Source organism: Petromyzon marinus, unplaced genomic scaffold (genome assembly GCF_048934315.1).
Source record: "Petromyzon marinus isolate PM22_M1 ecotype Great Lakes invasive population unplaced genomic scaffold, UKy_Petmar_22M1.pri1.0 PM_Scaffold_6, whole genome shotgun sequence".
In the NCBI taxonomy this organism is placed as follows: Eukaryota; Metazoa; Chordata; class Hyperoartia; order Petromyzontiformes; family Petromyzontidae; genus Petromyzon; species Petromyzon marinus.
In genome coordinates this window covers 3,028,567-3,172,745 of record NW_027423612.1, presented here as the reverse complement: position 1 = coordinate 3,172,745, position 144,179 = coordinate 3,028,567, and positions in this window count along the sequence as shown.

The following is a 144,179-nucleotide window of genomic DNA, read 5'->3' as shown; positions in this document are numbered from 1 at the left end:
CTATAGGAGTCTTATTGATTAAAACTGAACCCTGTGGGAGTCTCATTGATTAACACTGAAACCTGTGGGAGTCTCATTGATTAACACTGAAACCTGTCGGAGTCTCACTGATTAACACTGAACCCTATGGGAGTCTCACTGATTAACACTGAACCCTGTGGGAGTCTCACTGATTAACACTTAACCCTATTGGAGCCTCACTGATTAACACTGAAACCCTAAGGGAGTCTCACTGATTAACACTGAATCCTATGGTAGTCTCACTGATTAACACTGAACCCTGTGGGAGTCTCACTGATTAATACTTAACCCTATTGGAGCCTCACTGATTAACACTGAAACCCTAAGGGAGTCTCACTGATTAACACTGAACCCTATGGGAGTCTCACTGATTAACACTGAACCCTGTGGGAGTCTCACTGATTAACACTTAACCCTATTGGAGCCTCACTGATTAACACTGAAACCCTAAGGGAGTCTCACTGATTAACACTGAACCCTATGGTAGTCTCACTGATTAACACTGAACCCTGTGGGAGTCTCACTGATTAATACTTAACCCTATTGGAGCCTCACTGATTAACACTGAAACCCTAAGGGAGTCTCACTGATTAACACTGAACCCTATGGGAGTCTCACTGATTAACACTTAACCCTATGGGAGTCTCACTGATTAACACTGAACCCTGAGGGAGTCTCACTGATTAACACTGAACCCTATGGGAGTCTTACTGATTAACACTGAACGCTGTGGGAGTCTCACTGATTAACCCTGAACCCTGTGGGAGTCTCACTGATTAACACTGAACCCTGTGGGAGTCTCACTGATTACCACTGAAACCTATGGGAGTCTCACTGATTAACACTGAACCCCATGGGAGTCTCACTGATTAACACTTAACCCTATGGGAGTCGCACTGATTAACACTGAACCCCATGGGAGTCTCACTGATTAACACTTAACCCTATGGGAGTCTCACTGATTAACACTGAACCCTGAGGGAGTCTCACTGATTAACACTGAACCCTATGGGAATCTTACTGATTAAAACTGAACCCTGTGGGAGTCTCATTGATTAACACTGAAACCTGTGGGAGTCTCATTGATTAACACTGAAACCTGTGGGAGTCTCACTGATTAACACTGAACCCTATGGGAGTCTCACTGACTAACACTGAACCCTGTGGGAGTCTCACTGATTAACACTTAACCCTATTGGAGCCTCACTGATGAACACTGAACCCCATGGGAGTCTCACTGATTAACACTTAACCCTATGGGAGTCTCACTGATTAACACTGAACCCTGAGGGAGTCTCACTGATTAACACTGAACCCTAAGGGAGTCACACTGATTAACACTGAACCCTGTGGGAGTCTCACTGATTAACACTGAACCCCATGGGAGTCTCACTGATTAACACTTAACCCTATGGGAGTCTCACTGATTAACACTGAACCCTCAGGGAGTCTCACTGATTAACACTGTACCCTATGGGAGTCTTACTGATTAAAACTGAAACCTGTGGGAGTCTCATTGATTAACACTGAAACCTGTGGGAGTCTCACTGATTAACACTGAACCCTATGGGAGTCTCACTGATTAACACTGAACCCTGTGGGAGTCTCACTGATTAACACTTAACCCTATTGGAGCCTCACTGATTAACACTGAACCCCATGGGAGTCTCACTGATTAACACTTAACCCTATGGGAGTCTCACTGATTAACACTGAACCCTGAGGGAGTCTCACTGATTAACACTGAACCCTAAGGGAGTCTCACTGATTAACACTGAACCCTGTGGGAGTCTCACTGATTAACACTGAACCCCATGGGAGTCTCACTGATTAACACTTAACCCTATGGGAGTCTCACTGATTAACACTGAACCCTGAGGGAGTCTCACTGATTAACACTGAACCCTATGGGAGTCTTATTGATTAAAACTGAACCCTGTGGGAGTCTCATTGATTAACACTGAAACCTGTGGGAGTCTCATTGATTAACACTGAAACCTGTCGGAGTCTCACTGATTAACACTGAACCCTATGGGAGTCTCACTGATTAACACTGAACCCTGTGGGAGTCTCACTGATTAACACTTAACCCTATTGGAGCCTCACTGATTAACACTGAAACCCTAAGGGAGTCTCACTGATTAACACTGAATCCTATGGTAGTCTCACTGATTAACACTGAACCCTGTGGGAGTCTCACTGATTAATACTTAACCCTATTGGAGCCTCACTGATTAACACTGAAACCCTAAGGGAGTCTCACTGATTAACACTGAACCCTATGGGAGTCTCACTGATTAACACTTAACCCTATGGGAGTCTCACTGATTAACACTGAACCCTGAGGGAGTCTCACTGATTAACACTGAACCCTATGGGAGTTTTACTGATTAACACTGAACGCTGTGGGAGTCTCACTGATTAACCCTGAACCCTGTGGGAGTCTCACTGATTAACACTGAACCCTGTGGGAGTCTCACTGATTACCACTGAAACCTATGGGAGTCTCACTGATTAACACTGAACCCCATGGGAGTCTCACTGATTAACACTTAACCCTATGGGAGTCTCACTTATTAACACTGAACCCCATTGGAGTCTCACTGATTAACACTTAACCCTATGGGAGTCTCACTGATTAACACTGAACCCTGAGGGAGTCTCACTGATTAACACTGAACCCTATGGGAGTCTTACTGATTAAAACTGAACCCTGTGGGAGTCTCATTGATTAACACTGAAACCTGTGGGAGTCTCATTGATTAACACTGAAACCTGTGGGAGTCTCACTGATTAACACTGAACCCTATGGGAGTCTCACTGACTAACACTGAACCCTGTGGGAGTCTCACTGATTAACACTTAACCCTATTGGAGCCTCACTGATTAACACTGAACCCCATGGGAGTCTCACTGATTAACACTTAACCCTATGGGAGTCTCACTGATTAACACTGAACCCTGAGGGAGTCTCACTGATTAACACTGAACCCTAAGGGAGTCACACTGATTAACACTGAACCCTAAGGGAGTCTCACTGATTAACACTGAACCCTGTGGGAGTCTCATTGATTAACACTGAACCCCATGGGAGTCTCACTGATTAACACTTAACCCTATGGGAGTCTCACTGATTAACACTGAACCCTGAAGGAGTCTCACTGATTAAAACTGAACCCTGTGGGAGTCTCATTGATTAACACTGAAACCTGTGGGAGTCTCACTGATTAACACTGAACCCTATGGGAGTCTCACTGATTAACACTGAACCCTGTGGGAGTCTCACTGATTAACACTTAACCCTATTGGAGCCTCACTGATTAACACTGAAACCCTAAGGGAGTCTCACTGATTAACACTGAACCCTATGGTAGTCTCACTGATTAACACTGAACCCTGTGGGAGTCTCACTGATTAATACTTAACCCTATTGGAGCCTCACTGATTAACACTGAAACCCTAAGGGAGTCTCACTGATTAACACTGAACCCTATGGGAGTCTCACTGATTAACACTTAACCCTGTGGGAGTCTCACTGATTAATACTTAACCCTATTGGAGCCTCACTGATTAACACTGAAACCCTAAGGGAGTCTCACTGATTAACACTGAACCCTATGGGAGTCTCACTGATTAACACTTAACCCTATGGGAGTCTCACTGATTAACACTGAACCCTGAGGGAGTCTCACTGATTAACACTGAACCCTATGGGAGTTTTACTGATTAACACTGAACGCTGTGGGAGTCTCACTGATTAACCCTGAACCCTGTGGGAGTCTCACTGATTAACACTGAACCCTGTGGGAGTCTCACTGATTACCACTGAAACCTATGGGAGTCTCACTGATTAACACTGAACCCCATGGGAGTCTCACTGATTAACACTTAACCCTATGGGAGTCTCACTGATTAACACTGAACCCCATGGGAGTCTCACTGATTAACACTTAACCCTATGGGAGTCTCACTGATTAACACTGAACCCTGAGGGAGTCTCACTGATTAACACTGAACCCTATGGGAGTCTTACTGATTAAAACTGAACCCTGTGGGAGTCTCATTGATTAACACTGAAACCTGTGGGAGTCTCATTGATTAACACTGAAACCTGTGGGAGTCTCACTGATTAACACTGAACCCTATGGGAGTCTCACTGATTAACACTTAACCCTATTGGAGCCTCACTGATTAACACTGAACCCCATGGGAGTCTCACTGATTAACACTTAACCCTATGGGAGTCTCACTGATTAACACTGAACCCTGAGGGAGTCTCACTGATTAACACTGAACCCTAAGGGAGTCACACTGATTAACACTGAACCCTGTGGGAGTCTCACTGATTAACACTGAACCCCATGAGAGTCTCACTGATTAACACTTAACCCTATGGGAGTCTCACTGATTAACAGTGAACCCTGAGGGAGTCTCACTGATTAACACTGAACCCTATGGGAGTCTTACTGATTAAAACTGAAACCTGTGGGAGTCTCATTGATTAACACTGAAACCTGTGGGAGTCTCACTGATTAACACTGAACCCTATGGGAGTCTCACTGATTAACACTGAACCCTGTGGGAGTCTCACTGATTAACACTTAACCCTATTGGAGCCTCACTGATTAACACTGAAACCCTAAGGGAGTCTCACTGATTAACACTGAACCCTATGGGAGTCTCACTGATTAACACTGAACCCTGTGGGAGTCTCACTGATTAACAATGAACCCTATGGGAGTCTCACTGATTAACACTGAACCCTGTGGGAGTCTCACTGATTAACAATGAACCCTGTGGGAGTCTCACTGATTAACACTGAACCCTGTGGAAGTCTCACTGATTAACACTGAACCCTATGGGATTCTCACTGATTAACACTGAACCCTATGGGAGTCTCACTGATTAACACTGAACCCTGTGGGAGTCTCAGTGATTAACACTGAACCCTATGGGAGTCTCACTGATTAAGACTGAACACTGTGGGAGTCTCACTGATTAACACTGCACACTGTGGGAGTCTCACTGATTAACACTGAACCCTGTGGGAGTCTCACTGATTAACACTGAACCCTATGGGAGTCTCACTGATTAACACTGAACATTGTGGGAGTCTCACTTGATTAACACTGAACCCTGTGGGAGTCTCACTGATTGACACTGAACCCTGTGGGAGTCTCACTGATTAACACTGAACCCTGTGGGAGTCTCACTGATTAACACTGAACCCTGTGGGAGTCTCACTGATTAACACTGAAGCCTGTAGGAGTCTCACTGATTAACACTGAACCCTATGGGAGTCTCATTGATTAACACTGAACCCTATGGGAGTCTCACTGATTAACACATGGACCCTGTGGGAATCTCACTGATTTACACTGAACCCTATGGGAGTCTCACTGATTAACACTGAACCCTATGGGAGTCTCACTGATTAAGTGAACCCTGAGGGAGTCTCACTGATTAACACTGAACCCTGTGGGAGTCTCACTGATTAACACTGAACCCTGTGGGCGTCTCACTGATTAACACTGAACCATATGGGAGTCTCATTGATTAACACTGAACCCTATGGGAGTCTCATTGATTAACACTGAAACCTGTGGGAGTCTCATTGATTAACACTGAAACCTGTGGGAGTCTCACTGATTAACACTGAACCCTATGGGAGTCTCACTGATTAACACTGAACCCTGTGGGAGTCTCACTGATTAACACTTAACCCTATTGGAGCCTCACTGATTAACACTGAACCCCATGGGAGTCTCACTGATTAACACTTAACCCTATGGGAGTCTCACTGATTAACACTGAACCCTGAGGGAGTCTCACTGATTAACACTGAACCCTAAGGGAGTCACACTGATTAACACTGAACCCTGTGGGAGTCTCACTGATTAACACTGAACCCCATGGGAGTCTCACTGATTAACACTTAACCCTATGGGAGTCTCACTGATTAACACTGAACCCTGAGGGAGTCTCACTGATTAACACTGAACCCTATGGGAGTCTTACTGATTAAAACTGAAACCTGTGGGAGTCTCATTGATTAACACTGAAACCTGTGGGAGTCTCACTGATTAACACTGAACCCTATGGGAGTCTCACTGATTAACACTGAACCCTGTGGGAGTCTCACTGATTAACACTTAACCCTATTGGAGCCTCACTGATTAACACTGAAACCCTAACGGAGTCTCACTGATTAACACTGAACCCTATGGGAGTCTCACTGATTAACACTGAACCCTGTGGGAGTCTCACTGATTAACAATGAACCCTATGGGAGTCTCACTGATTAACACTGAACCCTGTGGGAGTCTCACTGATTAACAATGAACCCTGTGGGAGTCTCACTGATTAACACTGAACCCTGTGGAAGTCTCACTGATTAACACTGAACCCTATGGGATTCTCACTGATTAACACTGAACCCTATGGGAGTCTCACTGATTAACACTGAACCCTGTGGGAGTCTCAGTGATTAACACTGAACCCTGTGGGAGTCTCAATGATTAACACTGCACACTGTGCGAGTCTCACTGATTAACACTGAACCCTGTGGGAGTCTCACTGATTAACACTGAACCCTATGGGAGTCTCACTGATTAACACTGAACACTGTGGGAGTCTCACTTGATTAACACTGAACCCTGTGGGAGTCTCACTGATTGACACTGAACCCTGTGGGAGTCTCACTGATTAACACTGAACCCTGTGGGAGTCTCACTGATTAACACTGAACCCTGTGGGAGTCTCACTGATTAACACTGAAGCCTGTGGGAGTCTCACTGATTAACACTGAACCCAGTGGGAGTCTCATTGATTAACACTGAACCCTATGGGAGTCTCACTGATTAACACATGGACCCTGTGGGAGTCTCACTGATTTACACTGAACCCTATGGGAGTCTCACTGATTAACACTGAACCCTATGGGAGTCTCACTGATTAACAGTGAACCCTGAGGGAGTCTCACTGATTAACACTGAACCCTGTGGGAGTCTCACTGATTAACACTGAACCCTGTGGGCGTCTCACTGATTAACACTGAACCATATGGGAGTCTCATTGATTAACACTGAACCCTATGGGAGTCTCAATGATTAACACTGAACCCTGTGGGAGTCTCACTGATTAACACTGAACCCTATGGGAGTCTCACTGATTAACACTGAACAGTATGGGATTCTCACTGATTAACACCGAGCACTGTGGGAGTCTCAATGATTAACACTGAATCCTGTGGGAGTCTCACTGATTGACAATGAACCCTATGGGAGTCTCACTGATTAACAAATGAACCCTGAGGGAGTCTCAATGATTAACACTGAACCCTGTGAGAGTCTCACTGATTAACACTGAAACCTGTGGGAGTCTCACTGATTAACACTGAATCCTGTGGGAGTCACACTGATTAACACTGAACCCTAAGGGAGTCTCACTGATTAACACTGAACCCTGTGGGAGTCTCACTGATTAACACTTAACCCTATTGGAGTCTCACTGATTAACACTGAAACCTGTGGGAGGCTCACTGATTACCACTGAAGCCTATGGGAGCCTCGCTGATTAACACTGAACCGCAAGGGAGTCTCACTGATTAACACTGAACCCCAGGGGAGTCTCACTGATTAACACTGAACCCTATGGGAGTCTTACTGATTAAAACTGAACCCTGTGGGAGTCTCATTGATTAACACTGAAACCTGTGGGAGTCTCATTGATTAACACTGAAACCTGTGGGAGTCTCACTGATTAACACTTAACCCTATTGGAGCCTCACTGATTAACACTGAACCCCATGGGAGTCTCACTGATTAACACTTAACCCTATGGGAGTCTCACTGATTAACACTGAACCCTGAGGGAGTCTCACTGATTAACACTGAACCCTAAGGGAGTCTCACTGATTAACACTGAACCCTGTGGGAGTCTCACTGATTAACACTGAACCCTATGGGAGTCTCACTGATTAACACTGAACACTGTGGGAGTCTCACTTGATTAACACTGAACCCTGTGGGAGTCTCACTGATTGACACTGAACCCTGTGGGAGTCTCACTGATTAACACTGAACCCTGTGGGAGTCTCACTGATTAACACTGAACCCTGTGGGAGTCTCACTGATTAACACTGAAGCCTGTAGGAGTCTCACTGATTAACACTGAACCCTATGGGAGTCTCATTGATTAACACTGAACCCTATGGGAGTCTCACTGATTAACACATGGACCCTGTGGGAATCTCACTGATTTACACTGAACCCTATGGGAGTCTCACTGATTAACACTGAACCCTATGGGAGTCTCACTGATTAACAGTGAACCCTGAGGGAGTCTCACTGATTAACACTGAACCCTGTGGGAGTCTCACTGATTAACACTGAACCCTGTGGGCGTCTCACTGATTAACACTGAACCATATGGGAGTCTCATTGATTAACACTGAACCCTATGGGAGTCTCATTGATTAACACTGAAACCTGTGGGAGTCTCATTGATTAACACTGAAACCTGTGGGAGTCTCACTGATTAACACTGAACCCTATGGGAGTCTCACTGATTAACACTGAACCCTGTGGGAGTCTCACTGATTAACACTTAACCCTATTGGAGCCTCACTGATTAACACTGAACCCCATGGGAGTCTCACTGATTAACACTTAACCCTATGGGAGTCTCACTGATTAACACTGAACCCTGAGGGAGTCTCACTGATTAACACTGAACCCTAAGGGAGTCACACTGATTAACACTGAACCCTGTGGGAGTCTCACTGATTAACACTGAACCCCATGGGAGTCTCACTGATTAACACTTAACCCTATGGGAGTCTCACTGATTAACACTGAACCCTGAGGGAGTCTCACTGATTAACACTGAACCCTATGGGAGTCTTACTGATTAAAACTGAAACCTGTGGGAGTCTCATTGATTAACACTGAAATCTGTGGGAGTCTCACTGATTAACACTGAACCCTATGGGAGTCTCACTGATTAACACTGAACCCTGTGGGAGTCTCACTGATTAACACTTAACCCTATTGGAGCCTCACTGATTAACACTGAAACCCTAAGGGAGTCTCACTGATTAACACTGAACCCTATGGGAGTCTCACTGATTAACACTGAACCCTGTGGGAGTCTCACTGATTAACAATGAACCCTATGGGAGTCTCACTGATTAACACTGAACCCTGTGGGAGTCTCACTGATTAACAATGAACCCTGTGGGAGTCTCACTGATTAACACTGAACCCTGTGGAAGTCTCACTGATTAACACTGAACCCTATGGGATTCTCACTGATTAACACTGAACCCTATGGGAGTCTCACTGATTAACACTGAACCCTGTGGGAGTCTCAGTGATTAACACTGAACCCTGTGGGAGTCTCAATGATTAACACTGCACACTGTGCGAGTCTCACTGATTAACACTGAACCCTGTGGGAGTCTCACTGATTAACACTGAACCCTATGGGAGTCTCACTGATTAACACTGAACACTGTGGGAGTCTCACTTGATTAACACTGAACCCTGTGGGAGTCTCACTGATTGACACTGAACCCTGTGGGAGTCTCACTGATTAACACTGAACCCTGTGGGAGTCTCACTGATTAACACTGAACCCTGTGGGAGTCTCACTGATTAACACTGAAGCCTGTGGGAGTCTCACTGATTAACACTGAACCCAGTGGGAGTCTCATTGATTAACACTGAACCCTATGGGAGTCTCACTGATTAACACATGGACCCTGTGGGAGTCTCACTGATTTACACTGAACCCTATGGTAGTCTCACTGATTAACACTGAACCCTATGGGAGTCTCACTGATTAACAGTGAACCCTGAGGGAGTCTCACTGATTAACACTGAACCCTGTGGGAGTCTCACTGATTAACACTGAACCCTGTGGGCGTCTCACTGATTAACACTGAACCATATGGGAGTCTCATTGATTAACACTGAACCCTATGGGAGTCTCAATGATTAACACTGAACCCTGTGGGAGTCTCACTGATTAACACTGAACCCTATGGGAGTCTCACTGATTAACACTGAACAGTATGGGATTCTCACTGATTAACACCGAGCACTGTGGGAGTCTCAATGATTAACACTGAATCCTGTGGGAGTCTCACTGATTGACAATGAACCCTATGGGAGTCTCACTGATTAACAAATGAACCCTGAGGGAGTCTCAATGATTAACACTGAACCCTGTGAGAGTCTCACTGATTAACACTGAAACCTGTGGGAGTCTCACTGATTAACACTGAATCCTGTGGGAGTCACACTGATTAACACTGAACCCTAAGGGAGTCTCACTGATTAACACTGAACCCTGTGGGAGTCTCACTGATTAACACTTAACCCTATTGGAGTCTCACTGATTAACACTGAAACCTGTGGGAGTCTCACTGATTACCACTGAAGCCTATGGGAGCCTCACTGATTAACACTGAACCGCAAGGGAGTCTCACTGATTAACACTGAACCCCAGGGGAGTCTCACTGATTAACACTGAACCCTATGGGAGTCTTACTGATTAAAACTGAACCCTGTGGGAGTCTCATTGATTAACATTGAAACCTGTGGGAGTCTCATTGATTAACACTGAAACCTGTGGGAGTCTCACTGATTAACACTTAACCCTATTGGAGCCTCACTGATTAACACTGACCCCATGGGAGTCTCACTGATTAACACTTAACCCTATGGGAGTCTCACTGATTAACACTGAACCCTGAGGGAGTCTCACTGATTAACACTGAACCCTAAGGGAGTCTCACTGATTAACACTGAACCCTGTGGGAGTCTCACTGATTAACACTGAACCCCATGGGAGTCTCACTGATTAACACTGAACCCTGAGGGAGTCTCACTGATTAACACTGAACCCTATGGGAGTCTTACTGATTAAAACTGAACCCTGTGGGAGTCTCATTGATTAACACTGAAACCTGTGGGAGTCTCATTGATTAACACTGAAACCTGTGGGAGTCTCACTGATTAACACTGAACCCTATGGGAGTCTCACTGATTAACACTGAACCCTGTGGGAGTCTCACTGATTAACACTTAACCCTATTGGAGCCTCACTGATTAACACTGAAACCCTAAGGGAGTCTCACTGATTAACACTGAACCCTTTGGGAGTCTCACTGATTAACACTTAACCCTATTGGAGTCTCACTGATTAACACTGAAACCTGTGGGAGTCTCACTGATTAACACTGAACCCTATGGGAGTCTCACTGATTAACACTGAACCCTATGGGAGTCTCACTGATTAACACTGAACCCTGTGGGAGTCTCACTGATTAACACAACCCTATTGGAGCCTCACTGATTAACACTGAAACCCTAAGGGAGTCTCACTGATTAACACTGAACCCTATGGGAGTCTCACTGATTAACACTTAACCCTATTGGAGTCTCACTGATTAACACTGAAACCTGTGGGAGTCTCACTGATTAACACTGAACTCTATGGGAGTCTCACTGATTAACACTGAACCCTGTGGGAGTCTCACTGATTAACACTGAACTCTATGGGATTCTCACTCATTAACACTGAACCCTATGGGAGTCTCACTGATTAACACTGAACCCTGTGGGAGTCTCAGTGATTAACACTGAACCCTGAGGGAGTCTCACTGATTAACACTGAACAGTGTGGGAGTCTCACTGATTAACACCGAACACTGTGGGAGTCTCAATGATTAACACTGAATCCTGTGGGAGTCTCACTGATTAACAATGAACCCTATGGGAGTCTCACTGATTAACACATGAACCCTGAGGGAGTCTCACTGATTAACACTGAACCCTGAGGGAGTCTCACTGATTAAAACTGAAACCTGTGGGAGTCTCACTGATTAACACTGAACCCTATGGGAGTCTCATTGATTAACACTGAACCCTATGGGAGTCTCACTGATTAACACATGAACCCTGTGGGAGTCTCACTGATTAACACTGAACCCTATGGGAGTCTCACTGATTAACACTGAACAGTATGGGATTCTCACTGATTAACACCGAGCACTGTGGGAGTCTCAATGATTAACACTGAATCCTGTGGGAGTCTCACTGATTGACAATGAACCCTATGGGAGTCTCACTGATTAACAAATGAACCCTGAGGGAGTCTCAATGATTAACACTGAACCCTGTGAGAGTCTCACTGATTAACACTGAAACCTGTGGGAGTCTCACTGATTAACACTGAATCCTGTGGGAGTCACACTGATTAACACTGAACCCTAAGGGAGTCTCACTGATTAACACTGAACCCTGTGGGAGTCTCACTGATTAACACTTAACCCTATTGGAGTCTCACTGATTAACACTGAAACCTGTGGGAGTCTCACTGATTACCACTGAAGCCTATGGGAGCCTCACTGATTAACACTGAACCGCAAGGGAGTCTCACTGATTAACACTGAACCCCAGGGGAGTCTCACTGATTAACACTGAACCCTATGGGAGTCTTACTGATTAAAACTGAACCCTGTGGGAGTCTCATTGATTAACACTGAAACCTGTGGGAGTCTCATTGATTAACACTGAAACCTGTGGGAGTCTCACTGATTAACACTTAACCCTATTGGAGCCTCACTGATTAACACTGAACCCCATGGGAGTCTCACTGATTAACACTTAACCCTATGGGAGTCTCACTGATTAACACTGAACCCTGAGGGAGTCTCACTGATTAACACTGAACCCTAAGGGAGTCTCACTGATTAACACTGAACCCTGTGGGAGTCTCACTGATTAACACTGAACCCCATGGGAGTCTCACTGATTAACACTGAACCCTGAGGGAGTCTCACTGATTAACACTGAACCCTATGGGAGTCTTACTGATTAAAACTGAACCCTGTGGGAGTCTCATTGATTAACACTGAAACCTGTGGGAGTCTCATTGATTAACACTGAAACCTGTGGGAGTCTCACTGATTAACACTGAACCCTATGGGAGTCTCACTGATTAACACTGAACCCTGTGGGAGTCTCACTGATTAACACTTAACCCTATTGGAGCCTCACTGATTAACACTGAAACCCTAAGGGAGTCTCACTGATTAACACTGAACCCTATGGGAGTCTCACTGATTAACACTTAACCCTATTGGAGTCTCACTGATTAACACTGAAACCTGTGGGAGTCTCACTGATTAACACTGAACCCTATGGGAGTCTCACTGATTAACACTGAACCCTATGGGAGTCTCACTGATTAACACTGAACCCTGTGGGAGTCTCACTGATTAACACAACCCTATTGGAGCCTCACTGATTAACACTGAAACCCTAAGGGAGTCTCACTGATTAACACTGAACCCTATGGGAGTCTCACTGATTAACACTTAACCCTATTGGAGTCTCACTGATTAACACTGAAACCTGTGGGAGTCTCACTGATTAACACTGAACTCTATGGGAGTCTCACTGATTAACACTGAACCCTGTGGGAGTCTCACTGATTAACACTGAACTCTATGGGATTCTCACTCATTAACACTGAACCCTATGGGAGTCTCACTGATTAACACTGAACCCTGTGGGAGTCTCAGTGATTAACACTGAACCCTGAGGGAGTCTCACTGATTAACACTGAACAGTGTGGGAGTCTCACTGATTAACACCGAACACTGTGGGAGTCTCAATGATTAACACTGAATCCTGTGGGAGTCTCACTGATTAACAATGAACCCTATGGGAGTCTCACTGATTAACACATGAACCCTGAGGGAGTCTCACTGATTAACACTGAACCCTGAGGGAGTCTCACTGATTAACACTGAAACCTGTGGGAGTCTCACTGATTAACACTGAACCCTATGGGAGTCTCATTGATTAACACTGAACCCTATGGGAGTCTCACTGATTAACACATGAACCCTGTGGGAGTCTCACTGATTAACACTGAACCCTATGGGAGTCTCACTGATTAACACTGAACAGTATGGGATTCTCACTGATTAACACCGAGCACTGTGGGAGTCTCAATGATTAACACTGAATCCTGTGGGAGTCTCACTGATTGACAATGAACCCTATGGGAGTCTCACTGATTAACAAATGAACCCTGAGGGAGTCTCAATGATTAACACTGAACCCTGTGAGAGTCTCACTGATTAACACTGAAACCTGTGGGAGTCTCACTGATTAACACTGAATCCTGTGGGAGTCACACTGATTAACACTGAACCCTAAGGGAGTCTCACTGATTAACACTGAACCCTGTGGGAGTCTCACTGATTAACACTTAACCCTATTGGAGTCTCACTGATTAACACTGAAACCTGTGGGAGTCTCACTGATTACCACTGAAGCCTATGGGAGCCTCACTGATTAACACTGAACCCCATGGGAGTCTCACTGATTAACACTGAACCCCAGGGGAGTCTCACTGATTAACACTGAACCCTATGGGAGTCTTACTGATTAAAACTGAACCCTGTGGGAGTCTCATTGATTAACACTGAAACCTGTGGGAGTCTCATTGATTAACACTGAAACCTGTGGGAGTCTCACTGATTAACACTTAACCCTATTGGAGCCTCACTGATTAACACTGAACCCCATGGGAGTCTCACTGATTAACACTTAACCCTATGGGAGTCCCACTGATTAACACTGAACCCTGAGGGAGTCTCACTGATTAACACTGAACCCTAAGGGAGTCTCACTGATTAACACTGAACCCTGTGGGAGTCTCACTGATTAACACTGAACCCCATGGGAGTCTCACTGATTAACACTGAACCCTGAGGGAGTCTCACTGATTAACACTGAACCCTATGGGAGTCTTACTGATTAAAACTGAACCCTGTGGGAGTCTCATTGATTAACACTGAAACCTGTGGGAGTCTCATTGATTAACACTGAAACCTGTGGGAGTCTCACTGATTAACACTGAACCCTATGGGAGTCTCACTGATTAACACTGAACCCTGTGGGAGTCTCACTGATTAACACTTAACCCTATTGGAGCCTCACTGATTAACACTGAAACCCTAAGGGAGTCTCACTGATTAACACTGAACCCTATGGGAGTCTCACTGATTAACACTTAACCCTATTGGAGTCTCACTGATTAACACTGAAACCTGTGGGAGTCTCACTGATTAACACTGAACCCTATGGGAGTCTCACTGATTAACACTGAACCCTATGGGAGTCTCACTGATTAACACTGAACCCTGTGGGAGTCTCACTGATTAACACAACCCTATTGGAGCCTCACTGATTAACACTGAAACCCTAAGGGAGTCTCACTGATTAACACTGAACCCTATGGGAGTCTCACTGATTAACACTTAACCCTATTGGAGTCTCACTGATTAACACTGAAACCTGTGGGAGTCTCACTGATTAACACTGAACTCTATGGGAGTCTCACTGATTAACACTGAACCCTGTGGGAGTCTCACTGATTAACACTGAACTCTATGGGATTCTCACTCATTAACACTGAACCCTATGGGAGTCTCACTGATTAACACTGAACCCTGTGGGAGTCTCAGTGATTAACACTGAACCCTGAGGGAGTCTCACTGATTAACACTGAACAGTGTGGGAGTCTCACTGATTAACACCGAACACTGTGGGAGTCTCAATGATTAACACTGAATCCTGTGGGAGTCTCACTGATTAACAATGAACCCTATGGGAGTCTCACTGATTAACACATGAACCCTGAGGGAGTCTCACTGATTAACACTGAACCCTGAGGGAGTCTCACTGATTAACACTGAAACCTGTGGGAGTCTCACTGATTAACACTGAACCCTATGGGAGTCTCATTGATTAACACTGAACCCTATGGGAGTCTCACTGATTAACACATGAACCCTGTGGGAGTCTCACTGATTAACACTGACCCCTATGGGAGTCTCACTGATTAACACTGAACCCTATGGGAGTTTCACTCATTAACACTGAACCCTGTGGGAGTCTCATTGATTAACACTGAACACTGTGGGAGTGTCACTTGATTAACACTGAACCCTAAGGGAGTCTCACTGATTAACACTGAACCCTGTGGGAGTCTCACTGATTAACACTGAACCCCATGGGAGTCTCACTGATTAACACTGAACCCTGAGGGAGTCTCACTGATTAACACTGAACCCTATGGGAGTCTTACTGATTAAAACTGAACCCTGTGGGAGTCTCATTGATTAACACTGAAACCTGTGGGAGTCTCATTGATTAACACTGAAACCTGTGAGAGTCTCACTGATTAACACTGAACCCTATGGGAGTCTCACTGATTAACACTGAACCCTATTGGAGCCTCACTGATTAACACTGAAACCCTAAGGGAGTCTCACTGATTAACACTGAACCCTATGGGAGTCTCACTGATTAACACTTAACCCTATTGGAGTCTCACTGATTAACACTGAAACCTGTGGGAGTCTCACTGATTAACACTGAACCCTATGGGAGTCTCACTGATTGACACTGAACCCTATGGGAGTCTCACTGATAAACACTGAACCCTGTGGGAGTCTCACTGATTAACACTCAACCCTATTGGAGCCTCACTGATTAACACTGAAACCCTAAGGGAGTCTCACTGATTAACACTGAACCCTATGGGAGTCTCACTGATTAACACTTAACCCTATTGGAGTCTCACTGATTAACACTGAAACCTGTGGGAGTCTCACTGATTAACACTGAACCCTATGGGAGTCTCACTGATTAACACTGAACCCTGTGGGAGTCTCACTGATTAACACTGAACTCTATGGGATTCTCACTCATTAACACTGAACCCTATGGGAGTCTCACTGATTAACACTGAACCCTGTGGGAGTCTCAGTGATTAACACTGAACCCTGAGGGAGTCTCACTGATTAACACTGAACAGTGTGGGAGTCTCACTGATTAACACCGAACACTGTGGGAGTCTCAATGATTAACACTGAATCCTGTGGGAGTCTCACTGATTAACACATGAACCCTGAGGGAGTCTCACTGATTAACACTGAACCCTGAGGGAGTCTCACTGATTAACACTGAAACCTGTGGGAGTCTCACTGATTAACACTGAACCCTATGGGAGTCTCATTGATTAACACTGAACCCTATGGGAGTCTCACTGATTAACACATGAACCCTGTGGGAGTCTCACTGATTTACACTGAACCCTATGGGAGTCTCACTGATTAACACTGACCCCTATGGGAGTCTCACTGATTAACACTGAACCCTAAGGGAGTCTTACTGATTAACACTGACCCCTGTGGGAGTCTCACTGATTAACACTGAACCCTGTGGGAGTCTCACTGATTAACACTGAACCTTGTTGGAGTCTCACTGATTAACACTGAAGCCTATGGGAGTCTCACTGATTAACACTGAACCCCATGGGAGTCTCACTGATTAACACTTAACCCTATGGGAGTCTCACTGATTAACACTGAACCCTGAGGGAGTCTCACTGATTAAGACTGGACCCTATGGGAGTCTTACTGATTAACACTGAACCCTGTGGGAGTCTCACTGATTAACCCTGAACCTTGTGGGAGTCTCACTGATTAACACTGAACCCTGTAGGAGTCTCACTGATTACCACTGAAGCCTATGGGAGTCTCACTGATTAACACTGAACCCCATGGGAGTCTCACTGATTAACACTTAACCCTATGGGAGTCTCACTGATTAACACTGAACCCCATGGGAGTCTCACTGATTAACACTTAACCCTATGGGAGTCTCACTGATTAACACTGAACCCTGAGGGAGTCTCACTGATTAACACTGAACCCTATGGGAGTCTTACTGATTAAAACTGAACCCTGTGGGAGTCTCATTGATTAACACTGAAACCTGTGGCAGTCTCATTGATTAACACTGAAACCTGTGGGAGTCTCACTGATTAACACTGAACCCTATGGGAGTCTCACTGATTAACACTGAACCCTGTGGGAGTCTCACTGATTAACACTTAACCCTATTGGAGCCTCACTGATTAACACTGAACCCCATGGGAGTCTCACTGATTAACACTTAACCCTATGGGAGTCTCACTGATTAACACTGAACCCTGAGGGAGTCTCACTGATTAACACTGAACCCTAAGGGAGTCTCACTGATTAACACTGAACCCTGTGGGAGTCTCACTGATTAACACTGAACCCCATGGGAGTCTCAGTGATTAACACTGAACCCTGAGGGAGTCTCACTGATTAACACTGAACAGTGTGGGAGTCTCACTGATTAACACCGAACACTGTGGGAGTCTCAATGATTAACACTGAATCCTGTGGGAGTCTCACTGATTAACAATGAACCCTATGGGAGTCTCACTGATTAACACATGAACCCTGAGGGAGTCTCACTGATTAACACTGAAACCTGTGGGAGTCTCACTGATTAACACTGAACCCTATGGGAGTCTCATTGATTAACACTGAACCCTATGGGAGTCTCACTGATTAACACATGAACCCTGTGGGAGTCTCACTGATTTACACTGAACCCTATGGGAGTCTCACTGATTAACACTTAACCCTATTGGAGCCTCACTGATTAACACTGAAACCCTAAGGGAGTCTCAGTGATTAACACTGAACCCTATGGGAGTCTCACTGATTAACACTTAACCCTATTGGAGTCTCACTGGTTAACACTGAAACCTGTGGGAGTCTCACTGATTAACATTGAACCCTATGGGAGTCTCACTGATTAACACTGAACCCTATGGGAGTCTCACTGATTAACACTGAACCCTGTGGGAGTCTCACTGATTAACACTTAACGCTATTGGAGCCTCACTGATTAACACTGAAACCCTAAGGGAGTCTCACTGATTAACACTGAACCCTATGGGAGTCTCACTGATTAACACTTAACCCTATTGGAGTCTCACTGATTAACACTGAAACCTGTGGGAGTCTCACTGATTAACACTGAACCCTATGGGAGTCTCACTGATTAACACTGAACCCTGTGGGAGTCTCACTGATTAACACTGAACTCTATGGGATTCTCACTCATTAACACTGAACCCTATGGGAGTCTCACTGATTAACACTGAACCTTGTGGGAGTCTCACTGATTAACACTGAAGCCTATGGGAGTCTCACTGATTAACACTGAACCCCATGGGAGTCTCACTGATTAACACTTAACCCTATGGGAGTCTCACTGATTAACACTGAACCCTGAGGGAGTCTCACTGATTAACACTGAACCCTATGGGAGTCTCACTGATTAACACTGAACCCTAAGGGAGTCTTACTGATTAACACTGAACCCTGTGGGAGTCTCACTGATTAACACTGAACCCTGTGGGAGTCTCACTGATTAACACTGAACCCTATGGGAGTCTCACTGATTAACACTGAACCCTAAGGGAGTCTTACTGATTAACACTGAACCCTGTGGGAGTCTCACTGATTAACACTGAACCCTGTGGGAGTCTCACTGATTAACACTGAACCTTGTGGGAGTCTCACTGATTAACACTGAAGCCTATGGGAGTCTCACTGATTAACACTGAACCCCATGGGAGTCTCACTGATTAACACTGAACCCTGTGGGAGTCTCACTGATTAACACTCAACTCTATGGGATTCTCACTCGTTAACACTGAACCCTATGGGAGTCTCACTGATTAACACTGAACCCTGTGGGAGTCTCAGTGATTAACACTGAACCCTGAGGGAGTCTCACTGATTAACACTGAACAGTGTGGGAGTCTCACTGATTAACACCGAACACTGTGGGAGTCTCAATGATTAACACTGAATCCTGTGGGAGTCTCACTGATTAACAATGAACCCTATGGGAGTCTCACTGATTAACACATGAACCCTGAGGGAGTCTCACTGATTAACACTGAACCCTGAGGGAGTCTCACTGATTAACACTGAAACCTGTGGGAGTCTCACTGATTAACACTGAACCCTATGGGAGTGTCATTGATTAACACTGAACCCTATGGGAGTCTCACTGATTAACACATGAACCCTGTGGGAGTCTCACTGATTTACACTGAACCCTATGGGAGTCTCACTGATTAACACTGACCCCTATGGGAGTCTCACTGATTAACACTGAACCCTATGGGAGTCTCACTCATTAACACTGAACCCTGTGGGAGTCTCATTGATTAACACTGAACACTGTGGGAGTGTCACTTGATTAACACTGAACCCTGTGGGAGTCTCACTGATTAACACTGAACCCTATGGGAGTCTCACTGATTAACACTGAACCCTAAGGGAGTCTTACTGATTAACACTGAACCCTGTGGGAGTCTCACTGATTAACACTGAACCCTGTGGGAGTCTCACTGATTAACACTGAACCTTGTGGGAGTCTCACTGATTAACACTGAAGCCTATGGGAGTCTCACTGATTAACACTGAACCCCATGGGAGTCTCACTGATTAACACTTAACCCTATGGGAGTCTCACTGATTAACACTGAACCCTGAGGGAGTCTCACTGATTAACACTGAACCCTATGGGAGTCTTACTGATTAACACTGAACCCTGTGGGAGTCTCACTGATTAACCCTGAACCTTGTGGGAGTCTCACTGATTAACACTGAACCCTGTAGGAGTCTCACTGATTACCACTGAAGCCTATGGGAGTCTCACTGATTAACACTGAACCCCATGGGAGTCTCACTGATTAACACTTAACCCTATGGAAGTCTCACTGATTAACACTGAACCCCATGGGAGTCTCACTGATTAACACTTAACCCTATGGGAGTCTCACTGATTAACACTGAACCCTGAGGGAGTCTCACTGATTAACACTGAACCCTATGGGAGTCTTACTGATTAAAACTGAACCCTGTGGGAGTCTCATTGATTAACACTGAAACCTGTGGGAGTCTCATTGATTAACACTGAAACCTGTGGGAGTCTCACTGATTAACACTGAACCCTATGGGAGTCTCACTGATTAACACTGAACCCTGTGGGAGTCTCACTGATTAACACTTAACCCTATTGGAGCCTCACTGATTAACACTGAACCCCATGGGAGTCTCACTGATTAACACTTAACCCTATGGGAGTCTCACTGATTAACACTGAACCCTGAGGGAGTCTCACTGATTAACACTGAACCCTAAGGGAGTCTCACTGATTAACACTGAACCCTGTGGGAGTCTCACTGATTAACACTGAACCCCATGGGAGTCTCAGTGATTAACACTGAACCCTGAGGGAGTCTCACTGATTAACACTGAACAGTGTGGGAGTCTCACTGATTAACACCGAACACTGTGGGAGTCTCAATGATTAACACTGAATCCTGTGGGAGTCTCACTGATTAACAATGAACCCTATGGGAGTCTCACTGATTAACACATGAACCCTGAGGGAGTCTCACTGATTAACACTGAACCCTGAGGGAGTCTCACTGATTAACACTGAAACCTGTGGGAGTCTCACTGATTAACACTGAACCCTATGGGAGTCTCATTGATTAACACTGAACCCTATGGGAGTCTCACTGATTAACACATGAACCCTGTGGGAGTCTCACTGATTTACACTGAACCCTATGGGAGTCTCACTGATTAACACTGACCCCTATGGGAGTCTCACTGATTAACACTGAACCCTATGGGAGTCTCATTGATTAACACTGAACCCTATGGGAGTCTCACTGATTAACACATGAACCCTGTGGGAGTCTCACTGATTTACACTGAACCCTATGGGAGTCTCACTGATTAACACTGACCCCTATGGGAGTCTCACTGATTAACACTGAACCCTATGGGAGTCTCACTCATTAACACTGAACCCTGTGGGAGTCTCATTGATTAACACTGAACACTGTGGGAGTGTCACTTGATTAACGCTGAACCCTGTGGGAGTCTCACTGATTAACACTGAACCCTATGGGAGTCTCACTGATTAACACTGAACCCTAAGGGAGTCTTACTGATTAACACTGAACCCTGTGGGAGTCTCACTGATTAACACTGAACCCTGTGGGAGTCTCACTGATTAACACTGAACCTTGTGGGAGTCTCACTGATTAACACTGAAGCCTATGGGAGTCTCACTGATTAACACTGAACCCTATGGGAGTCTCACTGATTAACACTGACCCCTATGGGAGTCTCACTGATTAACACTGAACCCTATGGGAGTCTCACTCATTAACACTGAACCCTGTGGGAGTCTCATTGATTAACACTGAACACTGTGGGAGTGTCACTTGATTAACGCTGAACCCTGTGGGAGTCTCACTGATTAACACTGAACCCTATGGGAGTCTCACTGATTAACACTGAACCCTAAGGGAGTCTTACTGATTAACACTGAACCCTGTGGGAGTCTCACTGATTAACACTGAACCCTGTGGGAGTCTCACTGATTAACACTGAACCTTGTGGGAGTCTCACTGATTAACACTGAAGCCTATGGGAGTCTCACTGATTAACACTGAACCCCATGGGAGTCTCACTGATTAACACTTAACCCTATGGGAGTCTCACTGATTAACACTGAACCCTGAGGGAGTCTCACTGATTAACACTGAACCCTATGGGAGTCTTACTGATTAACACTGAACCCTGTGGGAGTCTCACTGATTAACCCTGAACCTTGTGGGAGTCTCACTGATTAACACTGAACCCTGTAGGAGTCTCACTGATTACCACTGAAGCCTATGGGAGTCTCACTGATTAACACTGAACCCCATGGGAGTCTCACTGATTAACACTTAACCCTATGGGAGTCTCACTGATTAACACTGAACCCCATGGGAGTCTCACTGATTAACACTTAACCCTATGGGAGTCTCACTGATTAACACTGAACCCTGAGGGAGTCTCACTGATTAACACTGAACCCTATGGGAGTCTTACTGATTAAAACTGAACCCTGTGGGAGTCTCATTGATTAACACTGAAACCTGTGGGAGTCTCATTGATTAACACTGAAACCTGTGGGAGTCTCACTGATTAACACTGAACCCTATGGGAGTCTCACTGATTAACACTGAACCCTGTGGGAGTCTCACTGATTAACACTTAACCCTATTGGAGCCTCACTGATTAACACTGAACCCCATGGGAGTCTCACTGATTAACACTTAACCCTATGGGAGTCTCACTGATTAACACTGAACCCTGAGGGAGTCTCACTGATTAACACTGAACCCTAAGGGAGTCTCACTGATTAACACTGAACCCTGTGGGAGTCTCACTGATTAACACTGAACCCCATGGGAGTCTCACTGATTAACACTTAACCCTACGGGAGTCTCACTGATTAACACTGAACCCTGAGGGAGACTCACTGATTAACACTGAACCCTATGGGAGTCTTACTGATTAAAACTGAAACCTGTGGGAGTCTCATTGATTAACACTGAAACCTGTGGGAGTCTCACTGATTAACACTGAACCCTATGGGAGTCTCACTGATTAACACTGAACCCTGTGGGAGTCTCACTGATTAACACTTAACCCTATTGGAGCCTCACTGATTAACACTGAAACCCTAAGGGAGTCTCAGTGATTAACACTGAACCCTATGGGAGTCTCACTGATTAACACTTAACCCTATTGGAGTCTCACTGATTAACACTGAAACCTGTGGGAGTCTCACTGATTAACATTGAACCCTATGGGAGTCTCACTGATTAACACTGAACCCTATGGGAGTCTCACTGATTAACACTGAACCCTGTGGGAGTCTCACTGATTAACACTTAACCCTATTGGAGCCTCACTGATTAACACTGAAACCCTAAGGGAGTCTCACTGATTAACACTGAACCCTATGGGAGTCTCACTGATTAACACTTAACCCTATTGGAGTCTCACTGATTAACACTGAAACCTGTGGGAGTCTCACTGATTAACACTGAACCCTATGGGAGTCTCACTGATTAACACTGAACCCTGTGGGAGTCTCACTGATTAACACTGAACTCTATGGGATTCTCACTCATTAACACTGAACCCTATGGGAGTCTCACTGATTAACACTGAACCTTGTGGGAGTCTCACTGATTAACACTGAAGCCTATGGGAGTCTCACTGATTAACACTGAACCCCATGGGAGTCTCACTGATTAACACTTAACCCTATGGGAGTCTCACTGATTAACACTGAACCCTGAGGGAGTCTCACTGATTAACACTGAACCCTATGGGAGTCTTACTGATTAACACTGAACCCTGTGGGAGTCTCACTGATTAACCCTGAACCTTGTGGGAGTCTCACTGATTAACACTGAACCCTGTAGGAGTCTCACTGATTACCACTGAAGCCTATGGGAGTCTCACTGATTAACACTGAACCCCATGGGAGTCTCACTGATTAACACTTAACCCTATGGGAGTCTCACTGATTAACACTGAACCCCATGGGAGTCTCACTGATTAACACTTAACCCTATGGGAGTCTCACTGATTAACACTGAACCCTGAGGGAGTCTCACTGATTAACACTGAACCGTATGGGAGTCTTACTGATTAAAACTGAACCCTGTGGGAGTCTCATTGATTAACACTGAAACCTGTGGGAGTCTCATTGATTAACACTGAAACCTGTGGGAGTCTCACTGATTAACACTGAACCCTATGGGAGTCTCACTGATTAACACTGAACCCTGTGGGAGTCTCACTGATTAACACTTAACCCTATTGGAGCCTCACTGATTAACACTGAACCCCATGGGAGTCTCACTGATTAACACTGAACCCCATGGGAGTCTCACTGATTAACACTTAACCCTATGGGAGTCTCACTGATTAACACTGAACCCTGAGGGAGTCTCACTGATTTACACTGAACCCTATGGGAGTCTTACTGATTAAAACTGAACCCTGTGGGAGTCTCATTGATTAACACTGAAACCTGTGGGAGTCTCATTGATTAACACTGAAACCTGTGGGAGTCTCACTGATTAACACTGAACCCTGAGGGAGTCTCACTGATTAACACTGAACCCTATGGGAGTCTTACTGATTAACACTGAACCCTGTGGGAGTCTCACTGATTAACCCTGAACCTTGTGGGAGTCTCACTGATTAACACTGAACCCTGTAGGAGTCTCACTGATTACCACTGAAGCCTATGGGAGTCTCACTGATTAACACTGAACCCCATGGGAGTCTCACTGATTAACACTTAACCCTATGGGAGTCTCACTGATTAACACTGAACCCCATGGGAGTCTCACTGATTAACACTTAACCCTATGGGAGTCTCACTGATTAACACTGAACGCTGAGGGAGTCTCACTGATTAACACTGAACCGTATGGGAGTCTTACTGATTAAAACTGAACCCTGTGGGAGTCTCATTGATTAACACTGAAACCTGTGGGAGTCTCATTGATTAACACTGAAACCTGTGGGAGTCTCACTGATTAACACTGAACCCTATGGGAGTCTCACTGATTAACACTGAACCCTGTGGGAGTCTCACTGATTAACACTTAACCCTATTGGAGCCTCACTGATTAACACTGAACCCCATGGGAGTCTCACTGATTAACACTGAACCCCATGGGAGTCTCACTGATTAACACTTAACCCTATGGGAGTCTCACTGATTAACACTGAACCCTGAGGGAGTCTCACTGATTTACACTGAACCCTATGGGAGTCTCACTGATTAACACTGACCCCTATGGGAGTCTCACTGATTAACACTGAACCCTATGGGAGTCTCACTCATTAACACTGAACCCTGTGGGAGTCTCATTGATTAACACTGAACACTGTGGGAGTGTCACTTGATTAACGCTGAACCCTGTGGGAGTCTCACTGATTAACACTGAACCCTATGGGAGTCTCACTGATTAACACTGAACCCTAAGGGAGTCTTACTGATTAACACTGAACCCTGTGGGAGTCTCACTGATTAACACAGAACCCTGTGGGAGTCTCACTGATTAACACTGAACCCTATGGGAGTCTCACTGATTAACACTGAACCCTGTGGGAGTCTCACTGATTAACACTTAACCCTATTGGAGCCTCACTGATTAACACTGAACCCCATGGGAGTCTCACTGATTAACACTGAACCCCATGGGAGTCTCACTGATTAACACTTAACCCTATGGGAGTCTCACTGATTAACACTGAACCCTGAGGGAGTCTCACTGATTTACACTGAACCCTATGGGAGTCTCACTGATTAACACTGACCCCTATGGGAGTCTCACTGATTAACACTGAACCCTATGGGAGTCTCACTCATTAACACTGAACCCTGTGGGAGTCTCATTGATTAACACTGAACACTGTGGGAGTGTCACTTGATTAACGCTGAACCCTGTGGGAGTCTCACTGATTAACACTGAACCCTATGGGAGTCTCACTGATTAACACTGAACCCTAAGGGAGTCTTACTGATTAACACTGAACCCTGTGGGAGTCTCACTGATTAACACAGAACCCTGTGGGAGTCTCACTGATTAACACTGAACCTTGTGGGAGTCTCACTGATTAACACTGAAGCCTATGGGAGTCTCACTGATTAACACTGAACCCCATGGGAGTCTCACTGATTAACACTTAACCCTATGGGAGTCTCACTGATTAACACTGAACCCTGAGGGAGTCTCACTGATTAACACTGAACCCTATGGGAGTCTTACTGATTAACACTGAACCCTGTGGGAGTCTCACTGATTAACCCTGAACCTTGTGGGAGTCTCACTGATTAACACTGAACCCTGTAGGAGTCTCACTGATTACCACTGAAGCCTATGGGAGTCTCACTGATTAACACTGAACCCCATGGGAGTCTCACTGATTAACACTTAACCCTATGGGAGTCTTACTGATTAACACTGAACCCCATGGGAGTCTCACTGATTAACACTTAACCCTATGGGAGTCTCATTGATTAACACTGAACCCTGAGGGAGTCTCACTGATTAACACTGAACCCTATGGGAGTCTTACTGATTAAAACTGAACCCTGTGGGAGTCTCATTGATTAACACTGAAACCTGTGGGAGTCTCATTGATTAACACTGAAACCTGTGGGAGTCTCACTGATTAACACTGAACCCTATGGGAGTCTCACTGATTAACACTGAACCCTGTGGGAGTCTCACTGATTAACACTTAACCCTATTGGAGCCTCACTGATTAACACTGAACCCCATGGGAGTCTCACTGATTAACACTTAACCCTATGGGAGTCTCACTGATTAACACTGAACCCTGAGGGAGTCTCACTGATTAACACTGAACCCTAAGGGAGTCTCACTGATTAACACTGAACCCTGTGGGAGTCTCACTGATTAACACTGAACCCCATGGGAGTCTCACTGATTAACACTTAACCCTACGGGAGTCTCACTGATTAACACTGAACCCTGAGGGAGACTCACTGATTAACACTGAACCCTATGGGAGTCTTACTGATTAAAACTGAAACCTGTGGGAGTCTCATTGATTAACACTGAAACCTGTGGGAGTCTCACTGATTAACACTGAACCCTATGGGAGTCTCACTGATTAACACTGAACCCTGTGGGAGTCTCACTGATTAACACTTAACCCTATTGGAGCCTCACTGATTAACACTGAAACCCTAAGGGAGTCTCAGTGATTAACACTGAACCCTATGGGAGTCTCACTGATTAACACTTAACCCTATTGGAGTCTCACTGATTAACACTGAAACCTGTGGGAGTCTCACTGATTAACATTGAACCCTATGGGAGTCTCACTGATTAACACTGAACCCTATGGGAGTCTCACTGATTAACACTGAACCCTGTGGGAGTCTCACTGATTAACACTTAACCCTATTGGAGCCTCACTGATTAACACTGAAACCCTAAGGGAGTCTCACTGATTAACACTGAACCCTATGGGAGTCTCACTGATTAACACTTAACCCTATTGGAGTCTCACTGATTAACACTGAAACCTGTGGGAGTCTCACTGATTAACACTGAACCCTATGGGAGTCTCACTGATTAACACTGAACCCTGTGGGAGTCTCACTGATTAACACTGAACTCTATGGGATTCTCACTCATTAACACTGAACCCTATGGGAGTCTCACTGATTAACACTGAACCTTGTGGGAGTCTCACTGATTAACACTGAAGCCTATGGGAGTCTCACTGATTAACACTGAACCCCATGGGAGTCTCACTGATTAACACTTAACCCTATGGGAGTCTCACTGATTAACACTGAACCCTGAGGGAGTCTCACTGATTAACACTGAACCCTATGGGAGTCTTACTGATTAACACTGAACCCTGTGGGAGTCTCACTGATTAACCCTGAACCTTGTGGGAGTCTCACTGATTAACACTGAACCCTGTAGGAGTCTCACTGATTACCACTGAAGCCTATGGGAGTCTCACTGATTAACACTGAACCCCATGGGAGTCTCACTGATTAACACTTAACCCTATGGGAGTCTCACTGATTAACACTGAACCCCATGGGAGTCTCACTGATTAACACTTAACCCTATGGGAGTCTCACTGATTAACAGTGAACCCTGAGGGAGTCTCACTGATTAACACTGAACCGTATGGGAGTCTTACTGATTAAAACTGAACCCTGTGGGAGTCTCATTGATTAACACTGAAACCTGTGGGAGTCTCATTGATTAACACTGAAACCTGTGGGAGTCTCACTGATTAACACTGAACCCTATGGGAGTCTCACTGATTAACACTGAACCCTGTGGGAGTCTCACTGATTAACACTTAACCCTATTGGAGCCTCACTGATTAACACTGAACCCCATGGGAGTCTCACTGATTAACACTTAACCCTATGGGAGTCTCACTGATTAACACTGAACCCTGAGGGAGTCTCACTGATTAACACTGAACCCTAAGGGAGTCTCACTGATTAACACTGAACCCTGTGGGAGTCTCACTGATTAACACTGAACCCCATGGGAGTCTCACTGATTAACACTTAACCCTATGGGAGTCTCACTGATTAACACTGAACCCTGAGGGAGTCTCACTGATTAACACTGAACCCTATGGGAGTCTTACTGATTAAAACTGAAACCTGTGGGAGTCTCATTGATTAACACTGAAACCTGTGGGAGTCTCACTGATTAACACTGAACCCTATGGGAGTCTCACTGATTAACACTGAACCCTGTGGGAGTCTCACTGATTAACACTTAACCCTATTGGAGCCTCACTGATTAACACTGAAACCCTAAGGGAGTCTCAGTGATTAACACTGAACCCTATGGGAGTCTCACTGATTAACACTTAACCCTATTGGAGTCTCACTGATTAACACTGAAACCTGTGGGAGTCTCACTGATTAACATTGAACCCTATGGGAGTCTCACTGATTAACACTGAACCCTATGGGAGTCTCACTGATTAACACTGAACCCTGTGGGAGTCTCACTGATTAACACTTAACCCTATTGGAGCCTCACTGATTAACACTGAAACCCTAAGGGAGTCTCACTGATTAACACTGAACCCTATGGGAGTCTCACTGATTAACACTTAACCCTATTGGAGTCTCACTGATTAACACTGAAACCTGTGGGAGTCTCACTGATTAACACTGAACCCTATGGGAGTCTCACTGATTAACACTGAACCCTGTGGGAGTCTCACTGATTAACACTGAACTCTATGGGATTCTCACTCATTAACACTGAACCCTATGGGAGTCTCACTGATTAACACTGAACCTTGTGGGAGTCTCACTGATTAACACTGAAGCCTATGGGAGTCTCACTGATTAACACTGAACCCCATGGGAGTCTCACTGATTAACACTTAACCCTATGGGAGTCTCACTGATTAACACTGAACCCTGAGGGAGTCTCACTGATTAACACTGAACCCTATGGGAGTCTTACTGATTAACACTGAACCCTGTGGGAGTCTCACTGATTAACCCTGAACCTTGTGGGAGTCTCACTGATTAACACTGAACCCTGTAGGAGTCTCACTGATTACCACTGAAGCCTATGGGAGTCTCACTGATTAACACTGAACCCCATGGGAGTCTCACTGATTAACACTTAACCCTATGGGAGTCTCACTGATTAACACTGAACCCCATGGGAGTCTCACTGATTAACACTTAACCCTATGGGAGTCTCACTGATTAACAGTGAACCCTGAGGGAGTCTCACTGATTAACACTGAACCGTATGGGAGTCTTACTGATTAAAACTGAACCCTGTGGGAGTCTCATTGATTAACACTGAAACCTGTGGGAGTCTCATTGATTAACACTGAAACCTGTGGGAGTCTCACTGATTAACACTGAACCCTATGGGAGTCTCACTGATTAACACTGAACCCTGTGGGAGTCTCACTGATTAACACTTAACCCTATTGGAGCCTCACTGATTAACACTGAACCCCATGGGAGTCTCACTGATTAACACTTAACCCTATGGGAGTCTCACTGATTAACACTGAACCCTGAGGGAGTCTCACTGATTAACACTGAACCCTAAGGGAGTCTCACTGATTAACACTGAACCCTGTGGGAGTCTCACTGATTAACACTGAACCCCATGGGAGTCTCACTGATTAACACTTAACCCTATGGGAGTCTCACTGATTAACACTGAACCCTGAGGGAGTCTCACTGATTAACACTGAACCCTATGGGAGTCTTACTGATTAAAACTGAAACCTGTGGGAGTCTCATTGATTAACACTGAAACCTGTGGGAGTCTCACTGATTAACACTGAACCCTATGGGAGTCTCACTGATTAACACTGAACCCTGTGGGAGTCTCACTGATTAACACTTAACCCTATTGGAGCCTCACTGATTAACACTGAAACCCTAAGGGAGTCTCAGTGATTAACACTGAACCCTATGGGAGTCTCACTGATTAACACTTAACCCTATTGGAGTCTCACTGATTAACACTGAAACCTGTGGGAGTCTCACTGATTAACATTGAACCCTATGGGAGTCTCACTGATTAACACTGAACCCTATGGGAGTCTCACTGATTAACACTGAACCCTGTGGGAGTCTCACTGATTAACACTTAACCCTATTGGAGCCTCACTGATTAACACTGAAACCCTAAGGGAGTCTCACTGATTAACACTGAACCCTATGGGAGTCTCACTGATTAACACTTAACCCTATTGGAGTCTCACTGATTAACACTGAAACCTGTGGGAGTCTCACTGATTAACACTGAACCCTATGGGAGTCTCACTGATTAACACTGAACCCTGTGGGAGTCTCACTGATTAACACTGAACTCTATGGGATTCTCACCCATTAACACTGAACCCTATGGGAGTCTCACTGATTAACACTGAACCCTGTGGGAGTCTCAGTGATTAACACTGAACCCTGAGGGAGTCTCACTGATTAACACTGAACAGTGTGGGAGTCTCACTGATTAACACCGAACACTGTGGGAGTCTCAATGATTAACACTGAATCCTGTGGGAGTCTCACTGATTAACAATGAACCCTATGGGAGTCTCACTGATTAACACATGAACCCTGAGGGAGTCTCACTGATTAACACTGAACCCTGAGGGAGTCTCACTGATTAACACTGAAACCTGTGGGAGTCTCACTGATTAACACTGAACCCTATGGGAGTCTCATTGATTAACACTGAACCCTATGGGAGTCTCACTGATTAACACATGAACCCTGTGGGAGTCTCACTGATTTACACTGAACCCTATGGGAGTCTCACTGATTAACACTGACCCCTATGGGAGTCTTACTGATTAACACTGAACCCTATGGGAGTCTCACTCATTAACACTGAACCCTGTGGGAGTCTCATTGATTAACACTGAACACTGTGGGAGTGTCACTTGATTAACACTGAACCCTGTGGGAGTCTCACTGATTAACACTGAACCCTATGGGAGTCTCACTGATTAACACTGAACCCTAAGGGAGTCTTACTGATTAACACTGAACCCTGTGGGAGTCTCACTGATTAACACCGAACACTGTGGGAGTCACAATGATTAACACTGAATCCTGTGGGAGTCTCACTGATTAACAATGAACCCTATGGGAGTCTCACTGATTAACACATGAACCCTGAGGGAGTCTCACTGATTAACACTGAACCCTGAGGGAGTCTCACTGATTAACACTGAAACCTGTGGGAGTCTCACTGATTAACACTGAACCCTATGGGAGTCTCACTGATTAACACTGAACCCTATGGGAGTCTCACTGATTAACACATGAACCCTGTGGGAGTCTCACTGATTTACACTGAACCCTATGGGAGTCTCACTGATTAACACTGACCCCTATGGGTGTCTCACTGATTAACACTGAACCCTATGGGAGTCTCACTCATTAACACTGAACCCTGTGGGAGTCTCATTGATTAACACTGAACACTGTGGGAGTGTCACTTGATTAACACTGAACCCTGTGGGAGTCTCACTGATTAACACTGAACCCTATGGGAGTCTCACTGATTAACACTGAACCCTAAGGGAGTCTTACTGATTAACACTGAACCCTGTGGGAGTCTCACTGATTAACACTGAACCCTGTGGGAGTCTCATTGATTAACACTGAACCTTGTGGGAGTCTCACTGATTAACACTGAAGCCTATGGGAGTCTCACTGATTAACACTGAACCCCATGGGAGTCTCACTGATTAACACTGAACCCTAAGGGAGTCTTACTGATTAACACTGAACCCTGTGGGAGTCTCACTGATTAACACTGAACCCTGTGGGAGTCTCATTGATTAACACTGAACCTTGTGGGAGTCTCACTGATTAACACTGAAGCCTATGGGAGTCTCACTGATTAACACTGAACCCTGAGGGAGTCTCACTGATTAACACTGAACCCTATGGGAGTCTTACTGATTAACACTGAACCCTGTGGGAGTCTCACTGATTAACCCTGAACCTTGTGGGAGTCTCACTGATTAACACTGAACCCTGTAGGAGTCTCACTGATTACCACTGAAGCCTATGGGAGTCTCACTGATTAACACTGAACACCATGGGAGTCTCACTGATTAACACTTAACCCTATGGGAGTCTCACTGATTAACACTGAACCCCATGGGAGTCTCACTGATTAACACTTAACCCTATGGGAGTCTCACTGATTAACACTGAACCCTGAGGGAGTCTCACTGATTAACACTGAACCCTATGGGAGTCTTACTGATTAAAACTGAACCCTGTGGGAGTCTCATTGATTAACACTGAAACCTGTGGGAGTCTCATTGATTAACACTGAAACCTGTGGGAGTCTCACTGATTAACACTGAACCCTATGGGAGTCTCACTGATTAACACTGAATCCTGTGGGAGTCTCACTGATTAACACTTAACCCTATTGGAGCCTCACTGATTAACACTGAACCCCATGGGAGTCTCACTGATTAACACTTAACCCTATGGGAGTCTCACTGATTAACACTGAACCCTGAGGGAGTCTCACTGATTAACACTGAACCCTAAGGGAGTCTCACTGATTAACACTGAACCCTGTGGGAGTCTCACTGATTAACACTGAACCCCATGGGAGTCTCAGTGATTAACACTGAACCCTGAGGGAGTCTCACTGATTAACACTGAACAGTGTGGGAGTCTCACTGATTAACACCGAACACTGTGGGAGTCTCAATGATTAACACTGAATCCTGTGGGAGTCTCACTGATTAACAATGAACCCTATGGGAGTCTCACTGATTAACACATGAACCCTGAGGGAGTCTCACTGATTAACACTGAACCCTGAGGGAGTCTCACTGATTAACACTGAAACCTGTGGGAGTCTCACTGATTAACACTGAACCCTATGGGAGTCTCATTGATTAACACTGAACCCTATGGGAGTCTCACTGATTAACACATGAACCCTGTGGGAGTCTCACTGATTTACACTGAACCCTATGGGAGTCTCACTGATTAACACTGACCCCTATGGGAGTCTCACTGATTAACACTGAACCCTATGGGAGTCTCACTCATTAACACTGAACCCTGTGGGAGTCTCATTGATTAACACTGAACACTGTGGGAGTGTCACTTGATTAACGCTGAACCCTGTGGGAGTCTCACTGATTAACACTGAACCCTATGGGAGTCTCACTGATTAACACTGAACCCTAAGGGAGTCTTACTGATTAACACTGAACCCTGTGGGAGTCTCACTGATTAACCCTGAACCTTGTGGGAGTCTCACTGATTAACACTGAACCCTGTAGGAGTCTCACTGATTACCACTGAAGCCTATGGGAGTCTCACTGATTAACACTGAACCCCATGGGAGTCTCACTGATTAACACTTAACCCTATGGGAGTCTCACTGATTAACACTGAACCCCATGGGAGTCTCACTGATTAACACTTAACCCTATGGGAGTCTCACTGATTAACACTGAACCCTAAGGGAGTCTTACTGATTAACACTGAACCCTGTGGGAGTCTCACTGATTAACACCGAACACTGTGGGAGTCGCAATGATTAACACTGAATCCTGTGGGAGTCTCACTGATTAACAATGAACCCTATGGGAGTCTTACTGATTAAAACTGAACCCTGTGGGAGTCTCATTGATTAACACTGAAACCTGTGGGAGTCTCATTGATTAACACTGAAACCTGTGGGAGTCTCACTGATTAACACTGAACCCTATGGGAATCTCACTGATTAACACTGAACCCTGTGGGAGTCTCACTGATTAACACTTAACCCTATTGGAGCCTCACTGATTAACACTGAACCCCATGGGAGTCTCACTGATTAACACTTAACCCTATGGGAGTCTCACTGATTAACACTGAACCCTGAGGGAGTCTCACTGATTAACACTGAACCCTAAGGGAGTCTCACTGATTAACACTGAACCCTGTGGGAGTCTCACTGATTAACACTGAACCCCATGGGAGTCTCAGTGATTAACACTGAACCCTGAGGGAGTCTCACTGATTAACACTGAACAGTGTGGGAGTCTCACTGATTAACACCGAACACTGTGGGAGTCTCAATGATTAACACTGAATCCTGTGGGAGTCTCACTGATTAACAATGAACCCTATGGGAGTCTCACTGATTAACACATGAACCCTGAGGGAGTCTCACTGATTAACACTGAACCCTGAGGGAGTCTCACTGATTAACACTGAAACCTGTGGGAGTCTCACTGATTAACACTGAACCCTATGGGAGTCTCATTGATTAACACTGAACCCTATGGGAGTCTCACTGATTAACACATGAACCCTGTGGGAGTCTCACTGATTTACACTGAACCCTATGGGAGTCTCACTGATTAACACTGACCCCTATGGGAGTCTCACTGATTAACACTGAACCCTATGGGAGTCTCACTCATTAACACTGAACCCTGTGGGAGTCTCATTGATTAACACTGAACACTGTGGGAGTGTCACTTGATTAACGCTGAACCCTGTGGGAGTCTCACTGATTAACACTGAACCCTATGGGAGTCTCACTGATTAACACTGAACCCTAAGGGAGTCTTACTGATTAACACTGAACCCTGTGGGAGTCTCACTGATTAACACTGAACCCTGTGGGAGTCTCACTGATTAACACTGAACCTTGTGGGAGTCTCACTGATTAACACTGAAGCCTATGGGAGTCTCACTGATTAACACTGAACCCCATGGGAGTCTCACTGATTAACACTTAACCCTATGGGAGTCTCACTGATTAACACTGAACCCTGAGGGAGTCTCACTGATTAACACTGAACCGTATGGGAGTCTTACTGATTAACACTGAACCCTGTGGGAGTCTCACTGATTAACCCTGAACCTTGTGGGAGTCTCACTGATTAACACTGAACCCTGTAGGAGTCTCACTGATTACCACTGAAGCCTATGGGAGTCTCACTGATTAACACTGAACCCCATGGGAGTCTCACTGATTAACACTTAACCCTATGGGAGTCTCACTGATTAACACTGAACCCCATGGGAGTCTCACTGATTAACACTTAACCCTATGGGAGTCTCACTGATTAACACTGAACCCTGAGGGAGTCTCACTGATTAACACTGAACCCTATGGGAGTCTTACTGATTAAAACTGAACCCTGTGGGAGTCTCATTGATTAGCACTGAAACCTGTCGGCGTCTCATTGATTAACACTGAAACCTGTGGGAGTCTCACTGATTAACACTGAACCCTATGGGAGTCTCACTGATTAACACTGAACCCTGTGGGAGTCTCACTGATTAACACTTAACCCTATTGGAGCCTCACTGATTAACACTGAACCCCATGGGAGTCTCACTGATTAACACTTAACCCTATGGGAGTCTCACTGATTAACACTGAACCCTGAGGGAGTCTCACTGATTAACACTGAACCCTGTGGGAGTCTCACTGATTAACACTGAACCCCATGGGAGTCTCACTGATTAACACTTAACCCTATGGGAGTCTCACTGATTAACACTGAACCCTGAGGGAGTCTCACTGATTAACACTGAACCCTATGGGAGTCTTACTGATTAAAACTGAAACCTGTGGGAGTCTCATTGATTAACACTGAAACCTGTGGGAGTCTCACTGATTAACACTGAACCCTGTGGGAGTCTCACTGATTAACACTGAACCCTGTGGGAGTCTCACTGATTAACACTGAACCTTGTGGGAGTCTCACTGATTAACACTGAAGCCTATGGGAGTCTCACTGATTAACACTGAACCCCATGGGAGTCTCACTGATTAACACTTAACCCTATGGGAGTCTCACTGATTAACACTGAACCCTGAGGGAGTCTCACTGATTAACACTGAACCCTATGGGAGTCTTACTGATTAACACTGAACCCTGTGGGAGTCTCACTGATTAACCCTGAACCTTGTGGGAGTCTCACTGATTAACACTGAACCCTGTAGGAGTCTCACTGATTACCACTGAAGCCTCTGGGAGTCTCACTGATTAACACTGAACCCCATGGGAGTCTCACTGATTAACACTTAACCCTATGGGAGTCTCACTGATTAACACTGAACCCCATGGGAGTCTCACTGATTAACACTTAACCCTATGGGAGTCTCACTGATTAACACTGAACCCTAAGGGAGTCTTACTGATTAACACTGAACCCTGTGGGAGTCTCACTGATTAACACCGAACACTGTGGGAGTCACAATGATTAACACTGAATCCTGTGGGAGTCTCACTGATTAACAATGAACCCTATGGGAGTCTTACTGATTAAAACTGAACCCTGTGGGAGTCTCATTGATTAACACTGAAACCTGTGGGAGTCTCATTGATTAACACTGAAACCTGTGGGAGTCTCACTGATTAACACTGAACCCTATGGGAGTCTCACTGATTAACACTGAACCCTGTGGGAGTCTCACTGATTAACACTTAACCCTATTGGAGCCTCACTGATTAACACTGAACCCCATGGGAGTCTCACTGATTAACACTTAACCCTATGGGAGTCTCACTGATTAACACTGAACCCTGAGGGAGTCTCACTGATTAACACTGAACCCTGTGGGAGTCTCACTGATTAACACTGAACCCCATGGGAGTCTCAGTGATTAACACTGAACCCTGAGGGAGTCTCACTGATTAACACTGAACAGTGTGGGAGTCTCACTGATTAACACCGAACCCTATGGGAGTCTCACTGATTAACACATGAACCCTGTGGGAGTCTCACTGATTTACACTGAACCCTATGGGAGTCTCACTGATTAACACTGACCCCTATGGGAGTCTCACTGATTAACACTGAACCCTATGGGAGTCTCACTCATTAACACTGAACCCTGTGGGAGTCTCATTGATTAACACTGAACACTGTGGGAGTGTCACTTGATTAACGCTGAACCCTGTGGGAGTCTCACTGATTAACACTGAACCCTATGGGAGTCTCACTGATTAACACTGAACCCTAAGGGAGTCTTACTGATTAACACTGAACCCTGTGGGAGTCTCACTGATTAACACTGAACCCTGTGGGAGTCTCACTGATTAACACTGAACCTTGTGGGAGTCTCACTGATTAACACTGAAGCCTATGGGAGTCTCACTGATTAACACTGAACCCCATGGGAGTCTCACTGATTAACACTTAACCCTATGGGAGTCTCACTGATTAACACTGAACCCTGAGGGAGTCTCACTGATTAACACTGAACCCTATGGGAGTCTTACTGATTAACACTGAACCCTGTGGGAGTCTCACTGATTAACCCTGAACCTTGTGGGAGTCTCACTGATTAACACTGAACCCTGTAGGAGTCTCACTGATTACCACTGAAGCCTATGGGAGTCTCACTGATTAACACTGAACCCCATGGGAGTCTCACTGATTAACACTTAACCCTATGGGAGTCTCACTGATTAACACTGAACCCCATGGGAGTCTCACTGATTAACACTTAACCCTATGGGAGTCTCACTGATTAACACTGAACCCTGAGGGAGTCTCACTGATTAACACTGAACCCTATGGGAGTCTTACTGATTAAAACTGAACCCTGTGGGAGTCTCATTGATTAGCACTGAAACCTGTCGGAGTCTCATTGATTAACACTGAAACCTGTGGGAGTCTCACTGATTAACACTGAACCCTATGGGAGTCTCACTGATTAACACTGAACCCTGTGGGAGTCTCACTGATTAACACTTAACCCTATTGGAGCCTCACTGATTAACACTGAACCCCATGGGAGTCTCACTGATTAACACTTAACCCTATGGGAGTCTCACTGATTAACACTGAACCCTGAGGGAGTCTCACTGATTAACACTGAACCCTAAGGGAGTCTCACTGATTAACACTGAACCCTGTGGGAGTCTCACTGATTAACACTGAACCCCATGGGAGTCTCACTGATTAACACTTAACCCTATGGGAGTCTCACTGATTAACACTGAACCCTGAGGGAGTCTCACTGATTAACACTGAACCCTATGGGAGTCTTACTGATTAAAACTGAAACCTGTGGGAGTCTCATTGATTAACACTGAAACCTGTGGGAGTCTCACTGATTAACACTGAACCCTGTGGGAGTCTCACTGATTAACACTGAACCCTGTGGGAGTCTCACTGATTAACACTGAACCTTGTGGGAGTCTCACTGATTAACACTGAAGCCTATGGGAGTCTCACTGATTAACACTGAACCCCATGGGAGTCTCACTGATTAACACTTAACCCTATGGGAGTCTCACTGATTAACACTGAACCCTGAGGGAGTCTCACTGATTAACACTGAACCCTATGGGAGTCTTACTGATTAACACTGAACCCTGTGGGAGTCTCACTGATTAACCCTGAACCTTGTGGGAGTCTCACTGATTAACACTGAACCCTGTAGGAGTCTCACTGATTACCACTGAAGCCTCTGGGAGTCTCACTGATTAACACTGAACCCCATGGGAGTCTCACTGATTAACACTTAACCCTATGGGAGTCTCACTGATTAACACTGAACCCCATGGGAGTCTCACTGATTAACACTTAACCCTATGGGAGTCTCACTGATTAACACTGAACCCTAAGGGAGTCTTACTGATTAACACTGAACCCTGTGGGAGTCTCACTGATTAACACCGAACACTGTGGGAGTCACAATGATTAACACTGAATCCTGTGGGAGTCTCACTGATTAACAATGAACCCTATGGGAGTCTTACTGATTAAAACTGAACCCTGTGGGAGTCTCATTGATTAACACTGAAACCTGTGGGAGTCTCATTGATTAACACTGAAACCTGTGGGAGTCTCACTGATTAACACTGAACCCTATGGGAGTCTCACTGATTAACACTGAACCCTGTGGGAGTCTCACTGATTAACACTTAACCCTATTGGAGCCTCACTGATTAACACTGAACCCCATGGGAGTCTCACTGATTAACACTTAACCCTATGGGAGTCTCACTGATTAACACTGAACCCTGAGGGAGTCTCACTGATTAACACTGAACCCTGTGGGAGTCTCACTGATTAACACTGAACCCCATGGGAGTCTCAGTGATTAACACTGAACCCTGAGGGAGTCTCACTGATTAACACTGAACAGTGTGGGAGTCTCACTGATTAACACCGAACACTGTGGGAGTCTCAATGATTAACACTGAATCCTGTGGGAGTCTCACTGATTAACAATGAACCCTATGGGAGTCTCACTGATTAACACATGAACCCTGAGGGAGTCTCACTGATTAACACTGAACCCTGAGGGAGTCTCACTGATTAACACTGAAACCTGTGGGAGTCTCACTGATTAACACTGAACCCTATGGGAGTCTCATTGATTAACACTGAACCCTATGGGAGTCTCACTGATTAACACATGAACCCTGTGGGAGTCTCACTGATTTACACTGAACCCTATGGGAGTCTCACTGATTAACACTGACCCCTATGGGAGTCTCACTCATTAACACTGAACCCTGTGGGAGTCTCATTGATTAACACTGAACACTGTGGGAGTGTCACTTGATTAACGCTGAACCCTGTGGGAGTCTCACTGATTAACACTGAACCCTATGGGAGTCTCACTGATTAACACTGAACCCTAAGGGAGTCTTACTGATTAACACTGAACCCTGTGGGAGTCTCACTGATTAACACTGAACCCTGTGGGAGTCTCACTGATTAACACTGAACCTTGTGGGAGTCTCACTGATTAACACTGAAGCCTATGGGAGTCTCACTGATTAACACTGAACCCCATGGGAGTCTCACTGATTAACACTTAACCCTATGGGAGTCTCACTGATTAACACTGAACCCTGAGGGAGTCTCACTGATTAACACTGAACCCTATGGGAGTCTTACTGATTAACACTGAACCCTGTGGGAGTCTCACTGATTAACCCTGAACCTTGTGGGAGTCTCACTGATTAACACTGAACCCTGTAGGAGTCTCACTGATTACCACTGAAGCCTATGGGAGTCTCACTGATTAACACTGAACGCCATGGGAGTCTCACTGATTAACACTTAACCCTATGGGAGTCTCACTGATTAACACTGAACCCCATGGGAGTCTCACTGATTAACACTTAACCCTATGGGAGTCTCACTGATTAACACTGAACCCTGAGGGAGTCTCACTGATTAACACTGAACCCTATGGGAGACTTACTGATTAAAACTGAACCCTGTGGGAGTCTCATTGATTAGCACTGAAACCTGTGGGAGTCTCATTGATTAACACTGAAACCTGTGGGAGTCTCACTGATTAACACTGAACCCTATGGGAGTCTCACTGATTAACACTGAACCCTGTGGGAGTCTCACTGATTAACACTTAACCCTATTGGAGCCTCACTGATTAACACTGAACCCCATGGGAGTCTCACTGATTAACACTTAACCCTATGGGAGTCTCACTGATTAACACTGAACCCTGAGGGAGTCCCACTGATTAACACTGAACCCTAAGGGAGTCTCACTGATTAACACTGAACCCTGTGGGAGTCTCACTGATTAACACTGAACCCCATGGGAGTCTCACTGATTAACACTTAACCCTATGGGAGTCTCACTGATTAACACTGAACCCTGAGGGAGTCTCACTGATTAACACTGAACCCTATGGGAGTCTTACTGATTAACACTGAACCCTGTGGGAGTCTCACTGATTAACCCTGAACCTTGTGGGAGTCTCACTGATTAACACTGAACCCTGTAGGAGTCTCACTGATTACCACTGAAGCCTATGGGAGTCTCACTGATTAACACTGAACGCCATGGGAGTCTCACTGATTAACACTTAACCCTATGGGAGTCTCACTGATTAACACTGAACCCCATGGGAGTCTCACTGATTAACACTTAACCCTATGGGAGTCTCACTGATTAACACTGAACCCTGAGGGAGTCTCACTGATTAACACTGAACCCTATGGGAGACTTACTGATTAAAACTGAACCCTGTGGGAGTCTCATTGATTAGCACTGAAACCTGTGGGAGTCTCATTGATTAACACTGAAACCTGTGGGAGTCTCACTGATTAACACTGAACCCTATGGGAGTCTCACTGATTAACACTGAACCCTGTGGGAGTCTCACTGATTAACACTTAACCCTATTGGAGCCTCACTGATTAACACTGAACCCCATGGGAGTCTCACTGATTAACACTTAACCCTATGGGAGTCTCACTGATTAACACTGAACCCTGAGGGAGTCCCACTGATTAACACTGAACCCTAAGGGAGTCTCACTGATTAACACTGAACCCTGTGGGAGTCTCACTGATTAACAATGAACCCTATGGGAGTCTCACTGATTAACACATGAACCCTGAGGGAGTCTCACTGATTAACACTGAACCCTGAGGGAGTCTCACTGATTAACACTGAAACCTGTGGGAGTCTCACTGATTAACACTGAACCCTATGGGAGTCTCATTGATTAACACTGAACCCTATGGGAGTCTCACTGATTAACACATGAACCCTGTGGGAGTCTCACTGATTTACACTGAACCCTATGGGAGTCTCACTGATTAACACTGACCCCTATGGGAGTCTCACTCATTAACACTGAACCCTGTGGGAGTCTCATTGATTAACACTGAACACTGTGGGAGTGTCACTTGATTAACGCTGAACCCTGTGGGAGTCTCACTGATTAACACTGAACCCTATGGGAGTCTCACTGATTAACACTGAACCCTAAGGGAGTCTTACTGATTAACACTGAACCCTGTGGGAGTCTCACTGATTAACACTGAACCCTGTGGGAGTCTCACTGATTAACACTGAACCTTGTGGGAGTCTCACTGATTAACACTGAAGCCTATGGGAGTCTCACTGATTAACACTGAACCCCATGGGAGTCTCACTGATTAACACTTAACCCTATGGGAGTCTCACTGATTAACACTGAACCCTGAGGGAGTCTCACTGATTAACACTGAACCCTATGGGAGTCTTACTGATTAACACTGAACCCTGTGGGAGTCTCACTGATTAACCCTGAACCTTGTGGGAGTCTCACTGATTAACACTGAACCCTGTAGGAGTCTCACTGATTACCACTGAAGCCTATGGGAGTCTCACTGATTAACACTGAACGCCATGGGAGTCTCACTGATTAACACTTAACCCTATGGGAGTCTCACTGATTAACACTGAACCCCATGGGAGTCTCACTGATTAACACTTAACCCTATGGGAGTCTCACTGATTAACACTGAACCCTGAGGGAGTCTCACTGATTAACACTGAACCCTATGGGAGACTTACTGATTAAAACTGAACCCTGTGGGAGTCTCATTGATTAGCACTGAAACCTGTGGGAGTCTCATTGATTAACACTGAAACCTGTGGGAGTCTCACTGATTAACACTGAACCCTATGGGAGTCTCACTGATTAACACTGAACCCTGTGGGAGTCTCACTGATTAACACTTAACCCTATTGGAGCCTCACTGATTAACACTGAACCCCATGGGAGTCTCACTGATTAACACTTAACCCTATGGGAGTCTCACTGATTAACACTGAACCCTGAGGGAGTCTCACTGATTAACACATGAACCCTGTGGGAGTCTCACTGATTTACACTGAACCCTATGGGAGTCTCACTGATTAACACTGACCCCTATGGGAGTCTCACTCATTAACACTGAACCCTGTGGGAGTCTCATTGATTAACACTGAACACTGTGGGAGTGTCACTTGATTAACGCTGAACCCTGTGGGAGTCTCACTGATTAACACTGAACCCTATGGGAGTCTCACTGATTAACACTGAACCCTAAGGGAGTCTTACTGATTAACACTGAACCCTGTGGGAGTCTCACTGATTAACACTGAACCCTGTGGGAGTCTCACTGATTAACACTGAACCTTGTGGGAGTCTCACTGATTAACACTGAAGCCTATGGGAGTCTCACTGATTAACACTGAACCCCATGGGAGTCTCACTGATTAACACTTAACCCTATGGGAGTCTCACTGATTAACACTGAACCCTGAGGGAGTCTCACTGATTAACACTGAACCCTATGGGAGTCTTACTGATTAACACTGAACCCTGTGGGAGTCTCACTGATTAACCCTGAACCTTGTGGGAGTCTCACTGATTAACACTGAACCCTGTAGGAGTCTCACTGATTACCACTGAAGCCTATGGGAGTCTCACTGATTAACACTGAACGCCATGGGAGTCTCACTGATTAACACTTAACCCTATGGGAGTCTCACTGATTAACACTGAACCCCATGGGAGTCTCACTGATTAACACTTAACCCTATGGGAGTCTCACTGATTAACACTGAACCCTGAGGGAGTCTCACTGATTAACACTGAACCCTATGGGAGACTTACTGATTAAAACTGAACCCTGTGGGAGTCTCATTGATTAGCACTGAAACCTGTGGGAGTCTCATTGATTAACACTGAAACCTGTGGGAGTCTCACTGATTAACACTGAACCCTATGGGAGTCTCACTGATTAACACTGAACCCTGTGGGAGTCTCACTGATTAACACTTAACCCTATTGGAGCCTCACTGATTAACACTGAACCCCATGGGAGTCTCACTGATTAACACTTAACCCTATGGGAGTCTCACTGATTAACACTGAACCCTGAGGGAGTCCCACTGATTAACACTGAACCCTAAGGGAGTCTCACTGATTAACACTGAACCCTGTGGGAGTCTCACTGATTAACACTGAACCCCATGGGAGTCTCACTGATTAACACTTAACCCTATGGGAGTCTCACTGATTAACACTGAACCCTGAGGGAGTCTCACTGATTAACACTGAACCCTATGGGAGTCTTACTGATTAACACTGAACCCTGTGGGAGTCTCACTGATTAACCCTGAACCTTGTGGGAGTCTCACTGATTAACACTGAACCCTGTAGGAGTCTCACTGATTACCACTGAAGCCTATGGGAGTCTCACTGATTAACACTGAACGCCATGGGAGTCTCACTGATTAACACTTAACCCTATGGGAGTCTCACTGATTAACACTGAACCCCATGGGAGTCTCACTGATTAACACTTAACCCTATGGGAGTCTCACTGATTAACACTGAACCCTGAGGGAGTCTCACTGATTAACACTGAACCCTATGGGAGACTTACTGATTAAAACTGAACCCTGTGGGAGTCTCATTGATTAGCACTGAAACCTGTGGGAGTCTCATTGATTAACACTGAAACCTGTGGGAGTCTCACTGATTAACACTGAACCCTATGGGAGTCTCACTGATTAACACTGAACCCTGTGGGAGTCTCACTGATTAACACTTAACCCTATTGGAGCCTCACTGATTAACACTGAACCCCATGGGAGTCTCACTGATTAACACTTAACCCTATGGGAGTCTCACTGATTAACACTGAACCCTGAGGGAGTCCCACTGATTAACACTGAACCCTAAGGGAGTCTCACTGATTAACACTGAACCCTGTGGGAGTCTCACTGATTAACACTGAACCCCATGGGAGTCTCACTGATTAACACTTAACCCTATGGGAGTCTCACTGATTAACACTGAACCCTGAGGGAGTCTCACTGATTAACACTGAACCCTATGGGAGTCTTACTGATTAAAACTGAAACCTGTGGGAGTCTCATTGATTAACACTGAAACCTGTGGGAGTCTCACTGATTAACACTGAACCCTATGGGAGTCTCACTGATTAACACTGAACTCTGTGGGAGTCTCACTGATTAACACTTAACCCTATTGGAGCCTCACTGATTAACACTGAAACCCTAAGGGAGTCTCAGTGATTAAGACTGAACCCTATGGGAGTCTCACTGATTAACACTTAACCCTATTGGAGTCTCACTGATTAACACTGAAACCTGTGGGAGTCTCACTGATTAACATTGAACCCTATGGGAGTCTCACTGATTAACACTGAACCCTATGGGAGTCTCACTGATTAACACTGAACCCTGTGGGAGTCTCACTGATTAACACTTAACCCTATTGGAGCCTCACTGATTAACACTGAAACCCTAAGGGAGTCTCACTGATTAACACTGAACCCTATGGGAGTCTCACTGATTAACACTTCACCCTATTGGAGTCTCACTGATTAACACTGAAACCTGTGGGAGTCTCACTGATTAACACTGAACCCTATGGGAGTCTCACTGATTAACACTGAACCTTGTGGGAGTCTCACTGATTAACACTGAACTCTATGGGATTCTCACTCATTAACACTGAACCCTATGGGAGTCTCACTGATTAACACTGAACCCTGTGGGAGTCTCAGTGATTAACACTGAATCCTGTGGGAGTCTCACTGATTAACAATGAACCCTATGGGAGTCTCACTGATTAACACATGAACCCTGAGGGAGTCTCACTGATTAACACTGAACCCTATGGGAGTTTCACTGATTAACACTTAACCCTATGGGAGTCTCACTGATTAACACTGAACCCTGTGGAAGTCTCACTGATTAACACTGAACCCTGTGGGAGTCTCACTGATTAACACTGAACCCTGAGGGAGTCTCACTGATTAACACTGAACACTGTGGGAGTCTCACTGATTAACACTTAACACTGTGGGAGTCTCACTGATGAACACTGAACCCTGAGGGAGTCTCACTGATTAACACTGAACCCTAAGGGAGTCTCACTGATTAACACTGAACCCTGTGGGAGTCTCACTGATTAACACTGAACCCCATGGGAGTCTCACTGATTAACACTGAACCCTGAGGGAGTCTCACTGATTAACACTGAACCCTATGGGAGTCTTACTGATTAAAACTGAACCCTGTGGGAGTCTCATTGATTAACACTGAAACCTGTGGGAGTCTCATTGATTAACACTGAAACCTGTGGGAGTCTCACTGATTAACACTGAACCCTATGGGAGTCTCACTGATTAACACTGAACCCTGTGGGAGTCTCACTGATTAACACTTAACCCTATTGGAGCCTCACTGATTAACACTGAAACCCTAAGGGAGTCTCACTGATTAACACTGAACCCTATGGGAGTCTCACTGATTAACACTTAACCCTATTGGAGTCTCACTGATTAACACTGAAACCTGTGGGAGTCTCACTGATTAACACTGAACCCTATGGGAGTCTCACTGATTAACACTGAACCCTATGGGAGTCTCACTGATTAACACTGAACCCTGTGGGAGTCTCACTGATTAACACTCAACCCTATTGGAGCCTCACTGATTAACACTGAAACCCTAAGGGAGTCTCACTGATTGACACTGAACCCTATGGGAGTCTCACTGATTAACACTTAACCCTATTGGAGTCTCACTGATTAACACTGAAACCTGTGGGAGTCTCACTGATTAACACTGAACCCTATGGGAGTCTCACTGATTAACACTGAACCCTGTGGGAGGCTCACTGATTAACACTGAACTCTATGGGATTCTCACTCATTAACACTGAACCCTATGGGAGTCTCACTGATTAACACTGAACCCTGTGGGAGTCTCAGTGATTAACACTGAACCCTGAGGGAGTCTCACTGATTAACACTGAACAGTGTGGGAGTCTCACTGATTAACACCGAACACTGTGGGAGTCTCAATGATTAACACTGAATCCTGTGGGAGTCTCACTGATTAACAATGAACCCTATGGGAGTCTCACTGATTAACACGTGAACCCTGAGGGAGTCTCACTGATTAACACTGAACCCTGAGGGAGTCTCACTGATTAACACTGAAACCTGTGGGAGTCTCACTGATTAACACTGAACCCTATGGGAGTCTCATTGATTAGCACTGAACCCTATGGGAGTCTCACTGATTAACACATGAACCCTGTGGGAGTCTCACTGATTTACACTGAACCCTATGGGAGTCTCACTGATTAACACTGAACCCTGTGGGAGTCTCATTGATTATCACTGAAGACTGTGGGAGTGTCACTTGATTAACACTGAACCCTGTGGGAGTCTCACTGATTAACACTGAACCCTATGGGAGTCTCACTGATTAACACTGAACCCTGTGGGAGTCTCACTGATTAACACTGAACCTTGTGGGAGTCTCACTGATTAACACTGAAGCCTATGGGAGTCTCACTGATTAACACTGAACCCCATGGGAGTCTCACTGATTAACACTTAACCCTATGGGAGTCTCACTGATTAACACTGAACCCTGAGGGAGTCTCACTGATTAACACTGAACCCTATGGGAGTCTCACTGATTAACACTTAACCCTATGGGAGTCTCACTGATTAACACTGAACCCTGAGGGAGTCTCACTGATTAACACTGAACCCTATGGGAGTCTTACTGATTAACACTGAACCCTGTGGGAGTCTCACTGATTAACCCTGAACCTTGTGGGAGTCTCACTGATTAACACTGAACCCTGTAGGAGTCTCACTGATTACCACTGAAGCCTATGGGAGTCTCACTGATTAACACTGAACCCCATGGGAGTCTCACTGATTAACACTTAACCCTATGGGAGTCTCACTGATTAACACTGAACCCCATGGGAGTCTCACTGATTAACACTTAACCCTATGGGAGTCTCACTGATTAACACTGAACCCTATGGGAGTCTTACTGATTAAAACTGAACCCTGTGGGAGTCTCATTGATTAACACTGAAACCTGTGGGAGTCTCATTGATTAACACTGAAACCTGTGGGAGTCTCACTGATTAACACTGAACCCTATGGGAGTCTCACTGATTAACACTTAACCCTATTGGAGCCTCACTGATTAACACTGAACCCCATGGGAGTCTCACTGATTAACACTTAACCCTATGGGAGTCTCACTGATTAACACTGAACCCTGAGGGAGTCTCACTGATTAACACTGAACCCTAAGGGAGTCTCACTGATTAACACTGAACCCTGTGGGAGTCTCACTGATTAACACTGAACCCCATGGGAGTCTCACTGATTAACACTTAACCCTATGGGAGTCTCACTGATTAACACTGAACCCTGAGGGAGTCTCACTGATTAACACTGAACCCTATGGGAGTCTTATTGATTAAAACTGAAACCTGTGGGAGTCTCATTGATTAACACTGAAACCTGTGGGAGTCTCACTGATTAACACTGAACCCTATGGGAGTCTCACTGATTAACACTGAACCCTGTGGGAGTCTCACTGATTAACACTTAACCCTATTGGAGCCTCACTGATTAACACTGAAACCCTAAGGGAATCTCAGTGATTAACACTGAACCCTATGGGAGTCTCACTGATTAACACTTAACCCTATTGGAGTCTCACTGATTAACACTGAAACCTGTGGGAGTCTCACTGATTAACATTGAACCCTATGGGAGTCTCACTGATTAACACTGAACCCTATGGGAGTCTCACTGATTAACACTGAACCCTGTGGGAGTCTCACTGATTAACACTTAACCCTATTGGAGCCTCACTGATTAACACTGAAACCCTAAGGGAGTCTCACTGATTAACACTGAACCCTATGGGAGTCTCACTGATTAACACTTAACCCTATTGGAGTCTCACTGATTAACACTGAAACCTGTGGGAGTCTCACTGATTAACACTGAACCCTATGGGAGTCTCACTGATTAACACTGAACCCTGTGGGAGTCTCACTGATTAACACTGAACTCTATGGGATTCTCACTCATTAACACTGAACCCTATGGGAGTCTCACTGATTAACACTGAACCCTGTGGGAGTCTCAGTGATTAACACTGAACCCTGAGGGAGTCTCACTGATTAACACTGAACAGTGTGGGAGTCTCACTGATTAACACCGAACACTGTGGGAGTCTCAATGATTAACACTGAATCCTGTGGGAGTCTCACTGATTAACAATGAACCCTATGGGAGTCTCACTGATTAACACATGAACCCTGAGGGAGTCTCACTGATTAACACTGAACCCTATGGGAGTTTCACTGATTAACACTGAACCCTATGGGAGTCTCACTGATTAACACTGAACCCTGTGGGAGTCTCACTGATTAACACATGAACCCTGTGGGAGTCTCACTGATTAACACTGAACCCTATGGGAGTCTCACTGATTAATACTGAACCCTATGGGAGTCTTACTGATTAACACTGAACCCTGTGGGAGTCTCACTGATTAACCCTGAACCTTGTGGGAGTCTCACTGATTAACACTGCACCCTGTAGGCGTCTCACTGATTACCACTGAAGCCTATGGGAGTCTCACTGATTAACACTGAACCCCATGGGAGTCTCACTGATTAACACTTAACCCTATGGGAGTCTCACTGATTAACACTGAACCCCATGGGAGTCTCACTGATTAACACTTAACCCTATGGGAGTCTCACTGATTAACACTGAACCCTGAGGGAGTATCACTGATTAACACTGAACCCTATGGGAGTCTTACTGATTAAAACTGAACCCTGTGGGAGTCTCATTGATTAACACTGAAACCTGTGGGAGTCTCATTGATTAACACTGAAACCTGTGGGAGTCTCACTGATTAACACTGAACCCTATGGGAGTCTCACTGATTAACACTGAACCCTGTGGGAGTCTCACTGATTAACACTGAACCCTATGGGAGTTTCACTGATTAACACTGAACCCTATGGGAGTCTCACTGATTAACACTGAACCCTGTGGGAGTCTCACTGATTAACACATGAACCCTGTGGGAGTCTCACTGATTAACACTGAACCCTATGGGAGTCTCACTGATTAATACTGAACCCTATGGGAGTCTTACTGATTAACACTGAACCCTGTGGGAGTCTCACTGATTAACCCTGAACCTTGTGGGAGTCTCACTGATTAACACTGCACCCTGTAGGAGTCTCACTGATTACCACTGAAGCCTATGGGAGTCTCACTGATTAACACTGAACCCCATGGGAGTCTCACTGATTAACACTTAACCCTATGGGAGTCTCACTGATTAACACTGAACCCCATGGGAGTCTCACTGATTAACACTTAACCCTATGGGAGTCTCACTGATTAACACTGAACCCTGAGGGAGTATCACTGATTAACACTGAACCCTATGGGAGTCTTACTGATTAAAACTGAACCCTGTGGGAGTCTCATTGATTAACACTGAAACCTGTGGGAGTCTCATTGATTAACACTGAAACCTGTGGGAGTCTCACTGATTAACACTGAACCCTGTGGGAGTCTCACTGATTAACACTTAACCCTATTGGAGCCTCACTGATTAACACTGAACCCCATGGGAGTCTCACTGATTAACACTTAACCCTATGGGAGTCTCACTGATTAACACTGAACCCTGAGGGAGTCTCACTGATTAACACAGAACCCTAAGGGAGTCTCACTGATTAACACATGAACCCTGAGGGAGTCTCACTGATTAACACTGAACCCTATGGGAGTTTCACTGATTAACACTTAACCCTATGGGAGTCTCACTGATTAACACTGAACCCTGTGGGAGTCTCACTGATTAACACATGAACCCTGTGGGAGTCTCACTGATTAACACTGAACCCTATGGGAGTCTCACTGATTAATACTGAACCCTATGGGAGTCTTACTGATTAACACTGAACCCTGTGGGAGTCTCACTGATTAACCCTGAACCTTGTGGGAGTCTCACTGATTAACACTGCACCCTGTAGGAGTCTCACTGATTACCACTGAAGCCTATGGGAGTCTCACTGATTAACACTGAACCCCATGGGAGTCTCACTGATTAACACTTAACCCTATGGGAGTCTCACTGATTAACACTGAACCCCATGGGAGTCTCACTGATTAACACTTAACCCTATGGGAGTCTCACTGATTAACACTGAACCCTGAGGGAGTATCACTGATTAACACTGAACCCTATGGGAGTCTTACTGATTAAAACTGAACCCTGTGGGAGTCTCATTGATTAACACTGAAACCTGTGGGAGTCTCATTGATTAACACTGAAACCTGTGGGAGTCTCACTGATTAACACTGAACCCTATGGGAGTCTCACTGATTAACACTGAACCCTGTGGGAGTCTCACTGATTAACACTGAACCCTATGGGAGTTTCACTGATTAACACTGAACCCTATGGGAGTCTCACTGATTAACACTGAACCCTGTGGGAGTCTCACTGATTAACACATGAACCCTGTGGGAGTCTCACTGATTAACACTGAACCCTATGGGAGTCTCACTGATTAATACTGAACCCTATGGGAGTCTTACTGATTAACACTGAACCCTGTGGGAGTCTCACTGATTAACCCTGAACCTTGTGGGAGTCTCACTGATTAACACTGCACCCTGTAGGAGTCTCACTGATTACCACTGAAGCCTATGGGAGTCTCACTGATTAACACTGAACCCCATGGGAGTCTCACTGATTAACACTTAACCCTATGGGAGTCTCACTGATTAACACTGAACCCCATGGGAGTCTCACTGATTAACACTTAACCCTATGGGAGTCTCACTGATTAACACTGAACCCTGAGGGAGTATCACTGATTAACACTGAACCCTATGGGAGTCTTACTGATTAAAACTGAACCCTGTGGGAGTCTCATTGATTAACACTGAAACCTGTGGGAGTCTCATTGATTAACACTGAAACCTGTGGGAGTCTCACTGATTAACACTGAACCCTGTGGGAGTCTCACTGATTAACACTTAACCCTATTGGAGCCTCACTGATTAACACTGAACCCCATGGGAGTCTCACTGATTAACACTTAACCCTATGGGAGTCTCACTGATTAACACTGAACCCTGAGGGAGTCTCACTGATTAACACAGAACCCTAAGGGAGTCTCACTGATTAACACATGAACCCTGAGGGAGTCTCACTGATTAACACTGAACCCTATGGGAGTTTCACTGATTAACACTTAACCCTATGGGAGTCTCACTGATTAACACTGAACCCTGTGGGAGTCTCACTGATTAACACATGAACCCTGTGGGAGTCTCACTGATTAACACTGAACCCTATGGGAGTCTCACTGATTAACACTGAACCCTATGGGAGTCTTACTGATTAACACTGAACCCTGTGGGAGTCTCACTGATTAACCCTGAACCTTGTGGGAGTCTCACTGATTAACACTGAACCCTGTAGGAGTCTCACTGATTACCACTGAAGCCTATGGGAGTCTCACTGATTAACACTGAACCCCATGGGAGTCTCACTGATTAACACTTAACCCTATGGGAGTCTCACTGATTAACACTGAACCCTGAGGGAGTCTCACTGATTAACACTGAACCCTATGGGAGTCTTACTGATTAACACTGAACCCTGTGGGAGTCTCACTGATTAACCCTGAACCTTGTGGGAGTCTCACTGATTAACACTGAACCCTGTAGGAGTCTCACTGATTACCACTGAAGCCTATGGGAGTCTCACTGATTAACACTGAACCCCATGGGAGTCTCACTGATTAACACTTAACCCTATGGGAGTCTCACTGATTAACACTGAACCCCATGGGAGTCTCATTGATTAACACTTAACCCTATGGGAGTCTCACTGATTAACACTGAACCCTGAGGGAGTATCACTGATTAACACTGAACCCTATGGGAGTCTTACTGATTAAAACTGAACCCTGTGGGAGTCTCACTGATTAACACTGAACCCTATGGGAGTCTCACTGATTAACACTGAACCCTGTGGGAGTCTCACTGATTAACACTTAACCCTATTGGAGCCTCACTGATTAACACTGAACCCCATGGGAGTCTCACTGATTAACACTTAACCCTATGGGAGTCTCACTGATTAACACTGAACCCTGAGGGAGTCTCACTGATTAACACAGAACCCTAAGGGAGTCTCACTGATTAACACATGAACCCTGAGGGAGTCTCACTGATTAACACTGAACCCTATGGGAGTTTCACTGATTAACACTTAACCCTATGGGAGTCTCACTGATTAACACTGAACCCTGTGGGAGTCTCACTGATTAACACATGAACCCTGTGGGAGTCTCACTGATTAACACTGAACCCTATGGGAGTCTCACTGATTAACACTGAACCCTATGGGAGTCTTACTGATTAACACTGAACCCTGTGGGAGTCTCACTGATTAACCCTGAACCTTGTGGGAGTCTCACTGATTAACACTGAACCCTGTAGGAGTCTCACTGATTACCACTGAAGCCTATGGGAGTCTCACTGATTAACACTGAACCCCATGGGAGTCTCACTGATTAACACTTAACCCTATGGGAGTCTCACTGATTAACACTGAACCCTGAGGGAGTCTCACTGATTAACACTGAACCCTATGGGAGTCTTACTGATTAACACTGAACCCTGTGGGAGTCTCACTGATTAACCCTGAACCTTGTGGGAGTCTCACTGATTAACACTGAACCCTGTAGGAGTCTCACTGATTACCACTGAAGCCTATGGGAGTCTCACTGATTAACACTGAACCCCATGGGAGTCTCACTGATTAACACTTAACCCTATGGGAGTCTCACTGATTAACACTGAACCCCATGGGAGTCTCATTGATTAACACTTAACCCTATGGGAGTCTCACTGATTAACACTGAACCCTGAGGGAGTATCACTGATTAACACTGAACCCTATGGGAGTCTTACTGATTAAAACTGAACCCTGTGGGAGTCTCATTGATTAACACTGAAACCTGTGGGAGTCTCATTGATTAACACTGAAACGTGTGGGAGTCTCACTGATTAACACTGAACCCTATGGGAGTCTTACTGATTAACACTGAACCCTGTGGGAGTCTCACTGATGAACACTTAACCCTATTGGAGCCTCACTGATTAACACTGAACCCTGTAGGAGTCTCACTGATTACCACTGAAGCCTATGGGAGTCTCACTGATTAACACTGAACCCCATGGGAGTCTCACTGATTAACACTTAACCCTATGGGAGTCTCACTGATTAACACTGAACCCTGAGGGAGTCTCACTGATTAACACTGAACCCTATGGGAGTCTTACTGATTAACACTGAACCCTGTGGGAGTCTCACTGATTAACCCTGAACCTTGTGGGAGTCTCACTGATTAACACTGAACCCTGTAGGAGTCTCACTGATTACCACTGAAGCCTATGGGAGTCTCACTGATTAACACTGAACCCCATGGGAGTCTCACTGATTAACACTTAACCCTATGGGAGTCTCACTGATTAACACTGAACCCCATGGGAGTCTCATTGATTAACACTTAACCCTATGGGAGTCTCACTGATTAACACTGAACCCTGAGGGAGTATCACTGATTAACACTGAACCCTATGGGAGTCTTACTGATTAAAACTGAACCCTGTGGGAGTCTCATTGATTAACACTGAAACCTGTGGGAGTCTCATTGATTAACACTGAAACCTGTGGGAGTCTCACTGATTAACACTGAACCCTATGGGAGTCTCACTGATTAACACTGAACCCTGTGGGAGTCTCACTGATTAACACTTAACCCTATTGGAGCCTCACTGATTAACACTGAACCCCATGGGAGTCTCACTGATTAACACTTAACCCTATGGGAGTCTCACTGATTAACACTGAACCCTGAGGGAGTCTCACTGATTAACACAGAACCCTAAGGGAGTCTCACTGATTAACACATGAACCCTGAGGGAGTCTCACTGATTAACACTGAACCCTATGGGAGTTTCACTGATTAACACTTAACCCTATGGGAGTCTCACTGATTAACACTGAACCCTGTGGGAGTCTCACTGATTAACACAGGAACCCTGTGGGAGTCTCACTGATTAACACTGAACCCTATGGGAGTCTCACTGATTAACACTGAACCCTATGGGAGTCTTACTGATTAACACTGAACCCTGTGGGAGTCTCACTGATTAACCCTGAACCTTGTGGGAGTCTCACTGATTAACACTGAACCCTGTAGGAGTCTCACTGATTACCACTGAAGCCTATGGGAGTCTCACTGATTAACACTGAACCCCATGGGAGTCTCACTGATTAACACTTAACCCTATGGGAGTCTCACTGATTAACACTGAACCCTGAGGGAGTCTCACTGATTAACACTGAACCCTATGGGAGTCTTACTGATTAACACTGAACCCTGTGGGAGTCTCACTGATTAACCCTGAACCTTGTGGGAGTCTCACTGATTAACACTGAACCCTGTAGGAGTCTCACTGATTACCACTGAAGCCTATGGGAGTCTCACTGATTAACACTGAACCCCATGGGAGTCTCACTGATTAACACTTAACCCTATGGGAGTCTCACTGATTAACACTGAACCCCATGGGAGTCTCATTGATTAACACTTAACCCTATGGGAGTCTCACTGATTAACACTGAACCCTGAGGGAGTATCACTGATTAACACTGAACCCTATGGGAGTCTTACTGATTAAAACTGAACCCTGTGGGAGTCTCATTGATTAACACTGAAACCTGTGGGAGTCTCATTGATTAACACTGAAACGTGTGGGAGTCTCACTGATTAACACTGAACCCTATGGGAGTCTCACTGATTAACACTGAACCCTGTGGGAGTCTCACTGATGAACACTTAACCCTATTGGAGCCTCACTGATTAACACTGAACCCCATGGGAGTCTCACTGATTAACACTTAACCCTATGGGAGTCTCACTGATTAACACTGAACCCTGAGGGAGTCTCACTGATTAACACAGAACCCTAAGGGAGTCTCACTGATTAACACTGAACCCTGTGGGAGTCTCACTGATTAACACTGAACCCCATGGGAGTCTCAGTGATTAACACTTAACCCTATGGGAGTCTCACTGATTAACACTGAACCCTGAGGGAGTCTCACTGATTAACACTGAACCCTATGGGAGTCTTACTGATTAAAACTGAAACCTGTGGGAGTCTCATTGATTAACACTGAAACCTGTGGGAGTCTCACTGATTAACACTGAACCCTATGGGAGTCTCACTGATTAACACTGAACCCTGTGGGAGTCTCACTGATTAACACTTAACCCTATTGGAGCCTCACTGATTAACACTGAAACCCTAAGGGAGTCTCAGTGATTAACACTGAACCCTATGGGAGTCTCACTGATTAACACTTAACCCTATTGGAGTCTCACTGATTAACACTGAAACCTGTGGGAGTCTCACTGATTAACATTGAACCCTATGGGAGTCTCACTGATTAACACTGAACCCTATGGGAGTCTCACTGATTAACACTGAACCCTGTGGGAGTCTCACTGATTAACACTTAACCCTATTGGAGCCTCACTGATTAACACTGAAACCCTAAGGGAGTCTCACTGATTAACACTGAACCCTATGGGAGTCTCACTGATTAACACTTAACCCTATTGGAGTCTCACTGATTAACACTGAAACCTGTGGGAGTCTCACTGATTAACACTGAACCCTATGGGAGTCTCACTGATTAACACTGAACCCTGTGGGAGTCTCACTGATTAACACTGAACTCTATGGGATTCTCACTCATTAACACTGAACCCTATGGGAGTCTCACTGATTAACACTGAACCCTGTGGGAGTCTCAGTGATTAACACTGAATCCTGTGGGAGTCTCACTGATTAACAATGAACCCTATGGGAGTCTCACTGATTAACACATGAACCCTGAGGGAGTCTCACTGATTAACACTGAACCCTATGGGAGTTTCACTGATTAACACTTAACCCTATGGGAGTCTCACTGATTAACACTGAACCCTGTGGGAGTCTCACTGATTAACACTGAACCCTGTGGGAGTCTCACTGATTAACACTGAACCCTGAGGGAGTCTCACTGATTAACACTGAACACTGTGGGAGTCTCACTGATTAACACTTAACACTGTGGGAGTCTCACTGATGAACACTGGACCCTGTGGGAGTCTCACTGATTAACACTGAACCCTGTGGGAGTCTCACTGATTAACACTGAACCCTGTGGGAGTCTCAGTTATTAACACTGAACCATGAGGGAGTCTCACTGATTAACACTGAACCCTATGGGAGTCTTACTGATTAAAACTGAACCCTGTGGGAGTCTCATTGATTAACACTGAAACCTGTGGGAGTCTCATTGATTAACACTGAAACCTGTGGGAGTCTCACTGATTAACACTGAACCCTATGGGAGTCTCACTGATTAACACTGAACCCTGTGGGAGTCTCACTGATTAACACTTAACCCTATGGGAGTCTCACTGATTAACACTGAACCCTAAGGGAGTCTTACTGATTAACACTGAACCCTGTGGGAGTCTCACTGATTAACACTGAACCCTGTGGGAGTCTCACTGATTAACACTGAACCTTGTGGGAGTCTCACTGATTAACACTGAAGCCTATGGGAGTCTCACTGATTAACACTGAACCCTGAAGGAGTCTCACTGATTAACACTGAACCCTATGGGAGTCTTACTGATTAACACTGAACCCTGTGGGAGTCTCACTGATTAACCCTGAACCTTGTGGGAGTCTCACTGATTAACACTGAACCCTGTAGGAGTCTCACTGAGTACCACTGAAGCCTATGGGAGTCTCACTGATTAACACTGAACCCCATGGGAGTCTCACTGATTAACACTTAACCCTATGGGAGTCTCACTGATTAACACTGAACCCCATGGGAGTCTCACTGATTAACACTTAACCCTATGGGAGTCTCACTGATTAACACTGAACCCTGAGGGAGTCTCACTGATTAACACTGAACCCTATGGGAGTCTTACTGATTAAAACTGAACCCTGTGGGAGTCTCATTGATTAACACTGAAACCTGTGGGAGTCTCATTGATTAACACTGAAACCTGTGGGAGTCTCACTGATTAACACTGAACCCTATGGGAGTCTCACTGATTAACACTGAACCCTGTGGGAGTCTCACTGATTAACACTTAACCCTATTGGAGCCTCACTGATTAACACTGAACCCCATGGGAGTCTCACTGATTAACACTTAACCCTATGGGAGTCTCACTGATTAACACTGAACCCTGAGGGAGTCTCACTGATTAACACTGAACCCTGTGGGAGTCTCACTGATTAACACATGAACCCTGTGGGAGTCTCACTGATTAACACTGAACCCTATGGGAGTCTCACTGATTAACACTGAACCCTATGGGAGTCTTACTGATTAACACTGAACCCTGTGGGAGTCTCACTGATTAACCCTGAACCTTGTGGGAGTCTCTCTGATTAACACTGAACCCTGTAGGAGTCTCACTGATTACCACTGAAGCCTATGGGAGTCTCACTGATTAACACTGAACCCCATGGGAGTCTCACTGATTAACACTTAACCCTATGGGAGTCTCACTGATTAACACTGAACCCTGAGGGAGTCTCACTTATTAACACTGAACCCTATGGGAGTCTTACTGATTAACACTGAACCCTGTGGGAGTCTCACTGATTAACCCTGAACCTTGTGGGAGTCTCACTGATTAACACTGAACCCTGTAGGAGTCTCACTGATTACCACTGAAGCCTATGGGAGTCTCACTGATTAACACTGAACCCCATGGGAGTCTCACTGATTAACACTTAACCCTATGGGAGTCTCACTGATTAACACTGAACCCCATGGGAGTCTCACTGATTAACACTTAACCCTATGGGAGTCTCACTGATTAGCACTGAACCCTGAGGGAGTATCACTGATTAACACTGAACCCTATGGGAGTCTTACTGATTAAAACTGAACCCTGTGGGAGTCTCATTGATTAACACTGAAACCTGTGGGAGTCTCATTGATTAACACTGAAACCTGTGGGAGTCTCACTGATTAACACTGAACCCTATGGGAGTCTCACTGATTAACACTGAACCCTGTGGGAGTCTCACTGATTAACACTTAACCCTATTGGAGCCTCACTGATTAACACTGAACCCCATGGGAGTCTCACTGATTAACACTTAACCCTATGGGAGTCTCACTGATTAACACTGAACCCTGAGGGAGTCTCACTGATTAACACAGAACCCTAAGGGAGTCTCACTGATTAACACTGAACCCTGTGGGAGTCTCACTGATTAACACTGAACCCCATGGGACTCTCACTGATTAACACTTAACCCTATGGGAATCTCACTGATTAACACTGAACCCTGAGGGAGTCTCACTGATTAACACTGAACCCTATGGGAGTCTTACTGATTAAAACTGAAACCTGTGGGAGTCTCATTGATTAACACTGAAACCTGTGGGAGTCTCACTGATTAACACTGAACCCTATGGGAGTCTCACTGATTAACACTGAACCCTGTGGGAGTCTCACTGATTAACACTTAACCCTATTGGAGCCTCACTGATTAACACTGAAACCCTAAGGGAGTCTCAGTGATTAACACTGAACCCTATGGGAGTCTCACTGATTAACACTTAACCCTATTGGAGTCTCACTGATTAACACTGAACCCTATGGGAGTTTCACTGATTAACACTTAACCCTATGGGAGTCTCACTGATTAACACTGAACCCTGTGGGGGTCTCACTGATTAACACATGAACCCTGTGGGAGTTTCACTGATTAACACTGAACCCTATGGGAGTCTCACTGATTAACACTGAACCCTATGGGAGTCTTACTGATTAACACTGAACCCTGTGGGAGTCTCACTGATTAACCCTGAACCTTGTGGGAGTCTCACTGATTAACACTGAACCCTGTAGGAGTCTCACTGATTACCACTGAAGCCTATGGGAGTCTCACTGATTAACACTGAACCCCATGGGAGTCTCACTGATTAACACTTAACCCTATGGGAGTCTCACTGATTAACACTGAACCCTGAGGGAGTCTCACTGATTAACACTGAACCCTATGGGAGTCTTACTGATTAAAACTGAACCCTGTGGGAGTCTCATTGATTAACACTGAAACCTGTGGGAGTCTCATTGATTAACACTGAAACCTGTGGGAGTCTCACTGATTAACACTGAACCCTATGGGAGTCTCACTGATTAACACTGAACCCTGTGGGAGTCTCACTGATGAACACTTAACCCTATTGGAGCCTCACTGATTAACACTGAACCCCATGGGAGTCTCACTGATTAACACTTAACCCTATGGGAGTCTCACTGATTAACACTGAACCCTGAGGGAGTCTCACTGATTAACACAGAACCCTAAGGGAGTCTCACTGATTAACACTGAACCCTGTGGGAGTCTCACTGATTAACACTGAACCCCATGGGAGTCTCACTGATTAACACTTAACCCTATGGGAGTCTCACTGATTAACACTGAACCCTGAGGGAGTCTCACTGATTAACACTGAACCCTATGGGAGTCTTACTGATTAAAACTGAAACCTGTGGGAGTCTCATTGATTAACACTGAAACCTGTGGGAGTCTCACTGATTAACACTGAACCCTATGGGAGTCTCACTGATTAACACTGAACCCTGTGGGAGTCTCACTGATTAACACTTAACCCTATTGGAGCCTCACTGATTAACACTGAAACCCTAAGGGAGTCTCAGTGATTAACACTGAACCCTATGGGAGTCTCACTGATTAACACTTAACCCTATTGGAGTCTCACTGATTAACACTGAAACCTGTGGGAGTCTCACTGATTAACATTGAACCCTATGGGAGTCTCACTAATTAACACTGAACCCTATGGGAGTCTCACTGATTAACACTGAACCCTATGGGAGTCTTACTGATTAACACTGAACCCTGTGGGAGTCTCACTGATTAACCCTGAACCTTGTGGGAGTCTCACTGATTAACACTGAACCCTGTAGGAGTCTCACTGATTACCACTGAAGCCTATGGGAGTCTCACTGATTAACACTGAACCCCATGGGAGTCTCACTGATTAACACTTAACCCTATGGGAGTCTCACTGATTAACACTGAACCCTGAGGGAGTCTCACTGATTAACACTGAACCCTATGGGAGTCTTACTGATTAAAACTGAACCCTGTGGGAGTCTCATTGATTAACACTGAAACCTGTGGGAGTCTCATTGATTAACACTGAAACCTGTGGGAGTCTCACTGATTAACACTGAACCCCATGGGAGTCTCACTGATTAACACTTAACCCTATGGGAGTCTCACTGATTAACACTGAACCCTGAGGGAGTCTCACTGATTAACACTGAACCCTATGGGAGTCTTACTGATTAAAACTGAAACCTGTGGGAGTCTCATTGATTAACACTGAAACCTGTGGGAGTCTCACTGATTAACACTGAACCCTATGGGAGTCTCACTGATTAACACTGAACCCTGTGGGAGTCTCACTGATTAACACTTAACCCTATTGGAGCCTCACTGATTAACACTGAAACCCTAAGGGAGTCTCAGTGATTAACACTGAACCCTATGGGAGTCTCACTGATTAACACTTAACCCTATTGGAGTCTCACTGATTAACACTGAAACCTGTGGGAGTCTCACTGATTAACATTGAACCCTATGGGAGTCTCACTAATTAACACTGAACCCTATGGGAGTCTCACTGATTAACACTGAACCCTGTGGGAGTCTCACTGATTAACACTTAACCCTATTGGAGCCTCACTGATTAACACTGAAACCCTAAGGGAGTCTCACTGATTAACACTGAACCCTATGGGAGTCTCACTGATTAACACTTAACCCTATTGGAGTCTCACTGATTAACACTGAAACCTGTGGGAGTCTCACTGATTAACACTGAACCCTATGGGAGTCTCACTGATTAACACTGAACCCTGTGGGAGTCTCACTGATTAACACTGAACTCTATGGGATTCTCACTCATTAACACTGAACCCTATGGGAGTCTCACTGATTAACACTGAACCCTGTGGGAGTCTCAGTGATTAACACTGAACCCTGAGGGAGTCTCACTGATTAACACTGAACAGTGTGGGAGTCTCACTGATTAACACCGAACACTGTGGGAGTCTCAATGATTAACACTGAATCCTGTGGGAGTCTCACTGATTAACAATGAACCCTATGGGAGTCTCACTGATTAACACATGAACCCTGAGGGAGTCTCACTGATTAACACTGAACCCTATGGGAGTTTCACTGATTAACACTTAACCCTATGGGAGTCTCACTGATTAACACTGAACCCTGTGGGAGTCTCACTGATTAACACTGAACCCTGTGGGAGTCTCACTGATTAACACTGAACCCTGAGGGAGTCTCACTGATTAACACTGAACACTGTGGGAGTCTCACTGATTAACACTTAACACTGTGGGAGTCTCACTGATGAACACTGGACCCTATGGGAGTCTCACTGATTAACACTGAACCCTGTGGGAGTCTCACTGATTAACACTTAACCCTATGGGAGTCTCACTGATTAACACTGAACCCTAAGGGAGTCTTACTGATTAACACTGAACCCTGTGGGAGTCTTACTGATTAACACTGAACCCTGTGGGAGTCTCACTGATTAACACTGAACCTTGTGGGAGTCTCACTGATTAACACTGAAGCCTATGGGAGTCTCACTGATTAACACTGAACCCTGAAGGAGTCTCACTGATTAACACTGAACCCTATGGGAGTCTTACTGATTAACACTGAACCCTGTGGGAGTCTCACTGATTAACCCTGAACCTTGTGGGAGTCTCACTGATTAACACTGAACCCTGTAGGAGTCTCACTGATTACCACTGAAGCCTATGGGAGTCTCACTGATTAACACTGAACCCCATGGGAGTCTCACTGATTAACACTTAACCCTATGGGAGTCTCACTGATTAACACTGAACCCCATGGGAGTCTCACTGATTAACACTTAACCCTATGGGAGTCTCACTGATTAACACTGAACCCTGAGGGAGTCTCACTGATTAACACTGAACCCTATGGGAGTCTTACTGATTAAAACTGAACCCTGTGGGAGTCTCATTGATTAACACTGAAACCTGTGGGAGTCTCATTGATTAACACTGAAACCTGTGGGAGTCTCACTGATTAACACTGAACCCTATGGGAGTCTCACTGATTAACACTGAACCCTGTGGGAGTCTCACTGATTAACACTTAACCCTATTGGAGCCTCACTGATTAACACTGAACCCCATGGGAGTCTCACTGATTAACACTTAACCCTATGGGAGTCTCACTGATTAACACTGAACCCTGAGGGAGTCTCACTGATTAACACAGAACCCTAAGGGAGTCTCACTGATTAACACATGAACCCTGAGGGAGTCTCACTGATTAACACTGAACCCTATGGGAGTTTCACTGATTAACACTTAACCCTATGGGAGTCTCACTGATTAACACTGAACCCTGTGGGAGTCTCACTGATTAACACATGAACCCTGTGGGAGTCTCACTGATTAACACTGAACCCTATGGGAGTCTCACTGATTAAAACTGAACCCTATGGGAGTCTTACTGATTAACACTGAACCCTGTGGGAGTCTCACTGATTAACCCTGAACCTTGTGGGAGTCTCACTGATTAACACTGAACCCTGTAGGAGTCTCACTGATTACCACTGAAGCCTATGGGAGTCTCACTGATTAACACTGAACCCCATGGGAGTCTCACTGATTAACACTTAACCCTATGGGAGTCTCACTGATTAACACTGAACCCTGAGGGAGTCTCACTGATTAACACTGAACCCTATGGGAGTCTCACTGATTAACACTGAACCCTGTGGGAGTCTCACTGATTAACCCTGAACCTTGTGGGAGTCTCACTGATTAACACTGAACCCTGTAGGAGTCTCACTGATTACCACTGAAGCCTATGGGAGTCTCACTGATTAACACTGAACCCCATGGGAGTCTCACTGATTAACACTTAACCCTATGGGAGTCTCACTGATTAACACTGAACCCCATGGGAGTCTCACTGATTAACACTTAACCCTATGGGAGTCTCACTGATTAGCACTGAACCCTGAGGGAGTATCACTGATTAACACTGAACCCTATGGGAGTCTTACTGATTAAAACTGAACCCTGTGGGAGTTTCATTGATTAACACTGAAACCTGTGGGAGTCTCATTGATTAACACTGAAACCTGTGGGAGTCTCACTGATTAACACTGAACCCTATGGGAGTCTCACTGATTAACACTGAACCCTGTGGGAGTCTCACTGATTAACACTTAACCCTATTGGAGCCTCACTGATTAACACTGAACCCCATGGGAGTCTCACTGATTAACACTTAACCCTATGGGAGTCTCACTGATTAACACTGAACCCTGAGGGAGTCTCACTGATTAACACAGAACCCTAAGGGAGTCTCACTGATTAACACTGAACTCTGTGGGAGTCTCACTGATTAACACTGAACCCCATGGGACTCTCACTGATTAACACTTAACCCTATGGGAGTCTCACTGATTAACACTGAACCCTGAGGGAGTCTCACTGATTAACACTGAACCCTATGGGAGTCTTACTGATTAAAACTGAAACCTGTGGGAGTCTCATTGATTAACACTGAAACCTGTGGGAGTCTCACTGATTAACACTGAACCCTATGGGAGTCTCACTGATTAACACTGAACCCTGTGGGAGTCTCACTGATTAACACTTAACCCTATTGGAGCCTCACTGATTAACACTGAAACCCTAAGGGAGTCTCAGTGATTAACACTGAACCCTATGGGAGTCTCACTGATTAACACTTAACCCTATTGGAGTCTCACTGATTAACACTGAAACCTGTGGGAGTCTCACTGATTAACATTGAACCCTATGGGCGTCTCACTGATTAACACTGAACCCTATGGGAGTCTCACTGATTAACACTGAACCCTGTGGGAGTCTCACTGATTAACACTTAACCCTATTGGAGCCTCACTGATTAACACTGAAACCCTAAGGGAGTCTCACTGATTAACACTGAACCCTATGGGAGTCTCACTGATTAACACTTAACCCTATTGGAGTCTCACTGATTAACACTGAAACCTGTGGGAGTCTCACTGATTAACACTGAACCCTATGGGAGTCTCACTGATTAACACTGAACCCTGTGGGAGTCTCACTGATTAACACTGAACTCTATGGGATTCTCACTCATTAACACTGAACCCTATGGGAGTCTCACTGATTAACACCGAACACTGTGGGAGTCTCAATGATTAACACTGAATCCTGTGGGAGTCTCACTGATTAACAATGAACCCTATGGGAGTCTCACTGATTAACACATGAACCCTGAGGGAGTCTCACTGATTAAGACTGAACCCTATGGGAGTTTCACTGATTAACACTTAACCCTATGGGAGTCTCACTGATTAACACTGAACCCTGTGGGAGTCTCACTGATTAACACTGAACCCTGTGGGAGTCTCACTGATTAACACTGAACCCTGAGGGAGTCTCACTGATTAACACTGAACACTGTGGGAGTCTCACTGATTAACACTTAACACTGTGGGAGTCTCACTGATGAACACTGGACCCTGTGGGAGTCTCACTGATTAACACTGAACCCTGTGGGAATCTCACTGATTAACACTGAACCCTGTGGGAGTCTCAGTTATTAACACTGAACCCTGAGGGAGTCTCACTGATTAACACTGAACCCTATGGGAGTCTTACTGATTAAAACTGAATCCTGTGGGAGTCTCATTGATTAACACTGAAACCTGTGGGAGTCTCATTGATTAACACTGAAACCTGTGGGAGTTTCACTGATTAACACTGAACCCTATGGGAGTCTCACTGATTAACACCGAACCCTGTGGGAGTCTCACTGATTAACACTTAACCCTGTGGGAGTCTCACTGATTAACACTGAACCTTGTGGGAGTCTCACTGATTAACACTGAAGCCTATGGGAGTCTCACTGATTAACACTGAACCCCATGGGAGTCTCACTGATTAACACTTAACCCTATGGGAGTCTCACTGATTAACACTGAACCCTGAAGGAGTCTCACTGATTAACACTGAACCCTATGGGAGTCTTACTGATTAACACTGAACCCTGTGGGAGTCTCACTGATTAACCCTGAACCTTGTGGGAGTCTCACTGATTAACACTGAACCCTGTAGGAGTCTCACTGATTACCACTGAAGCCTATGGGAGTCTCACTGATTAACACTGAACCCCATGGGAGTCTCACTGATTAACACTTAACCCTATGGGAGTCTCACTGATTAACACTGAACCCTGTGGGAGTCTCACTGATTAACACTTAACCCTGTGGGAGTCTCACTGATTAACACTGAACCTTGTGGGAGTCTCACTGATTAACACTGAAGCCTATGGGAGTCTCACTGATTAACACTGAACCCCATGGGAGTCTCACTGATTAACACTTAACCCTATGGGAGTCTCACTGATTAACACTGAACCCTGAAGGAGTCTCACTGATTAACACTGAACCCTATGGGAGTCTTACTGATTAACACTGAACCCTGTGGGAGTCTCACTGATTAACCCTGAACCTTGTGGGAGTCTCACTGATTAACACTGAACCCTGTAGGAGTCTCACTGATTACCACTGAAGCCTATGGGAGTCTCACTGATTAACACTGAACCCCATGGGAGTCTCACTGATTAACACTTAACCCTATGGGAGTCTCACTGATTAACACTGAACCCCATGGGAGTCTCACTGATTAACACTTAACCCTATGGGAGTCTCACTGATTAACACTGAACCCTGAGGGAGTCTCAATGATTAACACTGAACCCTATGGGAGTCTTACTGATTAAAACTGAACCCTGTGGGAGTCTCATTGATTAACACTGAAACCTGTGGGAGTCTCATTGATTAACACTGAAACCTGTGGGAGTCTCACTGATTAACACTGAACCCTATGGGAGTCTCACTGATTAACACTGAACCCTGTGGGAGTCTCACTGATTAACACTGAACCCTATGGGAGTCTCACTGATTAACACTGAACCCTATGGGAGTCTTACTGATTAAAACTGAAACCTGTGGGAGTCTCATTGATTAACACTGAAACCTGTGGGAGTCTCACTGATTAACACTGAACCCTATGGGAGTCTCACTGATTAACACTGAACCCTGTGGGAGTCTCACTGATTAACACTTAACCCTATTGGAACCTCACTGATTAACACTGAAACCCTAAGGGAGTCTCACTGATTAACACTGAACCCTATGGGAGTCTCACTGATTAACACTTAACCCTATTGGAGTCTCACTGATTAACACTGAAACCTGTGGGAGTCTCACTGATTAACACTGAACCCTATGGGAGTCTCACTGATTAACACTGAACCCTATGGGAGTCTCACTGATTAACACTGAACCCTGTGGGAGTCTCACTGATTAACACTTAACCCTATTGTAGCCTCACTGATTAACACTGAAACCCTAAGGGAGTCTCACTGATTAACACTGAACCCTATGGGAGTCTCACTGATTAACACTTAACCCTATTGGAGTCTCACTGATTAACACTGAAACCTGTTGGAGTCTCACTGATTAACACTGAACCCTATGGGAGTCTCACTGATTAACACTGAACCCTGTGGGAGTCTCACTGATTAACACTGAACTCTATGGGATTCTCACTCATTAACACTGAACCCTATGGGAGTCTCATTGATTAACACTGAACCCTGTGGGAGTCTTAGTGATTAACACTGAACCCTGAGGGAGTCTCACTGATTAACACTGAACAGTGTGGGAGTCTCACTGATTAACAATGAACCCTATGGGAGTCTCACTGATTAACACATGAACCCTGAGGGAGTCTCACTGATTAACACTGAACCCTATGGGAGTTTCACTGATTAACACTTAACCCTATGGGAGTCTCACTGATTAACACTGAACCCTGTGGGAGTCTCACTGATTAACACTGAACCCTGTGGGAGTCTCACTGATTAAGACTGAACCCTGAGGGAGTCTCACTGATTAACACTGAACACTGTGGGAGTCTCACTGATTAACACTTAACACTGTGGGAGTCTCACTGATGAACACTGAACCCTGTGGGAGTCTCACTGATTAACACTGAACCCTGTGGGAGTCTCACTGATTAACACTGAACCCTGTGGGAGTCTCAGTTATTAACACTGAACCCTGAGGGAGTCTCACTGATTAACACTGAACCCTATGGGAGTCTTACTGATTAAAACTGAACCCTGTGGGAGTCTCATTGATTAACACTGAAACCTGTGGGAGTCTCATTGATTAACACTGAAACCTGTGGGAGTCTCACTGATTAACACTGAACCCTATGGGAGTCTCACTGATTAACATTGAACCCTGTGGGAGTCTCACTGATTAACACTTAACCCTATTGGAGCCTCACTGATTAACACTGAACCCCATGGGAGTCTCACTGATTAACACTGAACCCTGTGGGAGTCTCACTGATTAACACTTAACCCTATTGGAGCCTCACTGATTAACACTGAACCCCATGGGAGTCTCACTGATTAACACTGAACCCTGTGGGAGTCTCACTGACACTGAACCCCATGGGAGTCTCACTGATTAACACTTAACCCTATGGGAGTCTCACTGATTAACACTGAACCCTGAGGGAGTCTCACTGATTAACACTGAACCCTATGGGAGTCTCACTGATTAACCCTGAACCTTGTGGGAGTCTCACTGATTAACACTGAACCCTGTAGGAGTCTCACTGATTACCACTGAAGCCTATGGGAGTCTCACTGATTAACACTGAATCCCATGGGAGTCTCACTGATTAACACTTAACCCTATGGGAGTCTCACTGATTAACACTGAACCCCATGGGAGTCTCACTGATTAACACTTAACCCTATGGGAGTCTCACTGATTAACACTGAACCCTGAGGGAGTCTCAATGATTAACACTGAACCCTATGGGAGTCTTACTGATTAAAACTGAACCCTGTGGGAGTCTCGTTGATTAACACTGAAACCTGTGGGAGTCTCACTGATTAACACTGAACCCTGTGGGAGTCTCACTGATTAACACTGAACCCTATGGGAGTCTCACTGATTAACACTGAACCCTATGGGAGTCTTACTGATTAAAACTGAAACCTGTGGGAGTCTCATTGATTAACACTGAAACCTGTGGGAGTCTCACTGATTAACACTGAACCCTATGGGAGTCTCACTGATTAACACTGAACCCTGTGGGAGTCTCACTGATTAACACTTAACCCTATTGGAACCTCACTGATTAACACTGAAACCCTAAGGGAGTCTCACTGAATAACACTGAACCCTATGGGAGTCTCACTGATTAACACTTAACCCTATTGGAGTCTCACTGATTAACACTGAAACCTGTGGGAGTCTCACTGATTAACACTGAACCCTATGGGAGTCTCACTGATTAACACTGAACCCTATGGGAGTCTCACTGATTAACACTGAACCCTGTGGGAGTCTCACTGATTAACACTTAACCCTATTGGAGCCTCACTGATTAACACTGAAACCCTAAGGGAGTCTCACTGATTAACACTGAACCCTATGGGAGTCTCACTGATTTACACTTAACCCTATTGGAGTCTCACTGATTAACACTGAAACCTGTGGGAGTCTCACTGATTAACACTGAACCCTATGGGAGTCTCACTGATTAACACTGAACCCTGTGGGAGTCTCACTGATTAACACTGAACTCTATGGGATTCTCACTCATTAACACTGAACCCTATGGGAGTCTCATTGATTAACACTGAACCCTGTGGGAGTCTCAGTGATTAACACTGAACCCTGAGGGAGTCTCACTGATTAACACTGAACAGTGTGGGAGTCTCACTGATTAACAATGAACCCTATGGGAGTCTCACTGATTAACACATGAACCCTATGGGAGTCTCACTGATTAACACTGAACCCTGTGGGAGTCTCACTGATTAACACTGAACCCTGTGGGAGTCTCACTGATTAACACTGAACCCTGAGGGAGTCTCACTGATTAACACTGAACACTGTGGGAGTCTCACTGATTAACACTTAACACTGTGGGAGTCTCACTGATGAACACTGAACCCTGTGGGAGTCTCACTGATTAACACTGAACCCTGTGGGAGTCTCACTGATTAACACTGAACCCTGTGGGAGTCTCACTGATTAACACTGAACCCTGTGGGAGTCTCAGTTATTAACACTGAACCCTGAGGGAGTCTCACTGATTAACACTGAACCCTATGGGAGTCTCACTGATTAACACTTAACCCTATTGGAGTCTCACTGATTAACACTGAAACCTGTGGGAGTCTCACTGATTAACACTGAACCCTATGGGAGTCTCACTGATTAACACTGAACCCTGTGGGAGTCTCACTGATTAACACTGAACTCTATGGGATTCTCACTCATTAACACTGAACCCTATGGGAGTCTCATTGATTAACACTGAACCCTGTGGGAGTCTCAGTGATTAACACTGAACCCTGAGGGAGTCTCACTGATTAACACTGAACAGTGTGGGAGTCTCACTGATTAACAATGAACCCTATGGGAGTCTCACTGATTAACACTGAACCCTGTGGGAGTCTCACTGATTAACACTGAACCCTGTGGGAGTCTCAGTTATTAACACTGAGCCCTGAGGGAGTCTCACTGATTAACACTGAACCCTATGGGAGTCTTACTGATTAAAACTGAACCCTGTGGGAGTCTCATTGATTAACACTGAAACCTGTGGGAGTCTCATTGATTAACACTGAAACCTGTGGGAGTCTCACTGATTAACACTGAACCCTATGGGAGTCTCACTGATTAACACTGAACCCTGTGGGAGTCTCACTGATTAACACTTAACCCTATTGGAGCCTCACTGATTAACACTGAACCCCATGGGAGTCTCACTGATTAACACTGAACCCTGTGGGAGTCTCACTGATTAACACTTAACCCTATTGGAGCCTCACTGATTAACACTGAACCCCATGGGAGTCTCACTGATTAACACTGAACCCTGTGGGAGTCTCACTGACACTGAACCCCATGGGAGTCTCACTGATTAACACTTAACCCTATGGGAGTCTCACTGATTAACACTGAACCCTGAGGGAGTCTCACTGATTAACACTGAACCCTATGGGAGTCTTACTGATTAAAACTGAACCCTGTGGGAGTCTCATTGATTAACACTGAAACCTGTGGGAGTCTCATTGATTAACACTGAAACCTGTGGGAGTCTCACTGATTAACACTGAACCCTATGGGAGTCTCACTGATTAACACTGAACCCTGTGGGAGTCTCACTGATTAACACTTAACCCTATTGGAGCCTCACTGATTAACACTGAAACCCCAAGGGAGTCTCACTGATTAACACTGAACCCTATGGGAGTCTCACTGATTAACACTTAACCCTATTGGAGTCTCACTGATTAACACTGAAACCTGTGGGAGTCTCACTGATTAACACTGAACCCTATGGGCGTCTCACTGATTAACACTGAACCCTGTGGGAGTCTCACTGATTAACACTGAACTCTGTGGGATTCTCACTCATTAACACTGAACCCTATGGGGGTCTCACTGATTAACACTGAATCCTGTGGGAGTCTCACTGATTAACAATGAACCCTATGGGAGTCTCACTGATTAACACATGAACCCTGAGGGAGTCTCACTGATTAACACTGAACCCTGAGGGAGTCTCACTGATTGACACTGAAACCTGTGGGAGTCTTACTGATTAACACTGAACCCTATGGGAGTCTCATTGATTAACACTGAACCCTATGGGAGTCTCACTGATTAACACATGAACCCTGTGGGAGTCTCACTGATTTACACTGAACCCTATGGGAGTCTCACTGATTAACACTGAACCCTATGGGAGTCTCACTCATTAACACTGAACCCTGTGGGAGTCTCATTGATTAACACTGAACCCTATGGGAGTCTCACTGATTAACACTGAACCCTATGGGAGTCTTACTGATTAACACTGAACCCTGTGGGAGTCTCACTGATTAACACTGAACCCTGTGGGAGTCTCACTGATTAACACTGAACCTTGTGGGAGTCTCACTGATTAACACTGAAGCCTATGGGAGTCTCACTGATTAACACTGAACCCCGTGGGAGTCTCAATGATTAACACTTAACCCTATGGGAGTCTCACTGATTAACACTGAACCCTGAGGGAGTCTCACTGATTAACACTGAACCCTATGGGAGTCTTACTGATTAACACTGAACCCTGTGGGAGTCTCACTGATTAACCCTGAACCCTGTGGGAGTCTCACTGATTAACACTGAACCCTGTGGGAGTCTCACTGATTACCACTGAAGCCTATGGGAGTCTCACTGATTAACACTGAACCCCATGGGAGTCTCACTGATTAACACTTAACCCTATGGGAGTCTCACTGATTAACACTGAACCCTGAGGGAGTCTCACTGATTAACACTGAACCCTAAGGGAGTCTCACTGATTAACACTGAACCCTGTGGGAGTCTCACTGATTAACACTGAACCCCATGGGAGTCTCACTGATTAACACTGAACCTTGTGGGAGTCTCACTGATTAACACTGAAGCCTATGGGAGTCTCACTGATTAACACTGAACCCCGTGGGAGTCTCAATGATTAACACTTGAACCCTATGGGAGTCTCACTGATTAACACTGAACCCTGAGGGAGTCTCACTGATTAACACTGAACCCTATGGGAGTCTTACTGATTAACACTGAACCCTGTGGGAGTCTCACTGATTAACCCTGAACCCTGTGGGAGTCTCACTGATTAACACTGAACCCTGTGGGAGTCTCACTGATTACCACTGAAGCCTATGGGAGTCTCACTGATTAACACTGAACCCCATGGGAGTCTCACTGATTAACACTTAACCCTATTGGAGTCTCACTGATTAACACTGAAACCTGTGGGAGTCTCACTGATTAACACTGAACCCTATGGGAGTCTCACTGATTAACACTGAACCCTATGGGAGTCTCACTGATTAACACTGAACCCTGTGGGAGTCTCACTGATTAACACTTAACCCTATTGGAGCCTCACTGATTAACACTGAAACCCTAAGGGAGTCTCACTGATTAACACTGAACCCTATGGGAGTCTCACTGATTTACACTTAACCCTATTGGAGTCTCACTGATTAACACTGAAACCTGTGGGAGTCTCACTGATTAACACTGAACCCTATGGGAGTCTCACTGATTAACACTGAACCCTGTGGGAGTCTCACTGATTAACACTGAACTCTATGGGATTCTCACTCATTAACACTGAACCCTATGGGAGTCTCATTGATTAACACTGAACCCTGTGGGAGTCTCAGTGATTAACACTGAACCCTGAGGGAGTCTCACTGATTAACACTGAACAGTGTGGGAGTCTCACTGATTAACAATGAACCCTATGGGAGTCTCACTGATTAACACATGAACCCTGAGGGAGTCTCACTGATTAACACTGAACCCTATGGGAGTTTCACTGATTAACACTTAACCCTATGGGAGTCTCACTGATTAACACTGAACCCTGTGGGAGTCTCACTGATTAACACTGAACCCTGTGGGAGTCTCACTGATTAACACTGAACCCTGAGGGAGTCTCACTGATTAACACTGAACACTGTGGGAGTCTCACTGATTAACACTTAACACTGTGGGAGTCTCACTGATGAACACTGAACCCTGTGGGAGTCTCACTGATTAACACTGAACCCTGTGGGAGTCTCACTGATTAACACTGAACCCTGTGGGAGTCTCAGTTATTAACACTGAACCCTGAGGGAGTCTCACTGATTAACACTGAACCCTATGGGAGTCTCACTGATTAACACTTAACCCTATTGGAGTCTCACTGATTAACACTGAAACCTGTGGGAGTCTCACTGATTAACACTGAACCCTATGGGAGTCTCACTGATTAACACTGAACCCTGTGGGAGTCTCACTGATTAACACTGAACTCTATGGGATTCTCACTCATTAACACTGAACCCTATGGGAGTCTCATTGATTAACACTGAACCCTGTGGGAGTCTCAGTGATTAACACTGAACCCTGAGGGAGTCTCACTGATTAACACTGAACAGTGTGGGAGTCTCACTGATTAACAATGAACCCTATGGGAGTCTCACTGATTAACACTGAACCCTGTGGGAGTCTCACTGATTAACACTGAACCCTGTGGGAGTCTCAGTTATTAACACTGAGCCCTGAGGGAGTCTCACTGATTAACACTGAACCCTATGGGAGTCTTACTGATTAAAACTGAACCCTGTGGGAGTCTCATTGATTAACACTGAAACCTGTGGGAGTCTCATTGATTAACACTGAAACCTGTGGGAGTCTCACTGATTAACACTGAACCCTATGGGAGTCTCACTGATTAACACTGAACCCTGTGGGAGTCTCACTGATTAACACTTAACCCTATTGGAGCCTCACTGATTAACACTGAACCCCATGGGAGTCTCACTGATTAACACTGAACCCTGTGGGAGTCTCACTGATTAACACTTAACCCTATTGGAGCCTCACTGATTAACACTGAACCCCATGGGAGTCTCACTGATTAACACTGAACCCTGTGGGAGTCTCACTGACACTGAACCCCATGGGAGTCTCACTGATTAACACTTAACCCTATGGGAGTCTCACTGATTAACACTGAACCCTGAGGGAGTCTCACTGATTAACACTGAACCCTATGGGAGTCTTACTGATTAAAACTGAACCCTGTGGGAGTCTCATTGATTAACACTGAAACCTGTGGGAGTCTCATTGATTAACACTGAAACCTGTGGGAGTCTCACTGATTAACACTGAACCCTATGGGAGTCTCACTGATTAACACTGAACCCTGTGGGAGTCTCACTGATTAACACTTAACCCTATTGGAGCCTCACTGATTAACACTGAAACCCCAAGGGAGTCTCACTGATTAACACTGAACCCTATGGGAGTCTCACTGATTAACACTTAACCCTATTGGAGTCTCACTGATTAACACTGAAACCTGTGGGAGTCTCACTGATTAACACTGAACCCTATGGGCGTCTCACTGATTAACACTGAACCCTGTGGGAGTCTCACTGATTAACACTGAACTCTGTGGGATTCTCACTCATTAACACTGAACCCTATGGGGGTCTCACTGATTAACACTGAATCCTGTGGGAGTCTCACTGATTAACAATGAACCCTATGGGAGTCTCACTGATTAACACATGAACCCTGAGGGAGTCTCACTGATTAACACTGAACCCTGAGGGAGTCTCACTGATTGACACTGAAACCTGTGGGAGTCTTACTGATTAACACTGAACCCTATGGGAGTCTCATTGATTAACACTGAACCCTATGGGAGTCTCACTGATTAACACATGAACCCTGTGGGAGTCTCACTGATTTACACTGAACCCTATGGGAGTCTCACTGATTAACACTGAACCCTATGGGAGTCTCACTCATTAACACTGAACCCTGTGGGAGTCTCATTGATTAACATTGAACCCTATGGGAGTCTCACTGATTAACACTGAACCCTATGGGAGTCTTACTGATTAACACTGAACCCTGTGGGAGTCTCACTGATTAACACTGAACCCTGTGGGAGTCTCACTGATTAACACTGAACCTTGTGGGAGTCTCACTGATTAACACTGAAGCCTATGGGAGTCTCACTGATTAACACTGAACCCCGTGGGAGTCTCAATGATTAACACTTAACCCTATGGGAGTCTCACTGATTAACACTGAACCCTGAGGGAGTCTCACTGATTAACACTGAACCCTATGGGAGTCTTACTGATTAACACTGAACCCTGTGGGAGTCTCACTGATTAACCCTGAACCCTGTGGGAGTCTCACTGATTAACACTGAACCCTGTGGGAGTCTCACTGATTACCACTGAAGCCTATGGGAGTCTCACTGATTAACACTGAACCCCATGGGAGTCTCACTGATTAACACTTAACCCTATGGGAGTCTCACTGATTAACACTGAACCCTGAGGGAGTCTCACTGATTAACACTGAACCCTAAGGGAGTCTCACTGATTAACACTGAACCCTGTGGGAGTCTCACTGATTAACACTGAACCCCATGGGAGTCTCACTGATTAACACTGAACCTTGTGGGAGTCTCACTGATTAACACTGAAGCCTATGGGAGTCTCACTGATTAACACTGAACCCCGTGGGAGTCTCAATGATTAACACTTGAACCCTATGGGAGTCTCACTGATTAACACTGAACCCTGAGGGAGTCTCACTGATTAACACTGAACCCTATGGGAGTCTTACTGATTAACACTGAACCCTGTGGGAGTCTCACTGATTAACCCTGAACCCTGTGGGAGTCTCACTGATTAACACTGAACCCTGTGGGAGTCTCACTGATTACCACTGAAGCCTATGGGAGTCTCACTGATTAACACTGAACCCCATGGGAGTCTCACTGATTAACACTTAACCCTATGGGAGTCTCACTGATTAACACTGAACCCTATGGGAGTCTCACTGATTAACACTTAACCCTATGGGAGTCTCACTGATTAACACTGAACCCTGAGGGAGTCTCACTGATTAACACTGAACCCTAAGGGAGTCTCACTGATTAACACTGAACCATGTGGGAGTCTCACTGATTAACACTTAACCCTATTGGAGTCTCACTGATTAACACTGAAACCTGTTGGAGTCTCAGTGATTAACACTGAACCCTATGGGAGTCTCACTGATTAACACTGAACCCTGTGGGAGTCTCACTGATTAACACTGAACTCTATGGGATTCTCACTGATTAACACTGAACCCTATGGGAGTCTCACTGATTAACACTGAACCCTGTGGGAGTCTCAGTGATTAACACTGAACCCTGAGGGAGTCTCACTGATTAACACTGAACAGTGTGGGAGTCTCACTGAATAACACCGAACACTGTGGGAGTCTCAATGATTAACACTGAATCCTGTGGGAGTCTCACTGATTAACAATGAACCCTATGGGAGTCTCACTGATTAACACATGAACCCTGAGGGAGTCTCACTGATTAACACTGAACCCTGTGGGAGTCTCACTGATTAACACTGAAACCTGTGGGAGTCTCACTGATTAACACTGAACCCTATGGGAGTCTCATTGATTAACACTGAACCCTATGGGAGTCTCACTGATTAACACATGAACCCTGTGGGAGTCTCACTGATTTACACTGAACCCTATGGGAGTCTCACTGATTAACACTGAACCCTATGGGAGTCTCACTGATTAACACTGAACCCTATGGGAGTCTCACTGATTAACACTTAACCCTATGGGAGTCTCACTCATTAACACTGAACCCTGTGGGAGTCTCACTGATTAACACTGAACACTGTGGGAGTGTCACTTGATTAACACTGAACCCTGTGGGAGTCTCACTGATTAACACTGAACCCCATGGGAGTCTCACTGATTAACACTGAACCCTATGGGAGTCTTACTGATTAACACTGAACCCTGTGGGAGTCTCACTGATTAACACTGAACCCTGTGGGAGTCTCACTGATTAACACTGAACCCTGTGGGAGTCTCACTGATTAACACTGAACCCTATGGGAGTCTCACTGATTAACACTGAACCCTGAGGGAGTCTCACTAATTAACACTGAACCCTAAGGGAGTCTCACTGATTAACACTGAACCCTGTGGGAGTCTCACTGATTAACACTTAACCCTATTGGAGTCTCATTGATTAACACTGAAACCTGTGGGAGTCTCACTGATTAACACTGAACCCTATGGGAGTCTCACTGATTAACACTGAACCCTGTGGGAGTCTCACTGATTAACAATGAACCCTATGGGAGTCTCACTGATTAACACATGAACCCTGAGGGAGTCTCACTGATTAACACTGAACCCTATGGGAGTCTCACTGATTAACACTGAAACCTGTGGGAGTCTCACTGATTAACACTGAACCCTATGGGAGTCTCACTGATTAACACTGAACCCTGTGGGAGTCTCACTGATTAACACTGAACTCTATGGGATTCTCACTCATTAACACTGAACCCTATGGGAGTCTCACTGATTAACACTGAACCCTGTGGGAGTCTCAGTGATTAACACTGAACCCTGAGGGAGTCTCACTGATTAACACTGAACAGTGTGGGAGTCTCACTGATTAACACCGAACACTGTGGGAGTCTCAATGATTAACACTGAATCCTGTGGGAGTCTCACTGATTAACAATGAACCCTATGGGAGTCTCACTGATTAACACATGAACCCTGAGGGAGTCTCACTGATTAACACTGAAACCTGTGGGAGTCTCACTGATTAACACTGAACCCTATGGGAGTCTCATTGATTAACACTGAACCCTATGGGAGTCTCACTGATTTACACTGAACCCTATGGGAGTCTCACTGATTAACACTGAACCCTATGGGAGTCTCACTGATTAACACTGAACCCTATGGGAGTCTCACTCATTAACACTGAACCCTGTGGGAGTCTCATTGATTAACACTGAACACTGTGGGAGTGTCACTTGATTAACACTGAACCCTATGGGAGTCTCACTGATTAACACTGAACCCTATGGGAGTCTCACTGATTAACACTTAACCCTATGGGAGTCTCACTGATTAACACTGAACCCTATGGGAGTCTCACTGATTAACACTTAACCCTATGGGAGTCTCACTGATTAACACTGAACCCTGAGGGAGTCTCACTGATTAACCCTGAACCCTGTGGGAGTCTCACTGATTAACACTGAACCCTGTGGGAGTCTCACTGATTACCACTGAAGCCTATGGGAGTCTCACTGATTAACACTGAACCCCATGGGAGTCTCACTGATTAACACTTAACCCTATGGGAGTCTCACTGATTAACACTGAACCCTATGGGAGTCTCACTGATTAACACTTAACCCTATGGGAGTCTCACTGATTAACACTGAACCCTGAGGGAGTCTCACTGATTAACACTGAACCCTAAGGGAGTCTCACTGATTAACACTGAACCATGTGGGAGTCTCACTGATTAACACTTAACCCTATTGCAGTCTCACTGATTAACACTGAAACCTGTTGGAGTCTCAGTGATTAACACTGAACCCTATGGGAGTCCCACTGATTAACACTGAACCCTGTGGGAGTCTCACTGATTAACACTGAACTCTATGGGATTCTCACTGATTAACACTGAATCCTGTGGGAGTCTCACTGATTAACACTGAACAGTGTGGGAGTCTCACTGATTAACACCGAACACTGTGGGAGTCTCAATGATTAACACTGAATCCTGTGGGAGTCTCACTGATTAACAATGAACCCTATGGGAGTCTCACTGATTAACACATGAACCCTGAGGGAGTCTCACTGATTAACACTGAACCCTGTGGGACTCTCACTGATTAACACTGAAACCTGTGGGGGTCTCACTGATTAACACTGAACCCTATGGGAGTCTCATTGATTAACACTGAACCCTATGGGAGTCTCACTGATTAACACATGAACCCTGTGGGAGTATCACTGATTTACACTGAACCCTATGGGAGTCTCACTGATTAACACTGAACCCTATGGGAGTCTCACTGATTAACACTGAACCCTATGGGAGTCTCACTGATTAACACTTAACCCTATGGGAGTCTCACTCATTAACACTGAACCCTGTGGGAGTCTCACTGATTAACACTGAACACTGTGGGAGTGTCACTTGATTAACACTGAACCCTGTGGGAGTCTCACTGATTAACACTGAACCCCATGGGAGTCTCACTGATTAACACTGAACCCTATGGGAGTCTTACTGATTAACACTGAACCCTGTGGGAGTCTCACTGATTAACACTGAACCCTGTGGGAGTCTCACTGATTAACACTGAACCCTGTGGGAGTCTCACTGATTAACACTGAAGCCTATGGGAGTCTCACTGATTAACACTGAACCCCATGGGAGTCTCACTGATTAACACTTAACCCTATGGGAGTCTCACTGATTAACACTGAACCCTGAGGGAGTCTCACTAATTAACACTGAACCCTAAGGGAGTCTCACTGATTAACACTGAACCCTGTGGGAGTCTCACTGATTAACACTTAACCCTATTGGAGTCTCATTGATTAACACTGAAACCTGTGGGAGTCTCACTGATTAACACTGAACCCTATGGGAGTCTCACTGATTAACACTGAACCCTGTGGGAGTCTCACTGATTAACACTTAACCCTATTGGAGCCTCACTGATTAACACTGAAACCCTAAGGGAGTCTCACTGATTAACACTGAACCCTATGGGAGTCTCACTGATTAACACTGGAACCTGTGGGAGTCTCACTGATTAACACTGAACCCTATGGGAGTCTCACTGATTAACACTGAACCCTGTGGGAGTCTCACTGATTAACACTGAACTCTATGGGATTCTCACTGATTAACACTGAACCCTATGGGAGTCTCACTGATTAACACTGAACCCTGTGGGAGTCTCAGTGATTAACACTGAACCCTGAGGGAGTCTCACTGATTAACACTGAACAGTGTGGGAGTCTCACTGATTAACACCGAACACTATGGGAGTCTCAATGATTAACACTGAATTCTGTGGGAGTCTCACTGATTAACAATGAACCCTATGGGAGTCTCACTGATTAACACATGAACCCTGAGGGAGTCTCACTGATTAACACTGAAACCTGAGGGAGTCTCACTGATTAACACTGAAACCTGTGGGAGTCTCACTGATTAACACTTAACCCTATGGGAGTCTCACTGATTAACACTGAACCCTGAGGGAGTCTCACTGATTAACCCTGAACCCTGTGGGAGTCTCACTGATTAACACTGAACCCTGTGGGAGTCTCACTGATTACCACTGAAGCCTATGGGAGTCTCACTGATTAACACTGAACTTCATGGGAGTCTCACTGATTAACACTTAACCCTATGGGAGTCTCACTGATTAACACTGAACCCTATGGGAGTCTCACTGATTAACACTTAACCCTATGGGAGTCTCACTGATCAACACTGAACCCTGAGGGAGTCTCACTGATTAACACTGAACCCTAAGGGAGTCTCACTGATTAACACTGAACCATGTGGGAGTCTCACTGATTAACACTTAACCCTATTGCAGTCTCACTGATTAACACTGAAACCTGTTGGAGTCTCAGTGATTAACACTGAACCCTATGGGAGTCCCACTGATTAACACTGAACCCTGTGGGAGTCTCACTGATTAACACTGAACACTATGGGATTCTCACTGATTAACACTGAACCCTATGGGAGTCTCACTGATTAACACTGAACCCTGTGGGAGTCTCAGTGATTAACACTGAACCCTGAGGGAGTCTCACTGATTAACACTGAACAGTGTGGGAGTCTCACTGATTAACACCGAACACTGTGGGAGTCTCAATGATTAACACTGAATCCTGTGGGAGTCTCACTGATTAACAATGAACCCTATGGGAGTCTCACTGATTAACACATGAACCCTGAGGGAGTCTCACTGATTAACACTGAACCCTGTGGGAGTCTCACTGATTAACACTGAAACCTGTGGGGGTCTCACTGATTAACACTGAACCCTATGGGAGTCTCATTGATTAACACTGAACCCTATGGGAGTCTCACTGATTAACACATGAACCCTGTGGGAGTCTCACTGATTTACACTGAACCCTATGGGAGTCTCACTGATTAACACTGAACCCTATGGGAGTCTCACTGATTAACACTGAACCCTATGGGAGTCTCACTGATTAACACTTAACCCTATGGGAGTCTCACTCATTAACACTGAACCCTGTGGGAGTCTCACTGATTAACACTGAACACTGTGGGAGTGTCACTTGATTAACACTGAACCCTGTGGGAGTCTCACTGATTAACACTGAACCCCATGGGAGTCTCACTGATTAACACTGAACCCTATGGGAGTCTTACTGATTAACACTGAACCCTGTGGGAGTCTCACTGATTAACACTGAACCCTGTGGGAGTCTCACTGATTAACACTGAACCCTGTGGGAGTCTCACTGATTAACACTGAAGCCTATGGGAGTCTCACTGATTAACACTGAACCCCATGGGAGTCTCACTGATTAACACTTAACCCTATGGGAGTCTCACTGATTAACACTGAACCCTGAGGGAGTCTCACTAATTAACACTGAACCCTAAGGGAGTCTCACTGATTAACACTGAACCCTGTGGGAGTCTCACTGATTAACACTTAACCCTATTGGAGTCTCATTGATTAACACTGAAACCTGTGGGAGTCTCACTGATTAACACTGAACCCTATGGGAGTCTCACTGATTAACACTGAACCCTGTGGGAGTCTCACTGATTAACAATTAACCCTATTGGAGCCTCACTGATTAACACTGAAACCCTAAGGGAGTCTCACTGATTAACACTGAACCCTATGGGAGTCTCACTGATTAACACTGGAACCTGTGGGAGTCTCACTGATTAACACTGAACCCTATGGGAGTCTCACTGATTAACACTGAACCCTGTGGGAGTCTCACTGATTAACACTGAACTCTATGGGATTCTCACTGATTAACACTGAACCCTATGGGAGTCTCACTGATTAACACTGAACCCTGTGGGAGTCTCAGTGATTAACACTGAACCCTGAGGGAGTCTCACTGATTAACACTGAACAGTGTGGGAGTCTCACTGATTAACACCGAACACTATGGGAGTCTCAATGATTAACACTGAATTCTGTGGGAGTCTCACTGATTAACAATGAACCCTATGGGAGTCTCACTGATTAACACATGAACCCTGAGGGAGTCTCACTGATTAACACTGAAACCTGAGGGAGTCTCACTGATTAACACTGAAACCTGTGGGAGTCTCACTGATTAACACTGAACCCTATGGGAGTCTCATTGATTAACACTGAACCCTATGGGAGTCTCACTGATTTACACTGAACCCTATGGGAGTCTCACTGATTAACACTGAACCCTATGGGAGTCTCACTGATTAACACTGAACCCTATGGGAGTCTCACTCATTAACACTGAACCCTGTGGGAGTCTCATTGATTAACACTGAACACTGTGGGAGTGTCACTTGATTAACACTGAACCCTATGGGAGTCTCACTGATTAACACTGAACCCTATGGGAGTCTCACTGATTAACACTGAACCCTATGGGAGTCTCACTGATTATCACTGAAACCTGTGGGAGTCTCACTGATTAATACCGAACCCTATGGGAGTCTCACTGATTAACACTGAAACGTGTGGGAGTCTCACTGATTAACACTGAACCCTGTGGGAGTCTCACTGATTAACAGTGAACCTTGTGGGAGTCTCACTGATTAACACTGAACCCTGTGGGAGTCTCACTGATTAACACTGAACCCTGTGGGAGTCTCACTGATTAACACTGAAGCCTATGGGAGTCTCACTGATTAACACTGAACCCCATGGGAGTCTCACTGATTAACACATAACCCTATGGGAGTCTCACTGATTAACACTGAACCCTGAGGGAGTCTCACTAATTAACACAGAACCATAAGGGAGTCTCACTGATTAACACTGAACCCTGTGGGAGTCTCACTGATTAACACAACCCTATTGGAGTCTCATTGATTAACACTGAAACCTGTGGGAGTCTCACTGATTAACACTGAACCCTATGGGAGTCTCACTGATTAACACTGAACCCTGTGGGAGTCTCACTGATTAACACTTAACCCTATTGGAGCCTCACTGATTAACACTGAAACCCTAAGGGAGTCTCACTGATTAACACTGAACCCTATGGGAGTCTCACTGATTAACACTGAAACCTGTGGGAGTCTCACTGATTAACACTGAACCCTATGGGAGTCTCACTGATTAACACTGAACCCTGTGGGAGTCTCACTGATTAACACTGAACTCTATGGGATTCTCACTCATTAACACTGAACCCTATGGGAGTCTCACTGATTAACACTGAACCCTGTGGGAGTCTCAGTGATTAACACTGAACCCTGAGGGAGTCTCACTGATTAACACTGAAACCTGTGGGAGTCTCACTGATTAACACTGAACCCTATGGGAGTCTCATTGATTAACACTGAACCCTATGGGAGTCTCACTGATTTACACTGAACCCTATGGGAGTCTCACTGATTAACACTGAACCCTATGGGAGTCTCACTCATTAACACTGAACCCTGTGGGAGTCTCATTGATTAACACTGAACACTGTGGGAGTGTCACTTGATTAACACTGAACCCTATGGGAGTCTCACTGATTAACACTGAACCCTATGGGAGTCTCACTGATTAACACTTAACCCTATGGGAGTCTCACTGATTAACACTGAACCCTATGGGAGTCTCACTGATTAACACTTAACCCTATGGGAGTCTCACTGATTAACACTGAACCCTGAGGGAGTCTCACTGATTAACCCTGAACCCTGTGGGAGTCTCACTGATTAACACTGAACCCTGTGGGAGTCTCACTGATTACCACTGAAGCCTATGGGAGTCTCACTGATTAACACTGAACCCCATGGGAGTCTCACTGATTAACACTTAACCCTATGGGAGTCTCACTGATTAACACTGAACCCTATGGGAGTCTCACTGATTAAAACTTAACCCTATGGGAGTCTCACTGATTAACACTGAACCCTGAGGGAGTCTCACTGATTAACACTGAACCCTAAGGGAGTCTCACTGATTAACACTGAACCATGTGGGAGTCTCACTGATTAACACTTAACCCTATTGGAGTCTCACTGATTAACACTGAAACCTGTTGGAGTCTCAGTGATTAACACTGAACCCTATGGGAGTCTCACTGATTAACACTGAACCCTGTGGGAGTCTCACTGATTAACACTGAACTCTATGGGATTCTCACTGATTAACACTGAACCCTATGGGAGTCTCACTGATTAACACTGAACCCTGTGGGAGTCTCAGTGATTAACACTGAACCCTGAGGGAGTCTCACTGATTAACACTGCACAGTGTGGGAGTCTCACTGATTAACACCGAACACTGTGGGAGTCTCAATGATTAACACTGAATCCTGTGGGAGTCTCACTGATTAACAATGAACCCTATGGGAGTCTCACTGATTAACACATGAACCCTGAGGGAGTCTCACTGATTAACACTGAACCCTGTGGGAGTCTCACTGATTAACACTGAAACCTGTGGGAGTCTCACTGATTAACACTGAACCCTATGGGAGTCTCATTGATTAACACTGAACCCTATGGGAGTCTCACTGATTAACACATGAACCCTGTGGGAGTCTCACTGATTTACACTGAACCCTATGGGAGTCTCACTGATTAACACTGAACCCTGTAGGAGTCTCACTGATTACCACTGAAGCCTATGGGAGTCTCACTGATTAACACTGAACCCTGTGGGAGTCTCAGTGATTAACACTGAACCCTGAGGGAGTCTCACTGATTAACACTGAACAGTGTGGGAGTCTCACTGATTAACACCGAACACTGTGGGAGTCTCAATGATTAACACTGAATCCTGTGGGAGTCTCACTGATTAACAATGAACCCTATGGGAGTCTCACTGATTAACACATGAACCCTGAGGGAGTCTCACTGATTAACACTGAACCCTGAGGGAGTCTCACTGATTAACACTGAAACCTGTGGGAGTCTCACTGATTAACACTGAACCCTATGGGAGTCTCATTGATTAACACTGAACCCTATGGGAGTCTCACTGATTTACACTGAACCCTATGGGAGTCTCACTGATTAACACTGAACCCTATGGGAGTCTCACTCATTAACACTGAACCCTGTGGGAGTCTCATTGATTAACACTGAACACTGTGGGAGTGTCACTTGATTAACACTGAACCCTATGGGAGTCTCACTGATTAACACTGAACCCTATGGGAGTCTCACTGATTAACACTTAACCCTATGGGAGTCTCACTGATTAACACTGAACCCTATGGGAGTCTCACTGATTAACACTTAACCCTATGGGAGTCTCACTGATTAACACTGAACCCTGAGGGAGTCTCACTGATTAACCCTGAACCCTGTGGGAGTCTCACTGATTAACACTGAACCCTGTGGGAGTCTCACTGATTACCACTGAAGCCTATGGGAGTCTCACTGATTAACACTGAACCCCATGGGAGTCTCACTGATTAACACTTAACCCTATGGGAGTCTCACTGATTAACACTGAACCCTATGGGAGTCTCACTGATTAAAACTTAACCCTATGGGAGTCTCACTGATTAACACTGAACCCTGAGGGAGTCTCACTGATTAACACTGAACCCTAAGGGAGTCTCACTGATTAACACTGAACCATGTGGGAGTCTCACTGATTAACACTTAACCCTATTGGAGTCTCACTGATTAACACTGAAACCTGTTGGAGTCTCAGTGATTAACACTGAACCCTATGGGAGTCTCACTGATTAACACTGAACCCTGTGGGAGTCTCACTGATTAACACTGAACTCTATGGGATTCTCACTGATTAACACTGAACCCTATGGGAGTCTCACTGATTAACACTGAACCCTGTGGGAGTCTCAGTGATTAACACTGAACCCTGAGGGAGTCTCACTGATTAACACTGAACAGTGTGGGAGTCTCACTGATTAACACCGAACACTGTGGGAGTCTCAATGATTAACACTGAATCCTGTGGGAGTCTCACTGATTAACAATGAACCCTATGGGAGTCTCACTGATTAACACATGAACCCTGAGGGAGTCTCACTGATTAACACTGAACCCTGTGGGAGTCTCACTGATTAACACTGAAACCTGTGGGAGTCTCACTGATTAACACTGAACCCTATGGGAGTCTCATTGATTAACACTGAACCCTATGGGAGTCTCACTGATTAACACATGAACCCTGTGGGAGTCTCACTGATTTACACTGAACTCTATGGGAGTCTCACTGATTAACACTGAACCCTATGGGAGTCTCACTGATTAACACTGAACCCTATGGGAGTCTCACTGATTAACACTTAACCCTATGGGAGTCTCACTCATTAACACTGAACCCTGTGGGAGTCTCACTGATTAACACTGAACACTGTGGGAGTGTCACTTGATTAACACTGAACCCTGTGGGAGTCTCACTGATTAACACTGAACCCCATGGGAGTCTCACTGATTAACACTGAACCCTATGGGAGTCTTACTGATTAACACTGAACCCTGTGGGAGTCTCACTGATTAACACTGAACCCTGTGGGAGTCTCACTGATTAACACTGAACCCTGTGGGAGTCTCACTGATTAACACTGAAGCCTATGGGAGTCTCACTGATTAACACTGAACCCCATGGGAGTCTCACTGATTAACACTTAACCCTATGGGAGTCTCACTGATTAACACTGAACCCTGAGGGAGTCTCACTAATTAACACTGAACCCTAAGGGAGTCTCACTGATTAACACTGAACCCTGTGGGAGTCTCACTGATTAACACTTAACCCTATTGGAGTCTCATTGATTAACACTGAAACCTGTGGGAGTCTCACTGATTAACACTGAACCCTATGGGAGTCTCACTGATTAACACTGAACCCTGTGGGAGTCTCACTGATTACCACTGAAGCCTATGGGAGTCTCACTGATTAACACTGAACCCCATGGGAGTCTCACTGATTAACACTTAACCCTATGGGAGTCCCACTGATTAACACTGAACCCTATGGGAGTCTCACTGATTAAAACTTAACCCTATGGGAGTCTCACTGATTAACACTGAACCCTGAGGGAGTCTCACTGATTAACACTGAACCCTAAGGGAGTCTCACTGATTAACACTGAACCATGTGGGAGTCTCACTGATTAACACTTAACCCTATTGGAGTCTCACTGATTAACACTGAAACCTGTTGGAGTCTCAGTGATTAACACTGAACCCTATGGGAGTCTCACTGATTAACACTGAACCCTGTGGGAGTCTCACTGATTAACACTGAACTCTATGGGATTCTCACTGATTAACACTGAACCCTATGGGAGTCTCACTGATTAACACTGAACCCTGTGGGAGTCTCAGTGATTAACACTGAACCCTGAGGGAGTCTCACTGATTAACACTGAACAGTGTGGGAGTCTCACTGATTAACACCGAACACTGTGGGAGTCTCAATGATTAACACTGAATCCTGTGGGAGTCTCACTGATTAACAATGAACCCTATGGGAGTCTCACTGATTAACACATGAACCCTGAGGGAGTCTCACTGATTAACACTGAACCCTGTGGGAGTCTCACTGATTAACACTGAAACCTGTGGGAGTCTCACTGATTAACACTGAACCCTATGGGAGTCTCATTGATTAACACTGAACCCTATGGGAGTCTCACTGATTAACACATGAACCCTGTGGGAGTCTCACTGATTTACACTGAACCCTATGGGAGTCTCACTGATTAACACTGAACCCTATGGGAGTCTCACTGATTAACACTGAACCCTATGGGAGTCTCACTGATTAACACTTAACCCTATGGGAGTCTCACTCATTAACACTGAACCCTGTGGGAGTCTCACTGATTAACACTGAACACTGTGGGAGTGTCACTTGATTAACACTGAACCCTGTGGGAGTCTCACTGATTAACACTGAACCCCATGGGAGTCTCACTGATTAACACTGAACCCTATGGGAGTCTTACTGATTAACACTGAACCCTGTGGGAGTCTCACTGATTAACACTGAACCCTGTGGGAGTCTCACTGATTAACACTGAACCCTGTGGGAGTCTCACTGATTAACACTGAAGCCTATGGGAGTCTCACTGATTAACACTGAACCCCATGGGAGTCTCACTGATTAACACTTAACCCTATGGGAGTCTCACTGATTAACACTGAACCCTGAGGGAGTCTCACTAATTAACACTGAACCCTAAGGGAGTCTCACTGATTAACACTGAACCCTGTGGGAGTCTCACTGATTAACACTTAACCCTATTGGAGTCTCATTGATTAACACTGAAACCTGTGGGAGTCTCACTGATTAACACTGAACCCTATGGGAGTCTCACTGATTAACACTGAACCCTGTGGGAGTCTCACTGATTAACACTTAACCCTATTGGAGCCTCACTGATTAACACTGAAACCCTAAGGGAGTCTCACTGATTAACACTGAACCCTATGGGAGTCTCACTGATTAACACTGAAACCTGTGGGAGTCTCACTGATTAACACTGAACCCTATGGGAGTCTCACTGATTAACACTGAACCCTGTGGGAGTCTCACTGATTAACACTGAACTCTATGGGATTCTCACTCATTAACACTGAACCCTATGGGAGTCTCACTGATTAACACTGAACCCTGTGGGAGTCTCAGTGATTAACACTGAACCCTGAGGGAGTCTCACTGATTAACACTGAACAGTGTGGGAGTCTCACTGATTAACACCGAACACTGTGGGAGTCTCAATGATTAACACTGAATCCTGTGGGAGTCTCACTGATTAACAATGAACCCTATGGGAGTCTCACTGATTAACACATGAACCCTGAGGGAGTCTCACTGATTAACACTGAACCCTGAGGGAGTCTCACTGATTAACACTGAAACCTGTGGGAGTCTCACTGATTTACACTGAACCCTATGGGAGTCTCACTGATTAACACTGAACCCTATGGGAGTCTCACTGATTAACACTGAACCCTATGGGAGTCTCACTCATTAACACTGAACCCTGTGGGAGTCTCATTGATTAACACTGAACACTGTGGGAGTGTCACTTGATTAACACTGAACCCTATGGGAGTCTCACTGATTAACACTGAACCCTATGGGAGTCTCACTGATTAACACTGAACCCTATGGGAGTCTCACTGATTAACACTGAACCCTGTGGGAGTCTCATTGATTAACAATGAACACTGTGTGAGTGTCACTTGATTAACACTGAACCCTGTGGGAGTCTCACTGATAAACACTGAACCCTGTGGGAGTCTCACTGATTAACACTGAACCCTATGGGAGTCTCAATGATTAACACTGACTCCTGTGGGAGTCTCACTGATTAACAATGAACCCTATGGGAGTCTCACTGATTAACACATGAACCCTGAGGGAGTCTCACTGATTAACACTGAACCCTATGGGAGTCTCACTGATTAAAACTTAACCCTATGGGAGTCTCACTGATTAACACTGAACCCTGAGGGAGTCTCACTGATTAACACTGAACCCTAAGGGAGTCTCACTGATTAACACTGAACCATGTGGGAGTCTCACTGATTAACACTTAACCCTATTGGAGTCTCACTGATTAACACTGAAACCTGTTGGAGTCTCAGTGATTAACACTGAACCCTATGGGAGTCTCACTGATTAACACTGAACCCTGTGGGAGTCTCACTGATTAACACTGAACTCTATGGGATTCTCACTGATTAACACTGAACCCTATGGGAGTCTCACTGATTAACACTGAACCCTGTGGGAGTCTCAGTGATTAACACTGAACCCTGAGGGAGTCTCACTGATTAACACTGAACAGTGTGGGAGTCTCACTGATTAACACCGAACACTGTGGGAGTCTCAATGATTAACACTGAATCCTGTGGGAGTCTCACTGATTAACAATGAACCCTATGGGAGTCTCACTGATTAACACATGAACCCTGAGGGAGTCTCACTGATTAACACTGAACCCTGTGGGAGTCTCACTGATTAACACTGAAACCTGTGGGAGTCTCACTGATTGACACTGAACCCTATGGGAGTCTCATTGATTAACACTGAACCCTATGGGAGTCTCACTGATTAACACATGAACCCTGTGGGAGTCTCACTGATTTACACTGAACCCTATGGGAGTCTCACTGATTAACACTGAACCCTATGGGAGTCTCACTGATTAACACTGAACCCTATGGGAGTCTCACTGATTAACACTTAACCCTATGGGAGTCTCACTCATTAACACTGAACCCTGTGGGAGTCTCACTGATTAACACTGAACACTGTGGGAGTGTCACTTGATTAACACTGAACCCTGTGGGAGTCTCACTGATTAACACTGAACCCCATGGGAGTCTCACTGATTAACACTGAACCCTATGGGAGTCTTACTGATTAACACTGAACCCTGTGGGAGTCTCACTGATTAACACTGAACCCTGTGGGAGTCTCACTGATTAACACTGAACCCTGTGGGAGTCTCAATGATTAACACTGAAGCCTATGGGAGTCTCACTGATTAACACTGAACCCCATGGGAGTCTCACTGATTAACACTTAACCCTATGGGAGTCTCACTGATTAACACTGAACCCTGAGGGAGTCTCACTAATTAACACTGAACCCTAAGGGAGTCTCACTGATTAACACTGAACCCTGTGGGAGTCTCACTGATTAACACTTAACCCTATTGGAGTCTCATTGATTAACACTGAAACCTGTGGGAGTCTCACTGATTAACACTGAACCCTATGGGAGTCTCACTGATTAACACTGAACCCTGTGGGAGTCTCACTGATTAACACTTAACCCTATTGGAGCCTCACTGATTAACACTGAAACCCTAAGGGAGTCTCACTGATTAACACTGAACCCTATGGGAGTCTCACTGATTAACACTGAAACCTGTGGGAGTCTCACTGATTAACACTGAACCCTATGGGAGTCTCACTGATTAACACTGAACCCTGTGGGAGTCTCACTGATTAACACTGAACTCTATGGGATTCTCACTCATTAACACTGAACCCTATGGGAGTCTCACTGATTAACACTGAACCCTGTGGGAGTCTCAGTGATTAACACTGAACCCTGAGGGAGTCTCACTGATTAACACTGAACAGTGTGGGAGTCTCACTGATTAACACCGAACACTGTGGGAGTCTCAATGATTAACACTGAATCCTGTGGGAGTCTCACTGATTAACAATGAACCCTATGGGAGTCTCACTGATTAACACATGAACCCTGAGGGAGTCTCACTGATTAACACTGAACCCTGAGGGAGTCTCACTGATTAACACTGAAACCTGTGGGAGTCTCACTGATTTACACTGAACCCTATGGGAGTCTCACTGATTAACACTGAACCCTATGGGAGTCTCACTGATTAACACTGAACCCTATGGGAGTCTCACTCATTAACACTGAACCCTGTGGGAGTCTCATTGATTAACACTGAACACTGTGGGAGTGTCACTTGATTAACACTGAACCCTATGGGAGTCTCACTGATTAACACTGAACCCTATGGGAGTCTCACTGATTAACACTGAACCCTATGGGAGTCTCACTGATTAACACTGAACCCTGTGGGAGTCTCATTGATTAACAATGAACACTGTGTGAGTGTCACTTGATTAACACTGAACCCTGTGGGAGTCTCACTGATAAACACTGAACCCTGTGGGAGTCTCACTGATTAACACTGAACCCTATGGGAGTCTCAATGATTAACACTGAATCCTGTGGGAGTCTCACTGATTAACAATGAACCCTATGGGAGTCTCACTGATTAACACATGAACCCTGAGGGAGTCTCACTGATTAACACTGAACCCTGAGGGAGTCTCACTGATTAACACTGAAACCTGTGGGAGTCTCACTGATTAACACTGAACCCTATGGGAGTCTCATTGATTAACACTGAACCCTATGGGAGTCTCACTGATTAATACATGAACCCTGTGGGAGTCTCACTGATTTACACTGAACCCTATGGGAGTCTCACTGATTAACACTGAACCCTATGGGAGTCTCGCTGATTAACACTGAACCCTATGGGAGTCTCACTGATTAACACTGAACCCTGTGGGAGTCTCATTGATTAACAATGAACACTGTGGGAGTGTCACTTGATTAACACTGAACCCTGTGGGAGTCTCACTGATTAACACTGAACCCTATGGGAGTCTTACTGATTAAAACTAAACCCTGTGGGCGTCTCATTGATTAACACTGAAACCTGTGGGAGTCTCATTGATTAACACTGAACCCTGTGGGAGTCTCACTGATTAACACTGAACCCTGTGGGAGTCTCACTGATTAACACTGAAGCCTATGGGAGTCTCACTGATTAACACTGAACCCCATGGGAGTCTCACTGATTAACACTTAACCCTATGGGAGTCTCACTGATTAACACTGAACCCTGAGGGAGTCTCACTAATTAACACTGAACCCTAAGGGAGTCTCACTGATTAACACTGAACCCTGTGGGAGTCTCACTGATTAACACTTAACCCTATTGGAGTCTCATTGATTAACACTGAAACCTGTGGGAGTCTCACTGATTAACACTGAACCCTATGGGAGTCTCACTGATTAACACTGAACCCTGTGGGAGTCTCACTGATTAACACTTAACCCTATTGGAGCCTCACTGATTAACACTGAAACCCTAACGGAGTCTCACTGATTAACACTGAACCCTATGGGAGTCTCACTGATTAACACTGAAACCTGTGGGAGTCTCACTGATTAACACTGAACCCTATGGGAGTCTCACTGATTAACACTGAACCCTGTGGGAGTCTCACTGATTAACACTGAACTCTATGGGATTCTCACTCATTAACACTGAACCCTATGGGAGTCTCACTGATTAACACTGAACCCTGTGGGAGTCTCAGTGATTAACACTGAACCCTGAGGGAGTCTCACTGATTAACACTGAACAGTGTGGGAGTCTCACTGATTAACACCGAACACTGTGGGAGTCTCAATGATTAACACTGAATCCTGTGGGAGTCTCACTGATTAACAATGAACCCTATGGGAGTCTCACTGATTAACACATGAACCCTGAGGGAGTCTCACTGATTAACACTGAACCCTGAGGGAGTCTCACTGATTAACACTGAAACCTGTGGGAGTCTCACTGATTTACACTGAACCCTATGGGAGTCTCACTGATTAACACTGAACCCTATGGGAGTCTCACTGATTAACACTGAACCCTATGGGAGTCTCACTCATTAACACTGAACCCTGTGGGAGTCTCATTGATTAACACTGAACACTGTGGGAGTGTCACTTGATTAACACTGAACCCTATGGGAGTCTCACTGATTAACACTGAACCCTATGGGAGTCTCACTGATTAACACTGAACCCTATGGGAGTCTCACTGATTAACACTGAACCCTGTGGGAGTCTCATTGATTAACAATGAACACTGTGTGAGTGTCACTTGATTAACACTGAACCCTGTGGGAGTCTCACTGATAAACACTGAACCCTGTGGGAGTCTCACTGATTAACACTGAACCCTATGGGAGTCTCAATGATTAACACTGAATCCTGTGGGAGTCTCACTGATTAACAATGAACCCTATGGGAGTCTCACTGATTAACACATGAACCCTGAGGGAGTCTCACTGATTAACACTGAACCCTGAGGGAGTCTCACTGATTAACACTGAAACCTGTGGGAGTCTCACTGATTAACACTGAACCCTATGGGAGTCTCATTGATTAACACTGAACCCTATGGGAGTCTCACTGATTAATACATGAACCCTGTGGGAGTCTCACTGATTTACACTGAACCCTATGGGAGTCTCACTGATTAACACTGAACCCTATGGGAGTCTCGCTGATTAACACTGAACCCTATGGGAGTCTCACTGATTAACACTGAACCCTGTGGGAGTCTCATTGATTAACAATGAACACTGTGGGAGTGTCACTTGATTAACACTGAACCCTGTGGGAGTCTCACTGATTAACACTGAACCTTATGGGAGTCTTACTGATTAAAACTAAACCCTGTGGGCGTCTCATTGATTAACACTGAAACCTGTGGGAGTCTCATTGATTAACACTGAAACCTGTGGGAGTCTCACTGATTAACACTGAACCCTATGGGAGTCTCACTGATTAACACTGAACCCTGTGGGAGTCTCACTGATTAACACTTAACCCTATTGGAGCCTCACTGATTAACACTGAAACCCTAAGGGAGTCTCACTGATTAACACTGAACCCTATGGGAGTCTCACTGATTAACACTGAACCCTATTGGAGTCTCACTGATTAACACTGAAACCTGTGGGAGTCTCACTGATTAACACTGAACCCTATGGGAGTCTCACTGATTAACACTGAACCCTGTGGGAGTCTCACTGATTAACACTGAACTCTATGGGATTCTCACTCATTAACACTGAACCCTATGGGAGTCTCACTGATTAACACTGAACTCTGTGGGAGTCTCAATGATTAACACTGAACCCTGAGGGAGTCTCACTAATTAACACTGAACAGTGTGGGAGTCTCACTGATTAACACCGAACACTGTGGGAGTCTCAATGATTAACAGTGAATCCTGTGGAAGTCTCACTGATTAACAATGAACCCTATGGGAGTCTCACTGATTAACACATGAACCCTGAGGGAGTCTCACTGATTAACACTGAACCCTGAGGGAGTCTCACTGATTAACACTGAAACATGTGGGAGTCTCACTGATTAACACTGAACCCTATGGGAGTCTCATTGATTAACATTGAACCCTATGGGAGTCTCACTGATTAACACATGAACCCTGTGGGAGTCTCACTGATTTACACTGAACCCTATGGGAGTCTCATTGATTAACACTGAACCCTATGGGAGTCTCACTGATTAACACTGAACCCTATGGAAGTCTCACTCATTAACACTGAACCCTGTGGGAGTATCATTGATTAACACTGAACACTGTGGGAGTGTCACTTGATTAACACTGAACCCTGTGGGAGTCTCACTGATTAACACTGAACCCTATGGGAGTCTCACTGATTAACACTGAACCCTATGGGAGTCTTACTGATTAACACTGAATCCTGTGGGAGTCTCACTGATTAACAATGAACCCTATGGGAATCTCACTGATTAACACATGAACCCTGAGGGAGTCTCACTGATTAACACTGAAACCTGAGGGAGTCTCACTGATTAACACTGAAACCTGTGGGAGTCTCACTGATTAACACTGAACCCTATGGGAGTCTCATTGATTAACACTGAACCCTATGGGAGTCTCATTGATTAACACTGAACCCTATGGGAGTCTCACTCATTAACACTGAACCCTGTGGGAGTCTCATTGATTAACACTGAACACTGTGGGAGTGTCACTTGATTAACACTGAACCCTATGGGAGTCTCACTGATTAACACTGAACCCTATGGGAGTCTCACTGATTAACACTGAACCCTATGGGAGTCTCACTGATTAACACTGAACCCTGTGGGAGTCTCATTGATTAACAATGAACACTGTGTGAGTGTCACTTGATTAACACTGAACCCTGTGGGAGTCTCACTGATAAACACTGAACCCTGTGGGAGTCTCACTGATTAACACTGAACCCTATGGGAGTCTCAATGATTAACACTGAATCCTGTGGGAGTCTCACTGATTAACAATGAACCCTATGGGAGTCTCACTGATTAACACATGAACCCTGAGGGAGTCTCACTGATTAACACTGAACCCTGAGGGAGTCTCACTGATTAACACTGAAACCTGTGGGAGTCTCACTGATTAACACTGAACCCTATGGGAGTCTCATTGATTAACATTGAACCCTATGGGAGTCTCACTGATTAACACATGAACCCTGTGGGAGTCTCACTGATTTACACTGAACCCTATGGGAGTCTCACTGATTAACACTGAACCCTATAGGAGTCTCACTGATTAACACAGAACCCTATGGGAGTCTCACTGATTAACACTGAACCCTGTGGGATTCTCATTGATTAACAATGAACACTGTGGGAGTGTCACTTGATTAACACTGAACCCTGTGGGAGTCTCACTGATTAACACTGAACCCTATGGGAGTCTTACTCATTAAAACTAAACCCTGTGGGCGTCTCATTGATTAACACTGAAACCTGTGGGAGTCTCATTGATTAACACTGAAACCTGTGGGAGTCTCACTGATTAACACTGAACCCTATGGGAGTCTCACTGATTAACACTGAACCCTGTGGGAGTCTCACTGATTAACACTTAACCCTATTGGAGCCTCACTGATTAACACTGAAACCCTAAGGGAGTCTCACTGATTAACACTGAACCCTATGGGAGTCTCACTGATTAACACTTAACCCTATTGGAGTCTCACTGATTAACACTGAAACCTGTGGGAGTCTCACTGATTAACACTGAACCCTATGGGAGTCTCACTGATTAACACTGAACCCTGTGGGAGTCTCACTGATTAACACTGAACTCTATGGTATTCTCACTCATTAACACTGAACCCTATGGGAGTCTCACTGATTAACACTGAACCCTGTGGGAGTCTCAGTGATTAACACTGAACCCTGAGGGAGTCTCACTGATTAACACTGAACAGTGTGGGAGTCTCACTGATTAACACCGAACACTGTGGGAGTCTCAATGATTAACAGTGAATCCTGTGGAAGTCTCACTGATTAACAATGAACCCTATGGGAGTCTCACTGATTAACACATGAACCCTGAGGGAGTCTCACTGAATAACACTGAACCCTGAGGGAGTCTCACTGATTAACACTGAAACATGTGGGAGTCTCACTGATTAACACTGAACCCTATGGGAGTCTCATTGATTAACATTGAACCCTATGGGAGTCTCACTGATTAACACATGAACCCTGTGGGAGTCTCACTGATTTACACTGAACCCTATGGGAGTCTCACTGATTAACACTGAACCCTATGGGAGTCTCACTGATTAACACTGAACCCTATGGAAGTCTCACTCATTAACACTGAACCCTGTGGGAGTATCATTGATTAACACTGAACACTGTGGGAGTGTCACTTGATTAACACTGAACCCTGTGGGAGTCTCACTGATTAACACTGAACCCTATGGGAGTCTCACTGATTAACACTGAACCCTATGGAAGTCTAACTGATTAACACTGAATCCTGTGGGAGTCTCACTGATTAACAATGAACCCTATGGGAATCTCACTGATTAACACATGAACCCTGAGGGAGTCTCACTGATTAACACTGAAACCTGAGGGAGTCTCACTGATTAACACTGAAACCTGTGGGAGTCTCACTGATTAACACTGAACCCTATGGGAGTCTCATTGATTAACACTGAACCCTATGGGAGTCTCACTGATTAAAACATGAACCCTGTGGGAGTCTCACTGATTTACACTGAACCCTATGGGAGTCTCACTGATTAACACTGAACCCTATGGGAGTCTCACTGATTAACACTGAACCCTATGGGAGTCTCACTCATTAACACTGAACCCTGTGGGAGTCTCATTGATTAACACTGAACACTGTGGGAGTGTCACTTGATTAACACTGAACCCTATCGGAGTCTCACTGATTAACACTGAACCCTATGGGAGTCTCACTGATTAACACTGAACCCTATGGGAGTCTCATTCATTAACACTGAACCCTGTGGGAGTCTCACTGATTAACACTGAACCCTATGGGAGTCTTACTGATTAACACTGAATCCTGTGGGAGTCTCACTGATTAACAATGAACCCTATGGGAGTCTCACTGATTAACACTGAACCCTATGGGAGTCTCATTGATTAACACTGAATCCTATGGGAGTCTCACTGATTAACACATGAACCCTGTGGGAGTCTCACTGATTTACACTGAACCCTATGGGAGTCTCACTGATTAACACATGAACCCTGTGGGAGTCTCACTGATTTACACTGAACCCTATGGGAGTCTCACTGATTAACACTGAACCCTATGGGAGTCTCACTGATTAACACTGAACCCTATGGGAGTCTCACTCATTAACACTGAACCCTGTGGGAGTCTCATTGATTAACACTGAACACTGTGGGAGTGTCACTTGATTAACACTGAACCCTATGGGAGTCTCACTGATTAACACTGAACCCTATTGGAGTCTCACTGATTAACACTGAACCCTATGGGAGTCTCATTGATTAACACTGAACCCTATGGGAGTCTCACTGATTAACACATGAACCCTGTGGGAGTCTCACTGATTTACACTGAACCCTATGGGAGTCTCACTGATTAACACTGAACCCTATGGGAGTCTCACTGATTAACACTGAACCCTATGGGAGTCTCACTCATTAACACTGAACCCTGTGGGAGTCTCATTGATTAACACTGAACACTGTGGGAGTGTCACTTGATTAACACTGAACCCTATGGGAGTCTCACTGATTAACACTGAACCCTATGGGAGTCTCACTGATTAAAACTGAACCCTATGGGAGTCTCACTCATTAACACTGAACCCTGTGGGAGTCTCATTGATTAACACTGAACACTGTGGGAGTGTCACTTGATTAACACTGAACCCTGTGGGAGTCTCACTGATTAACACTGAACCCTATGGGAGTCTTACTGATTAAAACTGAACCCTGTGGGAGTCTCATTGATTAACACTGAAACCTGTGGGAGTCTCATTGATTAACACTGAAACCTGTGGGAGTCTCACTGATTAACACTGAACCCTATGGGAGTCTCACTGATTAACACTGAACCCTGTGGGAGTCTCACTGATTAACACTTAACCCTATTGGAGCCTCACTGATTAACACTGAAACCCTAAGGGAGTCTCACTGATTAACACTGAACCCTATGGGAGTCTCACTGATAAACACTTAACCCTATTGGTGTCTCACTGATTAACACTGAAACCTGTGGGAGTCTCACTGATTAACACTGAACCCTATGGGAGTCTCAGTGATTAACACTGAATCCTGTGGGAGTCTCACTGATTAACACTGAACTCTATGGGATTCTCACTCATTAACACTGAACCCTATGGGAGTCTCACTGATTAACACTGAACCCTGTGGGAGTCTCTGTGATTAACACTGAACCGAGGGAGTCTCACTGATTAACACTGAACAGTGTGGGAGTCTCACTGATTAACACCGAACACTGTGGGAGTCTCAATGATTAACACTGAATCCTGTGGGAGTCTCACTGATTAACAATGAACCCTATGGGAGTCTCACTGATTAACACATGAACCCTGAGGGAGTCTCACTGATTAACACTGAACCCTGAGGGAGTCTCACTGATTAACACTGAAACCTGTGGGAGTCTCACTGATTTACACTGAACCCTATGGGAGTCTCACTGATTAACACTGAACCCTATGGGAGTCTCACTGATTAACACTGAACCCTATGGAAGTCTCACTCATTAACACTGAACCCTGTGGGAGTATAATTGATTAACACTGAACACTGTGGGAGTGTCACTTGATTAACACTGAACCCTGTGGGAGTCTCACTGATTAACACTGAACCCTATGGGAGTCTCACTGATTAACACTGAACCCTATGGGAGTCTTACTGATTAACACTGAATCCTGTGGGAGTCTCACTGATTAACAATGAACCCTATGGGAATCTCACTGATTAACACATGAACCCTGAGGGAGTCTCACTGATTAACACTGAAACCTGAGGGAGTCTCACTGATTAACACTTAACCCTATTGGAGTCTCACTGATTAACACTGAAACCTGTGGGAGTCTCACTGATTAACACTGAACCCTATGGGAGTCTCACTGATTAACACTGAACCCTATGGGAGTCTTACTGATTAACACTGAACCCTGTGGGAGTCTCACTGATTAACACTTAACCCTATTGGAGCCTCACTGATTAACACTGAAACCATAAGGGAGTCTCACTGATTAACACTGAACCCTATGGGAGTCTCACTGATTAACACTTAACCCTATTGGAGTCTCACTGATTAACACTGAAACCTGTGGGAGTCTCACTGATTAACACTGAACCCTATGGGAGTCTCAGTGATTAACACTGAATCCTGTGGGAGTCTCACTGATTAACACTGAACTCTATGGGATTCTCACTCATTAACACTGAACCCTATGGGAGTCTCACTGATTAACACTGAACCCTGTGGGAGTCTCTGTGATTAACACTGAACCCTGAGGGAGTCTCACTGATTAACACTGAACAGTGTGGGAGTCTCACTGATTAACACCGAACACTGTGGGAGTCTCAATGATTAACACTGAATCCTGTGGGAGTCTCACTGATTAACAATGAACCCTATGGGAGTCTCACTGATTAACACATGAACCCTGAGGGAGTCTCACTGATTAACACTGAACCCTGAGGGAGTCTCACTGATTAACACTGAAACCTGTGGGAGTCTCACTGATTTACACTGAACCCTATGGGAGTCTCACTGATTAACACTGAACCCTATGGGAGTCTCACTGATTAACACTGAACCCTATGGAAGTCTCACTCATTAACACTGAACCCTGTGGGAGTATAATTGATTAACACTGAACACTGTGGGAGTGTCACTTGATTAACACTGAACCCTGTGGGAGTCTCACTGATTAACACTGAACCCTATGGGAGTCTCACTGATTAACACTGAACCCTATGGGAGTCTTACTGATTAACACTGAATCCTGTGGGAGTCTCACTGATTAACAATGAACCCTATGGGAATCTCACTGATTAACACATGAACCCTGAGGGAGTCTCACTGATTAACACTGAAACCTGAGGGAGTCTCACTGATTAACACTGAAACCTGTGGGAGTCTCACTGATTAACACTGAACCCTATGGGAGTCTCATTGATTAACACTGAACCCTATGGGAGTCTCACTGATTAACACATGAACCCTGTGGGAGTCTCACTGATTTACAGTGAACCCTATGGGAGTCTCACTGATTAACACTGAACCCTATGGGAGTCTCACTGATTAACACTGAACCCTATGGGAGTCTCACTCATTAACACTGAACCCTGTGGGAGTCTCAATGATTAACACTGAACACTGTGGGAGTGTCACTTGATTAACACTGAACCCTATGGGAGTCTCACTGATTAACACTGAACCCTATGGGAGTCTCACTGATTAACACTGAACCCTATGGGAGTCTCATTCATTAACACTGAACCCTGTGGGAGTCTCACTGATTAACACTGAACCCTTTGGGAGTCTTACTGATTAACACTGAATCCTGTGGGAGTCTCACTGATTAACAATGAACCCTATGGGAGTCTCACTGATTAACACTGAACCCTATGGGAGTCTCATTGATTAACACTGAACCCTATGGGAGTCTCACTGATTAACACATGAACCCTGTGGGAGTCTCACTGATTTACACTGAACCCTATGGGAGTCTCACTGATTAACACTGAACCCTGAGGGAGTCTCACTGATTAACACTGATACATGTGGGAGTCTCACTGATTAACACTGAACCCTATGGGAGTCTCATTGATTAACATTGAACCCTATGGGAGTCTCACTGATTAACACATGAACCCTGTGGGAGTCTCACTGATTTACACTGAACCCTATGGGAGTCTCACTGATTAACACTGAACCCTATGGGAGTCTCACTGATTAACACTGAACCCTATGGAAGTCTCACTCATTAACACTGAACCCTGTGGGAGTATCATTGATTAACACTGAACACTGTGGGAGTGTCACTTGATTAACACTGAACCCTGTGGGAGTCTCACTGATTAACACTGAACCCTATGGGAGTCTCACTGATTAACACTGAATCCTGTGGGAGTCTCACTGATTAACAATGAACCCTATGGGAATCTCACTGATTAACACATGAACCCTGAGGGAGTCTCACTGATTAACGCTGAAACCTGAGGGAGTCTCACTGATTAACACTGAAACCTGTGGGAGTCTCACTGATTAACACTGAACCCTATGGGAGTCTCATTGATTAACACTGAACCCTATGGGAGTCTCACTGATTAACACATGAACCCTGTGGGAGTCTCACTGATTTACACTGAACCCTATGGGAGTCTCACTGATTAACACTGAACCCTATGGGAGTCTCACTGATTAACACTGAACCCTATGGGAGTCTCACTCATTAACACTGAACCCTGTGGGAGTCTCATTGATTAACACTGAACACTGTGGGAGTGTCACTTGATTAACACTGAACCCTATGGGAGTCTCACTGATTAACACTGAACCCTATGGGAGTCTCACTGATTAACACTGAACCCTATGGGAGTCTCATTCATTAACACTGAACCCTGTGGGAGTCTCACTGATTAACACTGAACCCTATGGGAGTCTTACTGATTAACACTGAATCCTGTGGGAGTCTCACTGATTAACAATGAACCCTATGGGAGTCTCACTGATTAACACTGAACCCTATGGGAGTCTCATTGATTAACACTGAACCCTATGGGAGTCTCACTGATTAACACATGAACCCTGTGGGAGTCTCACTGATTTACACTGAACCCTATGGGAGTCTCACTGATTAACACTGAACCCTATGGGAGTCTCACTGATTAACACTGAACCCTATGGGAGTCTCACTCATTAACACTGAACCCTGTGGGAGTCTCATTGATTAACACTGAACACTGTGGGAGTGTCACTTGATTAACACTGAACCCTATGGGAGTCTCACTGATTAACACTGAACCCTATGGGAGTCTCACTGATTAACACTGAACCCTATGGGAGTCTCATTGATTAACACTGAACCCTATGGGAGTCTCACTGATTAACACATGAACCCTGTGGGAGTCTCACTGATTTACACTGAACCCTATGGGAGTCTCACTGATTAACACTGAACCCTATGGGAGTCTCACTGATTAACACTGAACCCTATGGGAGTCTCACTCATTAACACTGAACCCTGTGGGAGTCTCATTGATTAACACTGAACACTGTGGGAGTGTCACTTGATTAACACTGAACCCTATGGGAGTCTCACTGATTAACACTGAACCCTATGGGAGTCTCACTGATTAAAACTGAACCCTATGGGAGTCTCACTCATTAACACTGAACCCTGTGGGAGTCTCATTGATTAACACTGAACACTGTGGGAGTGTCACTTGATTAACACTGAACCCTGTGGGAGTCTCACTGATTAACACTGAACCCTATGGGAGTCTTACTGATTAAAACTGAACCCTGTGGGAGTCTCATTGATTAACACTGAAACCTGTGGGAGTCTCATTGATTAACACTGAAACCTGTGGGAGTCTCACTGATTAACACTGAACCCTATGGGAGTCTCACTGATTAACACTGAACCCTGTGGGAGTCTCACTGATTAACACTTAACCCTATTGGAGCCTCACTGATTAACACTGAAACCCTAAGGGAGTCTCACTGATTAACACTGAACCCTATGGGAGTCTCACTGATTAACACTTAACCCTATTGGAGTCTCACTGATTAACACTGAAACCTGTGGGAGTCTCACTGATTAACACTGAACCCTATGGGAGTCTCAGTGATTAACACTGAATCCTGTGGGAGTCTCACTGATTAACACTGAACTCTATGGGATTCTCACTCATTAACACTGAACCCTATGGGAGTCTCACTGATTAACACTGAACCCTGTGGGAGTCTCTGTGATTAACACTGAACCCTGAGGGAGTCTCACTGATTAACACTGAACAGTGTGGGAGTCTCACTGATTAACACCGAACACTGTGGGAGTCTCAATGATTAACACTGATTCCTGTGGGAGTCTCACTGATTAACAATGAACCCTATGGGAGTCTCACTGATTAACACATGAACCCTGAGGGAGTCTCACTGATTAACACTGAACCCTGAGGGAGTCTCACTGATTAACACTGAAACCTGTGGGAGTCTCACTGATTTACACTGAACCCTATGGGAGTCTCACTGATTAACACTGAACCCTATGGGAGTCTCACTGATTAACACTGAACCCTATGGAAGTCTCACTCATTAACACTGAACCCTGTGGGAGTATAATTGATTAACACTGAACACTGTGGGAGTGTCACTTGATTAACACTGAACCCTGTGGGAGTCTCACTGATTAACACTGAACCCTATGGGAGTCTCACTGATTAACACTGAACCCTATGGGAGTCTTACTGATTAACACTGAATCCTGTGGGAGTCTCACTGATTAACAATGAACCCTATGGGAATCTCACTGATTAACACATGAACCCTGAGGGAGTCTCACTGATTAACACTGAAACCTGAGGGAGTCTCACTGATTAACACTTAACCCTATTGGAGTCTCACTGATTAACACTGAAACCTGTGGGAGTCTCACTGATTAACACTGAACCCTATGGGAGTCTCACTGATTAACACTGAACCCTATGGGAGTCTTACTGATTAACACTGAACCCTGTGGGAGTCTCACTGATTAACACTTAACCCTATTGGAGCCTCACTGATTAACACTGAAACCCTAAGGGAGTCTCACTGATTAACACTGAACCCTATGGGAGTCTCACTGATTAACACTTAACCCTATTGTAGTCTCACTGATTAACACTGAAACCTGTGGGAGTCTCACTGATTAACACTGAACCCTATGGGAGTCTCAGTGATTAACACTGAATCCTGTGGGAGTCTCACTGATTAACACTGAACTTTATGGGATTCTCACTCATTAACACTGAACCCTATGGGAGTCTCACTGATTAACACTGAACCCTGTGGGAGTCTCTGTGATTAACACTGAACCCTGAGGGAGTCTCACTGATTAACACTGAACAGTGTGGGAGTCTCACTGATTAACACCGAACCCTGTGGGAGTCTCACTGATTAACACTGAACCCTATGGGAGTCTCACTGATTAACACTGAACCCTATGGGAGTCTTACTGATTAACACTGAATCCTGTGGGAGTCTCACTGATTAACACTGAACCCTATGGGAGTCTCACTGATTAACACTGAACCCTATGGAAGTCTCACTCATTAACACTGAACCCTGTGGGAGTATAATTGATTAACACTGAACACTGTGGGAGTGTCACTTGATTAACACTGAACCCTGTGGGAGTCTCACTGATTAACACTGAACCCTATGGGAGTCTCACTGATTAACACTGAACCCTATGGGAGTCTTACTGATTAACACTGAATCCTGTGGGAGTCTCACTGATTAACAATGAACCCTATGGGAATCTCACTGATTAACACATGAACCCTGAGGGAGTCTCACTGATTAACACTGAAACCTGAGGGAGTCTCACTGATTAAAAACTGAAACCTGTGGGAGTCTCACTGATTAACACTGAACCCTATGGGAGTCTCATTGATTAACACTGAACCCTATGGGAGTCTCACTGATTGACACATGAACCCTGTGGGAGTCTCACTGATTTACAGTGAACCCTATGGGAGTCTCACTGATTAACACTGAACCCTATGGGAGTCTCACTGATTAACACTGAACCCTATGGGAGTCTCACTCATTAACACTGAACCCTGTGGGAGTCTCATTGATTAACACTGAACACTGTGGGAGTGTCACTTGATTAACACTGAACCTTATGGGAGTCTCACTGATTAACACTGAACCCTATGGGAGTCTCACTGATTAACACTGAACCCTATGGGAGTCTCATTCATTAACACTGAACCCTGAGGGAGTCTCACTGATTAACACTGAACCCTTTGGGAGTCTTACTGATTAACACTGAATCCTGTGGGAGTCTCACTGATTAACAATGAACCCTATGGGAGTCTCACTGATTAACACTGAACCCTATGGGAGTCTCATTGATTAACACTGAACCCTATGGGAGTCTCACTGATTAACACTGAACCCTATGGGAGTCTCACTGATTAACACTTAACCCTATTGGAGTCTCACTGATTAACACTGAAACCTGTGGGAGTCTCAATGATTAACACTGAATCCTGTGGGAGTCTCACTGATTAACACATGAACCCTGAGGGAGTCTCACTGATTAACACTGAACCCTTTGGGAGTCTTACTGATTAACACTGAATCCTGTGGGAGTCTCACTGATTAACACTGAAACCTGTGGGAGTCTCACTGATTAACACTGAACTTTATGGGATTCTCACTCATTAACACTGAACCCTATGGGAGTCTCACTGATTAACACTGAACCCTGTGGGAGTCTCTGTGATTAACACTGAACCCTGAGGGAGTCTCACTGATTAACACTGAACAGTGTGGGAGTCTCACTGATTAACACCGAACCCTGTGGGAGTCTCACTGATTAACACTGAACCCTATGGGAGTCTCACTGATTAACACTGAACCCTATGGGAGTCTTACTGATTAACACTGAATCCTGTGGGAGTCTCACTGATTAACACTGAACCCTATGGGAGTCTCACTGATTAACACTGAACCCTATGGAAGTCTCACTCATTAACACTGAACCCTGTGGGAGTATAATTGATTAACACTGAACACTGTGGGAGTGTCACTTGATTAACACTGAACCCTGTGGGAGTCTCACTGATTAACACTGAACCCTATGGGAGTCTCACTGATTAACACTGAACCCTATGGGAGTCTTACTGATTAACACTGAATCCTGTGGGAGTCTCACTGATTAACAATGAACCCTATGGGAATCTCACTGATTAACACATGAACCCTGAGGGAGTCTCACTGATTAACACTGAAACCTGAGGGAGTCTCACTGATTAACACTGAAACCTGTGGGAGTCTCACTGATTAACACTGAACCCTATGGGAGTCTCATTGATTAACACTGAACCCTATGGGAGTCTCACTGATTAACACATGAACCCTGTGGGAGTCTCACTGATTTACAGTGAACCCTATGGGAGTCTCACTGATTAACACTGAACCCTATGGGAGTCTCACTGATTAACACTGAACCCTATGGGAGTCTCACTCATTAACACTGAACCCTGTGGGAGTCTCATTGATTAACACTGAACACTGTGGGAGTGTCACTTGATTAACACTGAACCCTATGGGAGTCTCACTGATTAACACTGAACCCTATGGGAGTCTCACTGATTAACACTGAACCCTATGGGAGTCTCATTCATTAACACTGAACCCTGAGGGAGTCTCACTGATTAACACTGAACCCTTTGGGAGTCTTACTGATTAACACTGAATCCTGTGGGAGTCTCACTGATTAACAATGAACCCTATGGGAGTCTCACTGATTAACACTGAACCCTATGGGAGTCTCATTGATTAACACTGAACCCTATGGGAGTCTCACTGATTAACACATGAACCCTGTGGGAGTCTCACTGATTTACACTGAACCCTATGGGAGTCTCACTGATTAACACTGAACCCTGAGGGAGTCTCACTGATTAACACTGAACCCTATGGGAGTCTCATTGATTAACATTGAACCCTATGGGAGTCTCACTGATTAACACATGAACCCTGTGGGAGTCTCACTGATTTACACTGAACCCTATGGGAGTCTCACTGATTAACACTGAACCCTATGGGAGTCTCACTGATTAACACTGAACCCTATGGAAGTCTCACTCATTAACACTGAACCCTGTGGGAGTATCATTGATTAACACTGAACACTGTGGGAGTGTCACTTGATTAACACTGAACCCTGTGGGAGTCTCACTGATTAACACTGAAACCCTATGGGAGTCTCACTGATTAACACTGAACCCTATGGAAGTCTTACTGATTAACACTGAATCCTGTGGGAGTCTCACTGATTAACAATGAACCCTATGGGAATCTCACTGATTAACACATGAACCCTGAGGGAGTCTCACTGATTAACACTGAAACCTGAGGGAGTCTCACTGATTAACACTGAAACCTGTGGGAGTCTCACTGATTAACACTGAACCCTATGGGAGTCTCATTGATTAACACTGAACCCTATGGGAGTCTCACTGATTAACACATGAACCCTGTGGGAGTCTCACTGATTTACACTGAACCCTATGGGAGTCTCACTGATTAACACTGAACCCTATGGGAGTCTCACTGATTAACACTGAACCCTATGGGAGTCTCACTCATTAACACTGAACCCTGTGGGAGTCTCATTGATTAACACTGAACACTGTGGGAGTGTCACTTGATTAACACTGAACCCTATGGGAGTCTCACTGATTAACACTGAACCCTATGGGAGTCTCACTGATTAACACTGAACCCTATGGGAGTCTCATTGATTAACACTGAACCCTATGGGAGTCTCACTGATTAACACATGAACCCTGTGGGAGTCTCACTGATTTACACTGAACCCTATGGGAGTCTCACTGATTAACACTGAACCCTATGGGAGTCTCACTGATTAACACTGAACCCTATGGGAGTCTCACTCATTAACACTGAACCCTGTGGGAGTCTCATTGATTAACACTGAACACTGTGGGAGTGTTACTTGATTAACACTGAACCCTATGGGAGTCTCACTGATTAACACTGAACCCTATGGGAGTCTCACTGATTAAAACTGAACCCTATGGGAGTCTCACTCATTAACACTGAACCCTGTGGGAGTCTCATTGATTAACACTGAACACTGTGGGAGTGTCACTTGATTAACACTGAACCCTGTGGGAGTCTCACTGATTAACACTGAACCCTATGGGAGTCTTACTGATTAAAACTGAACCCTGTGGGAGTCTCATTGATTAACACTGAAACCTGTGGGAGTCTCATTGATTAACACTGAAACCTGTGGGAGTCTCACTGATTAACACTGAACCCTATGGGAGTCTCAATGATTAACACTGAACCCTGTGGGAGTCTCACTGATTAACACTTAACCCTATTGGAGCCTCACTGATTAACACTGAAACCCTAAGGGAGTCTCACTGATTAACACTGAACCCTATGGGAGTCTCACTGATTAACACTTAACCCTATTGGAGTCTCACTGATTAACACTGAACCCTATGGGAGTCTCAGTGATTAACACTGAATCCTGTGGGAGTCTCACTGATTAACACTGAACTCTATGGGATTCTCACTCATTAACACTGAACCCTATGGGAGTCTCACTGATTAACACTGAACCCTGTGGGAGTCTCTGTGATTAACACTGAACCCTGAGGGAGTTTACTGATTAACACTGAACAGTGTGGGAGTCTCACTGATTAACACCGAACACTGTGGGAGTCTCAATGATTAACACTGAATCCTGTGGGAGTCTCACTGATTAACAATGAACCCTATGGGAGTCTCACTGATTAACACATGAACCCTGAGGGAGTCTCACTGATTAACACTGAACCCTGAGGGAGTCTCACTGATTAACACTGAAACCTGTGGGAGTCTCACTGATTTACACTGAACCCTATGGGAGTCTCACTGATTAACACTGAACCCTATGAGAGTCTCACTGATTAACACTGAACCCTATGGAAGTCTCACTCATTAACACTGAACCCTGTGGGAGTATAATTGATTAACACTGAACACTGTGGGAGTGTCACTTGATTAACACTGAACCCTGTGGGAGTCTCACTGATTAACACTGAACCCTATGGGAGTCTCACTGATTAACACTGAACCCTATGGGAGTCTTACTGATTAACACTGAATCCTGTGGGAGTCTCACTGATTAACAATGAACCCTATGGGAATCTCACTGATTAACACATGAACCCTGAGGGAGTCTCACTGATTAACACTGAAACCTGAGGGAGTCTCACTGATTAACACTGAAACCTGTGGGAGTCTCACTGATTAACACTGAACCCTATGGGAGTCTCATTGATTAACACTGAACCCTATGGGAGTCTCACTGATTAACACATGAACCCTGTGGGAGTCTCACTGATTTACAGTGAACCCTATGGGAGTCTCACTGATTAACACTGAACCCTATGGGAGTCTCACTGATTAACACTGAACCCTATGGGAGTCTCACTCATTAACACTGAACCCTGTGGGAGTCTCATTGATTAACACTGAACACTGTGGGAGTGTCACTTGATTAACACTGAACCCTATGGGAGTCTCACTGATTAACACTGAACCCTATGGGAGTCTCACTGATTAACACTGAACCCTATGGGAGTCTCATTCATTAACACTGAACCCTGAGGGAGTCTCACTGATTAACACTGAACCCTTTGGGAGTCTTACTGATTAACACTGAATCCTGTGGGAGTCTCACTGATTAACAATGAACCCTATGGGAGACTCACTGATTAACACTGAACCCTATGGGAGTCTCATTGATTAACACTGAACCCTATGGGAGTCTCACTGATTAACACATGAACCCTGTGGGAGTCTCACTGATTTACACTGAACCCTATGGGAGTCTCACTGATTAACACTGAACCCTGAGGGAGTCTCACTGATTAACACTGAACCCTATGGGAGTCTCATTGATTAACATTGAACCCTATGGGAGTCTCACTGATTAACACATGAACCCTGTGGGAGTCTCACTGATTTACACTGAACCCTATGGGAGTCTCACTGATTAACACTGAACCCTATGGGAGTCTCACTGATTAACACTGAACCCTATGGAAGTCTCACTCATTAACACTGAACCCTGTGGGAGTATAATTGATTAACACTGAACACTGTGGGAGTGTCACTTGATTAACACTGAACCCTGTGGGAGTCTCACTGATTAACACTGAAACCCTATGGGAGTCTCACTGATTAACACTGAACCCTATGGAAGTCTTACTGATTAACACTGAATCCTGTGGGAGTCTCACTGATTAACAATGAACCCTATGGGAATCTCACTGATTAACACATGAACCCTGAGGGAGTCTCACTGATTAACACTGAAACCTGAGGGAGTCTCACTGATTAACACTGAAACCTGTGGGAGTCTCACTGATTAACACTGAACCCTATGGGAGTCTCATTGATTAACACTGAACCCTATGGGAGTCTCACTGATTAACACATGAACCCTGTGGGAGTCTCACTGATTTACACTGAACCCTATGGGAGTCTCACTGATTAACACTGAACCCTATGGGAGTCTCACTGATTAACACTGAACCCTATGGGAGTCTCACTCATTAACACTGAACCCTGTGGGAGTCTCATTGATTAACACTGAACACTGTGGGAGTGTCACTTGATTAACACTGAACCCTATGGGAGTCTCACTGATTAACACTGAACCCTATGGGAGTCTCACTGATTAACACTGAACCCTATGGGAGTCTCATTGATTAACACTGAACCCTATGGGAGTCTCACTGATTAACACATGAACCCTGTGGGAGTCTCACTGATTTACACTGAACCCTATGGGAGTCTCACTGATTAACACTGAACCCTATGGGAGTCTCACTGATTAACACTGAACCCTATGGGAGTCTCACTCATTAACACTGAACCCTGTGGGAGTCTCATTGATTAACACTGAACACTGTGGGAGTGTTACTTGATTAACACTGAACCCTATGGGAGTCTCACTGATTAACACTGAACCCTATGGGAGTCTCACTGATTAAAACTGAACCCTATGGGAGTCTCACTCATTAACACTGAACCCTGTGGGAGTCTCATTGATTAACACTGAACACTGTGGGAGTGTCACTTGATTAACACTGAACCCTGTGGGAGTCTCACTGATTAACACTGAACCCTATGGGAGTCTTACTGATTAAAACTGAACCCTGTGGGAGTCTCATTGATTAACACTGAAACCTGTGGGAGTCTCATTGATTAACACTGAAACCTGTGGGAGTCTCACTGATTAACACTGAACCCTATGGGAGTCTCAATGATTAACACTGAACCCTGTGGGAGTCTCACTGATTAACACTTAACCCTATTAGAGCCTCACTGATTAACACTGAAACCCTAAGGGAGTCTCACTGATTAACACTGAACCCTATGGGAGTCTCACTGATTAACACTTAACCCTATTGGAGTCTCACTGATTAACACTGAACCCTATGGGAGTCTCAGTGATTAACACTGAATCCTGTGGGAGTCTCACTGATTAACACTGAACTCTATGGGATTCTCACTCATTAACACTGAACCCTATGGGAGTCTCACTGATTAACACTGAACCCTGTGGGAGTCTCTGTGATTAACACTGAACCCTGAGGGAGTCTCACTGATTAACACTGAACAGTGTGGGAGTCTCACTGATTAACACCGAACACTGTGGGAGTCTCAATGATTAACACTGAATCCTGTGGGAGTCTCACTGATTAACAATGAACCCTATGGGAGTCTCACTGATTAACACATGAACCCTGAGGGAGTCTCACTGATTAACACTGAACCCTGAGGGAGTCTCACTGATTAACACTGAAACCTGTGGGAGTCTCACTGATTTACACTGAACCCTATGGGAGTCTCACTGATTAACACTGAACCCTATGAGAGTCTCACTGATTAACACTGAACCCTATGGAAGTCTCACTCATTAACACTGAACCCTGTGGGAGTATAATTGATTAACACTGAACACTGTGGGAGTGTCACTTGATTAACACTGAACCCTGTGGGAGTCTCACTGATTAACACTGAACCCTATGGGAGTCTCACTGATTAACACTGAACCCTATGGGAGTCTTACTGATTATCACTGAATCCTGTGGGAGTCTCACTGATTAACAATGAACCCTATGGGAATCTCACTGATTAACACATGAACCCTGAGGGAGTCTCACTGATTAACACTGAAACCTGAGGGAGTCTCACTGATTAACACTGAAACCTGTGGGAGTCTCACTGATTAACACTGAACCCTATGGGAGTCTCATTGATTAACACTGAACCCTATGGGAGTCTCACTGATTAACACATGAACCCTGTGGGAGTCTCACTGATTTACAGTGAACCCTATGGGAGTCTCACTGATTAACACTGAACCCTATGGGAGTCTCACTGATTAACACTGAACCCTATGGGAGTCTCACTCATTAACACTGAACCCTGTGGGAGTCTCATTGATTAACACTGAACACTGTGGGAGTGTCACTTGATTAACACTGAACCCTATGGGAGTCTCACTGATTAACACTGAACCCTATGGGAGTCTCACTGATTAACACTGAACCCTATGGGAGTCTCATTCATTAACACTGAACCCTGAGGGAGTCTCACTGATTAACACTGAACCCTTTGGGAGTCTTACTGATTAACACTGAATCCTGTGGGAGTCTCACTGATTAACAATGAACCCTATGGGAGTCTCACTGATTAACACTGAACCCTATGGGAGTCTCATTGATTAACACTGAACCCTATGGGAGTCTCACTGATTAACACATGAACCCTGTGGGAGTCTCACTGATTTACACTGAACCCTATGGGAGTCTCACTGATTAACACTGAACCCTGAGGGAGTCTCACTGATTAACACTGAACCCTATGGGAGTCTCATTGATTAACATTGAACCCTATGGGAGTCTCACTGATTAACACATGAACCCTGTGGGAGTCTCACTGATTTACACTGAACCTTATGGGAGTCTCACTGATTAACACTGAGCCCTATGGGAGTCTCACTGATTAACACTGAACCCTATGGAAGTCTCACTCATTAACACTGAACCCTGTGGGAGTATCATTGATTAACACTGAACACTGTGGGAGTGTCACTTGATTAACACTGAACCCTGTGGGAGTCTCACTGATTAACACTGAACCCTATGGGAGTCTCACTGATTAACACTGAACCCTATGGAAGTCTTACTGATTAACACTGAATCCTGTGGGAGTCTCACTGATTAACAATGAACCCTATGGGAATCTCACTGATTAACACATGAACCCTGAGGGAGTCTCACTGATTAACACTGAAACCTGAGGGAGTCTCACTGATTAACACTGAAACCTGTGGGAGTCTCACTGATTAACACTGAACCCTATGGGAGTCTCATTGATTAACACTGAACCCTATGGGAGTCTCACTGATTAACACATGAACCCTGTGGGAGTCTCACTGATTTACACTGAACCCTATGGGAGTCTCACTGATTAACACTGAACCCTATGGGAGTCTCACTGATTAACACTGAACCCTATGGGAGTCTCACTCATTAACACTGAACCCTGTGGGAGTCTCATTGATTAACACTGAACACTGTGGGAGTGTCACTTGATTAACACTGAACCCTATGGGAGTCTCACTGATTAACACTGAACCCTATGGGAGTCTCACTGATTAACACTGAACCCTATGGGAGTCTCATTGATTAACACTGAACCCTATGGGAGTCTCACTGATTAACACATGAACCCTGTGGGAGTCTCACTGATTTACACTGAACCCTATGGGAGTCTCACTGATTAACACTGAACCCTATGGGAGTCTCACTGATTAACACTGAACCCTATGGGAGTCTCACTCATTAACACTGAACCCTGTGGGAGTCTCATTGATTAACACTGAACACTGTGGGAGTGTCACTTGATTAACACTGAACCCTATGGGAGTCTCACTGATTAACACTGAACCCTATGGGAGTCTCACTGATTAAAACTGAACCCTATGGGAGTCTCACTCATTAACACTGAACCCTGTGGGAGTCTCATTGATTAACACTGAACACTGTGGGAGTGTCACTTGATTAACACTGAACCCTGTGGGAGTCTCACTGATTAACACTGAACCCTATGGGAGTCTTACTGATTAAAACTGAACCCTGTGGGAGTCTCATTGATTAACACTGAAACCTGTGGGAGTCTCATTGATTAACATTGAAACCTGTGGGAGTCTCACTGATTAACACTGAACCCTATGGGAGTCTCACTGATTAACACTGAACCCTGTGGGAGTCTCACTGATTAACACTTAACCCTATTGGAGCCTCACTGATTAACACTGAAACCCTAAGGGAGTCTCACTGATTAACACTGAACCCTATGGGAGTCTCACTGATTAACACTTAACCCTATTGGAGTCTCACTGATTAACACTGAACCCTATGGGAGTCTCAGTGATTAACACTGAATCCTGTGGGAGTCTCACTGATTAACACTGAACTCTATGGGATTCTCACTCATTAACACTGAACCCTATGGGAGTCTCACTGATTAACACTGAACCCTGTGGGAGTCTCTGTGATTAACACTGAACCCTGAGGGAGTCTCACTGATTAACACTGAACAGTGTGGGAGTCTCACTGATTAACACCGAACACTGTGGGAGTCTCAATGATTAACACTGAATCCTGTGGGAGTCTCACTGATTAACAATGAACCCTATGGGAGTCTCACTGATTAACACATGAACCCTGAGGGAGTCTCACTGATTAACACTGAACCCTGAGGGAGTCTCACTGATTAACACTGAAACCTGTGGGAGTCTCACTGATTTACACTGAACCCTATGGGAGTCTCACTGATTAACACTGAACCCTATGAGAGTCTCACTGATTAACACTGAACCCTATGGAAGTCTCACTCATTAACACTGAACCCTGTGGGAGTATAATTGATTAACACTGAACACTGTGGGAGTGTCACTTGATTAACACTGAACCCTGTGGGAGTCTCACTGATTAACACTGAACCCTATGGGAGTCTCACTGATTAACACTGAACCCTATGGGAGTCTTACTGATTAACACTGAATCCTGTGGGAGTCTCACTGATTAACAATGAACCCTATGGGAATCTCACTGATTAACACATGAACCCTGAGGGAGTCTCACTGATTAACACTGAAACCTGAGGGAGTCTCACTGATTAACACTTAACCCTATTGGAGTCTCACTGATTAACACTGAAACCTGTGGGAGTCTCACTGATTAACACTGAACCCTATGGGAGTCTCACTGATTAACACTGAACCCTGTGGGAGTCTCATTGATTAACACTGAACACTGTGGGAGTGTCACTTGATTAACACTGAACCCTATGGGAGTCTCACTGATTAACACTGAACCCTATGGGAGTCTCATTGATTAACACTGAACACTGTGGGAGTGTCACTTGATTAACACTGAACCCTATGGGAGTCTCACTGATTAACACTGAACCCTATGGGAGTCTCACTGATTAACACTGAACCCTATGGGAGTCTCATTCATTAACACTGAACCCTGTGGGAGTCTCACTGATTAACACTGAACCCTTTGGGAGTCTTACTGATTAACACTGAATCCTGTGGGAGTCTCACTGATTAACAATGAACCCTATGGGAGTCTCACTGATTAACACTGAACCCTATGGGAGTCTCATTGATTAACACTGAACCCTATGGGAGTCTCACTGATTAACACATGAACCCTGTGGGAGTCTCACTGATTTACACTGAACCCTATGGGAGTCTCACTGATTAACACTGAACCCTGAGGGAGTCTCACTGATTAACACTGAAACATGTGGGAGTCTCACTGATTAACACTGAACCCTATGGGAGTCTCATTGATTAACATTGAACCCTATGGGAGTCTCACTGATTAACACATGAACCCTGTGGGAGTCTCACTGATTTACACTGAACCCTATGGGAGTCTCACTGATTAACACTGAACCCTATGGGAGTCTCACTGATTAACACTGAACCCTATGGAAGTCTCACTCATTAACACTGAACCCTGTGGGAGTATCATTGATTAACACTGAACACTGTGGGAGTGTCACTTGATTAACACTGAACCCTGTGGGAGTCTCACTGATTAACACTGAACCCTATGGGAGTCTCACTGATTAACACTGAACCCTATGGAAGTCTTACTGATTAACACTGAATCCTGTGGGAGTCTCACTGATTAACAATGAACCCTATGGGAATCTCACTGATTAACACATGAACCCTGAGGGAGTCTCACTGATTAACACTGAAACCTGAGGGAGTCTCACTGATTAACACTGAAACCTGTGGGAGTCTCACTGATTAACACTGAACCCTATGGGAGTCTCATTGATTAACACTGAACCCTATGGGAGTCTCACTGATTAACACATGAACCCTGTGGGAGTCTCACTGATTTACACTGAACCCTATGGGAGTCTCACTGATTAACACTGAACCCTATGGGAGTCTCACTGATTAACACTGAACCCTATGGGAGTCTCACTCATTAACACTGAACCCTGTGGGAGTCTCATTGATTAACACTGAACACTGTGGGAGTGTCACTTGATTAACACTGAACCCTATGGGAGTCTCACTGATTAACACTGAACCCTATGGGAGTCTCACTGATTAACACTGAACCCTATGGGAGTCTCATTCATTAACACTGAACCCTGTGGGAGTCTCACTGATTAACACTGAACCCTATGGGAGTCTTACTGATTAACACTGAATCCTGTGGGAGTCTCACTGATTAACAATGAACCCTATGGGAGTCTCACTGATTAACACTGAACCCTATGGGAGTCTCATTGATTAACACTGAACCCTATGGGAGTCTCACTGATTAACACATGAACCCTGTGGGAGTCTCACTGATTTACACTGAACCCTATGGGAGTCTCACTGATTAACACTGAACCCTATGGGAGTCTCACTGATTAACACTGAACCCTATGGGAGTCTCACTCATTAACACTGAACCCTGTGGGAGTCTCATTGATTAACACTGAACACTGTGGGAGTGTCACTTGATTAACACTGAACCCTATGGGAGTCTCACTGATTAACACTGAACCCTATGGGAGTCTCACTGATTAACACTGAACCCTATGGGAGTCTCATTGATTAACACTGAACCCTATGGGAGTCTCACTGATTAACACATGAACCCTGTGGGAGTCTCACTGATTTACACTGAACCCTATGGGAGTCTCACTGATTAACACTGAACCCTATGGGAGTCTCACTGATTAACACTGAACCCTATGGGAGTCTCACTCATTAACACTGAACCCTGTGGGAGTCTCATTGATTAACACTGAACACTGTGGGAGTGTCACTTGATTAACACTGAACCCTATGGGAGTCTTACTGATTAACACTGAACCCTATGGGAGTCTCACTGATTAAAACTGAACCCTATGGGAGTCTCACTCATTAACACTGAACCCTGTGGGAGTCTCATTGATTAACACTGAACACTGTGGGAGTGTCACTTGATTAACACTGAACCCTGTGGGAGTCTCACTGATTAACACTGAACCCTATGGGAGTCTTACTGATTAAAACTGAACCCTGTGGGAGTCTCATTGATTAACACTGAAACCTGTGGGAGTCTCATTGATTAACACTGAAACCTGTGGGAGTCTCACTGATTAACACTGAACCCTATGGGAGTCTCACTGATTAACACTGAACCCTGTGGGAGTCTCACTGATTAACACTTAACCCTATTGGAGCCTCACTGATTAACACTGAAACCCTAAGGGAGTCTCACTGATTAACACTGAACCCTATGGGAGTCTCACTGATTAACACTTAACCCTATTGGAGTCTCACTGATTAACACTGAAACCTGTGGGAGTCTCACTGATTAACACTGAACCCTATGGGAGTCTCAGTGATTAACACTGAATCCTGTGGGAGTCTCACTGATTAACACTGAACTCTATGGGATTCTCACTCATTAACACTGAACCCTATGGGAGTCTCACTGATTAACACTGAACCCTGTGGGAGTCTCTGTGATTAACACTGAACCCTGAGGGAGTCTCACTGATTAACACTGAACAGTGTGGGAGTCTCACTGATTAACACCGAACACTGTGGGAGTCTCAATGATTAACACTGAATCCTGTGGGAGTCTCACTGATTAACAATGAACCCTATGGGAGTCTCACTGATTAACACATGAACCCTGAGGGAGTCTCACTAATTAACACTGAACCCTGAGGGAGTCTCACTGATTAACACTGAAACCTGTGGGAGTCTCACTGATTTACACTGAACCCTATGGGAGTCTCACTGATTAACACTGAACCCTATGGGAGTCTCACTGATTAACACTGAACCCTATGGAAGTCTCACTCATTAACACTGAACCCTGTGGGAGTATAATTGATTAACACTGAACACTGTGGGAGTGTCACTTGATTAACACTGAACCCTGTGGGAGTCTCACTGATTAACACTGAACCCTATGGGAGTCTCACTGATTAACACTGAACCCTATGGGAGTCTTACTGATTAACACTGAATCCTGTGGGAGTCTCACTGATTAACAATGAACCCTATGGGAATCTCACTGATTAACACATGAACCCTGAGGGAGTCTCACTGATTAACACTGAAACCTGAGGGAGTCTCACTGATTAACACTTAACCCTATTGGAGTCTCACTGATTAACACTGAAACCTGTGGGAGTCTCACTGATTAACACTGAACCCTATGGGAGTCTCACTGATTAACACTGAACCCTATGGGAGTCTTACTGATTAACACTGAACCCTGTGGGAGTCTCACTGATTAACACTTAACCCTATTGGAGCCTCACTGATTAACACTGAAACCCTAAGGGAGTCTCACTGATTAACACTGAACCCTATGGGAGTCTCACTGATTAACACTTAACCCTATTGGAGTCTCACTGATTAACACTGAAACCTGTGGGAGTCTCACTGATTAACACTGAACCCTATGGGAGTCTCAGTGATTAACACTGAATCCTGTGGGAGTCTCACTGATTAACACTGAACTTTATGGGATTCTCACTCATTAACACTGAACCCTATGGGAGTCTCACTGATTAACACTGAACCCTGTGGGAGTCTCTGTGATTAACACTGAACCCTGAGGGAGTCTCACTGATTAACACTGAACAGTGTGGGAGTCTCACTGATTAACACCGAACACTGTGGGAGTCTCAATGATTAACACTGAATCCTGTGGGAGTCTCACTGATTAACAATGAACCCTATGGGAGTCTCACTGATTAACACATGAACCCTGAGGGAGTCTTACTGATTAACACTGAACCCTGAGGGAGTCTCACTGATTAACACTGAAACCTGTGGGAGTCTCACTGATTTACACTGAACCCTATGGGAGTCTCACTGATTAACACTGAACCCTATGGGAGTCTCACTGATTAACACTGAACCCTATGGAAGTCTCACTCATTAACACTGAACCCTGTGGGAGTATAATTGATTAACACTGAACACTGTGGGAGTGTCACTTGATTAACACTGAACCCTGTGGGAGTCTCACTGATTAACACTGAACCCTATGGGAGTCTCACTGATTAACACTGAACCCTATGGGAGTCTTACTGATTAACACTGAATCCTGTGGGAGTCTCACTGATTAACAATGAACCCTATGGGAATCTCACTGATTAACACATGAACCCTGAGGGAGTCTCACTGATTAACACTGAAACCTGAGGGAGTCTCACTGATTAACACTGAAACCTGTGGGAGTCTCACTGATTAACACTGAACCCTATGGGAGTCTCATTGATTAACCCTGAACCCTATGGGAGTCTCACTGATTAACACATGAACCCTGTGGGAGTCTCACTGATTTACAGTGAACCCTATGGGAGTCTCACTGATTAACACTGAACCCTATGGGAGTCTCACTGATTAACACTGAACCCTATGGGAGTCTCACTCATTAACACTGAACCCTGTGGGTGTCTCATTGATTAACACTGAACACTGTGGGAGTGTCAATTGATTAACACTGAACCATATGGGAGTCTCACTGATTAACACTGAACCCTATGGGAGTCTCACTGATTAACACTGAACCCTATGGGAGTCTCATTCATTAACACTGAACCCTGTGGGAGTCTCACTGATTAACACTGAACCCTTTGGGAGTCTTACTGATTAACACTGAATCCTGTGGGAGTCTCACTGATTAACACTGAACCCTATGGGAGTCTCAGTGATTAACACTGAATCCTGTGGGAGTCTCACTGATTAACACTGAACTTTATGGGATTCTCACTCATTAACACTGAACCCTATGGGAGTCTCACTGATTAACACTGAACCCTGTGGGAGTCTCTGTGATTAACACTGAACCCTGAGGGAGTCTCACTGATTAACACTGAACAGTGTGGGAGTCTCACTGATTAACACCGAACACTGTGGGAGTCTCAATGATTAACACTGAATCCTGTGGGAGTCTCACTGATTAACAATGAACCCTATGGGAGTCTCACTGATTAACACATGAACCCTGAGGGAGTCTCACTGATTAACACTGAACCCTGAGGGAGTCTCACTGATTAACACTGAAACCTGTGGGAGTCTCACTGATTTACACTGAACCCTATGGGAGTCTCACTGATTAACACTGAACCCTATGGGAGTCTCACTGATTAACACTGAACCCTATGGAAGTCTCACTCATTAACACTGAACCCTGTGGGAGTATAATTGATTAACACTGAACACTGTGGGAGTGTCACTTGATTAACACTGAACCCTGTGGGAGTCTCACTGATTAACACTGAACCCTATGGGAGTCTCACTGATTAACACTGAACCCTATGGGAGTCTTACTGATTAACACTGAATCCTGTGGGAGTCTCACTGATTAACAATGAACCCTATGGGAATCTCACTGATTAACACATGAACCCTGAGGGAGTCTCACTGATTAACACTGAAACCTGAGGGAGTCTCACTGATTAACACTGAAACCTGTGGGAGTCTCACTGATTAACACTGAACCCTATGGGAGTCTCATTGATTAACACTGAACCCTATGGGAGTCTCACTGATTAACACATGAACCCTGTGGGAGTCTCACTGATTTACAGTGAACCCTATGGGAGTCTCACTGATTAACACTGAACCCTATGGGAGTCTCACTGATTAACACTGAACCCTATGGGAGTCTCACTCATTAACACTGAACCCTGTGGGAGTCTCATTGATTAACACTGAACACTGTGGGAGTGTCACTTGATTAACACTGAACCCTATGGGAGTCTCACTGATTAACACTGAACCCTATGGGAGTCTCACTGATTAACACTGAACCCTATGGGAGTCTCATTCATTAACACTGAACCCTGTGGGAGTCTCACTGATTAACACTGAACCCTTTGGGAGTCTTACTGATTAACACTGAATCCTGTGGGAGTGTCACTGATTAACAATGAACCCTATGGGAGTCTCACTGATTAACACTGAACCCTATGGGAGTCTCATTGATTAACACTGAACCCTATGGGAGTCTCACTGATTAACACATGAACCCTGTGGGAGTCTCACTGATTTACACTGAACCCTATGGGAGTCTCACTGATTAACACTGAACCCTATGGGAGTCTCACTGATTAACACTGAACCCTATGGGAGTCTCACTCATTAACACTGAACCCTGTGGGAGTCTCATTGATTAACACTGAACACTGTGGGAGTGTCACTTGATTAACACTGAACCCTATGGGAGTCTCACTGATTAACACTGAACTCTATGGGATTCTCACTCATTAACACTGAACCCTATGGGAGTCTCACTGATTAACACTGAACCCTGTGGGAGTCTCACTGATTAACAATGAACCCTATGGGAGTCTCACTGATTAACACATGAACCCTGAGGGAGTCTCACTGATTAACACTGAACCCTGAGGGAGTCTCACTGATTAACACTGAAACCTGTGGGAGTCTCACTGATTAACACTGAACCCTATGGGAGTCTCAATGATTAACACTGAACCCTATGGGAGTCTCACTGATTAACACATGAACCCTGTGGGAGTCTCACTGATTTACACTGAACCCTATGGGAGTCTCACTGATTAACACTGAACCCTATGGGAGTCTCAATGATTAACACTGAACCCTATGGGAGTCTCACTCATTAACACTGAACCCTGTGGGAGTCTCATTGATTAACACTGAACACTGTGGGAGTGTCACTTGATTAACACTGAACCCTGTGGGAGTCTCACTGATTAACACTGAACCCTATGGGAGTCTCACTGATTAACACTGAACCCTATGGGAGTCTTACTGATTAACACTGAACCCTGTGGGAGTCTCAGTGATTAACACTGAACCCTGTGGGAGTCTCCCTGATTAACACTGAACCTTGTGGGAGTCTCACTGATTAACACTGAACCCTGTGGGAGTCTCATTGATTAACAATGAACACTGTGGGAGTGTCACTTGATTAACACTGAACCCTGTGGGAGTCTCACTGATTAACACTGAACCCTATGGGAGTCTTACTGATTAAAACTAAACCCTGTGGGCGTCTCATTGATTAACACTGAAACCTGTGGGAGTCTCATTGATTAACACTGAAACCTGTGGGAGTCTCACTGATTAACACTGAACCCTATGGGAGTCTCACTGATTAACACTGAACCCTGTGGGAGTCTCACTGATTAACACTTAACCCTATTGGAGCCTCACTGATTAACACTGAAACCCTAAGGGAGTCTCACTGATTAACACTGAACCCTATGGGAGTCTCACTGATTAACACTTAACCCTATTGGAGTCTCACTGATTAACACTGAAACCTGTGGGAGTCTCACTGATTAACACTGAACCCTATGGGAGTCTCACTGATTAACACTGAAACCTGAGGGAGTCTCACTGATTAACACTGAAACCTGTGGGAGTCTCACTGATTAACACTGAACCCTATGGGAGTCTCATTGATTAACACTGAACCCTATGGGAGTCTCACTGATTAACACATGAACCCTGTGGGAGTCTCACTGATTTACACTGAACCCTATGGGAGTCTCACTGATTAACACTGAACCCTATGGGAGTCTCACTGATTAACACTGAACCCTATGGGAGTCTCACTCATTAACACTGAACCCTGTGGGAGTCTCATTGATTAACACTGAACACTGTGGGAGTGTCACTTGATTAACACTGAACCCTATGGGAGTCTCACTGATTAACACTGAACCCTATGGGAGTCTCACTGATTAACACTGAACCCTATGGGAGTCTCATTCATTAACACTGAACCCTGTGGGAGTCTCACTGATTAACACTGAACCCTATGGGAGTCTTACTGATTAACACTGAATCCTGTGGGAGTCTCACTGATTAACAATGAACCCTATGGGAGTCTCACTGATTAACACTGAACCCTATGGGAGTCTCATTGATTAACACTGAACCCTATGGGAGTCTCACTGATTAACACATGAACCCTGTGGGAGTCTCACTGATTTACACTGAACCCTATGGGAGTCTCACTGATTAACACTGAACCCTATGGGAGTCTCACTGATTAACACTGAACCCTATGGGAGTCTCACTCATTAACACTGAACCCTGTGGGAGTCTCATTGATTAACACTGAACACTGTGGGAGTGTCACTTGATTAACACTGAACCCTATGGGAGTCTCACTGATTAACACTGAACCCTATGGGAGTCTCACTGATTAACACTGAACCCTATGGGAGTCTCATTGATTAACACTGAACCCTATGGGAGTCTCACTGATTAACACATGAACCCTGTGGGAGTCTCACTGATTTACACTGAACCCTATGGGAGTCTCACTGATTAACACTGAACCCTATGGGAGTCTCACTGATTAACACTGAACCCTATGGGAGTCTCACTCATTAACACTGAACCCTGTGGGAGTCTCATTGATTAACACTGAACACTGTGGGAGTGTCACTTGATTAACACTGAACCCTATGGGAGTCTTACTGATTAACACTGAACCCTATGGGAGTCTCACTGATTAAAACTGAACCCTATGGGAGTCTCACTCATTAACACTGAACCCTGTGGGAGTCTCATTGATTAACACTGAACACTGTGGGAGTGTCACTTGATTAACACTGAACCCTGTGGGAGTCTCACTGATTAACACTGAACCCTATGGGAGTCTTACTGATTAAAACTGAACCCTGTGGGAGTCTCATTGATTAACACTGAAACCTGTGGGAGTCTCATTGATTAACACTGAAACCTGTGGGAGTCTCACTGATTAACACTGAACCCTATGGGAGTCTCACTGATTAACACTGAACCCTGTGGGAGTCTCACTGATTAACACTTAACCCTATTGGAGCCTCACTGATTAACACTGAAACCCTAAGGGAGTCTCACTGATTAACACTGAACCCTATGGGAGTCTCACTGATTAACACTTAACCCTATTGGAGTCTCACTGATTAACACTGAAACCTGTGGGAGTCTCACTGATTAACACTGAACCCTATGGGAGTCTCAGTGATTAACACTGAATCCTGTGGGAGTCTCACTGATTAACACTGAACTCTATGGGATTCTCACTCATTAACACTGAACCCTATGGGAGTCTCACTGATTAACACTGAACCCTGTGGGAGTCTCTGTGATTAACACTGAACCCTGAGGGAGTCTCACTGATTAACACTGAACAGTGTGGGAGTCTCACTGATTAACACCGAACACTGTGGGAGTCTCAATGATTAACACTGAATCCTGTGGGAGTCTCACTGATTAACAATGAACCCTATGGGAGTCTCACTGATTAACACATGAACCCTGAGGGAGTCTCACTAATTAACACTGAACCCTGAGGGAGTCTCACTGATTAACACTGAAACCTGTGGGAGTCTCACTGATTTACACTGAACCCTATGGGAGTCTCACTGATTAACACTGAACCCTATGGGAGTCTCACTGATTAACACTGAACCCTATGGAAGTCTCACTCATTAACACTGAACCCTGTGGGAGTATAATTGATTAACACTGAACACTGTGGGAGTGTCACTTGATTAACACTGAACCCTGTGGGAGTCTCACTGATTAACACTGAACCCTATGGGAGTCTCACTGATTAACACTGAACCCTATGGGAGTCTTACTGATTAACACTGAATCCTGTAGGAGTCTCAATGATTAACAATGAACCCTATGGGAATCTCACTGATTAACACATGAACCCTGAGGGAGTCTCACTGATTAACACTGAAACCTGAGGGAGTCTCACTGATTAACACTTAACCCTATTGGAGTCTCACTGATTAACACTGAAACCTGTGGGAGTCTCACTGATTAACACTGAACCCTATGGGAGTCTCACTGATTAACACTGAAACCCTAAGGGAGTCTCACTGATTAACACTGAACCCTATGGGAGTCTCACTGATTAACACTTAACCCTATTGGAGTCTCACTGATTAACACTGAAACCTGTGGGAGTCTCACTGATTAACACTGAACCCTATGGGAGTCTCAGTGATTAACACTGAATCCTGTGGGAGTCTCACTGATTAACACTGAACTTTATGGGATTCTCACTCATTAACACTGAACCCTATGGGAGTCTCACTGATTAACACTGAACCCTGTGGGAGTCTCTGTGATTAACACTGAACCCTGAGGGAGTCTCACTGATTAACACTGAACAGTGTGGGAGTCTCACTGATTAACACCGAACACTGTGGGAGTCTCAATGATTAACACTGAATCCTGTGGGAGTCTCACTGATTAACAATGAACCCTATGGGAGTCTCACTGATTAACACATGAACCCTGAGGGAGTCTTACTGATTAACACTGAACCCTGAGGGAGTCTCACTGATTAACACTGAAACCTGTGGGAGTCTCACTGATTTACACTGAACCCTATGGGAGTCTCACTGATTAACACTGAACCCTATGGGAGTCTCACTGATTAACACTGAACCCTATGGAAGTCTCACTCATTAACACTGAACCCTGTGGGAGTATAATTGATTAACACTGAACACTGTGGGAGTGTCACTTGATTAACACTGAACCCTGTGGGAGTCTCACTGATTAACACTGAACCCTATGGGAGTCTCACTGATTAACACTGAACCCTATGGGAGTCTTACTGATTAACACTGAATCCTGTGGGAGTCTCACTGATTAACAATGAACCCTATGGGAATCTCACTGATTAACACATGAACCCTGAGGGAGTCTCACTGATTAACACTGAAACCTGAGGGAGTCTCACTGATTAACACTGAAACCTGTGGGAGTCTCACTGATTAACACTGAACCCTATGGGAGTCTCATTGATTAACCCTGAACCCTATGGGAGTCTCACTGATTAACACATGAACCCTGTGGGAGTCTCACTGATTTACAGTGAACCCTATGGGAGTCTCACTGATTAACACTGAACCCTATGGGAGTCTCACTGATTAACACTGAACCCATGGGAGTCTCACTCATTAACACTGAACCCTGTGGGAGTCTCATTGATTAACACTGAACACTGTGGGAGTGTCAATTGATTAACACTGAACCATATGGGAGTCTCACTGATTAACACTGAACCCTATGGGAGTCTCACTGATTAACACTGAACCCTATGGGAGTCTCATTCATTAACACTGAACCCTGTGGGAGTCTCACTGATTAACACTGAACCCTTTGGGAGTCTTACTGATTAACACTGAATCCTGTGGGAGTCTCACTGATTAACACTGAACCCTATGGGAGTCTCAGTGATTAACACTGAATCCTGTGGGAGTCTCACTGATTAACACTGAACTTTATGGGATTCTCACTCATTAACACTGAACCCTATGGGAGTCTCACTGATTAACACTGAACCCTGTGGGAGTCTCTGTGATTAACACTGAACCCTGAGGGAGTCTCACTGATTAACACTGAACAGTGTGGGAGTCTCACTGATTAACACCGAACACTGTGGGAGTCTCAATGATTAACACTGAATCCTGTGGGAGTCTCACTGATTAACAATGAACCCTATGGGAGTCTCACTGATTAACACATGAACCCTGAGGGAGTCTCACTGATTAACACTGAACCCTGAGGGAGTCTCACTGATTAACACTGAAACCTGTGGGAGTCTCACTGATTTACACTGAACCCTATGGGAGTCTCACTGATTAACACTGAACCCTATGGGAGTCTCACTGATTAACACTGAACCCTATGGAAGTCTCACTCATTAACACTGAACCCTGTGGGAGTATAATTGATTAACACTGAACACTGTGGGAGTGTCACTTGATTAACACTGAACCCTGTGGGAGTCTCACTGATTAACACTGAACCCTATGGGAGTCTCACTGATTAACACTGAACCCTATGGGAGTCTTACTGATTAACACTGAATCCTGTGGGAGTCTCACTGATTAACAATGAACCCTATGGGAATCTCACTGATTAACACATGAACCCTGAGGGAGTCTCACTGATTAACACTGAAACCTGAGGGAGTCTCACTGATTAACACTGAAACCTGTGGGAGTCTCACTGATTAACACTGAACCCTATGGGAGTCTCATTGATTAACACTGAACCCTATGGGAGTCTCACTGATTAACACATGAACCCTGTGGGAGTCTCACTGATTTACAGTGAACCCTATGGGAGTCTCACTGATTAACACTGAACCCTATGGGAGTCTCACTGATTAACACTGAACCCTATGGGAGTCTCACTCATTAACACTGAACCCTGTGGGAGTCTCATTGATTAACACTGAACACTGTGGGAGTGTCACTTGATTAACACTGAACCCTATGGGAGTCTCACTGATTAACACTGAACCCTATGGGAGTCTCACTGATTAACACTGAACCCTATGGGAGTCTCATTCATTAACACTGAACCCTGTGGGAGTCTCACTGATTAACACTGAACCCTTTGGGAGTCTTACTGATTAACACTGAATCCTGTGGGAGTGTCACTGATTAACAATGAACCCTATGGGAGTCTCACTGATTAACACTGAACCCTATGGGAGTCTCATTGATTAACACTGAACCCTATGGGAGTCTCACTGATTAACACATGAACCCTGTGGGAGTCTCACTGATTTACACTGAACCCTATGGGAGTCTCACTGATTAACACTGAACCCTATGGGAGTCTCACTGATTAACAATGAACCCTATGGGAGTCTCACTGATTAACACTGAACCCTATGGGAGTCTCATTGATTAACACTGAACCCTATGGGAGTCTCACTGATTAACACATGAACCCTGTGGGAGTCTCACTGATTAACACTGAACCCTATGGGAGTCTCATTGATTAACACTGAACCCTATGGGAGTCTCACTGATTAACACATGAACCCTGTGGGAGTCTCACTGATTTACACTGAACCCTATGGGAGTCTCACTGATTAACACTGAACCCTATGGGAGTCTCACTGATTAACACTGAACCCTATGGGAGTCTCACTCATTAACACTGAACCCTGTGGGAGTCTCATTGATTAACACTGAACACTGTGGGAGTGTCACTTGATTAACACTGAACCCTATGGGAGTCTCACTGATTAACACTGAACTCTATGGGATTCTCACTCATTAACACTGAACCCTATGGGAGTCTCACTGATTAACACTGAACCCTGTGGGAGTCTCTGTGATTAACACTGAACCCTGAGGGAGTCTCACTGATTAACACTGAACAGTGTGGGAGTCTCACTGATTAACACCGAACACTGTGGGAGTCTCAATGATTAACACTGAATCCTGTGGGAGTCTCACTGATTAACAATGAACCCTATGGGAGTCTCACTGATTAACACATGAACCCTGAGGGAGTCTCACTGATTAACACTGAACCCTGAGGGAGTCTCACTGATTAACACTGAAACCTGTGGGAGTCTCACTGATTAACACTGAACCCTATGGGAGTCTCAATGATTAACACTGAACCCTATGGGAGTCTCACTGATTAACACATGAACCCTGTGGGAGTCTCACTGATTTACACTGAACCCTATGGGAGTCTCACTGATTAACACTGAACCCTATGGGAGTCTCAATGATTAACACTGAACCCTATGGGAGTCTCACTCATTAACACTGAACCCTGTGGGAGTCTCATTGATTAACACTGAACACTGTGGGAGTGTCACTTGATTAACACTGAACCCTGTGGGAGTCTCACTGATTAACACTGAACCCTATGGGAGTCTCACTGATTAACACTGAACCCTATGGGAGTCTTACTGATTAACACTGAACCCTGTGGGAGTCTCAGTGATTAACACTGAACCCTGTGGGAGTCTCCCTGATTAACACTGAACCTTGTGGGAGTCTCACTGATTAACACTGAACCCTGTGGGAGTCTCATTGATTAACAATGAACACTGTGGGAGTGTCACTTGATTAACACTGAACCCTGTGGGAGTCTCACTGATTAACACTGAACCCTATGGGAGTCTTACTGATTAAAACTAAACCCTGTGGGCGTCTCATTGATTAACACTGAAACCTGTGGGAGTCTCATTGATTAACACTGAAACCTGTGGGAGTCTCACTGATTAACACTGAACCCTATGGGAGTCTCACTGATTAACACTGAACCCTGTGGGAGTCTCACTGATTAACACTTAACCCTATTGGAGCCTCACTGATTAACACTGAAACCCTAAGGGAGTCTCACTGATTAACACTGAACCCTATGGGAGTCTCACTGATTAACACTTAACCCTATTGGAGTCTCACTGATTAACACTGAAACCTGTGGGAGTCTCACTGATTAACACTGAACCCTATGGGAGTCTCACTGATTAACACTGAACCCTGTGGGAGTCTCACTGATTAACACTGAACTCTATGGGATTCTCACTCATTAACACTGAACCCTATGGGAGTCTCACTGATTAACACTGAAACCTGTGGGAGTCTCACTGATTAACACTGAACCCTATGGGAGTCTCAGTGATTAACACTGAATCCTGTGGGAGTCTCACTGATTAACACTGAACTTTATGGGATTCTCACTCATTAACACTGAACCCTATGGGAGTCTCACTGATTAACACTGAACCCTGTGGGAGTCTCTGTGATTAACACTGAACCCTGAGGGAGTCTCACTGATTAACACTGAACAGTGTGGGAGTCTCACTGATTAACACCGAACACTGTGGGAGTCTCAATGATTAACACTGAATCCTGTGGGAGTCTCACTGATTAACAATGAACCCTATGGGAGTCTCACTGATTAACACATGAACCCTGAGGGAGTCTTACTGATTAACACTGAACCCTGAGGGAGTCTCACTGATTAACACTGAAACCTGTGGGAGTCTCACTGATTTACACTGAACCCTATGGGAGTCTCACTGATTAACACTGAACCCTATGGGAGTCTCACTGATTAACACTGAACCCTATGGAAGTCTCACTCATTAACACTGAACCCTGTGGGAGTATAATTGATTAACACTGAACACTGTGGGAGTGTCACTTGATTAACACTGAACCCTGTGGGAGTCTCACTGATTAACACTGAACCCTATGGGAGTCTCACTGATTAACACTGAACCCTATGGGAGTCTTACTGATTAACACTGAATCCTGTGGGAGTCTCACTGATTAACAATGAACCCTATGGGAATCTCACTGATTAACACATGAACCCTGAGGGAGTCTCACTGATTAACACTGAAACCTGAGGGAGTCTCACTGATTAACACTGAAACCTGTGGGAGTCTCACTGATTAACACTGAACCCTATGGGAGTCTCATTGATTAACACTGAACCCTATGGGAGTCTCACTGATTAACACATGAACCCTGTGGGAGTCTCACTGATTTACAGTGAACCCTATGGGAGTCTCACTGATTAACACTGAACCCTATGGGAGTCTCACTGATTAACACTGAACCCTATGGGAGTCTCACTCATTAACACTGAACCCTGTGGGAGTCTCATTGATTAACACTGAACACTGTGGGAGTGTCAATTGATTAACACTGAACCATATGGGAGTCTCACTGATTAACACTGAACCCTATGGGAGTCTCACTGATTAACACTGAACCCTATGGGAGTCTCATTCATTAACACTGAACCCTGTGGGAGTCTCACTGATTAACACTGAACCCTTTGGGAGTCTTACTGATTAACACTGAATCCTGTGGGAGTCTCACTGATTAACACTGAACCCTATGGGAGTCTCAGTGATTAACACTGAATCCTGTGGGAGTCTCACTGATTAACACTGAACTTTATGGGATTCTCACTCATTAACACTGAACCCTATGGGAGTCTCACTGATTAACACTGAACCCTGTGGGAGTCTCTGTGATTAACACTGAACCCTGAGGGAGTCTCACTGATTAACACTGAACAGTGTGGGAGTCTCACTGATTAACACCGAACACTGTGGGAGTCTCAATGATTAACACTGAATCCTGTGGGAGTCTCACTGATTAACAATGAACCCTATGGGAGTCTCACTGATTAACACATGAACCCTGAGGGAGTCTCACTGATTAACACTGAACCCTGAGGGAGTCTCACTGATTAACACTGAAACCTGTGGGAGTCTCACTGATTTACACTGAACCCTATGGGAGTCTCACTGATTAACACTGAACCCTATGGGAGTCTCACTGATTAACACTGAACCCTATGGAAGTCTCACTCATTAACACTGAACCCTGTGGGAGTATAATTGATTAACACTGAACACTGTGGGAGTGTCACTTGATTAACACTGAACCCTGTGGGAGTCTCACTGATTAACACTGAACCCTATGGGAGTCTCACTGATTAACACTGAACCCTATGGGAGTCTTACTGATTAACACTGAATCCTGTGGGAGTCTCACTGATTAACAATGAACCCTATGGGAATCTCACTGATTAACACATGAACCCTGAGGGAGTCTCACTGATTAACACTGAAACCTGAGGGAGTCTCACTGATTAACACTGAAACCTGTGGGAGTCTCACTGATTAACACTGAACCCTATGGGAGTCTCATTGATTAACACTGAACCCTATGGGAGTCTCACTGATTAACACATGAACCCTGTGGGAGTCTCACTGATTTACAGTGAACCCTATGGGAGTCTCACTGATTAACACTGAACCCTATGGGAGTCTCACTGATTAACACTGAACCCTATGGGAGTCTCACTCATTAACACTGAACCCTGTGGGAGTCTCATTGATTAACACTGAACACTGTGGGAGTGTCACTTGATTAACACTGAACCCTATGGGAGTCTCACTGATTAACACTGAACCCTATGGGAGTCTCACTCATTAACACTGAACCCTGTGGGAGTCTCATTGATTAACACTGAACACTGTGGGAGTGTCACTTGATTAACACTGAACCCTATGGGAGTCTCACTGATTAACACTGAACCCTATGGGAGTCTCACTGATTAACACTGAACCCTATGGGAGTCTCATTCATTAACACTGAACCCTGTGGGAGTCTCACTGATTAACACTGAACCCTTTGGGAGTCTTACTGATTAACACTGAATCCTGTGGGAGTCTCACTGATTAACAATGAACCCTATGGGAGTCTCACTGATTAACACTGAACCCTATGGGAGTCTCATTGATTAACACTGAACCCTATGGGAGTCTCACTGATTAACACATGAACCCTGTGGGAGTCTCACTGATTTACACTGAACCCTATGGGAGTCTCACTGATTAACACTGAACCCTATGGGAGTCTCACTGATTAACACTGAACCCTATGGGAGTCTCACTCATTAACACTGAACCCTGTGGGAGTCTCATTGATTAACACTGAACACTGTGGGAGTGTCACTTGATTAACACTGAACCCTATGGGAGTCTCACTGATTAACACTGAACCCTATGGGAGTCTCACTGATTAACACTGAACCCTATGGGAGTCTCATTGATTAACACTGAACCCTATGGGAGTCTCACTGATTAACACATGAACCCTGTGGGAGTCTCACTGATTTACACTGAACCCTATGGGAGTCTCACTGATTAACACTGAACCCTATGGGAGTCTCACTGATTAACACTGAACCCTATGGGAGTCTCACTCATTAACACTGAACCCTGTGGGAGTCTCATTGATTAACACTGAACACTGTGGGAGTGTCACTTGATTAACACTGAACCCTGTGGGAGTCTCACTGATTAACACTGAACCCTATGGGAGTCTTACTGATTAAAACTGAACCCTGTGGGAGTCTCATTGATTAACACTGAAACCTGTGGGAGTCTCATTGATTAACACTGAAACCTGTGGGAGTCTCACTGATTAACACTGAACCCTATGGGAGTCTCACTGATTAACACTGAACCCTGTGGGAGTCTCACTGATTAACACTTAACCCTATTGGAGCCTCACTGATTAACACTGAAACCCTAAGGGAGTCTCACTGATTAACACTGAACCCTATGGGAGTCTCACTGATTAACACTTAACCCTATTGGAGTCTCACTGATTAACACTGAAACCTGTGGGAGTCTCACTGATTAACACTGAACCCTATGGGAGTCTCAGTGATTAACACTGAATCCTGTGGGAGTCTCACTGATTAACACTGAACTCTATGGGATTCTCACTCATTAACACTGAACCCTATGGGAGTCTCACTGATTAACACTGAACCCTGTGGGAGTCTCTGTGATTAACACTGAACCCTGAGGGAGTCTCACTGATTAACACTGAACAGTGTGGGAGTCTCACTGATTAACACCGAACACTGTGGGAGTCTCAATGATTAACACTGAATCCTGTGGGAGTCTCACTGATTAACAATGAACCCTATGGGAGTCTCACTGATTAACACATGAACCCTGAGGGAGTCTCACTGATTAACACTGAACCCTGAGGGAGTCTCACTGATTAACACTGAAACCTGTGGGAGTCTCACTGATTAACACTGAACCCTATGGGAGTCTCAATGATTAACACTGAACCCTATGGGAGTCTCACTGATTAACACATGAACCCTGTGGGAGTCTCACTGATTTACACTGAACCCTATGGGAGTCTCACTGATTAACACTGAACCCTATGGGAGTCTCAATGATTAACACTGAACCCTATGGGAGTCTCACTCATTAACACTGAACCCTGTGGGAGTCTCATTGATTAACACTGAACACTGTGGGAGTGTCACTTGATTAACACTGAACCCTGTGGGAGTCTCACTGATTAACACTGAACCCTATGGGAGTCTCACTGATTAACACTGAACCCTATGGGAGTCTTACTGATTAACACTGAACCCTGTGGGAGTCTCAGTGATTAACACTGAACCCTGTGGGAGTCTCCCTGATTAACACTGAACCTTGTGGGAGTCTCACTGATTAACACTGAAACCCTAAGGGAGTCTCACTGATTAACACTGAACCCTATGGGAGTCTCACTGATTAACACTTAACCCTATTGGAGTCTCACTGATTAACACTGAAACCTGTGGGAGTCTCACTGATTAACACTGAACCCTATGGGAGTCTCAGTGATTAACACTGAATCCTGTGGGAGTCTCACTGATTAACACTGAACTCTATGGGATTCTCACTCATTAACACTGAACCCTATGGGAGTCTCACTGATTAACACTGAACCCTGTGGGAGTCTCTGTGATTAACACTGAACCCTGAGGGAGTCTCACTGATTAACACTGAACAGTGTGGGAGTCTCACTGATTAACACCGAACACTGTGGGAGTCTCAATGATTAACACTGAATCCTGTGGGAGTCTCACTGATTAACAATGAACCCTATGGGAGTCTCACTGATTAACACATGAACCCTGAGGGAGTCTCACTGATTAACACTGAACCCTGAGGGAGTCTCACTGATTAACACTGAAACCTGTGGGAGTCTCACTGATTAACACTGAACCCTATGGGAGTCTCAATGATTAACACTGAACCCTATGGGAGTCTCACTGATTAACACATGAACCCTGTGGGAGTCTCACTGATTTACACTGAACCCTATGGGAGTCTCACTGATTAACACTGAACCCTATGGGAGTCTCAATGATTAACACTGAACCCTATGGGAGTCTCACTCATTAACACTGAACCCTGTGGGAGTCTCATTGATTAACACTGAACACTGTGGGAGTGTCACTTGATTAACACTGAACCCTGTGGGAGTCTCACTGATTAACACTGAACCCTATGGGAGTCTCACTGATTAACACTGAACCCTATGGGAGTCTTACTGATTAACACTGAACCCTGTGGGAGTCTCAGTGATTAACACTGAACCCTGTGGGAGTCTCCCTGATTAACACTGAACCTTGTGGGAGTCTCACTGATTAACACTGAACCCTGTGGGAGTCTCATTGATTAACAATGAACACTGTGGGAGTGTCACTTGATTAACACTGAACCCTGTGGGAGTCTCACTGATTAACACTGAACCCTATGGGAGTCTTACTGATTAAAACTAAACCCTGTGGGCGTCTCATTGATTAACACTGAAACCTGTGGGAGTCTCATTGATTAACACTGAAACCTGTGGGAGTCTCACTGATTAACACTGAACCCTATGGGAGTCTCACTGATTAACACTGAACCCTGTGGGAGTCTCACTGATTAACACTTAACCCTATTGGAGCCTCACTGATTAACACTGAAACCCTAAGGGAGTCTCACTGATTAACACTGAACCCTATGGGAGTCTCACTGATTAACACTTAACCCTATTGGAGTCTCACTGATTAACACTGAAACCTGTGGGAGTCTCACTGATTAACACTGAACCCTATGGGAGTCTCACTGATTAACACTGAACCCTGTGGGAGTCTCACTGATTAACACTGAACTCTATGGGATTCTCACTCATTAACACTGAACCCTATGGGAGTCTCACTGATTAACACTGAACCCTGTGGGAGTCTCAGTGATTAACACTGAACCCTGAGGGAGTCTCACTGATTAACACTGAACAGTGTGGGAGTCTCACTGATTAACACCGAACACTGTGGGAGTCTCAATGATTAACAGTGAATCCTGTGGAAGTCTCACTGATTAACAATGAACCCTATGGGAGTCTCACTGATTAACACATGAACCCTGAGGGAGTCTCACTGATTAACACTGAACCCTGAGGGAGTCTCACTGATTAACACTGAAACATGTGGGAGTCTCACTGATTAACACTGAACCCTATGGGAGTCTCATTGATTAACATTGAACCCTATGGGAGTCTCACTGATTAACACATGAACCATGTGGGAGTCTCACTGATTTACACTGAACCCTATGGGAGTCTCACTGATTAACACTGAACCCTATGGGAGTCTCACTGATTAACACTGAACCCTATGGAAGTCTCACTCATTAACACTGAACCCTGTGGGAGTATCATTGATTAACACTGAACACTGTGGGAGTGTCACTTGATTAACACTGAACCCTGTGGGAGTCTCACTGATTAACACTGAACCCTATGGGAGTCTCACTGATTAACACTGAACCCTATGGGAGTCTTACTGATTAACACTGAATCCTGTGGGAGTCTCACTGATTAACAATGAACCCTATGGGAATCTCACTGATTAACACATGAACCCTGAGGGAGTCTCACTGATTAACACTGAAACCTGAGGGAGTCTCACTGATTAACACTGAAACCTGTGGGAGTCTCACTGATTAACACTGAACCCTATGGGAGTCTCATTGATTAACACTGAACCCTATGGGAGTCTCACTGATTAACACATGAACCCTGTGGGAGTCTCACTGATTTACACTGAACCCTATGGGAGTCTCACTGATTAACACTGAACCCTATGGGAGTCTCACTGATTAACACTGAACCCTATGGGAGTCTCACTCATTAACACTGAACCCTGTGGGAGTCTCATTGATTAACACTGAACACTGTGGGAGTGTCACTTGATTAACACTGAACCCTATGGGAGTCTCACTGATTAACACTGAACCCTATGGGAGTCTCACTGATTAACACTGAACCCTATGGGAGTCTCATTGATTAACACTGAACCCTATGGGAGTCTCACTGATTAACACATGAACCCTGTGGGAGTCTCACTGATTTACACTGAACCCTATGGGAGTCTCACTGATTAACACTGAACCCTATGGGAGTCTCACTGATTAACACTGAACCCTATGGGAGTCTCACTCATTAACACTGAACCCTGTAGGAGTCTCATTGATTAACACTGAACACTGTGGGAGTGTCACTTGATTAACACTGAACCCTATGGGAGTCTCACTGATTAACACTGAACCCTATGGGAGTCTCACTGATTAACACTGAACCCTATGGGAGTCTCACTCATTAACACTGAACCCTGTGGGAGTCTCATTGATTAACACTGAACACTGTGGGAGTGTCACTTGATTAACACTGAACCCTGTGGGAGTCTCACTGATTAACACTGAACCCTATGGGAGTCTTACTGATTAAAACTGAACCCTGTGGGAGTCTCATTGATTAACACTGAAACCTGTGGGAGTCTCATTGATTAACACTGAAACCTGTGGGAGTCTCACTGATTAACACTGAACCCTATGGGAGTCTCACTGATTAACACTGAACCCTGTGGGAGTCTCACTGATTAACACTTAACCCTATTGGAGCCTCACTGATTAACACTGAAACCCTAAGGGAGTCTCACTGATTAACACTGAACCCTATGGGAGTCTCACTGATTAACACTTAACCCTATTGGAGTCTCACTGATTAACACTGAAACCTGTGGGAGTCTCACTGATTAACACTGAACCCTATGGGAGTCTCAGTGATTAACACTGAATCCTGTGGGAGTCTCACTGATTAACACTGAACTCTATGGGATTCTCACTCATTAACACTGAACCCTATGGGAGTCTCACTGATTAACACTGAACCCTGTGGGAGTCTCTGTGATTAACACTGAACCCTGAGGGAGTCTCACTGATTAACACTGAACAGTGTGGGAGTCTCACTGATTAACACCGAACACTGTGGGAGTCTCAATGATTAACACTGAATCCTGTGGGAGTCTCACTGATTAACAATGAACCCTATGGGAGTCTCACTGATTAACACATGAACCCTGAGGGAGTCTCAATGATTAACACTGAACCCTATGGGAGTCTCACTCATTAACACTGAACCCTGTGGGAGTCTCATTGATTAACACTGAACACTGTGGGAGTGTCACTTGATTAACACTGAACCCTGTGGGAGTCTCACTGATTAACACTGAACCCTATGGGAGTCTCACTGATTAACACTGAACCCTATGGGAGTCTTACTGATTAACACTGAACCCTGTGGGAGTCTCAGTGATTAACACTGAACCCTGTGGGAGTCTCCCTGATTAACACTCAACCTTGTGGGAGTCTCACTGATTAACACTGAACCCTGTGGGAGTCTCATTTATTAACAATGAACACTGTGGGAGTGTCACTTGATTAACACTGAACCCTGTGGGAGTCTCACTGATTAACACTGAACCCTATGGGAGTCTTACTGATTAAAACTAAACCCTGTGGGCGTCTCATTGATTAACACTGAAACCTGTGGGAGTCTCATTGATTAACACTGAAACCTGTGGGAGTCTCACTGATTAACACTGAACCCTATGGGAGTCTCACTGATTAACACTGAACCCTGTGGGAGTCTCACTGATTAACACTTAACCCTATTGGAGCCTCACTGATTAACACTGAAACCCTAAGGGAGTCTCACTGATTAACACTGAACCCTATGGGAGTCTCACTGATTAACACTTAACCCTATTGGAGGCTCACTGATTAACACTGAAACCTGTGGGAGTCTCACTGATTAACACTGAACCCTATGGGAGTCTCACTGATTAACACTGAACCCTGTGGGAGTCTCACTGATTAACACTGAACTCTATGGGATTCTCACTCATTAACAATGAACCCTATGGGAGTCTCACTGATTAACACTGAACCCTGTGGGAGTCTCAGTGATTAACACTGAACCCTGAGGGAGTCTCACTGATTAACACTGAACAGTGTGGGAGTCTCACTGATTAACACCGAACACTGTGGGAGTCTCAATGATTAACAGTGAATCCTGTGGAAGTCTCACTGATTAACAATGAACCCTATGGGAGTCTCACTGATTAACACATGAACCCTGAGGGAGTCTCACTGATTAACACTGAACCCTGAGGGAGTCTCACTGATTAACACTGAAACATGTGGGAGTCTCACTGATTAACACTGAACCCTATGGGAGTCTCATTGATTAACATTGAACCCTATGGGAGTCTCACTGATTAACACATGAACCCTGTGGGAGTCTCACTGATTTACAATGAACCCTATGGGAGTCTCACTGATTAACACTGAACCCTACGGGAGTCTCACTGATTAACACTGAACCCTATGGAAGTCTCACTCATTAACACTGAACCCTGTGGGAGTATCATTGATTAACACTGAACACTGTGGGAGTGTCACTTGATTAACACTGAACCCTGTAGGAGTCTCACTGATTAACACTGAACCCTATGGGAGTCTCACTGATTAACACTGAACCCTATGGGAGTCTTACTGATTAACACTGAATCCTGTGGGAGTCTCACTGATTAACAATGAACCCTATGGGAATCTCACTGATTAACACATGAACCCTGAGGGAGTCTCACTGATTAACACTGAAACCTGAGGGAGTCTCACTGATTAACACTGAAACCTGTGGGAGTCTCACTGATTAACACTGAACCCTATGGGAGTCTCATTGATTAACACTGAACCCTATGGGAGTCTCACTGATTAACACATGAACCCTGTGGGAGTCTCACTGATTTACACTGAACCCTATGGGAGTCTCACTGATTAACACTGAACCCTATGGGAGTCTCACTGATTAACACTGAACCCTATGGGAGTCTCACTCATTAACACTGAACCCTGTGGGAGTCTCATTGATTAACACTGAACACTGTGGGAGTGTCACTTGATTAACACTGAACCCTATGGGAGTCTCACTGATTAACACTGAACCCTATGGGAGTCTCACTGATTAACACTGAACCCTATGGGAGTCTCATTCATTAACACTGAACCCTGTGGGAGTCTCACTGATTAACACTGAACCCTATGGGAGTCTTACTGATTAACACTGAATCCTGTGGGAGTCTCACTGATTAACAATGAACCCTATGGGAGTCTCACTGATTAACACTGAACCCTATGGGAGTCTCATTGATTAACACTGAACCCTATGGGAGTCTCACTGATTAACACATGAACCCTGTGGGAGTCTCACTGATTTACACTGAACCCTATGGGAGTCTCACTGATTAACACTGAACCATATGGGAGTCTCACTGATTAACACTGAACCCTATGGGAGTCTCACTCATTAACACTGAACCCTGTGAGAGTCTCATTGATTAACACTGAACACTGTGGGAGTGTCACTTGATTAACACTGAACCCTACGGGAGTCTCACTGATTAACACTGAACCCTATGGGAGTCTCACTGATTAACACTGAACCCTATGGGAGTCTCATTGATTAACACTGAACCCTATGGGAGTCTCACTGATTAACACATGAACCCTGTGGGAGTCTCACTGATTTACACTGAACCCTATGGGAGTCTCACTGATTAACACTGAACCCTATGGGAGTCTCACTGATTAACACTGAACCCTATGGGAGTCTCACTCATTAACACTGAACCCTGTGGGAGTCTCATTGATTAACACTGAACACTGTGGGAGTGTCACTTGATTAACACTGAACCCTATGGGAGTCTCACTGATTAACACTGAACCCTATGGGAGTCTCACTAATTAACACTGAACCCTATGGGAGTCTCACTCATTAACACTGAACCCTGTGGGAGTCTCATTGATTAACACTGAACACTGTGGGAGTGTCACTTGATTAATACTGAACCCTGTGGGAGTCTCACTGATTAACACTGAACCCTATGGGAGTCTTACTGATTAAAACTGAACCCTGTGGGAGTCTCATTGATTAACACTGAAACCTGTGGGAGTCTCATTGATTAACACTGAAACCTGTGGGAGTCACTGATTAACACTGAACCCTATGGGAGTCTCACTGATTAACACTGAACCCTGTGGGAGTCTCACTGATTAACACTTAACCCTATTGGAGCCTCACTGATTAACACTGAAACCCTAAGGGAGTCTCACTGATTAACACTGAACCCTATGGGAGTCTCACTGATTAACACTTAACCCTATTGGAGTCTCACTGATTAACACTGAAACCTGTGGGAGTCTCACTGATTAACACTGAACCCTATGGGAGTCTCAGTGATTAACACTGAATCCTGTGGGAGTCTCACTGATTAACACTGAACTCTATGGGATTCTCACTCATTAACACTGAACCCTATGGGAGTCTCACTGATTAACACTGAACCCTGTGGGAGTCTCTGTGATTAACACTGAACCCTGAGGGAGTCTCACTGATTAACACTGAACAGTGTGGGAGTCTCACTGATTAACACCGAACACTGTGGGAGTCTCAATGATTAACACTGAATCCTGTGGGAGTCTCACTGATTAACAATGAACCCTATGGGAGTCTCACTGATTAACACATGAACCCTGAGGGAGTCTCACTGATTAACACTGAACCCTGAGGGAGTCTCACTGATTAACACTGAAACCTGTGGGAGTCTCACTGATTTACACTGAACCCTATGGGAGTCTCACTGATTAACACTGAACCCTATGGGAGTCTCACTGATTAACACTGAACCCTATGGAAGTCTCACTCATTAACACTGAACCCTGTGGGAGTATAATTGATTAACACTGAACACTGTGGGAGTGTCACTTGATTAACACTGAACCCTGTGGGAGTCTCACTGATTAACACTGAACCCTATGGGAGTCTCACTGATTAACACTGAACCCTATGGGAGTCTTACTGATTAACACTGAATCCTGTGGGAGTCTCACTGATTAACAATGAACCCTATGGGAATCTCACTGATTAACACATGAACCCTGAGGGAGTCTCACTGATTAACACTGAAACCTGAGGGAGTCTCACTGATTAACACTGAAACCTGTGGGAGTCTCACTG